The following is a 144,179-nucleotide window of genomic DNA, read 5'->3' as shown; positions in this document are numbered from 1 at the left end:
GCTGTTTCCTGTTTACTATTGCCCTTTTTTTGACTGGCCATTTCCATTCCATAAATATTTCAAATATGTCAAAACCAGTAAAATATGCAGTCAAAGGTCTATGAATCAACTGCATGAATACAATCAGACTGGAAACCTTTAAGTCATCTGAAGAGCTCTTAAAGGAGATGGAATACCATTTTACACTTGGGGGTGCCAAAAGTTAGGCAGTCGCAAGTGACTACTTTTACTTTCCTGACATCCTGGGCCTATGCTACTATCAGTGGTTTTCTGCTGATAGGAGCACGGTCCGGGTGTCAGGTAAGTAAAATTAGTCACTTGGGGGTGCCTAACTTTTGGTACCCCAAGTGTAAAATGGTATTCCTTCTACATTAAAAAAGTTGCTGAATATGATTAGTCTGAAAGGGGTCATGTGGATGTCAAGGCTCTGACTAACAAATCGAATACGACCAAAACTATACTTATTAAAGCTTAGAATAGTGATGACTCTTAGGGGCACATTTACTAAGCTTGAGTGAAGGATTCGAAGTTAAAAAACTTTTTTGGGTACTTCGACCATCCAATAGGCTACTTCGACCTTCGACTACGACTTCGATTCGAACTAAAAATCGTTCCACTATTCGACCATTCGATAGTCGAAGTACTGTCTCTTTAAAAAAAACTTTGACTACATACTTCGCCACTTTAAACCTACCGAGCTACAATATTAGCCTATGGGGACCTTCCCCATACGTTTTTTAAGCTTTTTCTGATCGAAGAAAAATCGTTCGATCGATCAATTAAAATCCTTCGATCTATCGATCTTTACTTAGATCGATCAAAGTATTTCCGCAAAATCCTTCGAAATTGATATTCGAATTCGAAGGATTTAACTTCGAGGGTCGAATTTGAGGGCTAATTAACCCTTGATATGCGAACCCTTAGTAAATGTGCCCCCACAGTTCTAATAGGTTGACACTGTAAAGCCAGTACAAAGAACCGGACCACTGTTTTGTTGAAGCCTGTGAGGTGTTATGTATATTAATCTAATATATCAAATTGTAATAGTCTCTTGAACAAAGAGTGAGATGCAAGATGTCCTTTAGGACATGTTTTTATAATGCTTGTGTAAGAACCAGAATGTCCAATGACCATTTGTTAAGGAGACTAATATTTTTACCATTGAATCTCTCAATTTATATACGTTTCTTTGTTACAGGTATTTTAGACCCTCTTGTAATGGCCAGTCATGTGCAATTAATGTAGTATTAACAAATACCGGGTGCTTCCCAATAGATTCAAGTACATCCTGCATCTCACTCTTTGTTTGAGAGACTATTCTATATTATTCAACATAGAACAAATGCAGCATATTAATTTTTTATATTAAATATATTAAATTAAAAGTTATTTTCACTGAGGATAATATATTTCTTATTTGTGATAGCAGCAGTGGAGAGAGTTTTTCAGGAAATGAAACAGCATGCTATACCAATTGATGCCTGTGTAGATGGGTGTCAATTTTGAGGTGGGCCTTTAAAAGAAACCATTAGAATATAACAATATATTGAGATCATTCCATTTTTCTACCACTGCTACTATCAGAGGAATAACTAAAGAACACTTTTTGCACAAATGATGCATTGGCTCTGATGATGAGAGGTATATGGAGGCCTCTGATGTTCTAGCTAAGAAAAGGACATGGCAGGGGTAAATTAGAGGCTTCAATGAATAAAATTATTGATAATAAAAGAGAAACATTGTTAATAGGCAACCTGAGAATTCAACTGGCCCATTAAATAAGCAGGTGCAGGCAACAGTGTCAGTAACTGACCCTAAGTATACTGTATGTCAAATGTATACTTGGACTAGTGCAACAATATGCATCTTAAGTTGTACAGAGGACCTAAGAAAGCAGTTTGAAACATTCTACAGCCTCTCTGGCCAATCGGGGTCTAAAAAAAGCATATTTTCTTTCACTTCCTACATACTCGTTCATATCGCCTGGTTCTCAGATATCATTTATAAATTCAGGTTTGTGAGATTCAAAATAGAAAGGACCATCTGCAAAAGAAAATGAAGGTCACTTGCCATTTGGTACAAAATGTCTATGCTTACATGAAGTACAATTACCCCTTTAATTTAAAGGAGTGGTTCACCTTTAAGTTTTCTTATAGTAGTTTATATAATGGCTAAGTCTAAGCAACATTTCAATTGGCCTTCATTTTTCTTATAAACTCAGTCTGCATGTTGATCTGTTGAATGTCAATGAAAATTGTTTTGTTTATGGCCACCTAAAAGAGGAATGTTAAGAATGCTTGTACCAAACTACAATACAGTTTATGGGCATTTTTTTCTTGGCACCTTGTTTCTGCTGTGGGGCTACCAATAAAAATTGGGATGACAAAATCACATGCATTTTTCACTGCTACACACATGCCCTACATTGGTACAGCACCTCCTATCGCCTAGGCTACAACTGCTTTTTCAAAAGAAAAAAGGCTCCTATGTTGCCAATTTCTTAAAAACATGTTTGTGATTTTTGACATTATGTCTGGTCGACTGGTAACAGTATCTACTACTACACTTAATAACATTTGGGTGCTTTGTATCCCACATTAAAACAAACCATATATTTATGTGTATAGGACAGCTCAGATGCATCTGGTTAATTTGAAAGGAGAGGGGTTGGATAAAATGATGTACGTGTTTGTCCCGCTTCTTTTTTTGGTTGTGCGTTTTTTTTGTTTTGTTGCACAAATCGAAACAAGTCGCATGCCGAATTATTGCAGCAGTTTTGCTTAATTTTTTTAAAGAGGGTGAAACCCATAAGTTTGCATTGAATCTGTACATAGGGAAATTTTTCACTCATCACTACACTATGGGGTTAACACTAGCGACATTTCGCCAGAAATCCCATCCACAGGGGCATTGCCAATTTACTAAGAGGCGTAGGCGACAATTTGCTAGTGAACAGGACCATCACTAGCGTTTGTTCGCAGCTCTATTGGCAGGCGACTTTTCACTCTAGAGAATGAGCGTAACTCCGCAAATTCACTAAGATGCGATTTCTACTGAATGTCACCTCTATCGCCAGAGTTTTCTTTGCCACCTCAGACCAGTTGAACTGCTAAAATGAAGCTACATCTTCCTCAATCTTATGTCAGTTACATCATATCCTGTCTGCCGGGAATACAATAAAGTCCCCAGACATTTGAGGGTCATGGAACATTCGTTTTAGGGTGGGCTCATGTGTAGGGCATTAGCTTTTGTCTTTATTCAGGTTCCTTGGACATATGTAATAAAAATGGCGACTTCAAGCATTTGCACCAATATCTCTAATAAAGACGTTCATACGACTTTAATGTACCCGCCCTATTCAAATTGACCTAAGCCGAAGAGGACTATGAAATTTCACTAGGCAGCGTCATTTCTCTTTTAAATGCTTGCACAGCCGAAATAATACTAGCAAAAAGTCAACACCGTTCGGCGCCCAGGACGCAACTTTGCATTTTAGTGAATTAGCGTATTGGTAACTAATTTCCGTCTGGCAAAGTGTCCCGAAGTGTGGCGAAGTGTTCGATGGTGACAATTCTCCCTTTACTGATTTTGCCACATTCTGTCTCTTGGCATGCATCTAGCTTGCATGTCATGCAGAATCCTCAAGCTAGGAGTAGAGATGTCGCGAACTGTTCGCCGGCGAACTTGTTCGCGCGAACATCGGGTGTTCGCGCTCGCCGGAAGTTCGCGAACGTCGCGCGACGTTCGCCATTTTGGGTTCGCCATTGTTGGCGCTTTTTTTTGCCCTCTCACCCCAGACCAGCAGGTACATGGCAGCCAATCAGGAAGCTCTCCCCTGGACCACTCCCCTTCCCTATAAAAACCGAAGCCCTGCAGCGTTTTTTCACTCTGCCTGTGTGTGCTGAAGAGATAGTGTAGGGAGAGAGCTGCTGCCTGTTAGTGATTTCAGGGACAGTTGAAAGTTTGCTGGCTAGTAATCGTTTTGATACTGCTCTGTTATTGGAGGGACAGAAGTCTGCAGGGGTTTGAGGGACATTTAAGCTTAGGTAGCTTTGCTGGCTAGTAATCTACCTTCTACTGCAGTGCTCTGTATGTAGCTGCAGTGGGCAGCTGTCCTGCTTCTGATCTCATCTGCTGACTGCTGCAATAACAGTAGTCCTTGTAAGGACTGCTTTTATTTATTTTTTTGTTGTTTTACTACTACTACTACTACTACTATAAGAGCCCAGTGCTATTAGTCTAGCAGTGTTGGGGAGTGGGACTGGTGTGCTAATCTGCTGCTCCTAGTAGTTCAGCAGCACCAACTTTAATTTTTTTTTTTAATATTCATTTTTTTTTTATTTTACTTTTTTTTATTTTACTACCGCTGTAGTAGTGTATAAGTTGACCTTTTAGGCATTATTTGCCCTGTAGGCATTATTTGCACACTGTTTTCTTCAACCCGCCATCTAGCTGTGTGACCTTGTTCACATTCTGTCTAAATATCCATAATATTACCGTCTCCAGAAAAAACACCGGAGTGACTTTTTTCAAGCAGCCATAATATATTTTACGTAATCCGTATCCACCGCTGTAGTAGTGTATACGTTGACCTTGTAGGCATTATTTGCACACTGTTTTCTTCAACCCGCCATCTAGCTGTGTGACCTTGTTCACATTCTGTCTAAATATCCATAATATTACCGTCTCCAGAAAAAACACCGGAGTGACTTTTTTCAAGCAGCATTCATATATTTTACGTAATCCGTATCCACCGCTGTAGTAGTGTATACGTTGACCTTGTAGGCATTATTTGCACACTGTTTATTTCAACCCGCCATCTAGCTGTGTGACCTTGTTCACATTCTGTCTAAATATCCATAATATTACCGTCTCCAGAAAAAACACCGGAGTGACTTTTTTCAAGCAGCATTCATATATTTTACGTAATCCGTATCCACCGCTGTAGTAGTGTATACGTTGACCTTGTAGGCATTATTTGCACACTGTTTTCTTCAACCCGCCATCTAGCTGTGTGAGCTTGTTCACATTTTGTCTAAATATTGATAATATTATCGTCTCTAGAAAAACCACTTGAGTTACTTTTTTTCAAGCAGCATTCATATATTTTACGTAATCCGTATCCACCGCTGTAGTAGTGTATACGTTGACCTTGTAGGCATTATTTGCACACTGTTTTCTTCAACCCGCCATCTAGCTGTGTGAGCTTGTTCACATTTTGTCTAAATATTGATAATATTATCGTCTCTAGAAAAACCACTTGAGTTACTTTTTTTCAAGCAGCATTCATATATTTTACGTAATCCGTATCCACCGCTGTAGTAGTGTATACGTTGACCTTGTAGGCATTATTTGCACACTGTTTTCTTCAACCCGCCATCTAGCTGTGTGAGCTTGTTCACATTTTGTCTAAATATTGATAATATTATCGTCTCTAGAAAAATCACTTGAGTTACTTTTTTTCAAGCAGCATTCATATATTTTACGTAATCCGTATCCACCGCTGTAGTAGTGTATACGTTGACCTTGTAGGCATTATTTGCACACTGTTTTCTTCAACCCGCCATCTAGCTGTGTGAGCTTGTTCACATTTTGTCTAAATATTGATAATATTATCGTCTCTAGAAAAACCACTTGAGTTACTTTTTTTCAAGCAGCATTCATATATTTTACGTAATCCGTATCCACCGCTGTAGTAGTGTATACGTTGACCTTGTAGGCATTATTTGCACAGTGTTTTCTTCAACCCGCCATCTAGCTGTGTGACCTTGTTCACATTTTGTCTAAATATTGATAATATTATCGTCTCTAGAAAAACCACTTGAGTTACTTTTTTTCAAGCAGCATTCATATATTTTACGTAATCCGTATCCACCGCTGTAGTAGTGTATACGTTGACCTTGTAGGCATTATTTGCACACTGTTTTCTTCAACCCGCCATCTAGCTGTGTGTATTATCGTTTCCAGAAAAACCAACTGAGTTTTTGTTGTTGTTGTTGTTTTTTTAAAAATAATGCCAGGCAAAGGCAGGCCGCCACGCAGAGGCCGTGCTAGGGGCCGTGCTGCTATGCAATCCTGTGGCCCTAGCAAATTGCCCAGTTTTAAAAAGCCAATGACCCTGAACTCCCAAAATGCTGAAGAGGTAGTTGACTGGCTTACACAGCACACCCCATCCTCTACCGTTTCTAACTTTACCACAACATCCTCCTCATCCTCCACTGCTATGGCCACCCCACGTAACACTTCCTCCACCACCGGTGCCCCTTCTTCACTGGGGTCAGAGGAGTTATTTTCCCATGAGTTTCTTGAACTGAGTAATGCGCAACCATTATTGCCAGAAGAAGATGAAGGAGATGAGGACCTTACACCAGATTTAATTCTGGCAGAGAACACGATAGAGATGGACATAATGAGTGATGAGGAGGAGGTCCCCGCTGCTGCTTCCTTCTGTGATGTGTCAGAAGAAATTGATGCATCTGAGGAGAATGATGATGAGGAGATTGATGTTTTGTGGGTGCCTAGTAGAAGAGAGCAAGAGGAGGGTAGTTCAGATGGAGAGACGGAGAGTCAGAGAGGCAGTAGGAGAATAAGACTTAGAAGAAGCAGGGAGGACAGCCCGCAGGGATCAGTAGGGCAACAACATGTATCGGCACCTGTGTTCAGCCGGCCAACGCACCCGCCATTGCCGCCAATGCCGCCAACTTCTACTGTTACCGCCAGATCGCACACTTCCAAAAAGTCAGCAGTGTGGGATTTTTTTAATGTGTGTGCCTCTGACAAAAGCATTGTAATTTGCAATGAGTGCAGTCAGAAACTGAGCCTTGGTAAGCCCAACAGCCACATAGGTACAACTTCTATGCGAAGGCACATGAGCGGCAAGCACAAAGCACTTTGGGAGCAACACCTCAAAGGCAACAGGCAAACTAAAAGCCACACTCCTTCTGGTCCAGCATCTTACTGCTCTACCTCTGCTCTCCTTGACCCGTCTGAACCACCCTCCACTCCGCCTTCCACCTTGACCACCTGTTCCCATTCCCAGTCATCTGCCACCAGCCAAGTTTCTGTGAAGGCCATGTTTGAGCGTAAGAAGCCAATGTCTGACTGTCACCCCCTTGCCCGGCGTCTGACAGCTGGCTTGTCTGCACTCTTAGCCCGCCAGCTTTTACCATACCAGCTGGTGGACTCTGAGGCCTTCCGCAAATTTGTAGCAATTGGGACACCGCAGTGGAAGGTACCCAGCCGCAATTTTTTTTCTAAAAAGGGAATACCACACCTGTACCAACATGTGCAGAGCCAAGTTACCGCATCTCTGTCACTTAGTGTTGGGCCAAAGGTCCATATGACTACTGACGCATGGTCCTCCAAGCATGGTCAGGGCAGGTATGTCACCTACACTGCCCACTGGGTGAACTTGGTAATGGCTGGGAAGCAGGGAATGGGTAGCTCAACAACAACAGTGGAGTTGGTGTCACCGCCACGGATTGCACGCGGTTCTGCCACCACCTCTACTCCTCCATCGCTCTCTACCTCGTCTTCTTCTTCTTCTTATTCTGCTGCTGGGTCCTCCTTCTCCTCCTCCACACCTGTGCACCCCCAGCTCCCCCTAGGCTATTCGACGTGCCAGGTACGCCGTTGTCACGCTGTCTTGGGGATGACGTGCCTGGAAAGCAAAAACCATACCGGATCTGTACTCCTGTCATCTCTGCAGTCACAGGCCGATCGGTGGCTGACCCCACACCAACTGCAGATCGGAAAAGTGGTGTGTGACAATGGAAGCAATCTGTTGGCAGCGTTGAGACTAGGCAATTTAACACATGTGCCCTGCATGGCACATGTGTTAAATTTAATAGTCCAACGTTTTGTCTCCAAGTACCCAGGATTCCAGGACGTTCTCACCCAGTCCAGAAAGGTGTCGGCCCATTTCAGACGTTCCTACACAGCCATGGCACGCCTTGCTGACATTCAGCAGCGCTACAACATGCCAGTCAGGCGTTTGATTTCTGACAGCCAGACTCGCTGGAATTCAACGCTCCTTATGTTGGAACGTCTGCTGCAACAACAAAGGGCCGTCAACGAGTACCTTTTTGAACTGGGTGGTAGGACTGGATCTGCACAGCTGGGGATTTTTTTCCCCCGTTACTGGGTGCTTATGCGCGATGCCTGCAGGCTCATGCGACCTTTTGAAGAGGTGACAAATATGGTCAGTCGCACCGAAGGCACCATCAGCGACCTAATACCCTTCGCTTTCTTCCTGGAGCGTGCCGTGCGACGAGTGACAGATGAGGCTGTAGACCAGCGTGACGAGGAGCTGGAAGCGCACGATTTCTGGTCGGAATCGCAGGCACCTGCTGCAACGCAGGGAGAGGTGCCAGAAGTGGAGTCAGAGGAGGAAGGTGGCTTTGTGGAGGAGGAGGAGGAGGACCAACAGGAGCAGGCTTCCCAGGGGGCTAGTGGTGACCTTTTGGGGACCCCTGGTCTTGTACGTGGCTGGGGGGAGGAGACCGTGGATGATGCAGTCCTTGATAATGAGGAAGCGGAGATGGATAGCTCTGCATCCAACCTTGTGAGAATGGGGTCTTTCATGCTGTCATGCCTGTTGAAGGACCCCCGTATCAAGAGGCTTAAGGAGAAGGACCTGTACTGGGTCGCAACGCTACTAGACCCTCGGTACAAGCATAAAGTGTCAGAAATGTTACCAACATACCACAAGTCCGAAAAGATGCGGCATTTACAAACCAGCCTGCAAAACATGTTGTACAATGCTTTTAAGGGTGATGTCACTTCAGGAACTCATCAACATTCCAGGGGCAGAGGTGCCAGTAATCCTGCCACGAGCACACCTGCAAGGACAAAGCCCTTTGGCCAGTCTGTAACGTCAGACATGCAAATGTTTTTCTGTCCAAGGCAGCGCCACAACCCTTCTGGATCCACCCTCAAAGAACGCCTCGACCGGCAGGTAGCGGACTACCTGGCATTAACTGCAGATATCGACACTCTGAGGAGCGATGAACCCCTGGACTACTGGGTGTGCAGGCTTGATCTGTGGCCAGAGCTGTCACAATTTGCCATGAACCTCTTGTCTTGCCCAGCCTCAAGTGTGCTCTCAGAAAGGACCTTCAGTGCAGCAGGAGGGATTGTAACTGAGAAGAGAACTCGCCTAGGTCACAAAAGTGTCGATTACCTGACCTTTATTAAAATGAATGAGGGGTGGATCTCGGAGGGTTACTGCACGCCGGAAGACTTGTTCTGACTTCTATGCAGCTGTCCTTCTCTTCAAGCCTCATGACTCCACACACAGCTGTCCTTTAGCGTCCTCCTCCTCCCTCCGCCACCGTTACAAACTAGGGTGCAAACCCTACTGGTTTAATTTTTTCTGGCCTCTGTGCTTCAGTGGCTGCAACCAAAAAAACTGGGCAAACAATGTCTACAAGGTCAACGTATGGCAAAAAATGACTATTTTCAGCATTTATATGGCATATTTTTTCTGGCAACTGTGCTTCAGTGGCTGCGTCCAAAAAAATGCATATTTTCTGCATTTATATGGCATAATTTTTCTGGCCTCTGTGCTTCAGTGGCTGCAACCAAAAAAATGCATATTTTCAGCATTTATATGGCATAATTTTTCTGGCCTCTGTGCTTCAGTGGCTGCAACCAAAAAAATTTATATTTTCAGCATTTATATGGCATAATTTTTCTGGCAACTGTGCTTCAGTGGCTGCGACCAAAAAAATGCATATTTTCAGCATTTATATGGCATAATTTTTCTGGCCTCTGTGCTTCAGTGGCTGCAACCAAAAAAATTTATATTTTCAGCATTTATATGGCATAATTTTTCTGGCCTCTGTGCTTCAGTGGCTGCAACCAAAAAAATGCATATTTTCAGCATTTATATGGCATAATTTTTCTGGCAACTGTGCTTCAGTGGCTGCGACCAAAAAAATGACTATTTTCAGCATTTATATGGCATATTTTTTCTGGCCTCTGTGCTTCAGTGGCTGCGGCCAAAAAAACTGGGCAAACAATGCCTACAAGGTCAACGACGTTGACCTTGTAGGCATTGTTTGCCCAGTTTTTTTGGCCGCAGCCACTGAAGCACAGAGGCCAGAAAAAATATGCCATATAAATGCTGAAAATAGTCATTTTTTGCCATACGTTGACTCAACGTATATGGCAAAAAATGACTATTTTCAGCATTTATATGGCATATTTTTTCTGGCAACTGTGCTTCAGTGGCTGCGACCAAAAAAACTGGGCAAACAATGCCTACAAGGTCAACGTATGGCAAAAAATGACTATTTTCAGCATTTATATGGCATATTTTTTCTGGCAACTGTGCTTCAGTGGCTGCAACCAAAAAAACTGGGCAAACAATGTCTACAAGGTCAACGTATGGCGAAAAATGACTATTTTCAGCATTTATATGGCATATTTTTTCTGGCAACTGTGCTTCAGTGGCTGCAACCAAAAAAACTGGGCAAACAATGTCTACAAGGTCAACGTATGGCGAAAAATGACTATTTTCAGCATTTATATGGCATATTTTTTATGGCAACTGTGCTTCAGTGGCTGCGTCCAAAAAAACTGGGCAAACAATGCCTACAAGGTCAACGTATGGCAGTTGTTTAAAGAGAACAGTAGATTACTAGCCAGCAAAGCTACATAAGCTAAAATGTCCCTCAAATCCCTGCAGACTTCTGTCCCTCCAATACAGAGCAGTATCAAGCAGATTACTAGCCAGCAAACTTACTATCATCTGTCCCTGAAATCACTAACAGCTCTCCCCCTACACTATCTCTTCCAAGCACACACAGGCAGATTTTTCAGATACATTTTTGCCCTTGATCCCCCTCTGGCATGCCACTGTCCAGGTCGTTGCACCCTTTAAACAACTTTAAAATCATTTTTCTGGCCAGAAATGTCTTTTCTAGATGTTAAAGTTCGCCTTCCCATTGAAGTCTATGGGGTTCGCGAACCGTTCGCGAACCGCTCGCGTTTTTGCGCAAGTTCGCGAATATGTTCGCGAACTTTTTTTCCGACGTTCGCTACATCCCTAGCTAGGAGCACACAAGTCATGGGAACCTTGAACTTATGGTCTGCTTATTATACCAGAATTGGTGATCTGTTAGCATTTTTATATTGGGAAAAGATTGTCCTGACCAAAGCATTGGTTTCAAAAACTGCCTTATTTTCTCTCAATTGCTCTCTATTATGCTGTTACCACCTCTTCTACCCTCCCATCTTCTCTACATACAGTAGATAGTCCGTCTTTCCATGCAGCTAGGAAACTTCTGGCAAGTTGCTATACCATCCTCTTTATTTATTTATTTTTCTTTCCATTTTGTATACTTAACCATATCAAATGAAGCCTATATTTAAAGGACTGCTTAGAATAACCACATTAAATCATTCTTCCTATTTAACTGTAACATTTTCTGCAGCTGGGAATCATTAAACAGATTTGTTGTGTAAAGTGTCTAAACACATCCTGTTCTAATACTAAACTAACTGTAGATCTTGAGATCACTATAGCCTTGTATATTATGCTTGTCCAAGACGTTATCCAAGCCACTCTGAAGGACATTCTCACCATCACCCAGCATGCGATTCCACAATGAGGAAACAGTTATTGATGATTTGTTTAAAACAACACCTCAATACGAGCTTTGTATGTGAAGCTTTACTTGTTAATGCATGGCATGATCACTTTATAGTTAATCAGAAATGTACATCTATAAAGTGCTCAGTTGCATCGGTTAGGTATCTCTTCCCATCTGCCACTAGCTGCAGAAAGGCACAAGCTTAGAGATGTCCTGCAACCTTTGCATCAGGAACATTAAGACACTGAGCAATATACAACAGCTCCGCAATAAAAGCCTTGCAGTTGTCATGAAGAGTAGAGAAGGTGCTGTTTCCTTGTCAGCAGTTTGAATCCACATTGAGAGTCTCTTCAATCTCCAATACAAAAGTGTATGGCTTCTACTAAGTGGAAGCTGTACATGAGGAATGTCGTAAACTTGGATCTTTGTGCTACTGACTATTTCTCCAGATGAGCTCTTGAGCCACAGTATTTGGACAATTATTTATTTGTAAATGTAGCTCTGTTTCTTTCATTTTTCAGTGTGCTATTATTCTCTGTCTTATTTCCCATTTGTGTAATAATCTCTACCCTGCTTTTTCTCAATCTTCACTTGCACATATAGGAGATGTGAACAATTTAGCTTCTCCTACTGTGTAGGAACGTTTTCCCAATGGCCAATGGGTATTGTGGCTATTATCTGGTTTTAGTAGTCTATAAAAGGGATAGGATCTCACAGTTATTGCTCAATGAGCTCCATCTTAAGCAGGTAAATGGATGTGCTGGAGGGACTTGACAAGAGGAGGCCTTAGTAAAAGAGATGAAGCCTAGAACCCTGACGGCAGCGAACACATGAATGAGGCTTTAGAGCAAATTCTGAGCTCCACCAAGAAGGAACAGTGAGGGTTTTATAATCTCAGAAATAAAACACAGGTTCACACATTAGCTCAGGCTAATACACATAATTATGGGATGCATTAACTGAAGGAACTTGGCACACTAAAAGGGTTAACTTGCTGGTAAGGCAAACCTTCAAAAATCTGTTATTATCATGATTATCCATGATTATCTCTTCTGTGAGATTTTCTTCCTTTTCGCATTCTCTTTCTTTCCTCTTAAACTGTGTTGTCTTGGTAGTAACCAAGTATCATCTTATACTCATATCCTTCAATATGCCAACGCCTCCACCTTTATTTTCTTTAAAGGCCCTGGTTTTAGACCAGACATATTACACTTTGAACTGGGCCAGACTATAATGTTTTGCTCATTTGTCTAGACACCAGATAACTGATTTTGCACCTCAATATATCAGCCAGGATGTCTTGGAATTCTGATGATGCAGGACATGTAATCTATTTTAGAGAGTTGTTTTGATCATAAGTACCCCATGGGGAAATCATATTTGTTAACTGCATTAAAAGGCTTGTCAAAACTAGCTTCAAGACAGAGCAATTGTTCTTGACATGTCTGTAAAGGTGTAATTAGCATTTATAATTCTTGAACCATTTCAAATGCATTAAACATCCTTATCGAGAACCTGCAGAATTGAGTTCTTTATAAGGAAATTATTTATTTCTATATTTTCTTTCACAAGGGAGAGGAAAAGAATTGATATGCTAAATAATAACAATAACGTTTTGCATTGACTTTGAAGAGGCCTGAGTATACTTATACAAGAATAATCGCTTGAAATCTGAGCTCCACACCTATTCCCATGGCACTTGTAAATTCCTACTATATTCCTGAAAGAACCCACAGGTTCATATGCTCACTAATGATGAGCAAATCTGTTCCTTTTCACTAAGGCAAAAAATATGAGAAACTGCGAAAAATTTTCGAAAAGTTTACGCGCAACAAATTCTTACTTGTGACAAATGCATTCAAGTCAATAGGTGTTCTTCTTGTGGCGACTTTTTGTTTTGTTGACAATTTTGTCCAAATGCAAAGCCAATAGGCGTTTTTTCTTATGGTGACATTTTTGTCTCAGTGACAATTTTGTCTTGACGACTTTTTCGTTGCAGCAACATTTTTTCTGGATTTTTGCCACAGTTTCACAAAAAAAAAAAAAAATAATGCTCACATGTTTAGAGGCATATTCATTAAAGGTTGAATTTTAGTGATTGTAGTAGGTTTTGAAACCACAAATAAACACATTTTTCTCTAAAACCACGAGTTCCATTAAATGTATTTAAATATTTCAATATAAAAAGCACAAATTAATAAAAAATCTGAACAGTGCGCTAAAATATATAAATACATCTAAAACCTTTTTCAGTTTTTCAGACAATTACTAGCGAAAAAAAATTAGAAAACCTCTAAAAGTCCAAATTGATAAAAAATGGTCCCATAGGATCAGCACAGCTCCCCTTGACTTCTATAGGACAACAAATTTTACCTAGTATTTTTTTGGGATGCATCGAATCTACTATTTTGGATTCGGATGAACCCCCGAATCCTTCGCGAAAGATTCAGTCGAATACCGAACTGAATCTGAATACTAACTTGCATATGCAAATTAGGGGGTGGGAAGGGGAAAACATTTTTTACTTACTTGTTTTGTGACACGATTTGATTCGGCCGAATCAAAATCCTGCTGAAAAAGGCCGAATCCTGACCAAATCCCAAACCGAATCCTGGCCAAATCCCAAACCGAATCCTGGATTCGGGGCATCCCTAGTGTTTATACTTGAATACTCGAATTTTAAAGAATTATAGAAAAAGCACACATTTTTAGAGGTTTGTGAAAAAAAGAAAATAGACCCCCATGGAGGCTTATTTATTAAGGGCCAGATTTAAGTCGTTTTGGAAACCACAACTACATTGTAACATCATGTTAGGTTGAAAAAAGACACACGTCCATCAAGTTCAATCTTTTAAGTCTATTTTAACCTGTCTAACTGCTAATACTGTAAATCTAGAAAGGCAAAAAACTCACAAACTCTAATACCTCAATTGTCATTGAATGAATTAAAAGATCCGAATATAATAAGTGCGAACAAAAATGCACTACGCAATCAGTAACGTAACTGGAGGGGGACGGCCCTGTCGCGGGACGTGCATCCGGGCCCCCGCCCCCTCCGTACCAGATTATATGCGCCGAAATTGGCCGATGCGGACGGAAATCGGCAGTGCACAAGCTGCCGGGGGGGGGCCTGGCCCAATTGCACCCCCTGGTCCCTCTGTAGTTCCGCCACTGTACACTAGGGGGCGCATTTACTTGTGTACTTTTACTACTTTATGATTTTTTTGGCTACTTCGACCATCGAATTGGCTACTTCGACCTTCGACTACAACTTCGAATCCAACGATTCAAACTAAAAATCGTTCGACCATTCGATAGTCGAAGTACCGTCTTTTTAAAAAAAACTTCGACCCCCTACTTCGCCACCTAAAACCTACCAAACCTCAATGTTAGCCTATGGGGAAGGTCCCCATGGGCTTTCTAAGCTTTTTTTGGTTGTAGAAAAATCGTTCCATCGATGGATTAAAATCCTTCGAAACGTTCGATTCAAAGGATTTAAACGTTCGATCAAACTAATTGCGGTAAATCCTTCGATATTCGAAGTCGAAGGATTTACCTTCGGCAGTCGAATATCGAGGGTTAATTAACCATCGATATTCGACCCTATGTAAATCTGCCCAATGTGTTAAAAAATATGAACACCTTGAAAAGCTCTAAGAAAGTTTTTAAACGGGAATAATTAAAATTTTTAGAGGGGGAAAAAAGCCAAATTTTTCGAGATTTATTATGCTCCAAAGCTGCTAAAAATTTGAATCCAAAAATACTCCAGCTAAAATCTGTTAAATTCATGTAAAAGTTAATGGCAGATGGTCCCTTTAACAACTGGAACATGTTTTTTTTGCCTTCATGATTGTTGAATGTTTTGAACTGTTTGAAGCTGGTTTTCATTCAATAATGTGATAAATTCAAGTTCTTTGTTCGATAATCCAAAAATGTGAGGGTTTTTTTTGGTGACAATTTGAAAAAGTCACACAATTTGAACTGTTGCATTATTTTGTTGTGACTTTTCCCACACAATCCAAATTTTTATTATTAAAATAATAGGAAAAAACCTCAAAATTACTTAAAAGCGGTTTATGCTCCCATTTACTCCTATAGCACCTCAACAACTTTTACTTGACAAAGTTTTGCCTGTGAGGTTTTCGAGGCTTTAACATTTAATAAATCTAAAATTTTTAGAGCTTTTAAGAAATATAGGAAAGCCTCTAAATGTTCTAGATTCGTGGATAAGATTGCAATTCGATTGTTAGTAAATGCCCCCGTAGATAAAGAGAATCTACGAAACAACCTGCGTAGCAATTACAGTTACAATCACATTGGTGACACATCTTATAAAGTATTTTATATCGAATTATCTCTCCATGGTAACCATGGTCTTCAAATTGTAAAAAATGTTTTACAGCAATGCCTAATCTGGAAGCTACAACATTCTCCATCTGTCTTAATTCATCTATTTTTTTGCTAAAGTGTTTTCCACTTTTGTGGGATCAGTGTTCTAGTAGAAACAAGAATGCATTCAGCTTAGGGATCATCAATAATCCTCTTATTACTAATATCTTATAACAATAAGATTGCTATAGGATCTATACTCAGTTTAGGGGTATATATGAAATGGATAATATTTAGTATGTTTTCAGGTTACACTTCCAACAATTTTCTTGTTTATTTCATCTGTTTAGATTTAAAGTGAATGTTTTTATGCTTTATTTTCCACTGGTTGACATCTACTGTTATCTGACAAGCTGTAAAAGTGAGCTACTTTTTGCCTTACACTGTTCTCCTTCTCAGCTCTTATCCCATTATTTTTGATGGAAAATACTTGAAAAGCAAACCCTTATAAATATAATTTTACAGACAGGACAGAGCTTTAGGGGAATTCACAGAAAACATTTTTTTTAAACAAACCAGCCTTTCCTACAATATTTACAGATAATGATGCCTAGCAGCACATGGTTAAAACAGAAAATATGTCTTTAGAGGGAAAATTTTAGTATGCTATACGCCTGTCCTGTTGAAAACATTCAAGGGTTGCACACTTTTCTCATGAATGATAATAGGATTAGAGCTGATCAGGAGAACGGAGGTTCACTTGGTCTTCATTTTTTATGCACTATTTTTAATAATTAACTTTTAAATTGTTATTTCTTTCCACTATGCAGGTGAAAATGCTATATATTTGCCATGGACAGTGCCAACTAGACAGGCTTTGTTATTGCAGTTTCATTGTGATTCTTATTTTTTATTGCTTGTATTGTTATTGAAGCCTTTATTATTTATCTTCTATTTAGATTTTTTCAAGTTATAGTCACAAGATAGCATTTTACATTCCACATCTGAGAAATGCCCAACAAAGACCAACAGCAAATTGTCATAAAATACTGCTAGCAGGTAGACCTCCTAACTCTCTAAGTATATATGCAAGGTATAGCATATTTTAAGAAAATGAGAATACAGTTGGCCAATTGAGGAAGACTTTGGCACAGTTAGATGAGAAATATGCCAATATATGAACTATTTCTGCACTTGAACCCTTTTCAAGACTTTTAAGGAATAAATGATAAAACATAAGGTCACATTTTTTTCTTCCACAAAGGATTGCAGCAAATGCAGGATTCAGTTCGGCATTCAGATGATTCAGATGAATTCAAGAGACAAACATGGAAGTTAAGAAAATTTTAACTACAAGCACAGTGCATGATTCTCTTTAACCCTTCCATATTTTGCATTAGCAAATTAGGATTTGGATTCGGTCTTGGAATTGGCCAAATCTTTCTTAAAGGATTCAGGAGATGGCCAAATCCCCAAATAACGGATTTGGTGCATCCCTACTGCCACATACTCAAAAACCACCAGCTCATTTAGGATTTAACAAATTGCCTTTGGCTTTGCTTATCACTACTCTAAGGAAACATGTTTAATCTTACTTCTACCTGTGATAAATGTGTAGATAAATACAGTAGGAGGATGAAATTTGTGTTTGGGACAGCTATCAATAGAAGGCTTTCCAATGAAAAATCATGTTTGAATCAGTTGGAGTTGGGGAGACTAAACCCTTTAAAGTCAAAGAAGGAGGATTGCTGGCTCCAGTGTGTCCTGGTCATTAAATGGTACTGCTGTAGATTCCCTGGAGTCTGTGTCACACTCCCGAAGTACATATATCATAGAGAAGAAAGGAATAAACAGCTTCAGGCAGTACTTAATAAACTGCAAGTGTTCATTTATTAGCAGTGTGCAACACTACATGTTTCGGGTACAAACCCTTTTTCAAGTGTAACTGGCGGAGGGCATTCTGGGATTAAAAACCCTCCCCTGATCCAGGGACCTCCCCTCAAACCACCTCCCAGTGACTGTGATACAGTGGAAATTTACAACAAAACCAAGGAGGGGGTGGGGGAAGAGAGACAAAAAAACAAAAAAACGAAAAAGGCAATTCACAAAGAATGTCCAGGTAATTTTCAGGTAATTTAAGAACCAGCTAGTTACAATTTGATTCACGGAACTCCTGCCGTCTAAGTATCATGAGTTATTACTTACAAAGGCTAACTTACTATTACAGGAGTTATATTCATATATCGAGCTGGTGAGTAGAAAATTTGTTTGATAGAAAATTGTTTAACTTAAAGTTTTCAGTGTATTAACCTTAAAGTTGTCTACATGCTTCTAATACAACCTTTTAAGTAGGCTTTGTTCAAGCAGTACTTGGTTTTTTCCTTTTTTTGCCTTTTCCAAATATTGGATTAAGGGATAGGTCTGCATGACAATTTCCCGATATGGACTTGTTTACTGTACTAATAGCAATTTTTGGACACTTCACACATCAGGAGGATCACCACATTGGCTCTATGGACTTGAATTAATTGGACATTCTTTGTGAATTGCCTTTTTCCTTTTTTGTTTTTTTGTTTTTTTGTCTCTCTTCCCCCACCCCCTCCTTGGTTTTGTTGTAAATTTCCACTGTATCACAGTCACTGGGAGGTGGTTTGAGGGGAGGTCCCTGGATCAGGGGAGGGTTTTTAATCCCAGAATGCCCTCCGCCAGTTACACTTGAAAAAGGGTTTGTACCCGAAACATGTAGTGTTGCACACTGCTAATAAATGAACACTTGCAGTTTATTAAGTACTGCCTGAAGCTGTTTATTCCTTTAAACCCTTTAAAGTCTTCATCATTCTCCACCTACAGAAAAACTCTTGCTGAACTCCAAAACTAGAGATTTCATCACAAAACATTAGTGTCCTATACACCAAGAGTATTAAATTGCGCAGAGAGGGAATATATGAATATTGAACCTTACACTTCCATGTTTTCAGTCTATTTTATCTGCTTGTGATCACTGCTTTGCTCAAGACACATAACACTTCCTGAATATTCTGCCAGTATACATTCTATATTCTATGGCCTAGATAAAGTAAAGGTACAACAAATGCCTATTCTCCCAGAAGTAATCACTCTATTTCAGTCAATGATACTGTCATTTATATTCCATATCTCTCTTTGACAGTGTTTTGCACAACACAGAGGAAGTAATCACAGCAACTTGTTACTTTTTGACAGATACAGAGATCTTGTGCTTTCGCTTCTTTCATTTACTGTATACGACAGTCCTCCAGAGAGTGTGTGTTGATTGAAATGCTTCCAAGGATGATTCTACTGACCATTGACAAATACGGTCAATTTGTGCTGAACTATAAGCTGGCAGGTGATTGGATTCTATTAGGAAGTGTAAGTGATGCAAGGACATGCTAAACAAGTAGCATCCCGATGCATTGATCATACCTTAAGCCACCAACAGCCAAGTGCAATGAGATTAGACTACAATCATCTAAGATAAACATAAATACAAGTTTCTGTTGTGAAGTGTGCTGTGTTAAAGGATAAGGAAAGCCCCAAATGCCTAACTGTAGTCCATCCTAGCCCCTCTCAATTGCTTTTTTTTATTAAAAACCCCATACTTGTAAAGAAATAAGCTTGAATAAAATCATTTGTACTGTAAAGCTTACATTGAGTATAATGTGTCATCCAGGCTTCCATTCATGTCAATTCTGCGTATGTGTGCATAGCCAGCTATGGGTAGTTACTACCACAAATGTCTTGGGCAACTGAGAAGGCCCACTTTTTCCTTAAAGGCGAATTCAACCTTGTATAAGAAAACCCTGTACCCGGGGGGGGGCAGTTAGCCTGGGGGGGAGGAGGGAAGGGGGTCTACCTGGGGTGGGGGTACTGTTTTTTTTTTTATACAGGGTTGAATTCTCCTTTAAAGGAGAACTACAGTTTAACTAAAGAAGTAGGGTAGAAATGTTGTACATTATATTTTGGGCTTCTGCACCAGCCCAAAACAACCACAGCCTTTTAGCAGTGCCCCTAAATGTGCCCTAGTAGCTCCCCATCTTCTTTTCTGCTGATTCACTGCCCATGCTCTGTGCTGCTGTCACTTACTGAGCTTAGGGACCCACTCACAATATACAGTACACATAGAATATAAATCTCACAGTATAAGGCTGATTAGTAATTAATACAGATAGTTACTACATGGCAGCACAGAAACCAGTGCAATTAGCATCAGAATTTAATAATCAGCCTTGTAGCATCAGTTTATATTAAAGGCCAACCTCATTTTCTGCTTGATAATTTGTGACGACCCCTAAGCTTAGCTTCTCAACAGCTGCTCAGAGCCCACTGAGCATGTGAGAGTCTGAGACACTTTCCAAGATGGTGACTTCCTGTGATAAGTTTAAAGTCCTGGATCATTGCTGCTATTGAGAAGCTGAAACTTTAGACTAATTCAATAAGTTCAGTATTTAAAATATGGCATTTTTACCCATATTCTCTTTTACGGGGTTAGTTCTCCTTTAAAGCAGCTCTGTCTTAATAATAGTCTGTAGGAACTATGATCTACAGGAAGGCATGCTCCGGGCTATAGTTCTGTACAGTGATTGCAATAAAGCCTGTAAAGGGGAATGCGTTGTACAGGGGAATAATTACCCAGTGCTTGCGAGATATAATTTTATTATCCACAAGAACTCCATTGTACTTCTCCATTAAGGCTTCCTCTGCACCATTAAGAGTATATTTATGATGCATATTTATAAATCCCATGTGCATAACCTTACATTTATCAGTGGAAATTTCATCTGCCACTTAACTATCCCAGATCCCCCGTTGGTGAACATTCCCCTTCAAAATTGCCACCTCCTGAATAAATTTCATTGATCTGCATTGTTCTGTCTCATCAGCAAATAAAGCCACTGAACATTATTTTTAGAGCCTTCATTAAGAAGACCAAAACTGCACTGCATCATCTTCTAGAGGGGCCCTCACCAATAAATTGTAAAAGGGAATAATTATCAATTGCTTACTAGAGGTAATTTTTATTCAACCTCAAGTACTCCACAGTCCTTCTGCATTAAGGCTTGGTTTCTTCCTTTGTCCCATTAAGGACATAAATGTCCTGCATATTTTAAAATCCCAAGTGCAGGACCTTGCATTTATCAGTGCAAATACCATCTGTCACTTTACTGTCCCAGATCACCACTTGGTCAATATTCCCCTACAAGGATGACACCTCCTGAATAGATTTTATTGATCTGTATAGTTTTGTATCATCAGCAAATACATTTTTGTCTTGACATTTGTAAGTATTTTGGGCTATTTTAGACTAAAAGGCCAAATGTCCAGCTAAACCAATAGGGTAAGGGTTACACTCTATTCTAACACACAAGGCAGGGTCTTTACTTGGTGGAAGATAAGAAGGAAGGGAGTAGTTGACCTACAACTCTCAGTTGCTACTGTGCTTAAAATAAAGTAAGGCACCAGGAGTTTCTTGCCGCAAACAATATACCAAGTTTATTTGTTAAAGACAAATGATCCACAGAGTTAATACTCACAATCCACAGAGGCAATGGCAGATAAGATGTTAAAATGCCAGGACAATCAGGCTGAGACAGCAAGATGTGACACCATGTGGAAGTCAGCGTCGGACTGCAACTCCCGTCCAGGACCCCCATTCAGCCCGCCAATAACAACCGAACTAACGTGTTGTGGCAAACAGGGAGGGCGGCAAGTAAGCAGAAGTGCAGGGAATGGGTCTGGGACGGTGGGGCCCAAAAGAGTCCGTTCCCGCTGGCCCAGTCTCACTCTGGGGGTGCAGTTTGGTTGCAGGCATAGTGAGTGCCCATACTTACAGCAATGCAGTCAGGCAGAGTTGTTCGATTTCAGCTGTAGTAGCCGAGTTAACAGGTACCAGCAGTACTGTGCTGTTGCAGTGTGGGTGCCAGAGTAAATGAAGAGAAGCTCTGACCCTAGTGTAAATAACAGCCTGCTGCGCCTCTGCGCTCCTATAAAAGGGAAGTGATTCCTCTCATTGCTCCCTCCCTGCACCCCAGAATCACTGACACTGTTGCTCAATGGACCCGGCGCCCCTCAAAGTCACATGACCTTGCCCGGAGCCCTACTGCCATGGTCATGGAGACCAGTGCTGTAGCTGCGCCTTATTAGCAGGGGATGCTGGGATTTGTCTAGCAAGCACATCACGGGAGCTGTAGTTGCACAAGATCTCCGGGCAGCACAGGAGTATATATAATGAGCAGAGTCTCTCTATCCTGCTTGAATCGCTGAATTTAGTGATCTATTAATTTTGCTGTGTGACCCAGCAAACCGTACTGAGATGCGGCACTGGGGCTGATGGGAGTTGTAGTTCCAGCCATTGTATGAAAGCCAGAGAAGCCTGCATGCCAACAAGCCCCTCGTTAGTTCCAAATCAATCCACTCCTAATAGAATGCGCATGTGGAACGCCATGTTGGCTGCCTCCTGCCTCACTGCCTGGAACATATAACTTACGTGCAGGCACAGTGAGGACAGCCCCTAGCACCATAGCCTCTGCAGGCAGCTATGGGCAGAAGAATCAGAAGTGATGGAAGCAAGAAGCGGGCGGCAGTGGGCCCACTGTTAATCACCGGTATCCACCCCTAACCATGTTACAGTGTGGCAGGATGTGGTCATAAGGCATGTAGGCCAATGATTGTAACATGGAAATTAGATAACTAGATACATGGGCATCTGCCCAGAAACTACAGAGATAAGTTGGTTGTAGGGATTTAAAACCATAGGTACATTAGTAAACCTATGGGTCCCTACACATTATTTTTAGATCCCTCATTCAACTAATGAACAACTTAAGTAAATGTGAACCCAAAACAGATTACCTGTAGGGATACATTCAGAAGTGATTACAATGATTTTTAAAGGACAAACCCTTGTTAATAACTGAGCCCCCCTCCAGGACCTTCCCTGCCCCCTCCTGAAAGTCAACGAGAGAAACAAATGCAAAAAAACAAGTCATTCATTTGGATATATAGCAGTATAAATCTTGCGCAAAAATAAAACACTGGATGCGCAAAGTACAAAGGGATTCCACCGCTAAAAAAATATTAAAACATTTGGTTTTGTATGCGCTTCCGTTTGCAAAATAAAATACACCAACTTTTGTGTCCCCCAAATGTCTCAAAGATTCCCTGTATTCTACAGGGATCCGGAGCCAAAGGATTTGTCCCAATATTACGTTCACAATCCCTGCAGCCAGCGATCGTTTCTTATCTTTAATAACAAAAGAAAAGAAAAAGGCACACCAATGTGAAATATCGTAGAAGCCGGTATCAGGGCCCTGCTTGGTTGGTACTTACAGGATTTCCCGGACACGGCTGCAAGTTGGTATAGATCCGCAGTGTGGTAAGGCTCAGCCCTTTCTTCTAAGCGGTGTCGCTGCTCTCCTCACGATTTCATAATATGCTGCGCTCGCTGTCCTTGCGATCCTGCTCATGGACACATTAGTTGCCTCGTGTCCCACAGTCTCGGCATCTTCTCATCCACTTCCTAGTTTAACCGCGGTCAGGTCCTCACGGGGTCAGTTAGCGGATAAAGGATGCCTTGTACTGCCTAACGCATTTCGTGAGTCAATCACTTCCTCAGAGCCTCTGAGGAAGTGATTGACTCACGAAACGCGTTAGGCAGAGTATTCTAATCTGAAGTGTAAGTGATTACTATGTTTTATGAATAAAAGACATTCAAATATTTGAGTTTCCCTTTGTTGCTCGTACAATTCCCCAGTAAAAGGCATCCTTTATCTGCTAACTGACCCGTGAGGACCTGACCGCGGTTGAACTAGAAAGTGGATGAGAAGACGCTGAGACTGTGGGACAGCGAGCGCAGCATATTGTGAAATCGTGAGGAGAGCAGCGACACCGCTTAGAAGGAAGGGCTGAGCCTTACCACACTGCGGATATATACCAACTTGCAGCCATGCCCGGGAAATCCTGTAAGTACCAACCAAGCAGGGCCCTGATACCGGCTTCTACGATATTTCAAATTGGTGTGCCTTTTTCTTTTCTTTTGTTTTTATAGATAAGAAACGATCGCTGGCTGCAGGGATTGTGAACTTAATATTGGGACAAATCCTTTGGCTCCAGATCCCTGTAGAATACAGGGAATCTTTGAGACATTTGGGGGACACAAAAGTTGGTGTATTTTATTTTGCAAACGGAAGCGCATACAAAACCAAATGTTTTAAAATTCATTTGGATATGTAGACAAGACCAACAAATACTTTTGATCACCCTACCCACAACAACCTGCCACTCAGAATACTGTAGGTTACAATCTAATGTAACAAAACATGTACCTAGGGATTTAATCTTAATATACTGCTAATCCCATGCCTGCTAATTAACCAATGCGACTGTACCATTCCATAGTATCAGAAAACTACACAGCTGACTAAATGAGAAAATGTAATCATAGGGTTTTTTAATAGCGTTGAGAATAATCTGCCATATGTTTACCCCAAAATTTACAGGCCTGACCAATCATATCGTGCTATTTCATAGTTTTGGTGATGTACTCATTGTGGCACAGGAAAAAGGATGTACCTAGGGGGTTTAAATGTGCTGAGGTTCATTTTGCCATTTACTCTAAAAGCACATGCCATCATCTGACCAATCAGATTGTGCTATTCCATAGTATTGCAAAAGTACTATATGCGTAACAATTTTTAAGGGTTGTGAGCTTGGTTATGAAGTCTATTACACTGCCCATTACATTGCAGCATTCTATAGCATTGGAGAATTTCTCAGCAGCACAAGTGGTTATGATGGGGTTTTTTTTTAAAAATTCTATTATTTGAAAATAATATATCATACGGGTAATTATTGATCATTATTTGTAAAGCCAGTGAAAGAGGTTACTTAAGACACGACTGGGGGTTATATCTTGCTGTTTAGATTTATAACGCTTTTTATCTGTTATTTATTGCATACTGATTATTTATTTTCCCGTTTTCCTTCTTTTCTTCTGTACCCCTCTTTTTTGTGAAAACTCAAAATAAAGAATTGAAAAAAAAATACATTTAAAATATGCATATGTCCTGTTATTTGTATATATCCTGACAGCTGCTGCAGTGGACATCTGAAACATTTAGAATTAAGGCGTGATATAAAAATCTATATTATGGTTCCTTAATCTTTTAAAAAAAAAAATTAATTAATGAGAAGTACCCATTCTTCCTATTACACATACTTACCTGCTATTACAAGGATTTGTCCATTGCACAAGATTTAGAAATGTGGAGGTTGTGTCCTGGCTCCCACTGCTCTGCACCTTTCCTTTGACAACTCCCTAAACTCTATGCTTAGCTAACTCTCTATAGCTCATAAAGCTCTATAAATGACTGATGCCTGCCATAGCTCCATAACTTCTGCTGTTCAATTGATCAATCAATCAATCAATCAATCAGACCTTTCACTGAGACCTCTCTTTGCCCTACAGACACTATCCCAGCCAACTACCAGACCCAAGCATTATTTGCTCAACCCTTTTCTATTACTCTATGGTGCCTCTATGACATACAATTTCTAATTAACTCCACTGGATTATTTTCTTCCTCTAAACAGTTTGCTTTCATATCTACTGCCTCCGTTTCAGCCTATATCCATATTGTTTCCCCACTGGTCACTTATTCTGTCCCCACTATTTCACTATGAACCCATTCTTGCTATGTTCCTGCTAGCTCTTTATTAACCTGTACTAGACCTGTCCCTACTCTCTATCCCTACTAGTGGCTAGCAGCTCATTAACAGCATGCAGGCAAGCACTGGATAAGAATATGCTCAATATGACATATTTGCTATGATCTTATATGATGGATTAAAACCAGTCTGCAATGTGCTGTGTGTATGTGGGGAGCTGCCGGTGAGGTACTAAACTAGTTCTGATGGCGGCACTGAGTTTCACTCACTGAATAATACAACATTCTTACTAGCAGCATAGGTTTTCCCTACCTACCCTAATATCCTAACGCTAGGCCTAGCTATGTTTCTAATACTATTCATACTAATTAATCTTGCAATATATAGTTATATTACATTTCCTTTTATTAAAATGTCTATATCGCCCTCTATTTATACTTATTTAATCATATTACTTTTTATTCCTTTTTTTAGTTATATCTCTGTCTCTATTTAAACTTATTGACCATATATAATTATATTTCCTATACATCTTTCCTTTATTACTATGTATCAATAACTTTTTATACTAATTAAAGCTATATTATAAAACATATTTTGCCTCTACCTATTTTTTGATTTTCTTATACTAATGTTTCTATTTATACTAATAAACCATAAATCAATATATTATTTATAACCCTTTCCCATTATAACTATTTTTACATTTTAATCTCTACTTGTATTGATGTATATAATATAATTATATAACCTATTCACATTTCTCTTATTATTATTCCTATTTTTCTCTATCTATTTGTTTATAAGCACCTTATTTAATTATATTACCTGATCCCTTACCCGGTTATTATTTCCCTGTTTCTATCTCTATTTGTTTATTTGAACTTTAGATGATTAAATTACCTGTACCTTTTCCCTTATTATTATATCCATGTTTCTACCTCTATTTGTTTTAATTAACCTTATATATAGATATACATATAATTATATACATATATTTATAACAATTGACCCTTACTATTTAATTTGTGTAAATGTTTTGCCTTTACCCTTTTATCTAGTTCAATCCCCGTCTCTCTCCTATACAGTATATCCTAATTAATTTGTGTTTTACCTATACCTTTTTTAGTTAAACTACTTAATATACTATTACTACAGTATGTCTGTTTTTTTAACAACCATATTAATTAGATAATCCATAAGTTTTTCTTTTATTCCTAGTTATGTTTCTATCTCTGTTTCTACTAATTAGATATATTACCTATTATGCGTGCTTTACCTTTTTAACTAAATTACTTTATATACTATTATTATCTTTGTTTTAACATTATATAATTAGATTATCCATACCCTATTCTTTTATTCCTATGTCTAGTTATGTTTCTATTGCTATTTCTACTAATTACATATATTAGCTATTTTTTTTACAGATTTTTTTAACAAAACTAATTTATTCAGTTTTCTAATTATCCATATTTTTCCTTTGTGTTTTTCCTTTATGTTTTTCCTTATGTTTATCCATATCTCTATTTCTATTATATACCTTTATACCATTACTTTATTACTACCTTTATATTATTACCTTAGCTATATTATTATTATTAAAACAAATTCTCTCCCTCTCTCTATTTATTCTCCCATAATATCGTTGTTGTTTTTTCTCAATGCTGGTCTGATGGACGATCATGATGTTATGTGATGCTGATGCAAGTGAATGAGCAGGTGATGAGGAAGATGATCTTGATGCATCAGATGGATGAGTTGAATGGCTGAGACTCAGTAATACAGTTGGCTCACTCCTTGTACCAGGTGAAATTCAAATAAGAAAAACCTGAATATTGTGACTCTCCTGTGTTGTGGTGTTGTTGTCCAGGAAATCCAGTGGTGACAGTGACTTTCCATAGCTCATCTTGATGAAGACTGCACGAAACACGTTGTGTGTTAATAGTAAAACAGGGTATGTTCAATTTATAAAGGGGATATTCACTTTATAGTGCCATTTAGTGAGCAATAGGCATTAACATTACAGAAAATTTAATTATCAGGCTTGAATTTTATTTTTGTATTTATCCCTGCATTAATGCCCTCTCCTGTTCTTCATTTCACATGCATACACATCAGGATTATTAATTAATATAAGTTACAAAAACATGTATTTAATTATTCAGATCTCACCCAATGTTTAAAGGACAATGAAACCCAAATTTACTGTGTGGGGGGTCCAATGTGTTATAAAAAATTTTTAGTTTTCCCAGCAAACTTTCCATTGTAATATTGTGCCACCCTCCTACATTGCTTTATGAATCTTACCTTGGGTAGACTGCAAAGTAGAGTATTATGTCTGAAATTCACTGGTGAGTGAATAATTAGAAGTGCATTTCCATTAAAATAGGCTTCAGTAATGTACTTACTTCTGTTCGCTGGACAGGTGGTGGTATTTTCTTCTGTTCCAGTTCCTCCCAATCAATAGATGAGTAAAATTGGTGGTATCGTATTTCTCCATATATGCCTGGGGATCCATCATCAGTAGCTAAAGGAAAGCAAACAATTATTTTAACTTTGAAACAATCCTGGCGCATGTGATATTAGCTCTAATGTGAATATATATCTATGTGCTTTTTTCAACAGCCAAGAGCAGCAAATTATAAATGGTTTCTAACATATTTTCAGAAGTAAGAATGTCAAAGGAAAAAGCAAAGCCAGAAAAATCTTATATTGTGGGAAATAGGCCATATTCTGTATGTGTAAATATACTCACATTTTTTAGAAGATGCTTTAGATCTATGCTAAGTGGAAAGTAGAAAGAGAATCGCACAGACACCAAATATGTTGCAGGTGGGGAGCGTCCCCTATTTTTTATTGTGACCACCTGTGCATCATTTTTTAGATTAGATCTATGCTAAGCCAGTCAGGTATCTCAGGCTCATTGCAGATGGTGTATGTGATGACCTTCTCTCTATCATGGCCATCATAAAATGGAGACTTACCTAACATTGTAAAGTGCAACATGTACTTGCTTTCTCTATATTAAACAATTAAGAGGATAATATTTTCTTTCCTCTGTTTTTACACCATATTGGGGCAGATAACATTAATATAATATATAATATATAAATTCGATCCCTTGATAAATCTGCCCCCTACTGTACCTGAGTTTGAAAGGCTGCAAAGCCTTGGCACAGGTATGGGTTTTCTTTGGCAATTCTGTCCAGATTTTCAAGTCGTCTCACATTTTTTCTTTAAGACTTTAATGGCAATGTATGGCCAGTTTGGGAAAGTAATATGCACACACATTTTCATTAGCAGGCATTAGCTGGCATTATTAGCAAGAGCTAGGGGTATCCTGGAGTTCACAGTGCATCATGGGAAATGTAGTCTTTCTTCAAATTAGTAATGAAATACTGCTCTGTGCAGTACTGTGAATGCTTGTATGGGATTTATAGTTTATTGTTATTTCTAGTTTAGCCTGCTGCTCTCATAAGAAGAAAAAAAGGGACAGGAAATCACAGGACACAGTTCATATTTGTGCTAAAAGATTTGTACCAAACCAAATTGACATGTAAAATTTGGTACTATGGCAACAGATTAGGTGCAGTTGACAATTTTGGGCCACATTTTGGAAAAATTATAAATGTAAAAAGAGTATTTTTTCAAACTGATCTCCCTACCAGCCATGCTGTCATCCTTTCTGCTTCTCTTTTTTTTTATTTTCTCTAATTCTGGGGATTTGTGATAGAGGGATCTCATACCCACTAATGTGTAAAATAAGCCTACCAGGCAACATGACACGCTAGGTCCACTCTCACAGCTATAAGATATAGCGGGTGACAAATGGTATGGATTTTTATATGCAAATAAGGTTGGGGGCCCACTGGGAGATCCTCTGGTAAACTAATTTAAACCTAGCTGTTCTGTGTGTTAATATAATACTTCCCACACCAGTCAGTTGAACTGAAGAAGCTGCTCGGATGAGTAGTGAAACGTCTTCAATGATTATTCAGCAAGTCCAGTTTTTTTAGAACTACTTATACTAGATATTGTCTTTATGCAACTAGACTCAGCATTGCTTAGTATGAAGATTTATTGCATTAAAATTAAATCTGAAGATGTATAATTATTAATGTTTACAAATATGTTTGTTAACTTTGGGACTTTTTGGCTGCTCATAGGCTGGACTTTTTATTGTGTACAAAGAAAATGAAATTGTTATTAACTGAGGCTGTGGTACCTGAGCTGATAATAGAAGCATCTATGATGAGCGTTCTAAGTATACCTTTCCTCGACCTGATCTGCAGTCTGCTGTGAAAGGTGAACACTATACTTGTTACATGTTCATGTTCTGGCACTGAGTTTTATTTTGACTTGCTGCAGCAAAAAAAATTTGGTTTTGCATATGGCTGCTTGATTCTGGTTTGATATTCAGCATGTAAAAAAGAATAGAAATTAGTCCTAATTTAGTCCCAGTATTCTCTACTTTATATTGTTTGCCTACAGTGTATAAGCCAAGTGTGTGTGTATGAAATGCAGTTTTTGTGAATGCAGTGTAGTGCAAGTAGACTTACAGGGATACTGTCATGGGAAAACTTGTTTTTTTTTTCAAAACACATTAGTTAATAGTGCTGCTACAGCAGAATTCAGCACTGAAATCCGGTTTTCAAAAGAGCAAACTTTTTTTTATATTTAATTTTAAAATCTGACATGGGGCTAGACATAATTTCAGTTTTCCAGGTACCCCCAGTCATGTGACTTGTGCTCTGGTAAACTTCAATCACTCTTTACTGCAGTACTGCAAGTTGGAGTGATATCACTTCCTCCCTTTCCCCCAGCAGTCTAACAATAGAACAATGGGAAGGTAACATATAACAGCTACCTGACACAAAATAAGATGGTAAATCTAAGAACAGTACTCAATAGTAAAAAACCCAAGTCCCACTGCGATTCCTCCAGTTACATTGAGTAGGAGGAACAATAGCCTGCCTGAAAGCAGTTCCATCATGAAGTGCTGGCTCTTTCTGAAAGCACAGCATTAAGCAAAATGACCTGAGAAGTAAAAAAATATATACTACTTGGTTCAGGAATTAGATTTTATATGGTATGTGTGAATTATTTGTGGTGAATTATTTGCAATGTAAACAATGTAATTTAGAAGTTAAAAACTACGACAAGACAGTATCCCTTTAAGGACGACATTTACACATGGTTTGTACCTGTATTCCTGCACAGTGGTCTATAAAATATAATGTAGCTCTGATAAAAATGGAGCTCATTCCAGAATCCACTTGTATCTGAAATAATCTTTATTTTGTATTGGGTGCAAATTAGTAGGTTTCTATCACCTCAAAATATCATTTTTCTAACCCAAAAATAGATATGTTGTTGAGATCTTCCAACTGATTAACAAGATGGTCTTACATATCTGGAAGATGGTTCAAAAGGTATTGGAGTTGAAAATTGTTTTTTAAAAATATTATGTATTATGTCATGAAAATCAAAGTGCCCGAGCAGAGCCATAGATGTTTAGGAAGTAGACACAAAGATGTGTGATTGATTAGCTATCATACATGCTTAATTGGCAATAACTAGCGCAATAGAGGTTATCATGAATTAGCATAGCACAAAAACTAAACAAATCTTTGCCTTGAGTGCCTTTAGATAAACTGTTCTGCTTCCAAGGGCAAATATCTGATATGGAATTATATTTAAATTAACATTAAAAATAGCTTAATATTAATATATATATATAGGCATTGTATCCTTTGGGCAGAAAGATTGGAACCTTGGGTTTTACAGATAAAGTGTGTGTGTACTTCACAAACACATCTTTTCTTTCTGAAAGAGTTCAGAAAAATATGAATCAGTCTATGTGAAATAGATTTAATTCCATAGAGACAGAAAAGACTCCATGGCTGATTGCAGTTGAACACGATAGTGACAGCCTGCTGTCCTGCAGTTTTATCCAATTATCCTGCATTGTCACTACCACTCACTATCTCTCTCTCTCTCTATATATATATATCTATATATATAAATATATATATATATATATATATATACAAAATCCTCCATATAATTTCTGTCTTAAAGGTTTTAGGTTTTGTGCATTATAAGATTTTACACTATATGGACATTTTCTTTCTGCATTTCTGTGCCTATGTAATGCTAGTAATTTAGTGCCTGTCTTTGCAGTGCTTAATTGATTTATCACAATAGAGTGATGAGGTTTGACATGCTATTTCAGAGCCCCTAATGATCATTACAAAAAAATTCTTTAAGCCTGCAAAACTCTATGCAATGCTGAATTTGTTTCTGTTATAAGATTTAATTATTTGATAGCTTCCTTTATTTAGTTGAAAACTGATACTCAGTATATAACAATAAAGTTATAGAATATGTAGGCCAGCCTAATGAGTTTATAGCTGTAAATCGTCATGTACGTAAAATTAGAGCATCCCTATCACTTATAGGGGATCTGTAACCCTACCTAGTTCATATCACACTTGCACCATAATCTTTTTTGCATCTTAAATAGTTTCATATTTCCTACATGTTGGTTTTCCTACATGTTATCATTGCATCTGACGAGCCATTGCACCAATCTCCTCCAGGTCTTTGGATATGGCATATATACGTATGTATATAGCAATTATATGATACAAGAGCTGATTGATGGTCGAAAATATATTCCAGTGATACCTATATCAATTACTTTATGGTTTACAATTGTTTATTAGCTCAGAAAGCGTCAGACAAAAGTGGCATACGGTGCATTTCAGTATTCATAGTTTGGCAGGATGCAAATACATGTACAGTAAGGGATCCCTTATTCAAAAACCTGTTATCCAGAAAGCTCCAAATTACAGGAGGGTCATCTACCATTGAGTCCAATATAAGTAATAGACATAAGATATGGTGAGCGAAGTTATGGAAAAATACATTACCAGGAAAACCCCAGATCCCAAGAATTCCTGTTACTTCTAATATCCTCATATTTTCCAACAAGGGGTACTTTATTTATTATAATATACAAGTTTAAGTGAGTCATGTGACAGAAATTACATCACTACTCACCGTTTATATCTGATGACATCACTAGTCACCATTTAGAAGGATATCATTTACAAGCTATTCATGGCTTTGGGTATTATATATATATATATATATATATATATATACACATACAAACTTAGTGTATTTAATTTCATATGCTGGTAGGAGAATATTTGCACCTGTCTAAATAAAAATAGAAACCGGCCATATGCATGCCTTCTATACTGTAGACCATGATAAGTAACCAAAACAACATATCTCTCCTGTCTCCGAAATGGAAACTTCAACTTACCCCTTTAAAGTTGTGCTCAGCCATTTTAATGCAGGCAGCATAGAGATGGATACAAAAGTATTATACAGTAGAACCTTTTCATTGTTGAGTGCCTGCATCCCTTAAGCCCTCACAAAGAATTTAAAGTACTCACAAGAGAATATTAAGCCTTTTTTTTTTTTATAAGTAAGCCCAGTCCATTGCATTTTTTGTTTGCTATTACTGATGATAAGTAGGTGCAGTGGGTTTAGGATTTCCACATCATTTTCCTTAACAAGTATATTTTCAGTTGTGTTTGTTCAAGGCTTGAAAATAATAATAACGTATTGTTTAGATATTCTGATATACAACTAATTTCCACTTTTTTAATTTCACACCATATAATAAACTTTATTAATTTTCTAAGTATCTATACTAAAATGATGGCAGATGACCATAGCACAATGTTTTGGAGTACAGAGGACACATTTGAAAAAAAACACAGTAATCTGACATGCTGTCTGCTCCATAAATGGAATGCTGCCTGGATAAGCAGAGCTCCATTCTACAGGGGCAGGCACTCTACCTGCTGGTAAACACAGGGCTGTCCTGACGCTGCACTCTGTACTGTACTCTTTGCAGAGCGCACCTAACGCTGTACTCTGTACTGTACTCTTTGCAGAGCGCACCTGGAAGAGGGGAACAAATGCACCTAGAATGAACACTAAAGGGTACACTCTTGCTCCCCTTAGTGCTCTTGCACATGTGCCCCTGGGAATAAGTATGACCCCTATAGTGGCTCTTCACAGAGGGAAATAATGTTTCTGTGCTGTATCCTGTGCTTGAGGTTAATACTTCATGGGTGCTTACTATTACCCTGGAATTATGTGTCAGTCTTTAGCTGCTATCTGGAAGCATTTAGTTTAACTCCAAGCAGTTTCTTTTGTGGAAGCTCTTAGGTGTTCAGAAAAAATAGCTTTTTGCCACCGGGAATCACAATTACCCATGAGGACCAAAGTTGACAAGACAGTCTGACTTGGTTCTGTGTGTAAGTGTGACAGTGTGTGGTGAGAGGGGAAACACCTCTCTGCTTATGTGTACTGTATGTGTGCGGTTATGTACATTAGTATTTATGAGTGGTCATTACTGTAAAGTACTTGTAGGAAGCCATCAAATCCCAGCTGAGCATCAATGTATTTATTCTGTTTGAAGAAGGGAGGCTTTATTGTGTATATATCACTTCATGATTAAGCTTTAAATATATATATATATATATATATATATATATATATATATATATATATATATATATATAGATTTGTGGCTGTCCAGCCTTCTACATACTCTTTTTATATAACCCATATAGGCGCAAATTTAATAACTAACCTCCGAAAATTTGCCAGCAATGGCTTTGCTCACATCGCAACACTTCGCCACGCGTAGATTCGCCAGGACAACGCTAATTCATTAAAATCCGAGGTTGCGTCCAGGACGACGAATGCTGGCAAAGTTGTGCTATCGTTACTGCGTCAAGCGAAGCGAAGTTGCGCTAGCGTTGGCTAATTTGCATACGGCAAATGCATTACACTACACAAGCCCGGGAACCCTTAATAAAATAAAAAAAAGTTGTTATATTGCCCTACACATGAGCCCAGTGTATAGTTTATGTGCCATATGTTAGGAAATGTAGGGGGGAAGCCAGTAACCCCCAAATGTTACACTATTTTTTTCACCCTGAAAAATGAAAAGACGCCAGCGTTTTTTGGGATTTTGCCCTTTAGTAAATTTGCCCCATAGGGGAGAACAAATACATTACTATTTGCTTCTGAATAATTTTTTTTTTTAGAGATTTAAGTTCTTAAGGTTTTGAAAGGAGAAAGAAAAGCACCTCCCTATTATGCATTATTTTGAAAAAGTTCACTCTCCTGCCTGCTGGGTATTCAACAGTAGCCTAATGGATGCAGGATGGATCTTACAGCCTTTATCACAGCTGTACTATTATTTGTATGCAGTGCTGCTGATTTTACATTCATCTCTGTAGATGTAGTTTTGTGGCTCAGTAAGTATCGTGCTGATGTCAGAAGTAAAGGCAAATAATTAGTTCTCAAGGATCCTGTACCCCTAAGAATAACAAAACAACAATGGGGCTTTTGTTCCAAAATTATATAATGTATTATTGTGTTATGTATTGTACAATGTTTTTTTAAAAAAAATATTTACACATTCTAATCAAGCAGCACCCCCAGGTTTAAAATTATATAAACTCTGGTCTGCTTGCTGGGCTTTGCCAAAAAATACATTTCATATTGATCATCTCTCAGACTTGACATTACCTTAAAATCTTGTTATTCTACTTGTTACTCTAAACAGGCTAGGAAATCAGTTTGCATTCAGTTGATGGCTTAGCCCCTGCCCCTGCAGATGCCCATATTGGTAAAAAAAAGAGCAGTGAGTCAAGAGCAGGTAGAATCGTCTTTAATGGATCTTCTTGCATCAGCTGAGCCGATGGTCCTGGAGGTGCAACATGACAAGGGAAAACACTAAATAAAAGGATAAACTCCTGCATTAATGTGAGCTGCAAGTTGAAAAGAGTTAGGAAGAATGTCTAAAATAGCAGTGCTGCAACCCAGGGCTGGTGCATAATTTATAATAGAGGAGTTCTAGCCTCAAATTGGCACCCCAAAAAATTTAGCTTGCATTATTCTTTAAATATATTCTGACGAAATTATTAAAAAGATCAATATACTCTATGCTAGAGGCTGCACTCCCTCCTGCCCCTCCTTTGCAACAGTTAACATTATAAAAAGTTCAAGCATATTAAACAGAACAGAACGAAGCCCCTTTGAGCAGTTTCAATAATACATAGACAGTAGCTCATCCATAGTAGCAGAAGTACAGATGGAGAATCTTACACTTTGGGCTTTATTTGTTCAAGCAATGAATCATTATCATTGTACAGGAAAGGTATCATTTGGCAAAGAGGCATGTGTCATTAGCAGTGCACAGATTTAATGAATAAATATTTGCATGAGTCATTATAAGAATAAAGAGAAACTCTCCATCATAAGAAAATAAATATTTTGGGTCAGGTCATCAGCATCATTATATAACTATAATTATATCCTTATGAATGTAGCCAGCATCTATCTCTAAAATGACATACATTACCAGCTTAACACACGGTTTATGCACAAATGAGTTATACTTGAAATATTTCCTGTTTCTAAGAATGGTTCTATTATTTATATTATATAGTGCATGCCCAGTTAAATCTGTTAGCTTAAGCTATTGTCATTGTATTATATATTTTTATGTGTGTATTTTTATTAATGTGAGAACATACTGTACATGTGCACATATTGTATATATGTGTTATTAGTGTGAGCAGCCCTGCTTGCTTCTTTATAGAAAACTATTTAAAGTCTCTAAAGAATTGGGTGTCCTAATCTTCATGTAAATTGTAGCTTATTGTCTAGCATTTAGAGTTGATAACATTTTAATTGCACATTTCCCCTACTTCTTATTGGTAAGGTAAAAATAGGAAGTTTAAAGGATAATGAGAGCTGAATTTACTGGTGGTGTCAATGTTAGGTAAACTACAGTATTTCTTCCCTGGTATTTCTATTGTGAAAAATGCACTGGGGGAAGAAACACCACTATCATGCTCTACTGTGTATACATTTGTCCAAGTTTGATGGGGGATAATTGGAAAAGGTTAATAAAATAGCATTGAGCTACTTTTCCACTGGCTGGTGCAATTTTTTTCTAAACAGGTGCACTGGCTCGGAAAAAAACAAATGCATTCACTGGTTGGAGATCAAACATATTGAACCCAACCCCAGGAATTTGGCTTTCCTTGTTTTATATTGAAAAATTGAGCCTCTGTGAGGTGGTGCACACAAAAATCTAAACTGTAGTTAATGCCTGGGTGCTTTTATCAGTGCAAAAAGATTTTCTTTTAGTTTATTTCAACGTTTCGGCTCTTAACTCAAGCCGTCATCAGGAAATTTTTTGATGCACTTTATATATATATATATATATACATGCAAAACATAATGATCTCCCCTAGAGGCAGGTACTGTAAATACCAAGTATCAATGGACTTCATTGGCAGTGGGAAGCAACCTTTGAAGCTTTGTTAAAAATGTAGCTGTGGTGAACTTATTTACATATAAGGATGCACTGAATCGAGGATTTGTTTCTAAACTTGGCTTAACTTTTTTGAAGTATTTGGATATGGCCAAATTGTAAGTATTCAGCCAACTGAATCTAAACAATTAACTATAAAAGGGAAACTATACCCCCCAAACAATGTAGGTCTCTATAAAAAGATATTGCATAAAACAGCTCATATTTAAAACCCTGATTCATGTAAATAAACCATTTTCATAATAATATACTTTTCTAGTAGTATGTGTCATTGGGTAATCATAAATATAAAATTGCCATTTTAAAAAATAAGGGCCGCCCCCTGGGATCGTAGGATTCACTGTGTACACAAACATACCAAAAAACCATACTTGTTAGGTCACATGAGCCAATTAACAGACAGAGTTGTGTCTTTTGCTTCAACACATCTTCCTGTAACAGTTAGAGCTGCAGTATTTCTGGTCAGGTGATCTCTGAGGCAGCACACAGACCATCACAAAATGGTGGTTCAAGGCAAGAGATGTAAAAGGGCAATATTTGTTTAAATATATATACCAGTTTCGTAAGATTCTTTAATATGCCACTTAATATGATGTAATCTATCTGTTGTTTAAGTGTTCATTTTGGGGGTATAGTTTTCCTTTAAGTACGACTTTATAGCTGTGGACAACTGAACATGATCTTTTATTCTTTAGAGATGATGCAATTTTTTGTTTTTCATTTTATTTGCACAACTAATTAAGAAATGTGAAATATTAAAGCAAACATCAACTTCAGAACATTTGTCTCTACAAATTTATGAGGAATTAAAACACTCAGAAGGAGCATTTGCGAACACATGCAGTAGGTTAAGCTATTTATAAAAATAAAATTAAGTGTCATTTCCAGAATTTGACAGTTACATGCCTTTTTTAGCTCATGCTAACAGCTCATATTAAAATTATAATTATCTCTGTTCATTGTAGAGTTTGATTGATATACAGTAAATAAACACCAGGAACTCAAATCAAGGTAAAATAAAATACCAGACAAAAATGTTCTCACAGCTGTATGTTATTTCAGGGACACACAATGTGCCTGGTATATCAGCACTACAGCAACAGAGATACATAGCTAGTGTTGTGTTGAATCCTGATTAGTATGTAGCTTACTCTGAGGCCTACACGACCTTTTACCTCTTGTTTATATTTTTTTGTATATTCTATATAGAGCATATATTTTCATATAACATGATGTATAAGATGGAGCTACGTGCAGAATGTAATAGTTATAAAAAGCGGAACCTAATAGCCAACGCCTAGCTAGCTGGTTATTATGAAATTGCTTGTGGTCAGGTGGATAAACAACTGTACCAAGGAAAAAGTTTATGCCCATATAATATACAATATTTTTGCTTAGCCTCATTACATAGATTTAATGCAGATGAATTTTAACTAATCATGTATAACACAATGCTTTTGATATGATTTGAAACATGATAAATATGTAAGGGTCGGTTTGGGCAGAACGTTCTCCCGAGCTACCGAATTCTTCTGTATTCTATATCTCAATAAGCTTCCTTCTCTGAAATTTTGAAAGGGCATTGGCTGCATCTTTGGGATAGACACTCACCGAGGTCCAGACCCAACACTTATAACTGCATGTACATGCCCTTTCTTTGTGCTGTACATATAGACAGATTGTACTTGTGCATATACAGGGTGTTCATGCAAGCGCCAGGTAAAAAGAAGCTTGCATAGAACTACCAATACACTCTGGGGAGGGACAGGAAGGCTGAATATTTTTGTCACAGAAGTGTTTAACCCCTGGACACATACAATTGTCCGAAAATATGGCCTAATGCTATTAGGAAATTCTCACCTACAATATTTATCGATAACCATATTTTGATGTAAATAATCATATTTTCTAGTGGCTGATTTTACAACTCCAAATTGGGTTTCTTGGTTTTTCCGCACCTTCTAACCACTCATCACCACTGTTAATCTTAGACGTGCCGACAGGTCTTAAAAATTAACATGAAATTTGTACCAAAAAGAAAAGAACTGCAAAGAAGAACTAACAAGGTTGCACAGCCTTGTTAATAAATATAATTAGATTGTGTGTGTAACTTGGAAACCATAGAAGGAATAATTAATGCCTTAAATTTTTGTGTGCAAGTAAATTCATTCAAAATAAATTCATTGTGTCCACACTTTGATATGTCGTCATTATTGTATCATGTGATAAACAATTAAGAGTAATAAATTAATAAAGTGCAATAGTGCATGGAGTGCTAATAAGCAACAGTTCACATTCCACTAGTCTGTAGAAGAAGGAATCACCCAATAAAACACAACATTTAATAGTTCATTTAAAATCAAAAGAGGGAATTAATGAAATATAAAAACACTTAAAATCATGATGTGCCTCCGGAGGGTGGGCTGAATGGTGGCAGCGGCTTCCTTCTAATAACGGAGGTAGCGTTGGACAGACCGGTGATGTTATTACCAGCACTCGCACAAACTTAATTTTTGGGCTTTGCCCGCTTCCAATTTTTTTTTTTGCACTAGCGATAGGGAATAGGCCACACGTACTTAGGTGCCTGTGAGAGTACAAAGTGCCAATTACTCTATGCACACCATATTGGAAACATATATGTCTGTATAATAGTGATGTGCGGCCCGACCCGAGGCCAGTGGGACCCGCGGATCGGGCGGGTTCGGGCCGACCCCTGGATAAAATGCGCGGGTCTCGGGCGGGTGCGAGTCGAGCTCTTCTACTGCTCTCCCCGCCTGCAACCTAGTATTGCCGGCTTCCGGTGCCGGAATTGACAGACTTCCGCCTGCCCCATCCCTTTTGTGACGTCAATGCGGGGCGGGTCAAGCGCGGGTCCCGGGTTGGGTGTGGGTAGGGAGCAGGCGGGTTAGGGTCGGGTGCGGGTTGAGAAATTCTCGACCCGCACATCACTACTGTATATTACTGCAAGGTACAGCACACTGGGTCTGTTCTCCGTTTGTATGCACTACCTTTGGTTATTTAACCTTTTGTGTTTACGTCCAAACTTTTGGTGTTGCTTTAACACAAGACATAGGGAATAGGCCAATAGAATTTTGTATTTACTGAATAGACAAAGCAAGTTGTAGTGAGTAATTATGGTATAATTGATAAATGGATCTGTGGTTTGTGAGGTACAGTTGCTACAAATATGTCAGCGCATCATTGAACTGTACTGTTCTGCAGGAAATGAAGGTGGCTTTCATGACAATCCTGGCTGTGAGATGTAAAATGTTTTAGGTGCTTTTGCAAATCTACCTTACCTTTAATATCCCTGTTACTAAATTACCCTCTAGTTAATGTAAAATAGTATAATCATAATGTTGTAGGTCAGCCAGGACGCTGGAGGCTCTTCTATAGTGACATGCCTTTAATTTAGAGTTCAGGAATTGGTCATGATTTACTGTAAGCCATCAGTAACCTGTTAGTTTTCCATACCAATCATATATCAAGCTGTATTCTGCTGCCAAGGTATTCTATGTACTTGCTGTCTGCCTTCAGAAGAACTGCAAATAGAGAGATTAGAGCTCTATCATTCATAATAGAGGCAATGACATTTTTGTTAGGTATCATTAGGTGTGGGAATAAAATGACACTCATAATAATAGTCTAAAAGACTAAAAACTACAAAAGAAAAAAGATTTGTTCAGCCTGAATGTTATGAGCACCAATTCATTTTGTAAAAATAGTAATAAATTCCATAATATAAAATGCTATGTCACTAATTCATACTGTTGAGGTGGGGCCCTTAAAGGTATACTGTCATGTGAAAAAAAATTGTTTCAAAATGAATCAGTTAATAGTGCTGCTCCAGCAGAATTCTGCATTGAAATCCATTTCTCAAAAGAGCAGATTTTTTTATATTCAATTTTGAAATCTGACATGGGGCTAGACATATTGTCAATTTCCCAGCTGCCCCCAGTCATGTGACTTGTGCTCTGATAAACTTCAATCACTCTTTACTGCTGTACTGCAAGTTGGAGTGATATCATCCCCCCTCCCTCCCCCCCCCCTCAGCAGCCAAACAAAAGAACAATGGGAAGGTAACCAGATAGCAGCTCCCTAACACAAGATAACAGCTACCTGGTAGATCTAAGAACAACACTTAATAGTAAAAACCCATGTCTCACTGAGACACATTCAGTTACATTGAGAAGGAAAAACAGCAGCCTGCCAGAAACATTTCTCTCCTAAAGTGCAGGTACAAGTCACATGACATGGGGCAACTGGGAAATTGACAAAATGTCTAGCCCCATGTCAGATTTCAAAATTCAATATAAAAAAATCTGTTTGCTCTTTTGAGAAATGGATTTCTGTGCAGAATTCTGCTGGAACAGCACTATTAACTGATGCGTTTTGAAAAAAACATGTTTTCCGATGACAGGATCCCTTTAAGCCTGGTTAGAGGTCACAACCTCAATAGATTTAAAATGAAGCTGATAAGTAACTTACATTAACTTCTCTTTAGGTTAAGTTTTAAGGCAAGTCAGGGCAGTTTTTGCAGAAGTTATGTAAACCCGAAAAAGTCACAGTGAAATTTTTTTTTCAACATTTATTATGCCCCAAATCGGTTCCAACTTCGAATCTGAAAATACTTTTTCTAAAACCTGCCAAATTCATGTAAAAGTCAATGGTAGATGTGCCCTTAAAGGGCACCAATCATAACTAAAATCATTTACAAAGTAAAGACACTATGTGAAAGTTCAGGATATCCGATTTTTAAAACAGTTAGAATTGTTTGTATAATGTAAATCATCAGCTCACTATACCTTCTGCAAAATCTCCCCTATCTCCACTGCAGTTCTAGCTGAGGCAGGCATCTTAGATTTTCTCGTCCTACCTATATCTTCACAGCTTAGAAATCTCGCACATGCTCAGTTGAAATTCGTTGTTTGCTTAGAAACCCTTCTAAGCTATTTTCAAGTCAGCCAAACCTCTGTGTTAGCTGCTGTTCAGTAGTGCTGCCACCTGTCTGGAAGTTAGTGTGTGCCCTTCATTTGCATAATGACATCACCAGCAGGGGACAAGATAGGGAAATCTCGTGATACTTCGGGGCAAATTCACTAAGATGCGAAGTTGCGCCAGGCGCAACTTCGTCGCACTTCGCCAGGCGTAGTTTCGCCAGGGCTCCGCAAATTCACTAAAATACGAAGTTGCGCACAGGGGTAGCGTAAGGTTGCGAAGTTGCGCTAGCGTTGATTCGCTATATAAAGCGAAGTTACGCTAGCGAAGGCTAATTTGCATACGGCGCGAAATTCGAATTTCAATGGAGGAACACGTATCTGCACTACAAATGCCTAGAAAACCTTCAAATCAGCAAATAAAAATTTTATTTTGCCCTACACATGTGCCCACTGTCTAGGTAAGTTGCCATGAGTCAGGAAATGTAGGGGGGGAGGAAGGGGAGCCCCAAAAATTTTTCGATCTTTTTCAGCCTATCAGCCATCATGTAGAAAACACGCCAGCGTTTTTTTGGGACTTAGAAAAAAAATTTACTTTTTTTAAAACAATCCCTATCTACTCTATTGCGCTTCGCCAGGTCTGAGGTGGCGAAGGAAGTCTAGTGTAAAAGGTAGCGTTCAGTACACTGCGCAAGTTAGTGAATTTGCGTAGTTTCGTTGCTAGCGAAACTTCGCCTGGCGTAAGGTTGCGAAGTAACACTAGCGAAACTACGCCAGCGTTCGTTAGTGAATTTGCGCAGTAGCGAAAATGCCAAACGCTAGCGAATTAACGCTAGCGTTCGGCGCTTCGCGGCTTAGTGAATTTGCCCCTTCTAGTGGAGGAGTTTACTAAAGCTAGGCATTCTGGGTAGAATACTCAGGACAGTGCTACAATCTGAGCATGCTCCTGAAATTTGCATGTTATAGTCTCTGTTATAGTCACTGTATGGACTCCCTCAGTGAAAGAACCCATTTGACAAAGTAAGGGATTTTTTTAAAACCTGCTGTTTTTTTAAAAAAAAAATATATATGTAGTTTGATTAAACAAGTTTAGGTTGTACTGGTCAGATTGTTATTATGTGTTTGATTTTGGCTGTGATAGGTGCCCTTTAATGAAGATGTTTTAACCCTTACAAAATGTTAGAGTTTTCGGCCTTTGAGTCTTGATACTGTACCTTTAAATAACTGTGGTATATGCAGCCTGTCAGTCAGACACAATGTTACATAATACTTCAGATGGTTTTTCTATGAGCTGCTTTGGGGATTCCCCACTTATGTGCCAGTTTCTTCAGTGTCCTGAGAAGGACTCCCTTTGACTTTCTGTGCCTTTGCTTTTCAGAGCCCTGACAAGTACCTTCCACATCCTAATGAGCGTCCGCTCTTATGCCCCTGGGATTTTCTACGAACTTTACATACACAGTTGTCTCTGGAATCTTGCAGCACCTAGCTTTCACTCTGCTCATGTGTCTCTCTCGAAGCACTTCCTTCCTGTCAGCTCACTGGGGTGGGGGCTCCTCTGCACAGAGCAACACAGAGGATAGCCAAATATACTTAGCTCCCATTCATGGACTTGGCAATTGCAGCTTTAACATTCTGTGTACCAACTAGGGTTGCCATCTGTCTGGTTTTGACAACGCGTTTTTTTAAATGGCTGTTCGGGTCAAAACTGCCTGCCTGGTTTTCCAAATAAGGAAAACTGGGCAGTTGCCGATCACCATGTCATATCCCTGCCCCTGCTATGTCACGGCCTCACCTTCTGCTAAAAAAGAAAGTAGAGAAACGATTATAGATATGGAACAGTTATTAATTAAACTTCACAGTTCTAACAAAAGTAAAGTCCTTTGCAATTTTCTCCCTTGTCAGTCCACAGCTCTCTCACACTAGAGAGAACACATCACCCATTTATTACTTTCTCTTCCTACTGCTTTCTCTCCTGGGTGGAGTTAACCCTTCACAGCTCTTAATGGGAGCAGCACACTGATGGCCTCAGTACCTGATTTCCTGTGCAGTGCCCCTAGGCCACGCGGTCTTATCACCCACCAGCATCCCCCTCCATGAGCTGCGTGTTCCCATTGCTCCTGGCTCCTGGTTCCCATTGCTCCTAGCGACTGGCCGCATGCTGCCCCTACTATTTTGCCGCCCTAGGCCCAGGTCTTTGTGGCCACAAATCCGGGCCTGCATGACCTAACTGCGCCAAAGGGTTGCCACCTGTCTGGGTTTCACCCACCCCCCTCCCAGTCTACCACTTGGCAGAAGGTGGCAACCCTTCTGCATGATGGTAATTAGTAATGTGTGGGTCGACTAAAACTAGACCCCATCCATCCCTAACCTGGCCCATTAGTGCCCACACCTGACCCTAACCCGGTGTGCTCTTTTATTTATATACCTGCCCTGCTGTGATGTCATGGAAGAGGGCAGCATGCACATAGAGGCGAAAGTGGGGCAGTAGAAGAAACCATTGTGTGCAAGTTGGCTGAACCCACCTGAGCCCAGGCTTCTGGCCAGCCCATACATCACTGGTGGTAAAGGTTCAGGGGTGGGACAATGATGTCTTGTCAGGGGCATAGCTATGAGCCTATGACACTTCAATCAGTGACTGATTGCTGTATCCCCACTAACCCACAATGGCCACCAAATGTCTCTGTCTCCAGCTCGTCCATGCCAATAATTATGTAAATGCAGTCATGTCCACACACATCCACAGTTAATATTTGTTCTTCTTTTTTTTTTTATAGCCCCTGCATTTTGTGTATCTTTAGGCTCACAGATCCAGGCCCAGTGGTCCATCTGATTAGTAGAGAGGGTGGTCTGTTGGTTGGTTATACACATATGTATAACCCCCCACCTCCATATGAGATACTTATATTCTTTAAAGAGTTTAACACCTAAAAGTAGAGTGCAAAGAAAAGAAAATAAGCAGGAAAACTATACTCCATAATATGTGATAACTGTTTATTTAAGGATTGCACTCATTTTTTTTCATTTGCTTTCTTCTACATGTTAATATGCATAAGTGCAGCAGGTGGTATATTTGATAACATGAAATCTGTATTTAATGTAAAGTAATAGCAGTTCTTCTGCTAAAAGGTCATATTTCTACACAGAATATATTAGAAATGCCAATGAGTCACTGCTTGGGCACACATATAAAAACAGGCTTTTTCAGTATGTTACGTTAGTTTGCATCCAGTTATACAATGACCACATAGAATAAATCTGTTGTATTTTTGTGCCATAACAGAGACAGCAAAAGAAAGGTATTTATGATGTTCCATGATGAAGTTCCCCAAAGAATTACATTTTTTGTAAATGTCAATACCAACAAATAAAAGGGACATATACGTACCTTCCATAGCATTGTTGTTCCAACCAGGATTCGTTAGCAAACAAACTAATACGTAAAGCAATAAGGCACTCTAAAACAGCAGCCCAGCTGATGCAAAATAATCCATCAATGAAAACCTTTCTGTTGTTTTGTTTTACACAACTGTTGTTGAATTTATTAAGATTTTCAAGCTCTTTACACCTTGTTCGCCATTCTAAAGATTGATTTTAGTGCACAGTAATCCCAATACAAAATAAACTTAAAGCAGGTAAGAATGATTCTTACCAAAGAATTCTCTTGCATCTTTTATTAAGCTTGTGTGCATACATTGGAGAGCTATGGGGAACAACAGGTCAGATTTTAGAAATATATATACTGTATATCCTGGACTCAAAGACTGAACTGGAGGCAACATACTGTAGCTCTATGTATTTAGATGTAATGAAACTGACACTGCACTGGTAGGTGTATCAATGGTATGGTTTAACTCTTAAGGTGGCCATAAATGCAAAGATCCGCTCGTTTGGCCACATCGCCAAATGAGCGGATCTTTCCCCGATATGCCATTAACAAACATGGCTATATCGGGGGTAATCTGATTGTTCGGCCGTATGGCCGAATGATCCGATTACGATGTGCTGTGGGCTCCGGCGGGATCGGTCGGGTCAAAATCAAACCTGACCGATCGACCAAACGACCGATCTCCGCCAGACGAAAGATGTCGGCACACGCCACACACGATCCGAAAATCGTACGAATCCTCGATTCGTACGATAGGATCTGTGTGTCTATGGCCACCTTTACTCAAGGAATCATGGATGGAGGCATACAAATTATGTCCATGTGGTCAGCTTTGCATCGATTATTCCCTGAGTTTATTAGCACACATAGGGGTATATTTATCAAAGAGTGAAGTTAATAGTGAAGTTCCGCCACTAGAGAGAAATTCCGCCGGGATTTTTAAAGGCGTATTTATCAAAGGGTGAACTTTCACTTTCACCCATTGATAAATTTACCTTTCAAAAACCCATAGAAATGAATTGTGAGCTGCGGAATTTCACTCTAGTGGCGGAACTTCACTCTTTGATAAATTTACCCCATAGAGGCAAGATTAATTTCTACAGCCTGAATCAGAGTGATTTAGGTGATTAGATGTCATCGGTGCAAGATATTAAAACATGGCTTCTGCTGGAATAGGACATGGAGTGTAAACAAACGGAGGAACCAAAGAAGCTATATTAGTTATATAGTAAAGGAGTTTTTGGACTTTTTGGACTCATTTTTCATTGTGAGGCCAATATATTTTCACTACATTACACAAACATTGGTAATCCCATGCATTCCAGACATCAAAATACATTTGAATGCTTTGTACACTATAAATATGGGATATTGGTTTGCTCAGGAATGGTTTAAATACAGTTTGACAGGAGAAATATATAATACATTTTTTTTATTTTCTAATGCTGAATATGCTTTGAATTATTCCTCCCAATAAATGATTATATTCAGTAGTAGGGTTCTAATATAACATATTTTATTGTTATTTACATTTTATTATACAGAATAACCACATATTTCTTCATTAACTGTTACAAATATACTTAGAGTTTCACATTCCAACAATCATAAAACTATATCATGAATACATACAGTGTATAAACACTTCTTTTTCTACATGTCATTAATAACAATAAGTATAAAAGACACCCAGTTTCATACCATTTCTTTATATACAGTCATACACAGTACATAGTCACATGGACACTTTTAAAATAAATATATATATATATATATATGTATATAAAATGAAGATCTTACTAAACAGCTGTCTATAGTCAAATATCTCTGCACAAGTGGAAAAAGGCAACTGTTTTTGTAAAGGTGTTGGCGAATATATAATTTAGTTTAGCAGATTCATCTCACACTTATATTTACTTATATGCAAACAAGAAACTGATGTAACACTGAAATTCTTCTTATTGTATTGATAGGAATGTGTCATTATCGCTTTAAATGATATTTATCAATGAGTAAAAACAGAGGGAAATTTCACAGCTCTCCATTCACTGTAGGATTTACAGGGGCATATACAGTATTTCAATTTAACTGTTTGTCCAACATACTCATTGCACTTGTGTTGAGCACAAATGCAACCACTTAACCTGCTATAATGAATAGTGTGCAACTGCAGCTATTAATGCCAGGAACTATGGGGGTGCCTGCCAGGCCTGGACTGGGAGTCAAAATAGGCCCTGTCATTCCAAGTACACAGAGGCCCAAATTGCCTCCTACCAGCCCAAACAGCCTCCTACCAGCCCACTATATGGTAACTTTTATGAAGCCATACAGCAGCCCCTCTGGCATTTGCCAGAACCCACAGATTGTCAGTCCGGGCCTGGTGCCTGCAGTGTGTTGTAGCAATAAGCATTACAGACTCAGTGCAAGCAAATCACAATCTAAAGCTGGTCATAGATGTTGAGATTAAAAATTTTAAAAATTTTAAAAGATCCAATCGTCATTGTGAGACCATGATTTTCTCGGAACGATCGTACAAATTGACCATCAACTAAAAAGACCAATTTGCCAAGAAAACAAAGGGGAGCTACCTGCTTGGCCCTGCAAACATAGACAGATTGCACTGGGACCAACAAAGATTTTTTAACCTGGCCGATCAATTTCCTGACAGATGTCGGCCGAAAAATCGTAAGATGTACGATCGTTCTAATCCCACTAACCGCACAATAATTTCGAAGGATTGATCGGACTTCACTAAAATCGGTCGTTTAACAAGAAGAATCGTCGCATCTATGGGGAGCTTTATGCTGCTATTAGCACTTTCAAACTAGAATTGATACTATGCCAATGTAGCCACAATTTGCATCCAATTCACAAAAATATGGGAAAATGTTGCCTTGTATGTGCCTTGTGTGTTTCTCACCTATGTTCGGCAAATGTATAGATCAAGCCAGTTAGGTATTTATATTTTAAGGTTTTTTAAACAAGCCATTATAAGACTCATGCACATAAACAATGTAAAGAATAAAGCCACAAGTTATTTTGTCCACACTTGAATCACCTTTGTATCAATTTGTCATTCCTATATACTAGCATCCTTTTGTGTGCTGCACCTACAGCATGGCAGCCTTAATACATGTGAGTGTTTGCTATGCAATAGCAAAATACAATGTAAACAGTGTTTATATTTATTTTTGTAGATGCAGTGTGATTGGTTGACAATTTATTTGATGCGCGTTTGATGCATGATGTTGCTGAGGGTAAACTGTATTATTGAGTATATGTGATTGCTGGAGAAAAATGAATGTCTATGTTTATAGTTCAGAACTGTGTGAAAGAAAAAAGAAAAAATAACTGAGGCACTAAACAGCACTCCAAACTACATTCATTTTTATTTGTAACCTTTTAATTTATGTAAGGGCTCCCCAAATTTACATTCTATAATTCAACTGCATGGCCCTCACTGCACAAATGTTATAAAAAAAACATTGCCCATTAAATCACTGTTTTAAAATCACTAAGAATATTGAGAACAGAAGGTCCTGAGAATAGTAGAATATTGTTGCATTTTGTGTTGACCACAAAGGTAACCAGAATAAAAAAAAAATGCTCCTATTACCTACTGCCCTTTCTAATATCCAAACCACAGATAATTAGCAATGACACCTCCACATCATAGTGCATATGTAATGCAGATCTCCAACATAATTCTGTTAGTGATAAGGAATAACCTGACACGTGGTACCTCCAAAGTACCAAATGTCCTGTTTGCCATTTTGTTTTTATTATAGCAGTTTATTATAGCATAAGGCAGAGTCACTAGAACAGTTATCATATAACTATTGAACTTAGAGGGGGAATTCAGTTTAGTTGAAAACGAATATAAAGCCACACATCATGTAGTAAGGTGTAGATCTGCAACAGGGTTACATCTGTGCATACTTCCAACGATAATGTTAAATAATATAATGGTGGTATTATACAATTGTTTGGAATGTTTCTTTATTTATTGAAATGTTTTAAATGATTAAATATGTTCTGCATGTCTCTGGTTTGTAATTTCAACTGGAGATGGGATCCCACTTACCCTGTCAATCAAACAGCAGATATATAGGGGAGGGACTGGAAACATGAGTTATTCAAATGAATAACAATAAAATCCTAAAGGTTGTTAGATCATGAGAAATGTGGGGATTGCTTCTAATATATTCACATTGCTGTACTGTACTAATGTTTTGCACTGTTTCATATTTTTGCACCAGAATCCACCCTGTGTAAGCATTGACAGGCCTATACAATCTCTGTCAATTCAACTTTAATAGCCGGTGGGGATATTCTGACAATCTATGATTAAATTCCCCTATGGCATAAATTTACCAGATCTGAAAATCTGAGAAATTTCTACAAAGGCATCTAGAAAGGCAGCAATGGATCATGTAGTCTGGTAACCTTACTGTAAAACCATATATATATATATATATATATATATATATATATATATATATATATATATATATATATATATGACCTTATATTACAGTCTTAGTGGTATACATTGCCAATACGTATTGTATTTGTAGTCTAACAGTATGCTGTTATTCTTACTTGGTTAAAAAAAGGTATACAAATAAAGAAATACACAAGAGAAACATAATGTTAACGTCATGGTTGCTAATTATAATATTTTGCCTTGCTTTTAGCCCTATAGAAATACAGTACATAACATTCAATCTCTGTGTGAGGTTACAAGAAGATGAGAATGTCATATTTAGATTAGGTAAAATACATTATTTATATTAAAAAAAAAAGCAAAATAAGTACTTTCCTTTAAAACAACCACTGCATAATGAACGAAGTTTCTTTTTGGCACATTTGTTCTTCTACAGCTATAAATACATCACAATGTCTACTGATTCACTTATATTACCACCATGGGTAATCATTTGGAATTGTAACTTTCATTTTGTTTTTAAGGTTTTCTCATTTCTTTTATGAACTGTAACTTTTATGATACGGTTTTTACAATGAACGCAGTCTTGTTCCTGTAATGTTCCCATTAAGAATAATCGTCTGGTGAAGTATAGGGTGAGCTAATAAAACTCGAATTTACTGAGGCAGATTTGGAGTTTTTCCGAGAACATCCATTGAAAGTAGACTCACTAGTAGTAGCTCTTTTCTTATGGCTGTGAGAAGACTTGTTGTTCTCTGCATCATTGGGATCAAACACAACTGTCATGCTTGATTCAATTCTAGAAACAGTGTACAGACTGCTCTGTCTTGTTGGATGGAATCTTGTGGACTTTAATTCTAATTCATCATAACTGGATACCTCAATAAAGGGGCACCATCTGAAAGCTCTTTTGAATCCAGCACGAAACCTGCAAATACACAAAGCATATCTACTTGTCAAAGGAATAACGTTCAGAATCTCATATACATTTGAGCTACATAATAATGTTAAATAATAATTCTGCTATGTCATATAAAAGGCTTTTGGGAACAAGCATTTACAACATTTATGAAGATATTAATAACTCTAATTAGGCTAAAATATATATCACTTTAAAGGAGAACTAAACCCCCTAATAAGAAAAGCCCCATCTACTACCCTAAATAGTCCCCCCTCCCCGCTTCTTACCCGCATAGTACATTATTCCAGGAAATGTCCCGGGACAGCATGTTTACTGTATTTATACAAGCTTTACCATGCATTTGCATTAGTCGGCCTGACTGGATACACATTACTGTTCTTCTTGTACATTAGTGCATTGTTAGGACTAAATTTAGTCATCATGTTCTTTGCAGACAATAAGGCTACATTCAGGCTGAGGGCAGTAAGTGCAAAGTTAACAAAGATGCTTTGCATTAAGCTGATACCTAAGTGACTTTATTTTATTGAACTGAAAACCATCATTCATGCAACCAGACGATGGGATGCTGGTGTTTGGCAATCCGAAAGGAGAATCAGGGCTAAAAGTGCCATATATCAGTGTCAAGCCTATTCCCCACAAAAGTGCTCTTTCTGGCCCAATATTGGGCCAGATGTGATTTGAAAACTTTATGTCTTTGATTATCATCTGGGATTAAATTAGTAGGTAGCACTTTCTCGTTTAATTTAATCTGATCAATTGTTTAAATATGAGGCATAGATATTATGCTGTGTAAAATTAAACTGGCTGAAAAACGTGTAAAATAAATTGTGAATTTATCAAAGTGTATAGAATTTTACACCATGCGAATGCCAGATATGCACTGCAATGTAAAATATCATCCTGCTGATTTTTACACAGCATAATAAATATAGCCCTGGAATCCTAACTGACAAAAAACAATAAGAAAAAGCTTTATCAAACTGTGTTTTTTCCCCGTAAGTTGTAAGTACCTGCCACACTGGGATTGGCTAGGCTTGGAGGAAGAAATATGAGACTTCATTCAGCCTAGCCAATCCCCTAATGGCAGGACAGGTACTTACACTCTGAAGGGGGAAAGCTGAAGTAGTTTGCTGTTCCCAGGTTATTTGTGGCAGGACAAGGCCATCACCAAGGTACATCTTTACTCCTGAATTTTGACTTTCCTCTGCCTCTTTACCAACAAGAACACGGACATATTGAGAGGGTGCACCAAAATGAAAGGATGGTTTTAAAAGAAAAAAAAACATATTTCAGAGTCCATCTGGACTGGTAAATGAAAAGAAACAGAAAAGTGGTTAAAAAGACTAGAATGTATAGTGAAGGTGAAAAGCAAAAAATAAATAAAAAATAGAGAGGAAATCTCAACTAAAAGGAGGAGTAGAGCATTACAGGTGCCACTAGCTACAACATTCTCCGCTTTATTAAACTAGTGATTCTTTGCCCCCCCCAAGTGTTAAATCCACCTCCCCTGTATATTAATCACTGTCTTATTGTGTTTAATGTCCCTGGAGTGTCAGTATTCATGGGTATTTGCTTTTTCTTCTGACAAACCCTGTGTACTAAATATTATCACAGGGAACATTACCGGCTGACAATGGTATCTTCCTAATTATCAAATTTGAGAAATGTTCTAAATAGATGTTTGTCAGAGTGGAACATATCCCCTACATAGTGACTCTCCCATCTTGTAGGCCATTTTAAGATGATTTTCGAAAACATAATACTGTATCAGAGGCTCTATGTTGTAACTTTTTCCTCTTACCTTTTGTTAAGACAACAGTAAATAATGGGATTGTACATGGTCGAACTCATTGCAAGCCAAAATATAGCCAGGTAGATCTGCTGAATATATTTCCATCTGTCCACTTTTATATCAAGTGCATCAGCAAGAAAAAATATATGATAAGGAAGCCAGCATATTGCAAATGTCACCACAACTACAATCATCATTTTCACAACCTGAAAAGGGAAACAGTGACAATGAAAATATGTAACACACATACTTTTTGTTGACAATTAATATAAACGTTTTACAGCAGTACTGAATCCTAATATTTGCATGAAATAAGCATGACAATCTGCTAAAGCTCAATGGAGCAATTATAAGGGAAACAAAGTACTTCTGGGACTTAGGGAGTCAATCCTATTCATATCACTTTTTATAAATATTATTGCTTCAATATTGTGTGCTTAAATACCATTGAGCACAGCAGGGTACAGATAAGTTCAAATGTGCCAACATACATTAACACATTTCCTTTTCTCTTCTGCTCCTTTTCTGTTTTCAAATTTGGGTCATTGACTTGGGCAGCCAAAAAACTTACTATATCAGCTTAATTGTATAATAATTGTTAATGTGTTATAATCTTTCTTTTCAGACCCTGTCTATTCATCTGTTAGTTTTTCCTGCTTATTTTATACTATATATAATGAATCTATTTATAATCTAAATCCTCAAAATACTTTCTGTTATTGGTCTGCAGCAGACAAGCCACCATAGTACAGTTGTAGCTCTCTCTAGTTTTGTGTGCCTCTACAAAGAGCCATTCTCCAATTTGCAACCATATTACCCGAGCAGGGTCTTTACCTGTTAGACTGTACTAGAATGTCAATTCTTTGGGAAAAATTGATGACTTATCAGAGCTACTGAGGTTTGACTTGGGCAGAGAAGCAGAGGTGAAGATGAACACACCTTCAAGGGGGTTATTTACTCAACTCTGAATGCAAAAATCACAAAGAATTTGTGATTATTTTTTTTAATAAAATCGTATTTTTTAAAAAAATCACAAATTTTTCTGAATATATTAAACCCCCGATGATGGAAAAGTCTGAATCTGAAAATCCGGCATCTCAGACCTGTCGAGGTTGCATATAAGTCAATGGGAGAAGTCCCAATGATTTTTTGATGTGCACTGGGTTTCGTGCAATACCCCAAAGTTTTCGGGCAAAAATCTACGTTTTTGGGGAAAAATACAAAAAAATCTTGAAATTCGGATGAAAAATCTGAAAAAATTGTGAAAATCTGATTCTCGAGGAAATGTAATAAAAATAAGCACAAAAAACCCGAGCAGATTTGATCGGAGTTTGTAGCAGAAAATATTGAGATAAATTTGGACTTTGACAAATAACTCCCTAAGTGTTGTGTAGGGAAAGGTCTGGTGTACCAAAAAGCAAAAAGCAGCTATATAACAGTTCAATAAGAGCATCTGTTGCCTCTATTAAAATGTAGATCGATTAAAACACAATCTCTAGAGAGACAGAAATTGAAAAATAATCAGCCTCAGTTTTATCCTAGATATGTTCACAGGATGAAATCAGGCAAATATAAAAATGAACGGAAATTATAATTTGCTTTCAAGTAAAATATTACTAAATGCATTGTTATTCTTGAACACTCACAAAAGGACCAATTTGATTGAAAAGCAACCACAAAAGTAAAACTGATTTTCAATAAGAAAAATAATGAATGAAATATTCCGGCTGATGTTTGCTTGAACACGGGGAGTGAAAAGATGATTAGCATGAAAGGTTTTCAGTGACGTGAACCATCTCTTTTCAGCAGCATTAGATAAAATGTTCCAATAATAACTTAGCCTTCGTTTTTTCAGATAACAGAAAATATTAAAGCTTTTAAATGAGTTTTAGATATATGGAAACCACGATCGGATCAGCCCGATATCGCCCACTACAATGTGGGCGAATCAGGGAGAGATCCGCTCATTTGGTAACATCGTCGGATCTCTACGTCTATGGCCACCTTTATACATTGCAACTCATCAGCGGTGTGACATTGGCAAATCAGCGTGTTTGCCGAGGAAAAAGGGTACTGTATCCAAAGGATGAACAATTTCAGATCCTAAATAGTGTTATACAAATGTTTAAGCTACGTCAGTTTCAGGCTCACAAGTGCTGGTGGGCTCAGGGAGGGGGAGGTGGATTGGGGTGTGTAAAATTAAATAAAAGCATGTCTATTTTTAATTATGTTACTGCAACATTCCCCTTGCCTATAGCAATATCACTTTAAGTCAAAATTCCACCAGCCCTTCTGATTTGGTATGTTTTAATATTTCAAATGACTGAGGGATCACCTTTCAAAGTCCCTTCAGCGGTACAATTAAAATACTTCAAATCTCATCTTGTAGTAATTGTTTCTGAGGAATGAAAGAGAAGATGTTCTGCATGCAAAAGCTATTATTTTAGCAAGTGCTTTAAAACAGACAAGAGAACGAATGAATGTCCAAGAAAATGAATTAACATTTTTCAGGTCAGTATTCATAATAATGTTAGAATATCATTGGAAGTTATTAAAATGAATGTACAGCAAATACAGTTTTGTTTACGGCTCTCATATTAAACCATATACCAAGCTTCCCTAGTTATCAAGTCCTCCTGGTATTTGTGTTTTTCTTTAAGTTACCTCTTCCAAAGCCCAAATTTAGGAGTGCTATTAGATAATCATCACACCTTCCATTTTTTTAGTCATTTATGATGATTCTGGGTGCAAGTGCTAGAGCCCTAAGGGGCACATACAGTAACTGCACTCTTTATTGCTTATTTAAGAACTATTTGCATTCACACTTTTGCTGTATTCTGCACCTTGTGTCAGAATATGGGCAGGATTGGGGTTACCTATGTCACTCCCCTGCTGGCCTTCAAGAATCAGTGCTACCAGACCACTGTATATCAGGGGAATGCAGTTCATGCACCTAAGACCTTGAGCCAGAGGTGCTGACAGTGGGGAAGGAATCAAAGTAGGGTTTCCATGTGTCTGGTTGATGTAAGTGGGTAAAAACAATGATGTGGCTGGGGGTAGATTGTGCTTATTTATTTCATAATGCTGACATCACACAAGCAGTTTTGAACCAGACAGCCCATGACAAAAATGGACTGGTTCAAAACAGCTTGTTTGGTTATCAGTTTTATGAAATTTCAGATACAACTGTGGACACAGTAACTCCATATTTGCGATCTGGCCAATGGACGTAACTACACAAATTCACTAAGATGCGGATTTAACTGAACGTTACCTCTTGCACCAGACTTGCCTTCGCCACCTCAGACCAGGCGAAGTGCAATAGAGTAGATAGGAGTTCCTCAAACATTTTTCTAAGTCCCAAAAAATGCTGGTGACTTTTCATTTTTCAGGGTGATAGGTTGCAAAAGATCGTAAACTTTTTTTCTGGGGTACCCAGCTTCCCCACCTACATTCCCTAACATATGGCACATAAACTATACACTGAGCTCATGTGTAGGGCATTATAACAACTCTATTTTCTTTATTAAGGTTCCATGGACTTGTGTAATGTAATGTATTTGCTGCAACATATACATCTATTCAACTTTAACTTCCCGCCATATGCAAATGAGGCAACGCTAGAGCAACTTCGATTTGCATCGCTAGCGTTTGGAGCCCTGGACGCAACTTCGGATTTTAGTGAATTAGTGTTGTCCTGGCGAATTTATGCCTGACGAAGTGTTGCGATGTGAGCGAAGCGTTGCTGGCGAATTTTCGGAGGTTATTGAATTTTAGATGTCAAGTTTAATTGAATTTTTAAAGAGACAGTATATTGGAATTTCCTAATTTTTTTCTAATTCGAATCAGATTTGGACTATTCCCTAGTCGAAGTACACAAAAATAGCTAAAAATTCTAATTTTTTTACTTCTATTTTTCAATTCGACCCTTGATAAATCTGTCCCTAAATATACTTGTTTTTAGGGACACTATAACTTTTACTGTTATGTTTTTATTTTTGTTGTCTCAGAGCGTTGTTTTTGAAATTTGTAAGTCCTGAAATGTTATTGTTTTTGTTTGTAGTTTTCTCTGGCACATCAATAGCCATTGGCAAGCTGTTATTTCCAATGAGTCAGTCGATAATCATGATGTCACTGTAGGCTGCCAGCTGCTGACCTGCATTTGCTGTTGCAGTACAATAACCCAACCAAACACAGTTCAGCAGTGGGTATGTCTGGAATAGGTGCAGTCATAGAGTGAATAGGATTTGGATAATGAGAAGAGAAATTACTTTTAAGGGTAACTTACCCCATCCGAGTGATTATTTTCATGCTTAAAGTTCATTAAAGTTGTAAATGAATCTTGGGTGAGAGAAGTAGTAAGTTGATACTAAAAATAGATGGGGCAAATAGATTTGGAATTCCTGACCCTAAAAGTTAAAACTGTGGAGGAATGTCTGTGTAAGCATAGGTGGGAGAAGACCTATCCAGATGTAGACATATCACATTAGCATAGGGATGTTAGATGTTTTTATCCACTTGGTGATATAATAAGGAAAAGAGGATATTCATGTTTTCAAATTGGCCGTCCTCGTTGAAAAGGGGTGGGGGGTAAAAAGACTTTGGTTTAAGGAACCACCAGTAAATAGAGAGCACTAGAGTAAGCACAATGAATATGATTCTGGAGTGGATACTAGCTAGATTTTATTTTGTTTCTCTAGGAATGATAAATGTACATCAATAAGCCTATATGGCCAGTAGCCTGATTGTGTTTCACTGGTGTAGTATAGAATAGAGTAGTGAATAATTCCTTGGATTTCACATTGGAGGGCCTTGTATGATGTTGCCGGATGGTGAGGTTTCTTTAGTCTGTAACTTAAAGCTCTGCATGGTATGATAACATCTTGAAGAGATGAACTATATTAAATATGGATTTCCAACATCTGCCAAAAACTAATGATGCCCAGCTGTTATGATTGAAACTTCCAGCAAGTGCTTACCACAGTGAAAAAACCCATTTGCAAATCGTGGTCTGTAGCAGTTTGCCATGGAGGTGGGTGGGGAGACATTGCAAACATACAAGCAGTAATACAGCTGGCATTCCATTCCATTCAGTTCTTTATTTAACAGATTGTGGTTATAGTTCCCAGATGGATTTTTAAAGCAAAAGTTCACAATAATTTTTTTAACCACTGTTAAAAAATGCTATTATTGACTGTATTTACATTTATTTTTTTGTATTTACAAAAAAAGAGTTAAAAAAATTTTCAAAAAGTTGTGCACTTTTTGCTTCGCCATATTAAATGGTAGTCAAACTTTTGAAGGAAAAAAAACAATACTGTTTAGGGGAGTCAGGTGAATACAGAGAAAGTAGAATTCTCATTGGAGAATGTTCTTGCTTTGGCTGGGCAGTTGACAATAGAGCAATATGAGACAGTAGTTGGCATTCTATCAATGAGACATTGCCAAACCTGTCTATTGGTGTGATTGTGGCATGGTAATAGGGTAGGAAGCATGAAAGAATTGAGTCAGAAGAGAATCAGGGCCTAGAAATGGAGAAGTCAGCCTGTACTATTGTAATGCTACTGTGAGGTTACAGAGACAGGGCTTGTGGGAAGTGGTCTTGTAGCCAGGGGACTAGATTTTCTAAAATTTTGAAAGGCATCCCTTCTGGATGGGTCTATACAGTGAACATTTGCATTAACCATCTCCTTTTGCTGCAAGGAGGTGGAAGGAAGGGTTCAACTCACTGCAATTAGTCTTTTTGTCATGATAAGTAAAAATCTCAAGTGATTGTTATTCTCTTGGGGGGGGGCTGTTTCCTGGCAAAAGAGTCCGTTTTAGGGTTTTGGTTTCTGCACCCGTTAAAGAAAAGAGTGGTCAAATGTTTGAATCAAAATGTCACAGCTTCCAGATTCAAAGACCTGTTTTGCATTGGTAATTGCCAATGTTTTTACTATACCTAGTTACCATGAGAGACAATAGGGTATAATTCAACTGCCACTTTCAGACACAATTTATTCAGTATTAGCTCAGTCTTCCTGCACTCTAAGGGCTATTCCACACGGGGAGATAGCGTCACGTTTGCGGTCGCGGCGACAAAGCGCCGCGACAGTCGCCGCGACCGGCGCAGGCGACAGTTTTTTATGGGCGCCTATGTAAAAACGCCTGTGCTAACCACACGAGGCGATGCGCTTTTCAACAGTCGCCTGAAAAAGCCTGGCGAGGCATTTTCAGGCGACTGTTGAAAAGCGCATCGCCTCGTGTGGTTAGCACAGGCGTTTTTACATAGGCGCCCATACAAAACTGTCGCCTGCGCCGGTCGCGGCGACTGTCGCATCGCTATCTCCCCGTGTGGAATAGCCCTAAATGAGAGAGATATTCCTTTTTTAAAGAGGCACCAAAATCAAAATAGCAGGTATGCAGTACCGTGAGATGAATGATAGAAAACGTACACAAAACCATGGCACTTGAAAACCAATATAGTGGAGTGATTACTACTAAAATGAGATCTCTGAGATATGTTGCAAGGCAATTAGAAATGTGGCCTGATAAGGCTGCTGTCGAATAAATGGTTAGTATTTCTAGCGAGCAATACCTGATTGCGATTGAAGGTAAAGGGATTATTGTATAGCAGGAATGGGTTGGAAAAGTAATTCAGTTATAAGCAAATAAATAACCATTAATGTAAAGGAGATTTCCCTGAAATGCTAAAATAAAAACTAAAATGGAAATCTAATTTGTGAGGATTTAAGCTTGAAGGGATTCTGTCATGATTTTTATGGTGTAGTTTTTATTTCTAAATTATGCTGTTTACAATGCAAATAATTCACTCTACCATGTAAAATGTAATTCCTAACCGAACAAGTGTATTTTTTAGTTGCAAGCAGCCATCGCAGGTCATTTTGCCTGGTCATGTGCTTTCAGAAAGAGCCAGCGCTGCACTATGGAACAGGCTTTTGTTTCTCCTACTCACTGTAACTGAAGGAGTCACAGTGGGACATGGATTTTTTCTTATATCTAACAGGGAGCTGTTATCTGGTTACTTTCCATTGTTCTGCCTATGGGCTGCTTGTGGGGGGGGGGGGTGAGGGGGTGATATCACTCCAACTTGAAGTGCAGCAGTAAAGAGTGACTGAAGTTTATCAGAGCACAAGTCACATGACTTGGGGCACTGGGGAAATTGACAATACGTTTAGTACTGTATGTGTACAGATAAAAGGCATAACGTACATTTCAATATGAAAAATATGGTGGTGTGTAAATGACAGTGACAAGCTTTAATACCTTGTTTCAAAATATGTTTTGAACATAATAAAAAACCCTCACATGCTATAAATACTTTTAAATATATGTAATGGGTCCATAATTATATCTTGGAGAGAAGCTTAATATGTGTTGCAATTCCATTAAAAGGGTTACACTAAATGTGGTTATGAATGCCAAGGATAATACAGTCCAATAAAGATATCTATATTACCTTCATATCCAGAAAGCAAATGGTTAAATATGTATGTGTATATCCAGAAAGTAAATGGTTAAATATTAAGCAGTAGTTAAGCTGAATATTCCTCAATGCTACCATAAAGCATACAGGAAAAGTAAAGGATGGTGGCTGACTTCATGACAATAATATTTTACCTCCTTTTTTTTTTGGAGGTATTGGAACATGAACTAAAACTTATGTGAGTCCTACCTCTGCATTTGATTCCTTATCTCATTGGCAGGTAGGCAGGGGTGATCCTGGGCCCCTCTGCCGCCTGAGGCAGCAGCAGTTGCTGCTGCCCACCCTTCCACAGAAATTCGCTCTTAAAGTACCAAAAATGCTGCCCCTGGTACCTTGTGGGGCGCTGCCGCCTGAGGTGACAGCCTCAACTTGCCTCATTGTCGAAGCACCCCTGCAGGTAGGGAGTCATAAATAGGGGGATAAGTTTAATTTTAACTTTAACCAAAAGTGGTGCCATACGGTAGATATAGTGTTGTTTTTTAAAAGCAGCTACGTAACTGGTGCCAGAGGGTGGCATCAAAGTGCATCATAAATTATCCTCAAGAAAATGTTTACCTTAATGATCGATCGAGATATTTGACAATGTTCCAAATTTGACTGTTTATATAGTGTAGTATCTGGGAATAACTTTTCTTAAGGCCTCGGTTACAGCACTGATATCAGCTTTCCGAATTTCAGTTTTTTAAACCTTAAATTCAGTTTTTCTATTGCAGGGGGGGCGGCATTTCAAGCGCTGAAATGCCTGGGATATTATTAACTTTTTATGTACTCTCATTAGAGAACAGGTTTAGCATAACTTGAGAAAGGGCAATTACAGTCCGAAACATGTCGTCTACAGCAGTTTAAATAAATATTAATCACAAACAGTTAATCGTCGTCCGAGTGCTCTCCTCTTCCTCACTCAAAGTCTAACAGTTTTGGATGTTTGGTTCATCTATTTAAGAGGATTTATGCATTCATCTTTAAAGAGTTAATTGGCTGAGCGCTGATTCCCTCTCCTTCTACAGGTTTAGCATAACAGTCAGCTTAGACTCTTCTAATGTTGATTGAAATTGCGCCTCACATCAGAAAGGCCAAGCAATCACACTCCTCCTGTAGCTGGGGGTATGCACACCAGCCACCACTTTAAATATTCTGCATATACCAGATCCTTTTCTTACAAAGCCTGATCATTTCAAGAAAATTTGTCTCATTAGTTATATCTCATCTCCAGCATTTCACTGCACAGTAGCACCTAATATAAATATACATTAACTCACATTCATATAATATATTAAACCTTGGGGACACCCTTTTTCCAATTTATAAAAAAAAAAAAACTACAAAAATGTTTCTGACTGTACCATTATTATTATTATTATAGGCAGTTTTTTCCACTCATTTTATTATATATATCTGTATAGAACACTTTGATAAAAGGTGATATTTAAATTTGGCAAAACTCATTATTTCATTAGGGAAGTTAAAAACATTTTCCTGATAATATTTTTGTAAGTCATTAAAATGATATAGGAATGACTATAGTATTGTTAACACGTAGCTTATTCCTACTTCTATGAAAAAAGTGGGAAGAATTTATACTTTCACTAATAAATAGGGGCTTAATTCTCATGCTCCACTGCATATTGTTAGTTTCCCAGCTTCATCAAACCAATGCTTTAATGGCCTGAAAAGAATAATAATTATTTTTTATTATTATGCTTTATTTAAATAGCACAAAAATATTACTTAGCACTTTACAAAGATTATCCAGCATTCACCTGTCCCAGTGGTGTAACTAGGGTTGCCACCTGTTCAGTTTTGACCTAAACAGTTCAGCTTTTCTTAGGCCTGTTTGGGTCTCAACTATCTGTTTGGTTTTTGGCCTTGTGAAATCCGAACAATAATTTGGCCAATAAATGAAAAACATTTAAATATTATGATACTCACCGTGATTTTATATATATCAACATGGCTTAGTTCTCAACAACCATAGTTTTTTATCATTACAGAAAGAAGATTTTATAACTTTTGGATAACTGGTTTCTGTATAATACTTTTAATTAAAGCACTGGGCTTACGCATCAGGCAGACTATAGACAGGGCTAGGGTTGCCACCTGTCTAGTTTTGAACCAGCCATCCCAAGTTTGGACTGTCTGGTTTAAAACATTGAGAAAACTAGACAGAAATCCAGTCAATTGCATCACAGTGAAGCCCTAACCGTGGCATCAACATCATTGTGCCTGCGCCTGACTTCATCATGCCCACCTCCAGCATCACTGCCCCACCCCCGATGCCATCATCCCCGCCCCATTTGTTCGGGTTTAGCCACTGGAAAAGGTGGCAACCCCAGGTGTAACTACAGACACAGAGCCTGAGGTCATGCATAGGGCCCATGGGAATATGAGGTCTGCAGGAAGAAGTGAAGGGAAAGACATTGTGGTTACCCATGGCACACGAAAAAATATTTGTACATTGACACCTTCCAGGTAAGTTTTTATAAAACTGTATGCCTTTGACCTAGGCCAGAGAAGCAGGCATTCTTTGAATATGCTTAAGTAGGACACCTGTATAGTGACGAGCAAAATTTTTCGTCTACTTTTGCCGCAAAAATGACGCCCATAGATTCTAATGTGAAAAAATGTGTTGTCAAAATTAATTTTGTAGCCCAGAGACTTCAATGCATTTCACTGAATTTTCTCTGTTTCATGAATTTTTGGTACAGCAAAATGGGTCAGATTCACAACTAGATTCATAACTATGCTGTCACTGTTGCCAATTATAGTAAATGCCTGATAAAACACTAACAAGATATCTCTGTATGTAGGATCCCATCATAGCTGTCCATGGTGAATGTTAGACAGTCACTCTCTATCACTGTTTATATACCAGAGCTGGAGATTGTCTATATGTTTGATATGGGTTCCTTGGGCAGGTATTCTCTCACAGTCATATCAGCAAGTGTCAGCAAACAGAGTGATGGAGGACTGTGATGGCACTAATTCTTGCTTGTCATTAGGAAACACTTAACTTCCTCTGTATGTCACCAGAGAACCTGAATACATTGCTAACATCTCACTATTTAGTTACAACACTTTGGGTAACTTTGTTGCTTTCGTGACTATGGTTGAAATCTTTAGGTTTAACTTGTTGTTTGCCTTAAAAACAACTTCTTCAGAGCAAGGTCTTGCTTGCTTTATATAAGTTCATCTTTCTGTCTTACCATTGAATACTCACCCTCACTTAAGGTTATGTTTGAGACTTTTTCTGAGACCGATCAGAGTGCAGTTAATTTGGTACATTTTTGCCTCAATTAGGGTGCACAACATTTGCCAAGAATTCTACCACAATAAAAAAGCCAGTCATTCTAGGAAGTAATTTGCTTTATTATCTGTAGAGGATCTGTCTACCTTCATCTGCTGTTTAAGTAATGTGTTGCTATTGAGCTTGACAAATAGTTAAAGCATTTCTACAATCCTTAGGTCTATAGATCTAAGATAATAATGATTCAGGGAGACAGGTTTTTGTGCATTTTAACTAGTATAATGAGACTTTAAAGATCCCATTCCTTGATTTGCCAAAATAGATATGTCTAGGCTATTTCCTTCAGTAAAGTCACATATATTGCTCTTCGGTTCATAAGAATTTTTGTCATACAATATATTATGTTGGCAATTAAATTGGAAACTCCTTGAATGAAAACATTGTATGTATTGTTCTTGGATTTTGTATAAATTGAATATAAAAGCCAAAGCATATTCTACCTTTTGCTGTATGATTTCTAGTCCACTTGTTTGCTTTATTTCTTTACAAATAGTTTCCTCGTTTAGACAAATACAAAAAGAAAAGAAAAATATGAGTGTATGGTGTTCCCTAAATTCACTTTTGGTTTGCTCATTAATGGGGGAATATAATATGTTTTGTTAGAGCAAAAAACAGTAGCAAACATGTTTGTGAATGTTAGAAACCAAGATTTACATTGTTTGTGTCCTTTATGACTGATTTGGGACAACAACGGCATCCTTACAATGTTTGTGAACAAATGGCTTTTGCAAACATGCACAGTGTATGTAATATAATTTCGCATTCGCAAAGCATTTTTTTCATCAAAATATTTAAAAGGATTCTGTCATGATTTTATAGTTTTCTTTTTATATCTAAATGATACTATTTACATTGCAAATAATTCACTCTACCATTTAAAATTTTAAACACAAACAAATGTATTTTTTTAGCTCTAATATTGGTGTGGAGGCATCCATCTCAGTGCACTGCGATTCCGAGCTATTGTTTCAGCTATTGTTTCTCCCCTTCCCATTGTATCTTACCACAACCTAGGTCTTGTTCCCTAGCACCTAGTGGTAGAGATGAGAATACCACCCATGCAGAAAAAAGCAGGGTTTTTCATGCTTGGGTGCTATTTTCAGGTCTAGGGATCACCTTTAGCAATGCAAACAAATCCTTCAACAGCTGCTATCTGGTTAGCTACCCATTCTTCTGTTGATAGGCTGCTGATGGGCTGCTGGGGAGGATAGGGAAGGGGGTGATACATTCCAACTTGCAGAGTAGCAGTAAAGAGTAAAGTCAGAGCACAAGTCACATGAGCTGAGGGCACCTGGTGAACTGACAATATGTCTAGCTCCATGCCAAATTAAATATAAAAAAATCTGTTTGCTCTTTTAAAAATGGATTTTAGTGCAGAAGTCTGCAGCACTGCAATGGGGCTTGGGCAGCACTATTAACTGATGCATTTAAAAAAAATATTCCTGCCTAACAGTATCCCTTTAACGAAACTCCAGCGCAGGTGATAATACTAGCTTTTACATATTGATAATGAGTGATGTAATATTAGCCAGCAAATGATTTTACATTGTAAGCAGTGCTAAATATTGTCAAAAAATGCCAACACTTGCGATTTTAATTACATTCCCCCTTAAAGGTATATAAGTAGGCAAACCCTGTAAAGAGCAGCTATTAAACCTGGCTGGCCATCTTATTTACTTATTTACCGTCATTGAATACAATTTATCTGAGCATTTATTTAAGTAAAGCAATAGTATAGTGTAGTAAGCGGCACCATTAGGGGACTTTAGTGCACTGACTAAATTGCCAGCTACTCTTGAAAGACAATTAGAGTATCAGCTGCAATTAAAGGGGCAGTATACACCCCTTTTTAACATGAGTGTCATGGATAAGGCTTGTGACAAAAATACTTTTTGCCTGATGTTTTAATTTAAAAATATATATGGTTTTTGTGGCACTAAACAAGAAAATTAAATCAGTTTCACTTTAATCTCCTGGTTCTGCCGAGCAGAGTAGAAGCTGATACAGATGATTACCTGTCTACTGAGGAGACCTTTAAATGATGAGCGGCTCAAAAGTTGCAGATTAGGCAAGGGAGGTGTTTGTTTGTTCAATGGGAGATAATGAGCTCTGAGCAAATTGCCCTATTTATTACGGGGGGGGGGGAGCAAGTTCAGTGCTCATGAGTGCTAATATAATGAATTCTAGTATTTCATATAGCTATCAATTTTCTGTATTGCAAGCCATGAAATACATGGTAAAACCAAATTGATATATCTTTTATTTATATAGCAAAAGAATGTTTGCTAATATAAAATAAATCCTGCATTAAAATATGTTAAACATTTATTCTATGATAGCTATGGTGTGGTGCTGTGGCGTGTCATGTGTCTGCAGCTTGATGTGAATAATTAAAGGCTGCTGGCCATATAATTTACACAGTGATACTAAACATCCTCAACAGGAAAGCTGCAGACCTTCAATTACTAAATTACAGCACCTACATGCAAAAACGTTATTTTCATCAATTAAACCTTATCAAAAGATTTAAGTTTCATACAAGGATTATAAATGCTTTGTTCCCAATGTTTATTTGATTCTCTTTTTAACCATATATCGCAACTAAATAGAAGATGGTATACGCTCAAGCCTTCTCCAATAAACTGTCAACATACATTTTCTCAATTTAGAAGAGAATCGCAATACATATCCATTTAAAACTGTGTCACATTTTATTTGGTTTCAGTAAAGCGAGATTTATTGTCTTCAGAATTTAGCTGAACAAATAAGGCCCGTGGAATGCCAATTTCACTGGAATATAATATGGATTACAAACTAGCACCATAATTAGATCAAAATGTATTCCAAAGAAGCCTAAAACATGCAAATTAAAGAAATATTGCAACGCACAGGATGTGCTCATCCCTGTTGATGATCCTTCTGAAATCCTTAGGTGGCTGAGATAACTGTTCAAGTCTGGGGTCAGGTGATCAAAATTCAGAGAATATGGAGTTACTTTTTATGCCACCTTAAGAATAGGTAGTACATTATCATTGGTGTGAGTGCTACTTATATATAAATATTGCATCATGCACAGCCCCTTCTACATTTTGTGAATGGCATGTAAAATGGAAGCAGTAAACCTATGCCGTATAATATTAAAAATTGTATATAAATATTACCTAAATAAATTATCCGTCTATCTTATATATTTTATTAGAATAGAAAGTACATGTTATTCAGTAGTGTCATCATTTAAATATGAAGTTATTTATAAGGAAACCTAACCAAAATTTAATGGATGAAAAAAATCTAAAAACGAGTTAACCCAACAACAAAATGTAGTTTTTAATATTTATCTATAACATTTCCCACTAGTTAACATCACATTGCATTTAGACCCATTCACTGCAGAAATAAAGTCTGACAAAATGAAATCATCCATAGCCAAAGCCTTAATTTATATTTAATTCTGGTAAGCTTCTGAAACACTTGCAGGGCGTTAACAAACAACTTTTTTTTAGCATCTATCTATCATTTATCTATGTAGCCAATCCATTTCTCCATCTAGCTTTGTGACTTTTACATTTGGAGGTCATTGTGTTCCAAAAAGAGCAAGTTGTGGCAACTGCATATTCTTTATAACCTATGTGCTCTGAAGACTCTTTCTGGTTCTGGTTATAGCTCACTAATTCCCTAATCTCTAATTCTTAGTTTGGTTTATAGCGCTAGAATGTCCTTTCATGTTGGCACCTCAGCAACATTTGTAAGTCTTCTTCTTAAATGCACCAACATAATATCTAGGGAACAGAATGTTACTAATGAAGAAATGCATTTACCAAATGCAACCATGCAAAATGATTGCCAGGATAAACAATGGCTTAGTGCTAAAAAATAATAATCATAAAAAAATAAAAGCAAGCACTTAAATCTCTGCTGTTTACTTTCAGCTTTCTTCTCAAGTGATGTTGTTTATTGGTTAGGTAAGACATGCATCCCGTATATCAAGGATAAATCATATTTTTAAACCAAAATGAAGATATTTATACACAGAGAGATAGAGCCAAGGCGCAATTCACATCCAGCTAGGGGAATTTTGTCAGACGATCATTGCTTGTAAATGTAGCAGCCCATGTTTCCAAATGACAAATCACCTGATGTGTTGAAAATAATAGTGTGTTTAATAGCTCAAAATCCTTATAATAGCTTTTATTTCCATATCCGCAAATGCACTGGGAACACTGCACATTCTATTCCAAATCAAAACATGAAGAAACATTTATCAAATTTCTATTATTCCTTTATAGAAAGTGAAGAAAAGGGAATATTAGGCTGTTCCAAAAAATAGCAGTGTCTGCATTCTTCTTCACAAACTCAAACATTCACTGTATAAACTGAAATATGTTTCAAGATGTTGCTTTTCTTCAAATCACTGAACTAATATTTAGTTGTATAAGAAGTGTTTCTGAGAACTGCTGCACATCTGTGTTGCATGGAGTCGGCCAACTTCTGGCACCTGTTACATTCCACAATTCTTCTGCATTTCTTGGTTTTGCCTCAGAAACAGCAATTCTGATGTCACCCTGCAAGTTTTCAATTGGATTAAGGTCTGGGGATTGGGCTGGCCACTCTATAATGTCAATCTTCTTGGTCTGGAACCAATATGTCTCTTGTTTACTGGTGTGTTTTGGGTTGTTGTCTTGTTGAAAACTTCAAGTATTTTGATGTATTGAAACTGATCCATGATCCCTGGTATCTAATAAATAGGCCCAACTCCATAGTATGAGAAACATCCCCATGTCATGATGCTTGCACCACCATGTTTCACTGTCTTCACAGTGTACTGTGGCTTGAATTCAGTGTTTGGGGTTATCTGACAAACTGTCTGCAGCCCCTAGACCTAAAAAAAAAACAATCTTGCTTTCATCAGTCCACAAAATGTTGCACCATTTCTCTTTAGGTCAGTCAATTTGTCTTTGACAAATTGTAATTTCTTTAGCATGGACCTTGTAATAACTAACAATACTGAACTCATCTCTAACATTTGTGTGGGTGAGCATTTAGGGAATAGTGATCATAACATGGTCTCCTTTGAGATTCTGTTGCAGAAGCAATTCTATAAGGGAGTAACTAAAACACTAAATTTCAGACGTGCAAACTTTGACAGTATAAGGGCATCTCTGCAACATATTAAGTGGGAAATGCTTTTCACAGGGTTAAACACAGAACAAAAATGGGAAGTCTTTAAAATGCTGCTTAATAAATATACTTGTCAGTATATTCCACTTGTAAGCAAGGAACGTCGTTGCAAAGCAAAACCTTTTTGGTTCAATAGAAGCGTTGGTGTTGAGGTGGGTAAGAAAAGACGTGCTTTTAAAGGGCATGTAAAGGCAAAAATATAAAATCCCATTTTTACTTTCTTTAATGAAAAAGAAATCTATCTCCAATATACTTTAATTAAAAGATGTCTACAGTTTTTATCATAAACCTGACTGTATGCAGTGCAATTCCCCTTCTTTTACTGCTGTTGATAGGAATTGTCAGATGGTCCCCAACTGCTGTGCAGGTAAACGATCATACTTTCAAATGGCAGGGGGAGCCCCCCCACCTTACTTCCCAGAACTCGAGCAGCATTGTTGGATTCCCTGTAGAGATTTGTATCCAGAGACGCAGTGCAGTCTCTATATTATGATTATTAATCAGCCTTGCTGTATTGGCTTCTATGGCAGATATTATTTGACTTGTGCTGTTTTGATAATTTATGACGATCCCTAAGCTTAACCTCCCAACTGAAGCCCAGACCACACTGAGCATGTGCGAGTCTTGATATTGCAGAAATGTCTAACAAAGTTACAAGATGACAGCCCCCTGCGCCAACTTTGAAAGCATAAATCATTTGTCTTATTAGGCTGCTGGTGCAGTAAGTTCATGTTTATATTTAGTATACATAATACAGCATTTCTAACATTATTCTATTTTAGACTTTAGTTGCCCTTTAAGGCTTTCAAGTTAGCTGGTACAGCCGAAACATTTATAAGGTACAAGGAGGCCAATAAATCATGCAAAGAAGCTATAAGGCAAGCTAAAATTGCTATAGAAAAGGATATTGCAGCAAGCAGTAAAAAAAATCCAAAATTATTTTTTAAATATGTCAATAGTAAAAAAATGAAGCAGGAAGGGGTGGGACCCTTACTATCAGAGGGGGGTCAGCTGGTTGATGAAAACAAAATAAAAGCGCAGATTCTGAACTCGTATTTTTCATCTGTGTACACAAATGAAGAACCAGTAAGTGAAGGTTTCCTTCTTAACACTCCCAATTCTAGTAATACAACTAATGATGCATGGTTCACACATGAAGAAATTCAAAAGAGACTTGAACATGTTAAGATTAACAAAGGTCCAGGGCCAGATGGTATTCATCCCAGGGTAATTAGCGAGCTTAGCTCTGTGATTGCCAAACCTCTTTACTTAATTTTTCAGGATTCATTGAGATCTGGCATTGTGCCGAGAGACTGGCGAATTGCTAATGTGGTGCCTCTATTCAAAAAAGGATCCCGTTCTCAGCCTCAAAACTATAGGCCAGTTAGTCTGACGTCAGTATTAGGAAAGCTTTTCGAAGGGTTAATAAATAGAGATGTCGCGAACTGTTCGCCGGCGAACTTGTTCGCGCGAACATCGGGTGTTCGCGCTCGCCGGAAGTTCGCGAACGTCGCGCGACGTTCGCCATTTTGGGTTCGCCATTGTTGGCGCTTTTTTTTGCCCTCTCACCCCAGACCAGCAGGTACATGGCAGCCAATCAGGAAGCTCTCCCCTGGACCACTCCCCTTCCCTATAAAAACCGAAGCCCTGCAGCGTTTTTTCACTCTGCCTGTGTGTGCTGAAGAGATAGTGTAGGGAGAGAGCTGCTGCCTGTTAGTGATTTCAGGGACAGTTGAAAGTTTGCTGGCTAGTAATCGTTTTGATACTGCTCTGTTATTGGAGGGACAGAAGTCTGCAGGGGTTTGAGGGACATTTTAGCTTAGGTAGCTTTGCTGGCTAGTAATCTACCTTCTACTGCAGTGCTCTGTATGTAGCTGCAGTGGGCAGCTGTCCTGCTTCTGATCTCATCTGCTGACTGCTGCAATAACAGTAGTCCTTGTAAGGACTGCTTTTATTTATTTTTTTGTTGTTTTACTACTACTACTACTACTACTACTACTACTACTATAAGAGCCCAGTGCTATTAGTCTAGCAGTATTGGGGAGTGGGACTGGTGTGCTAATCTGCTGCTCCTAGTAGTTCAGCAGCACCAACTTTAATTTTTTTTTTTTAATATTCATTTTTTTTTATTTTACTTTTTTTTATTTTACTACCGCTGTAGTAGTGTATAAGTTGACCTTTTAGGCATTATTTGCCCTGTAGGCATTATTTGCACACTGTTTTCTTCAACCCGCCATCGAGCTGTGTGACCTTGTTCCCATTCTGTCTAAATATCCATAATATTACCGTCTCCAGAAAAAACACCGGAGTCACTTTTTTCAAGCAGCATTCATATATTTTACGTAATCCGTATCCACCGCTGTAGTAGTGTATACGTTGGCCTTGTAGGCATTATTTGCACACTGTTTTCTTCAACCCGCCATCGAGCTGTGTGACCTTGTTCCCATTCTGTCTAAATATCCATAATATTACCGTCTCCAGAAAAAACACCGGAGTCACTTTTTTCAAGCAGCATTCACATATTTTACGTAATCCGTATCCACCGCTGTAGTAGTGTATACGTTGGCCTTGTAGGCATTATTTGCACACTGTTTTCTTCAACCCGCCATCGAGCTGTGTGACCTTGTTCCCATTCTGTCTAAATATCCATAATATTACCGTCTCCAGAAAAAACACCGGAGTGACTTTTTTCAAGCAGCCATAATATATTTTACGTAATCCGTATCCACCGCTGTAGTAGTGTATACGTTGACCTTGTAGGCATTGTTTGCCCAGTTTTTTTGGCCGCAGCCACTGAAGCACAGAGGCCAGAAAAAATATGCCATATAAATGCTGAAAATAGTCATTTTTTGCCATACGTTGACTCAACGTATATGGCAAAAAATGACTATTTTCAGCATTTATATGGCATATTTTTTCTGGCAACTGTGCTTCAGTGGCTGCGACCAAAAAAACTGGGCAAACAATGCCTACAAGGTCAACGTATGGCAAAAAATGACTATTTTCAGCATTTATATGGCATATTTTTTCTGGCAACTGTGCTTCAGTGGCTGCAACCAAAAAAACTGGGCAAACAATGTCTACAAGGTCAACGTATGGCGGAAAATGACTATTTTCAGCATTTATATGGCATATTTTTTCTGGCAACTGTGCTTCAGTGGCTGCGTCCAAAAAAACTGGGCAAACAATGCCTACAAGGTCAACGTATGGCAGTTGTTTAAAGAGAACAGTAGATTACTAGCCAGCAAAGCTACCTAAGCTAAAATGTCCCTCAAATCCCTGCAGACTTCTGTCCCTCCAATACAGAGCAGTATCAAGCAGATTACTAGCCAGCAAACTTACTATCATCTGTCCCTGAAATCACTAACAGCTCTCCCCCTACACTATCTCTTCCAAGCACACACAGGCAGATTTTTCAGATACATTTTTGCCCTTGATCCCCCTCTGGCATGCCACTGTCCAGGTCGTTGCACCCTTTAAACAACTTTAAAATCATTTTTCTGGCCAGAAATGTCTTTTCTAGATGTTAAAGTTCGCCTTCCCATTGAAGTCTATGGGGTTCGCGAACCGTTCGCGAACCGCTCGCATTTTTGCGCAAGTTCGCGAATATGTTCGCGAACTTTTTTTCCGACGTTCGCTACATCCCTATTAATAAAGGATAAGATACTGGACTTCATAGCAAATCATAATACTATGAGTTTGTGCCAGCATGGTTTTATGCGTAATAGATCTTGCCAGACTAACTTAATTTCTTTTTACGAGAATGTAAGTAGAGACCTCGATTCTGGGATGGCAGTGGATGTGATTTACTTAGACTTTGCTAAAGCATTTGATACAGTGCCACACAAAAGGTTACTGGTTAAATTAAGGAATGTTGGCCTGGAACATAGTATTTGTACCTGGATAGAGAACTGGCTAAAAGATAGACTACAAAGAGTGGTGGTAAATGGAACATTTTCTAATTGGACCAGTGTTGTTAGTGGAGTACCGCAGGGCTCTGTACTAGGTCCCTTGCTTTTCAACTTGTTTATTAATGACCTGGAGGTGGGCATTGAAAGTACTGTTTCTATTTTTGCAGATGATACTAAATTGTGCAGAACTATAGGTTCCATGCAGGATGCTGCCACTTTGCAAAGTGATCTGTCTAAACTGGAAAACTGGGCAGCAAACTGGAAAATGAGGTTCAACGTTGATAAATGCAAGGTTATGCACTTTGGCAAAAATAATATAAATGCAAGTTATACACTAAATGGTAGTGTGTTGGGAGTTTCCTTAAATGAAAAGGATCTAGGGGTCTTTGTAGATAACACGTTGTCTAATTCTGGGCAGTGTCATTCTGTGACTACTAAAGCAAATAAAGTTCTGTCTTGCATAAAAAAGGGCATTAACTCAAGGGATGAAAACATAATTATGCCTCTTTATAGGTCCTTGGTGAGGCCTCATCTGGAGTATGCAGTTCAGTTTTGGACTCCAGTCCTTAAGAGGGATATAAATGAGCTGGAGAGAGTGCAGAGACGTGCAACTAAATTGGTTAGAGGGACGGAAGACTTAAATTATGAGGGTAGACTGTCAAGGTTGGGGTTGTTTTCTCTGGAAAAAAGGCGCTTGCGAGGGGACATGATTACACTTTACAAGTACATTAGAGGACATTATAGACAAATGGCAGGGGACCTTTTTACCCATAAAGTGGATCACCGTACCAGAGGCCACCCCTTTAGACTAGAAGAAAAGAACTTTCATTTGAAGCAACGTAGAGGGTTCTTCACAGTCAGGACAGTGAGGTTGTGGAATGCACTGCCGGGTGATGTTGTGATGGCTGATTCAGTTAATGCCTTTAAGAATGGCTTGGATGATTTTTTGGACAGACATAATATCCAAGGCTATTGTGATACTAAACTCTATAGTTAGTATAGGTATGGGTATATAGAATTTTAATTAAAAGTAGGGAGGGGTGTGTGTATGGATGATGGGTTTTCATTTGGAGGGGTTGAACTTGATGGACTTTGTCTTTTTTCAACCCAATTTAACTATGTAACTAACTATGTAACTATGACTTTTTTTCAACAATGGGACTTTGCGGTGCTTCTTGGAGGTAGCTTAGCTTTACATATGTGTCTTCTAATTGTAACTCACAGGTTACTTTAGACCTTCTTTGCACTTCCTGGAGTTGATCATTGGCTGAGTCTTTGCCATTTTGGCTATTCTTCTATCCATTTTTTTTATTAAATCATTTTTATTGCATTTTCCATTATATAACATGTATCAAATGATATACTAATCAGTTTACATTGACATAATTATCACAATGCTTACATAAACTCCAAATTAAGTTTACAAAAGGAAAAGAAAGCAAAAAAAAAAAAAGATATAAAACCACCTTTAATATCAATCTCATTAACATTACTTGAGCACTGGGAATAAATAAGGTTTTGGCTGAGCAGTCTATCCTTTTCCTATCATTTTATGCACTTCTATATATGTTTTCCCCTCTTCAATCAACTTTTTAATCAAAGTACGCCCTTCTTCTGAACAATGTCTGGAACGACCCATTTTACTCAGATTTTCAGAGAGAAATGCACTATAACCAGCATGCACAACTTTTGCTGCCTTCCTTCTTTAAATAAGGGCCGCAATTGACAGCTGTTTTTTCACAGAATGATTGACTTCACTAATTGAACTCCACACTGTTATTATTTGGAACAAGCTATTATTATTTTGATCACTGCGATTATTTGGAACAAGCCTCAATTAATGATACAATTACACAGAATCAGCAGCATGCATTTCATAACTGTTGGGTATGTTGTTTTTTTATCACTCTACTACACCTACTAGTCAATTATTTTCTATGTAGAAATATAATTTCTACCAAAAACATTGATTGATCAGGTTAGTGATGTTGGACGGCTAATATTCTGAACACAACTGCACATGTGAAATACATACAAATAGAAACAAAATAATGGACCCGATAAAAATCTACTCAGGGCTGGATTTACATAGCAGGTGCCCCTAGGCCTGCTGCTGTCACCCGTCCCCTCCCTTTTATTCAATCAGATTTTCATCATCGGGACAAGTGCAAGTGTTTCTGAACCAATGTGGTTGTGGTTGGGCAGCATGTCTCCCCCTAAAATCCTGCCGCCCTGGGCCCGGGCCTTGGTGGTTTCTCCACAAATCTGGGCCTGAATCTACTGGAACAGGCATCATGTACAATGGAAAGGTAAGAGTTATGTGAAAAAATGACCTTTTGATTGAGGCAGTGTGTTTAAAAGCATCAACATTCCACAGATTAATTTTCTTCTGACAATAATTCCAGGCTTACATAAAGAATTTAAATACAGAGATTACTGGGATAATTTGCAAAAATACCATGAGTGCAACTTTTTGTACTCCTAAAATGTTCTTGGTACACCTTAATCTGTACTGAGACCTGCCTGCATTGAGAAACATTAAAAACAGTCAGTAGACTGTAGAGGCAGCAATAGAGTGGCACAAGGATGACTCCTGGAAAGGCCTTTTAAAAGGAAGAGAATGTGGAGCATGAAGGAATCTACATTCGAGGGGGTTGTGGGAGAACGTCAAGGTTAAGAAAATATATACGAATTCAATGGTGTTACTGATCTTGCCTAAATAGCTAAAGCATACAAAAAGGAGATTGAAAGTTATTATCTAGTGCAAGTTCATATATTTGCCTCGAAATTAATATTTCACAACTTTTAAAGACAAAGAAAAAATCTTTTCCTTAAAGGCATAAGATAAAAATTTTTTTTACTATTAAGGAAAAAAATTTACCAAGATAAACTCATGTCTTTGCTTTTACTTATCGTGTTTCTTTTCTCACCTAGGGCTACAGGGCCTAATAATTATATTTGAGTGTTTTTTCCTAGTATGCATCACAACAATGCTGCACAGCCATAATCACCACAAAACTGAAGTGCCCTTAAACATACTGGAGCATAATTTATGAACGCTGGGTCTTTTCAGTAACTCATAACAACCAATAAGTGATTAGCTGTTCGGCCAGCTGTAGGTAGAACAAGAAAGTAAACACTATATGGCATAGGTTACTGCCTATGTGCAAATCAGCCTGGATGTAATGCTCACATTAAAACATCTAAAGGCAAAGAGAACAATTAAAAAAAAAAATCAGATACATTATTATTTTTAAATAATTAGCTTTAGCTCCTTCTCCAAGGTTTCTTATTACTTTAAATCACAAATAAACCTGATTGCAGAAAGGATTATATTATATCATGCAGTGCATTTTGATTACCACAATATCTATGACACGAAAACCAGACTGAAACCCTCGAAGATCATGAAGGCAAGAAACGTATTCAATTGTTAAAGGGACATCTGCCATTGACTTTTACATGCTTTCAACAAGTTTAGCAGGAGTATTTTCGTTTTCAGATTTTTAGCTTTGTAGCATAATAAATCAATTCAAGATTTTTTTCTCTTAAAGTTTGAGTTTTTCCCCTTCAAAAACTCAACCAGAAAAATGTGAGGCTTTATAAATGGGCCCTGAAGAGAAACAAATGTGAACTGCTGTTTAATGGGAAACCTATTCCTTTGTGCAATCAGCAGTGTGATCTCGTAAGAGAAGCACAGGAAACAACTGTTAGTATTTTCATCTTTTTCCTTTGATTTTCCATTTTTTAACATCATCATTTCATTGATAAAATCACAATAATCAAAAAGTTTGAATGACTGAATTAGATCCAGTAAAGTTGGATGAATTAAAGGGGACCTAGAACAACTATACTGAAGTATAAAGAGTGTATTTTATGAAAGGAGTTTAAGCACATAGAAAGTTGCATAAACGCAACTGAATGACCCCAGCAATAGCAATAGACTATAAAGTGGAGTGATGTGGCAGAGACTCATATGCGCATAATATAAATTGATGAGGTTATAGAATGGTCAAGAGCAGTGGTGTAACAACTGCATACCCCAAAAAAAATCCTTGGATGGGTCTGGGTGCACAGCAGCCCTTAAGCAGCCCTCCAACCACCCACACGCAACCCTGTCTCCTGGTCACTTACAATAGAATTGGTAAGAGCTTGGCTCGGGAGGGGGGAATTATTAGAACTATAGAGGAAACCCCTGTTCTCCCCCTCACCCCCACAAAACCGTAAGGTCTACTTCCTTTATAGTTATGCCACTAGTCAAGATTCTGACATTGCTGATATTAATGAATTGTGGCCTTTGCGTCTGATACTGTATATTACAGGTATTGATCCTAAACCACCCTGTTTCTTTGGATTGTGCCTTCATTGCTGTGATATCACCCACTATGCTCTGTGGTACAACTGAGATCTGACAAATTGTTATTGTTTTTTAATATTCAATGTTCGAGAGAGAATATATTTTTATGTCCCAATATTTTTTATTTCAAAATCTAACTTCTGGTTATATGGTATAAAGAGTGATATGAAAAGTGTTTATAGATGGTATTCCCTATAAGCCAGAGGAGAATACAGTGTAAACTGTGCTCCATCTGTTTCACAAAACATGATCTGCCCTGTGATCTTTCATTGTGAATGTTGTTTGGAGAAAGGCTTTTGTGATAGTAACAGTACACGTACATGTGAAAATGACATATTGATCCAGTGATATGTCAGCTTATATTTGTAAAAGAAATGCATCATATTTGACAAGTCATTTGTATGCCCTTATTTTTTATTTTCTGCCCAAAATGTTCTACTCTAACGTAATTTACACAGTTTTAAGAATCTTTAAAATCAAGTTTAATTTCCCACTTTGACATGGTACAGTTGAGCTGCAGGTCAGAGAGGATTTGCATTTTGTGGAGAGATTTTATTATTATTATTATTATTATTATTATTATTATTAACATGTATTTATATAGCGCCAACATATTGCGTAGCACTGTAAAGTAAACGTGATTATACAACTACATTACATGAATTACATATATAGAATATATGGAGTAACAAACATCACAATCAATACAGGTACAAAAAGGTGAGGAAGGCCCTATGCATATTCATACAGTCTAAAGGGAAGGGAGTAATACACAAGGTGTGGGAGTGGGCAAGATCGAATTGAGTGGGTGAGAAATGTGGTATTGTATGTGGTGTTGCGTTTGGTAGTTAAGCAGAGTGAGGGTAGGCTTCTCGAAAGAAGTGCGTTTTCAGAGATTTTTTGAAAGCAGAAAGGTTGGGAGAAAGTCGGACAGACCGTGGAAGAGCGTTCCAGAGGAGGGGTGCAGTCCTTGCAAAGTCTTGAATGCGAGCATGTGAGGAGGTAATGAGAGAAGAGTTGAGTAGCAGGTCAGTAGAGGAGCGTAGTAAGCGAGTGGGTGAGTATATAGAGATGAGTTCAGAGATGTAGGGTGGAGCAGAGTTGTGAAGTGCTTTGAAAGTCAGTGTCATTAATTTGAATTTGATTCTGAAAGGTAACGGAAGCCAGTGCAGGGATTGACAGAATGGCGAGGCAGAGGAGGAGCGGATGCTGAGGTGTATGAGCCTCGCAGCAGTGTTCATTATGGACTGGAGAGGTGACAGTCTCTGGAGGGGGAGGCCAATTAAGAGAGAGTTACAGTAGTCTAGACGCGAAATGATGAGAGAGTGAATAAGAATTTTGGCAGCGTCTTGGGTGATAAATGATCGTATTTTGGATATGTTCCTTAGGTGGAAGTGACATGATTTAATAAGTGACTGGATATGAGGAGTGAATGACAGGGCAGAATCTAGGATAACCCCAAGGCACCGGGCCTGGGGAGAGGGGGTGATAGTGGAATTGTTAACTATGATGGATACTTCGAGGATGCTACTGGTGTTAGTTGGAGGAAAGAGAACCATTTCAGTTTTAGAGAGGTTTAATTTAAGGTAGCGTTGCGACATCCAGGTAGAGATAGCGGACAGGCAGGAGGAGACGCGAGTTAGGAGTTCTGGGTTGAGATCAGGAGATGAGAGATAGATCTGAGTATCATCAGCATAGAGGTGGTAGTGGAAACCATACGAATTTATTAATTTGCCAAGGGAGGAAGTATAGAGGGAGAATAGTAATGGTCCCAGGACAGAGCCTTGAGGAACTCCAACAGAAAGAGGTAGGGGAGAAGATGATACTCCATTGTAGGAGACACTGAAGGAACGATTGGTGATGTAAGAAGAGAACCAGGACAGGGCTGTGTCACGAAGGCCAAGCGACTGGAGGGACTGGAGGAGGAGAGGGTGATCTACAGTGTCAAATGCGGCTGAGAGATCAAGCAGTATTAGTAGTGAATACATGAATATTTGTAAACATGACAGGTTGTGCTACTCTTCCTCCCTATAGAATTGAATCTGAAAGCTACATTGATTGGACACTAATGGCCCACCAGTAATTGATCCCAATAACATGTGGGAACTTGTTGCAAAACTTAAAGGGATCCTGTCATCGGAAAACATGTTTTTTCCCAAAACGCATCAGTTAATAGTGCTGCTCCAGCAGAATTCTGCACTGAAATCCATTTCTCAAAAGAGCAAACAGATTTTTTTATATTCAATTTTGAAATCTGACATGGGGCTAGACATTTTGTCAATTTCCCAGCTGCCCCATGTCATGTGACTTGTGCCTGCACTTTAGGAGAGAAATGCTTTCTGGCAGGCTGCCGTTTTTCCTTCTCAATGTAACTGAATGTGTCTCTGTGAGACATGGGTTTTTACTATTGAGTGTTGTTCTTAGATCTACCAGGCAGCTGTTATCTTGTGTTAGGGAGCTGCTATCTGGTTACCTTCCCATTGTTCTTTTGTTTGGCTGCTGGGGGGGGGAAGGGAGGGGGGTGATATCACTCTAACTTGCAGTACAGCAGTAAAGAGTGATTGAAATTTATCAGCGCACAAGTCACATGACTTGGGGCAGCTGGGAAATTGATACTATGGGGTAAATTTATCAAAGAGTGAAGTTCTGCCACTAGAGTGAAATTCCGCAACTCTCCATTCATTTCTACGGGATTTTGAAAGGCGTATTTATCAATGGGTGAAAGTGAAATTTTACCCTTTGATAAATACGCCTTTAAAAACCCCATAGAAATGAATGGGAAGTGCTGGAATTTCACTCTAGTGGTGGAACTTCACTCTTTGATAAATATACCCCTATGTCTAGCCCCATGTCCGATTTCAAAATTGAATATAAAAAAATCTGTTTGCTCTTTTGAGAAATTGATTTCAGTGCAGAATTCTGCTGGAGCAGCACTATTAACTGATTCATTTTGAAAAAAATATGTTTTTCCCATGACAGTATCCCTTTAATAAACAAAGACAAGCAAAATTCAAAAGAACTGAGCTGTTGCATAACTGAGACCTAGACATACAAAAGCTGTCAGCCTGTGCAGAAAGGGGCTCTGAAAACTCACAAAGAAGATATAAGATAACAGTACTGTCTGTTCAATCTGAACACACAATCCTATTTTCAAGCTTCTTTCACGATTTTATCAAGGGACTTTCACATTCTAAGGAGTGACACCTTCTTACACATAAAAGACATGTAGTGTAAAAAGAGTATTCTCCTGTCTCTTTGCAACATCTTATCATTCTCCTGTCTCTTTGCAACATCTTATGGTGTAATGATTAGTTATACAAATCTTTTGATGAGCAGCCTCAGCCTTTTTTTCACTCAGTCTTTCCATAGTCAACACCCAAGCTTTACCTTTTGAAAAACAAAATCATTTCCACAGCTGATAGTTCTACAAACATTTGGGGGAGTATTTACTAAAACTTGACTTGTTCTCACTATATAAAAACATTAGACCTAACTCCCAAACCAGAACGCGCTTAAAATACCAATAAAACGAAAAAAAAAAGGATGTGCTGGAAATGGTTGACAAAATTGTGCTTCAAATGGAATCATGACATTTTTTTTAAATTTGACTCTGAAAAAACTTTTTTTGGTTTGACACTGGAAAACGCAACTTTTTTGGATTATCAAACAAAAACCAGTCCGAAACCCTAGAAGATCATGAAGGCAAGAAACATCTTCAAATTGTTAAAAGGACCATCCGCTATTGGCTTCTACATAATTTTGACAGGTTCTAGCTGGAGTACTTTCAGATTTGGATTTCTAGCAGTTTTGGAGCATAATTAATCTCGAAAAATTTCAAGTTTGTCCCCTTTATAAACTTGACAAACATATTTTTTCTGGTTTAATAAATAGGCCGTTTTTGTACTGTACTATACATTGGTCAATGGCTTCCATAGAAATGGTTTTACTAAACACAAAAAAAGCTTTATCAAAGCTCATATCATGCAAACAGCTATATTCATTATACATTCTCTTAATATGTTACATTTTCTAATCCATATATCTATGATCTCAATTTTTACTATATAATTTAAAATGTATTATAATTGCTCTTTCCAAAAATCACAACCCACATTGTATATACAAGAATTGGTAAAGCTTAGATATGCTGTGAGCCTTCAGTGTCTCCATACAAATTCTGGTGAAAGTGTTAGGGACCAATTAAAACACATAATTTATTTTATATAAAGATATTATTGCTAGCAGTTTATTTATTTTTTTATCTGCAACTGTGACAAATTAACTGAAACTAAACCAATGCTCCTGGGCAGTTACCCATGCTAACAAATCAAATATTTACTTTCATTGTTTTACTGTTTTACTTGAAAAAAAGCTAACCACTGACACTGGTTATTAATGAGGTGATAATTTTCCCAGTGTTAGTAGTAAATCATTCCCAGTTTCATGTTGACTGGACACTTCTTCCTCTGTTATCTCTGCTCTATTTGGCAAGGGAGGGTATATTATTGAGAGAATCCAAGATATTCATTGAATGTATGGCTTTATTACAGGAGAGGCTAATTAGGAGTAGAAAAAGGTTACCTTTCTTTTGGCTCTGAGCTGTTCATGATATTTATCAGATGTATCTCCAGGTATCTCTCCTCCCCACAATGTAATTCCAACAATTGTGTATGTGACTCCCATCACAATTAAGGGTAAGACATAGACCAGCAACACCAGAATAAACTGATATCTATAGAAATAAAAGTAGATACATATGTCATTTCAATCTTATGGGACAATATTTCTAAACCAACACACATGTTGTATATACATTGTTAATGCACTTTGTTATAATAGTTTTTAATATTAGTATTCCAGTGACAATCTGTGGACCTTCCAGATTTCCCTCATAGGTTATTATACATTTTCATTTGCATACATATATCTCTGTACCACGGGAATGCATAAACAACATAAGATTTAGTATATTCATTTATAATTGGTCTGTACTGTTTCATTAATAAAACATTTTAATAAAGGGCTCTTTTTCAACAGGACAAGCAAAGTGCTAAAAAAAGAAAAATGTAAATGTAAAAGAAAAAATGTTTTTTGCACTGTACAGACCTGACCCTTTCTGTGGAGTTTCTTTCAATATGGCAATGAAACATAATGATATCGTGCGGGATGTGGGTCTCCTGGAACACCCCTACCATGTATGTTATTTTGGACTTCTTAGCTTTAATTCAATCTAGCCAAGGTGGAGAGCACAGCATAATCACCACTGGCTTAGCTATGTTAAATGATCCCTCTTTTATATTTAAATAAAAAATGTTGCTATTTACCAGATCCCATATTGTAACATCCTTGAGTAAAATATGACCACTAGAACTGTTTTGCCAACATCTACCCTCTCCTATATGATAAGGGATGATTTATCATTGATTGAATGAAGAAGCCTGATGGTTTCATGGCCAGTCAACCTGAGTTTCAATTGCATTTGCCTATTGAATCAATTCAACGGGCCAATATGAACAATTTAGATTAAAATTATATTTAGCATTGTCAGAGCCTTACAAAATTCAATATTTAGGACCCCCAAAAGGGGTCTCTGATATCAAATCCCATACAAGGCAATGGCTATTGAATTTTATTGTCAACTGATTTGATCAGTGTTGATTTCAAAAGCATCCACGTGAAAGCACAAACATTCCAACATTGAGAAGGAGCTGTTCTAACTTGTTCTGATTCAATATTTGCAATTATAAATTACAAAGATATGATGGATCAACTGCTGTCATCTGTAGCATCAATACAAACAAACTGTGCCAATATGTTGTGCAATTGACATCAGGCAACTAAGACATGGTATCAATTAAAAGTTGGCAGACAAAGATACATAAATCATTTTAGCTCACTCTTTGTTATTGTTTGCATCCAAATACATTAACTAAACAGTTTGTATACCTGTTGGCTTCTGTCATTATGGACAAATGACTCACTTGCCCTGGGTTCCAAGTCTCTAAACAGACAAAGGCTGGAACTTTAAGCAGCATACAACATCTGCATGCTCAGATCAGTTTACATTTTCCTTGGCTCTAAGTCTGGATGCCTAAAATCATGCGTATAAGCTGCAATAGTAATTACTATAAGTACATACAGCTGTAGTGAGCTGCACAATTGAATATGTAGCTTAACTTTAAACCTCACTGTATCAAATACTATTATCGTAACTGGTTAGAACAATGCTTTGCTAATTTACAGCATAGGAACATCTTTTAGTCCCCCCAAGACCGAAGAGTGTCTTGTAGTGCCATCACTTTGCTAATACTCTGTGGACCTCAAATATATGTGCATGAGATGCACTAAGCATTGCAAAATTGTAAATCTTAGTGCTGATTCAGTAAGTTCTTGTGTCCAGGACATTCCTGCACTCTTCACTGGCACAAGGTGCAGAGCTCAGCACTGGTGAGCTTCTTTACCACTAACTTGCTTTTCTGAATGATGCGCAAGTTAGAGGGTATGTAGGAGGCAGGAGAGAGATGCCTTTCACAACCTCAAATGAATACAGCACTACTGAACGCAGGCAGTTCTGTATTGGGGGGGGGGAATTGTGCACCATTTTGGAGTAAAAAGCCCTGCAACTAAGGTACAAAAGACATAGTGGTTTGTCATTTGTGCATCTGTACTTTGCAACTGACTCCTCAAGGGTATTTGTTCACATATCTCTACTCTGAAACGTATAATACGTCATAGGTCTAAGAAGGTTGTTGCTGTAATCGATAAAACGTCTTTATGCTGAGCTCTCTGAGAAAAATGAATTGTTGATAAAGCCATGAATTGTACCTTTCCATCAGTCTTAGGGTCTGGCCACATGTCACCAGGCGACAAATGTCCTCTTCTTCTCTGTGACTAATCTCCCAACTGCCTTCCCCTGCCTTCCACCAGCTAAAACTAAAATTGCCTGGGGGCAGGCACTCTGAGCACTTCGTTTTCCAAAGTCATCTGAAGTTTCCTCGTGAGGCAATTACGGGCAACTTCGGAAAACAAAGCCCCCAGGTGATTTTCATTTGAGCCGGCGGAAGGCACGAGAAGGCAGATCGAGGAAATTTGTCGCCTGGCGAATAATCTCCCCGAATCTGCCCGTTTGGCCAGACCCTAACGATCAGTCATGTTTAAAATATTTGGATCATTTTGGCTTTCTCAAGCCTGAATCTTACACTGGTTGCCAGGGTCTCTGAGTGAATGAGGATTATTCACTCAGAGTCAGAACCTTAGGCTAGATCTCCACAATCTCCTGGAGCCAACAAGTAGCTATGCGACAAAACGCATGTGACGTGTCGGATGTTCTAAAGAAACAGGAAGTGAAGGAGAAATCGCAGGTAAGAACTACATTTATGCGACGGTCATGTGAAAACGCAGTGCGCTCCAGATGTGTCATGAGTTTTAGCCTTATTGTTATAAATATTACTGAACTCTTATTTGTCTATTTAAATCCTGTCTATTCCATCTTCCAGTCAAGTGAGATAATAGTTTAAATTTCTAAACTCGAAAGTAGCAGAACATTTAAAAAACAGAGGGAGTAAAAACTAAACAGCAACTGCAAAATGTCTTTGGATACCAGTATCATTCTAAACCCTATTAAAGGTTAGTTTAAAAGTAAATGATAGTTTGCCTTCAAATTAACTTTTGATTTGGACAGTAATATTCTAAGTTAATTTGCAATTGGTCTTCAGCTTCTATTTTGGTTGTTTTTTTAATTATTTAGCTTTTTGTTCAGCAGCTTTCTAGTTTGTAATTACAGCAGCCATCTGGTTGCTGGGGTTCAAGCCACTCTAGCAGCCAGGCAGTATTTTGAATAAGAGACTAAAGTTGAATAAATAGGAGAATAACTGAAAGTTGTAAACTTGTGTAACGCTAACTTGGGCTAGGCAGACCAAACAGGCTTATTGCCCAGCTAGTGATTAGAGCATGGGTTACATGTAACATAGGAAGTAAGGTTGAAAAAAGACACACGTCCATCAAGTTCAACCTTTTGGTTATTTTTTTAATCTGCCTAACTGCTAGTTGATCCAGAGGAAGGCAAAAAAAAACATCTGAAGCCTCTCCAATTTGCCTCAGAGGGGGAAAAAATGTCTTCCTGACTCCAAAATGGCATCTGTCTCTGGATCAACTTGTACTATGAGCTATCTCCTATAACCCTGTATTCCCTCACTTGCTAAGAAGCAATCCAACCCCTTCTTAAAGCTTAAATCTAAGGCCTGTACAACTGATTCAGGGAGAGAATTCCACATCTTCACAGCTCTCACTGTAAAAAAAACCCTTCCAAATATTTAGGCCGAACCTCTTTTCTTCTAATCGGAATGGGTGACCTTGTGTCAGCTGGAAAGACCTACTGGTAAATAAAGCATTAGAGAGATTATTATATGATCCCCTTATATATTTATACATAGTTATCATATCACCCCTTAAGTGCCTTTTCTCCAGCGTGAACATCCCCAATTTGGCCAGTCTTTCCTCATAGCTAAGATTTTCCATACCTTTTACCATCTTAGTGGCCCTTCTCTGTACCCTCTCTAATACAATAATATCCTGTTTGAGTGATGGAGACCAAAACTGTATGGCATATTCTAGATGGGGCCTTAAAAGTGCTCTATACAGTGGAAGAATGACCCCCTCCTCCCGTGACTCTATGCCCCTATTATTACAGCTCAAGACCTTAGTTGCCCTTGATGCTGCTGACTGCCATTGCTTGCTACAGCCAAGTTTATCATCTACAAGGACTCCAAGGTCCTTTTCCATAATGGATTTGCCTAGTGCAGTCCCATTAAGGGTATAAGTGGCTTGGATATTCTTACATCCCAGGTGTATGATTTTACATTTATCAACATTAAATCTCATTTGTCACTTAGCTACCCAAATTGCCCGTTTGTCAAGATCCTGTTGCAAGGATGCCACATCCTGGATGGAATTAATTGGGCTGGCTCTAACACTTAAGGCAGGGCCTTCGCTAAGTGGAAGATTCTAGGTGTGGTGTAGTATAACTACTCCCACAGGCTACTGTGCAATAAAATAGGAAAGAATGGACGTCAGGAGGTTCTTGCAGTTAAAAAAGATGAAACAGTTTATTTGTTCAAGACAAATGAGCTCTGGGTTACTTACAAAATATGAGGCACAGGCAGAATATAATCAGCAGACTAGGACAGGTGGATGAGACAGCTGAGGAATGTGCCTCCCCTGAGAATTGTAGTCAAGTAATAAGGCACCTCCAGGCAGATGCACCTTGAAGTGGTCTGGATCCCACCCAGTAGAGTGGTCAGGGAGAAGAAGTCTAAGCCCGACGCCCTATCCATTGTGGTCCCTTCACTAAAGGCAATCTAGGAGCCTATGGAAGCTATTCCCTGCTACAGATCCTTGATGGAGCACAAAGCTGCTCTTTCTATCTTACTCTCCTAGAGAGTCCATAACAAAGATTATCTTGTTTCTAGCTGGCCTCATTCATGGGGTCCCTGCTCCCAGACTCATACTCTAGAGGTACTGGTCCCTTTAGGGCTAAAGGGCTTTACTGGGCCTTGGTGTACCCAGGCTCAGTGGGAACTTCCAGTTGGTAAGGACACCAGAAGCCAAAAGGAAGATCCACCCCTTTCCATATACAATATTAAAGTATGGCAGGAAGTGGTTATTACACCTCTTGGCCAATAACTGGGAAATGTAAACTAGATACATTGGCTTTTGCCAGCAACTAGGGAAAAGGAGGAAGGGTAGGGATTTAAAGCCATAGGGGCATATTAACTAGAGATGCACCAAATCCACTATTTTGGATTTGACCGAACCCCCAAATCCTTCGTGAAAGATTCGACCGAATACCGAACTGAATCTGAATCCTAATATGCTAATTAGGGGTGGGAAGAGGAAAACATTTTTTACTTCCTTGTTTTGTGACAAAAAGTAACGCAATTTCCCTCCCCAACCCTAATTCGCATATGCAAATTAGGATTCGGTTTTTCCGGGCCGAAACCAAATCCTGCTGAAAAAGGCTGAATCCTGCCCGAATCCGGAACTGAATCCTGGATTCGGTGCATCCATATTATTAACCCTATGGGTCCCTACACTTGGGATTGAAAACTTTTAAAAAATGAAGATTAATTGAAAAGTTGCTAATAATAGGACATTATACATAATAGAGACTCATTGCAACTTTCCCTTGTTTGTTATAGTATACAGTATATATATATATATATATATATATATATATATATATATATATATATATATATATATATATATATTCAGAAGAAAGCACGGGTGCAGGGTCAAATATATTTCATATTGATTTTCTATAAAGACCTGCACTCCAATCTGTTTTTTAATTAAAAAAATCTTATTCGTACATCAATTCGACGTTTCGGCCTACATTAGGGCCTTTTTCAAGGATATAAATATTATAACTCATGAGGGAAGTTACAATCACACATGTTGCCTTGGAATGAAGGTCCTATTTTAAGATATTTTTTTTTCATCATGTGCTTCATGTACAGACCAATTACAGTTGTGTATTAATGGAAGGCATGAGCACAGTTTATACAGAATATGGTTACATTTATATCCGTAACTAATGCCTTTGTGGGAGCAAATAATATTAATAGTGAAAAGTTAGATGAAAAAGACGTTGCAGCATGCGTTTAAGGATTATATACATTTGTTTAAGAACTAACAGCAGCTTTAGTGTCTGTGCAATAAAATTAGACGAGGCATCTGTAATGATTCATAATTAAACAAGTCACAATATTTCAACAAAAAATTTCGATAGCTTCTGTTTCTTTTGGCATATGTTGAATCTCTCTGCTGGTACCATAGAAACCTCATCCCAGGGGCCCTTGTTTCTCTACAGCACATCCGTATTTGGCAGACAATAGTTAGACCTACATAGCACATTGTATTGCAACCTGTTCTGTTTTTCAGCCATGAGCTCATTCATTTTAACAAATGGAGTTGTAACTCTATAGGACTGTGAATGTTGCATCACTAATTTACCATATGGTCAAAAACATAAACACTCTTCTGGGGCAAATTCACTAAGCGCCAAAGCGCCGAACGCTAGCGTCAATTCGCTAGCGTTGGGCATTTTCGTTACTTCGCAAATTCACTAACGAACGCTGGCATAAATTCGCTAGTGTTACTTCGCACCCTTACGCCAGACGAATTTTCGCTACGGATGTAACTACACAAATTCACTAACGCGCGTAGTGTACTGAACGCTACCTTTTACGCTAGACTTCCTTCGCCACCTCAGACCAGGCGAAGCGCAATAGAGTAGATAGGGATTGCTTCAAAAAAAGTTAAAAAAATTTCTAAGTCCCAAAAAACGCTGGCGTTTTCTCTATATCATGGGTGATAGGCTGAAAAAGATCGAAAAATTTTTTGGGGCTCCCCTCCTTCCCCCCTACATTTCCTAACTCATGGCAACTTAACTATACAGTGGGCACATGTGTAGGGCAAAAAAAAATTTTTATTTGATGTTTTGAAGGTTTCCCAGGCATTTGTAGTGATTCTACGTATTCCTCCACTGAAATTTGAATTTGGCGGTGTATGCAAATTAACCATCGCTAGCGTAACTTCGCTTCGCTTAGCGAATCAACGCTAGCGCAACTTCGCAACCTTACGCTACCCCTGTGCGCAACTTCGGATTTTAGTGAATTTGCGGAGCGCTGGCGAAACTACGCCTGGCGAAGTGTGGCGAAGTGCGGCAAAGTTGCGCCTGGTGCAACTATGAATCTTAGTGAATTTGCCCCTCTATATAGTATAGGTCCTGCTGTTTTTCAGGATATCAAGTATTAGGTTTCATCAGAGCATTTTTATGGAAAACAAATATGTATCTATGCCTCAGGGTCCACATATTCTGATATGGCTGTAAACCAATATCTTATTGTGGAGCTGGCATAGAGTAAACACACACAGCCTCGGTACAATAGCAAGTGGCCAATAATTGTTAGACAAAGGCATAAGGTGGATAGAGCTGAGATTTTATAGCAAAAACCAAAATTGAAATTAACAATAATATATAAAACTAAGGCACAAGTGATTATACGTACGTAAGTCTTTCATCTTTTCCCGGCCAAACCAGCATACATAGAGTCCTGGTTCGAGTCACTCGGATTTTAGAATAGAGGCACTGAGGAAAGGCAAGCAAAATGGCAAATATCCAAATGCTTCCGATGACAACTTTTGTTGAAGTAGCAGAAAGCCTTGGCTTCAAAGGATCAATGATAGCCATGTATCTGTATTAAGATATAGAATTCAAAGTAAAAAATAGGTCACTTTGTTTGGGAAAAGCTTTGTACAGGTACTCAATCATGTTAACACTTTTTATGACCTCTCTGTTCACACTGGTGTGTGTATAACAAAGATATATCTGTTTGTTCTTTATAGCAATATAGATTGGAATCTACCATTTGTATCACATGCTGCTATGTTTGCACTGCACTGCATATTGTTAAAGGAGAACTAAATTTTAAAAATGAATGTGGCTGAAAATGCCATATTTTATATATGAAACTTATTTCACCAGCCTAAAGTTTCGGCTTGTCAATAGCAGCAATGATCCAGGACTTCAAACTTGTCACAGGGGGTCACCATCTTGGAAAGTGTCTGCGACACTCACATGCTCAGTGGGCTCTGAGCAGCTGTTGAGAAGCTAAACTGGGGGTTGTTGCAAATTATCAAACAGAAAATGAAGTTGGCCTGTAATATAAGCTGAAGGCTGATTATTAAGTTCTGATGCTAGTTGCACTGGTTTCTTTGCTGCCATGTAGTAATTATCTGTATTAATTAATAAGCAGCCTTATATTGTGACATTTATATTCTATGTGTACTGTATATTTTGAGTCGGTCCCTAAGTTTAGTAAGTGACAGCAGCACAGAGCATGTGCAGTGAATCAGCAGAAAAGAAGATGGGGAGCTACTGGGGCATCTTTAGAGACACAGATCTTCCCTGCTAAAGGGCTGTAGTTGCATTGGACTGGGACAGAAGCCCAAAACATAATGTACAATATTTCTAGCCTACTTATGTAGTTAAGCTTTAGTTCTCCATTAATGCAACAGTTATTGCTTGTTCAAAATGAATAGATAAAGTCCACAAATATTGAGTAATGCCAAAACCAGGGCTGCAAAATTTCAGTAATGTCAAGCATTCACTTTGAAAGGTTTCAACTGACAACCATTCATCCATGTATAATCTCTCCCTTGTTAATCATTGTTCTTCTCCTGATCACAATGATAAAACATATTTATTTATAACATAGCAACATAAGGCAAGTACTGTATAATTAAGCAAAGACCCATTATACCATAACATTCTACAAAAAAAAACTGTTCTTAATACAGGGGAAAACCTAACAGGTTATGAAAAAAACATTTATTTACAGTTGCTCTTGACTCTCTACGCCCCAGTGATATTGCATTTTCCATAGACTGCTGGGCCACTCTCCATTCTGGCTTCATTTAATGATCATAAACATGATTGTAGCCCTAAGGGAGGTGTAAAGGAGCTTGCGGCTAGACAGTGGCTGTGTAGGCATAGCTAACAATTCTTTCAAGATGAAGAAAATAAAAATTCCATTTTGCTGGTTAAATTTCCTGAGGGAGAATATGGCTATACTTATAAAGTACATGCAGTGATATTTTTTGCTACATTTTAAGCATGGGTAGTTTGGCTAAATATCTCAAAGTTATCTTTAGGCTATAAGGAGGCAGTGTAGAATGAGCAACAGACAAGAACAAGGTTAGTCATAAATGGGCAAACTTTTTAAGAAACATGTTTGCTCATTATACATTTTCAGAGCTATCTGTAGCTCCTTAGAGCTTAGATAGAAAAAAACAGCTGGTGCAATAATTGGTTTATTAAAAGATGTCATCACAAAATAGGCAGTATGGTGATCTGAAACCCCAAATCAAACAACTGGGTGGTTCACCTTTAAAGGGATTATGTCATGGGAAAACATGTTTTTTTCAAAACGCATCAGTTAATAGTGCTGCTCCAGCATACTTCTGCACTTAAATCCAATTCTCAAAAGAGCAAACAGATTTTTTTATATTTAATTTTGAAATCTGCCATGGGGGTAGACATATTGTCAGTTTCCCAGCTGCCCCAGTCATGTGACTTGTGCCTGCACTTTAGGATGGAACTACTTTCTGGCAGGCTGTTATCTCTTCTACTTAATGTAACTGAATCAGTCTCATTGGTCTTGGCTTTTACTATGGAGTGTTGCTTTTAGATCTACCAGGGAGCTGTTATCTTGTGTTAGGGAGCTACTATCTGGTTACCTTACCATTGTTCTTTTGTTAGGCTGGAAGGGGGGGTGGTGATATCACTCCAACTTGCAGTACAGCAGTAAAGAGTGACTAAAATTTATCAGAGCACAAGTCACATGACTGGGGGCAGCTGGGAAACAATATGTTTAGCCCCATGTCCAATTTCAAAATTGAATATAAAAAAATCAGTTTGCTCTTTTGAAAAATGGATTTCAGTGCAGAACTATGATTTTCTGTAAAAGGCATTCTCTTTCAGTACAGTTATTAAAATACTATTTAAATAGCTGTATAAGTGTTTCATGAAAGAAGCGGGAATTATATTATAAGTAAAACAACCGTTAAACCTGATTTTAGAAGTGTAAATATTCATATTTAAACTAATATACAGCCAAAAGAGGGCTTTCTAAAATTAAAATAAAATAAAAATAAAGATGAAAAGAATGTCAGTATTTCCAAGGAAACTTCTAAGGTACATAAAAAAACATGTAGCTGCCATCCAGTAAGTAACTTTCCTGCTTATATTTTTAAATAAAGCAACAAGGATTTTTGCAGAATACAGAAAACTCTTCAGCCAAGAATTTTATTCGTCAGGACTGACAGCAATGTCATAAAATGTGACTGTTCTGTTTTATTGACTTTGATATTTTATATATTTTCATATGCATGCTTTTATATACAACAGCCCGCTGCAGCATGACAGTAAATGTCTAGGGACTTCATTTTCCTTTTGATGTTAAAAATTAGAGACAGGTGGCTCAGACTAAGCTAATGTTGCTCTAATGGTTTCTGGACTGGCTGGATCTTAAAATTTCCATTCTCAATTTTATGCCATTCAAAAATGTCCCTGTGTGATTTCCTTTAAAATAGGGATTGTTTGGTACAGCAGTGGTTAGGACAGCTGCCTTACAGAAGCCCTAGCTTTGATTCCAGAAAGGGTACTATCTGCTCAGAGTTTGTATGTTCTCCCTATGCTTGTGCTGGCTTTTTCCAATTTCCTCCCCCCATTGCAAAAACATTCAGGCTGCAGGCAGGTTAATTATCTCCTAATTAATTACCATCGTGTGTAGGGAACTTAGACTATTGCTCCATTGGGGCATTGATGTGAATGATTTATAATCTTTAAATTCTGTGGAATATGTAAGCCCTATATTAAGAATAATGCAAAAATTTTATGTGTGTAATTTTCATGTACTATACATGTATACATCATGTACTATGTATTTTATGTATTTTTCCCACACAATTCACTTTTATTTCTAGAACATAATTGTCCCCCAACCAGCGGGGAATGATGTAGTGGAATTCAGTCCTGACACTTTCCTTTATTTGCTACCTTCTCATTACAAGCTGGGGGAACTGGATACTAGCCTGGGAGTACATTAATTTATGTTGCAGAATACATATATGAAATTGTATCTAGTATGTTAGTCTAAAGTGCAGTGTCTGACTGGGACACCAGGGGCCCACCCAAAAACCTTAGACCAGGGGCCCACTCTAAGTATTATTATTCTTCCTCTCCTCACTCAATCTCTATTCTCCTAGTCTCTTTTCTTTACATACTATTAACTATTATTCTATCTATTTAGCCTCTTTGTTCTCATCGAAATAGGCCATGGCCACGAAATAGGCCAAATGTCTAGGAGCATGAGGGCCCACTGACACCTGGGCCCACCAGGAGTTTTCCTGGTATCCTGGTGGGCCAGTCCAACACTGCTAATGTGGCTTTAGATTCTAGTGTGGTCTGTTCTGGAATGGGCATGGCCTAGAGAAATCTCCAGAATACACAGAATGCACTATTCTCCAAGGCCATAAAATGAGCATAGAGAGAAGCATGTCTCATGCTAAATAAGCTCTGTAAAACATACAATGATTGTAAAAGTTAAAGTACACCAGTTTTACCGGAATACAGCCATATTCCCCCTTATAGCTACAGCATAACAATGTGAAAATCTCATTTGTACTACTGATTTTTTAAAGCAAAACTTTCTATTTGTTTGGGCCAACCACTTCCTTTTGTTTCTTCTACCCTATATATTAAAGCCAAGAGCATGCAGTTTCTCAGCCTGCAGTTACACCCAGGCCAAGAATCAACTTCTACGCTCGTTTCTTTACCTGCACCCCGGACCAGTGTGTTGCCCCAGGTTCAGGCACAAGGAAGGGATTTTGGGGCTAAAACGCATGAGTATGCTTTTCGGCACCAAAATCCGCTCCATCTGCCTACAACTTAGCCACTCCAGATGCAGAAGAGTGCTGATTCAAGAGTAAGGACTGAATCATCCCATTGTGTCCTAGGCCTAATAAGAAAATAAAATGCCCTGTCTAACTATATACACTTTTAACCTTACAATAAAACATGCATGACTATTTTTATACGATCATGTTTTCTTTGGCATTAGCATATTTAAAAGAAAAACTCAGAATAATAAAAATCATGTTTTGTTCTGGAAAAAAAAAGTTGCCACAAGTAAAAACCACACTTTTCTATTTATTTTTAATGAGGCTACAGCATCTGGAACTGAACAGTTTTAATAAGCTTGAAAAAACGTGCATATATTTTAACATCTATTGCAATGGTTGCTTTTTTTTTTTTTACTTATGCTACCAGGACTCATTTACCATTTCTGTAGTGTTTGAACACTAAGGGGCAGCACCTGTTTTTTGCACTTTGCCCCACCATTAGAAATTAGTCATTATATGTAGAGTCCAAATAAGAGACCAAATAAAATATTCAATGTTTTAGGCAAGGAAAGACAGATATGAGGATTGTTACAGGGATTTAATACTTACAAAGTTGATTTCTGAAGGGAGTCAGTCTCCCATTAGTGAGAGCTAAGTATTTGGCTTTGGCTTTGTTCACTTACGGACATCCCCATATGTAATGAAAATGCATACAATAAATAAATGTGAATGTAAAATTGAGAATGAATTTACATTTAAATACACTGCATTTTAATTAATCAGTGATGTGTTAAATAAAATAATTATACAGAGGCATCACATGATAGATTCCTTTTTATTTGTCTATAACGGAACGCTAAAGTCACATGTTGGGATTCAGCACATACCCATTATTTATCAAGATTTTTTTTGTTGCTTGTTCAGATCATTTTAGACATTATGTGTAATGTCTATCTTTAGTGCACAAAATGATACACTTTATAATAAAAACTTGTATTGCTGGAATCGCACAGTTTTTTGTTTAAATCATATTATTCCCCAAATAATATTCATATTTCATATTTTCTAGCTCGATCTATTCTTGGCATACTCCCAGTTCATTTAATTGATCACGCTTTGGTTTTAATTTAGTCACTGGATTACTTGGCTATGAGAATTCTTTTCATTTTATTTTTGTAATAATCTCTTTTAATGATGTTTTTAAGTTTACAGGGATCCAGCTGTCATAAGTATTATAAATGTATCTATGAAGATTCTCATATATCCAGGTCATCATATGCAGTATCTAGTAGAATTAAGTCAAAGTCAACTGGACATTGTTAGAGTTTTTCTTGAAAACGTTTCACCACTCAGTGGTTTCCTCACTTCAACTGAAGTGGTAGGGATATTCCCCGGCTTTTAAACCCCTGAGGTTAGTAAACTCACAGACACCCAATCACAATGGTTCCAATGAACTTCAGTAAGGTGTTGGCTGAAACTCACAGATGTGTGAAAGTGTGATCTAGACACAATGGTACCATGACTGGTGTTAATCTTGTACATGAATGGAACTGGAGTGGTGAAATGTTTTAAAAAGAAAAAAACCCTCTAAATGTCCAGTTGACTTTGACTTTATTCTACTAGATACTGTATAAATGGATCAAAACATCACAATTCAATCCAAAATTGCATAATGTTAAACAATATATGGGGAGGGGAATTGTTGGGGAATAACGAGAGAGAGAGAGAGAGAGAGAGAGAGAGAGAGAGAATAAAGACCGTTATTTGTAGTGATGGGCGAATTTGCGTCTCGTTTTTGATGCCGGTGCCCGTTTTTGAATTTTTGCCGCAAATTTTCGCGGGCGTTTCGCTAATTTATTCGCTGGCGGCAAATCGCGCAAATTCGCATCTGGCGAATAAATTCGCATCTGGCGAATAAATTCGCCCATCACTAGTTATTTGTTATATAAAAAATGCAATTCTGATAGCTATATTTTTTAGCATGATGAATATCAGTTTAACAAGTACAGGTATGGGACCTGTTATCTCAATTTTATATTTTATATTTTAAAAAATTATTTCCTTTTTCTATGTAATAATAAAACAGTACCTTGTACTTGATCCAAACTAAGATATAATTAATCTGTATTGGAGTTAAACTCAACCTATTGGGTATATTTAACGTTTAAATGATTTTCTAGTAGGTTTAAGGTATGAAGATCCAAACTATGGAAAGATCCATTATCCGGAAAGCATGAGGTCCTGGGCATTCTGGATAACAGATCCCATACCTGAATCTTCCATTCCAGTTAAAAAAAATGTTTTGATGAACTTTATACAGGTATTGTCAAAGTCTATCCAATTAAATATATTATGATTGGCTTTTTGGGTCAACATTTATTATGTCGTAGAACTAAACTAGGTTGCAGCAATTAGGCTAATGATAGTCTAATGCGAATATTGTTTTCAGGCAATTATATTATACCAATTCTGTAATTAATAATTAGAAATTTGAAAAGGGACACTCATGCCCTAGCTATATCGGTGTCACTGAGATTCCTACTGGCTTTGTCTAACTGAAATATAGTGTAATAAATGAAACCATTTAGCCTTCCATATGAACTAACTAATAGGCTAGGAAAATGTCTTCTACATTTGCAGTACAGTATGCCATTAAATGCATATTTAAAGGGATAGCAGTTTAAGCAGAAACGTTTCTTACTTATACCATAAAAAAATATGTAATACAATATAAAGTAGCACAGTTTGGAAGAAATACTTCCAAAAATAATAAAATAGCAGTGCTATCTTACTCAGTGGCAAGGATTCATTATAGTTGTTGGGAGCCGTAATTGTTGGACAGTTTTCTTTGAGTCACTGTCACATCTAAGCTAAAACGTTTCATCTAGAAACACATTCAGACTGCTTGCAATTCATTGACTTAGAGAGGAATTTTAATGTCAATTCCCACAGCATACTCACAGTAGTCTCGGTGGTTTTGTTGGAACTGAGGTGAATTTCCCCGAAGTGGATGAATAGGAATTAATTTCTAGGCAGTAGTCTGTGATAAAGCAGCTGTCTGTGCCACTTAAGAGGCAATATATTTGAGGACAAGTGCTAATGTACAGCAATTTATTGTGCTAAATGTAGAACCAACTGTTTCTACAGTGATGATGTCTCAAGTCTGCTATATAGATTTTATTATATTCATCACTCGCTGACCTTCTGGGGGGTTTTCTGACTGATTTTACCCTGTACCGTAGGTAGCCTACTCTGACTTTACTCACAAAACATGATCACAAGTGCAGTCTCGCTAAAATAGATTCAAATGTGTTTAAAGCAATGTAAAAGTTACTTGCATATGGTTAAGTTCAGCGCCATTGTGAATGGCAAGTCTGCACAAGGTTGCTTTTTTGTGCTGGGGAACCCTGGAGCTACCACCACCCTGAACATGACAATATTTCTGGGGTTCCTATAGCAGGTAGACTAAAAGAGTCACATGCTAATGCTGTTTTAATGTCACAGGCTGGAGACAAAGCAATCCCAGGCTTTTGACCACAACTTGTACCCTATTTTATTGGAAAAATGTGGACCTCTAAATGTTTCTACACAGGGGTATAACTTCGAGGGCCCAGGCCTCCCTGCAAGAAAAAATAATTCTGGGTCCCCTATGTGCCTAATCGCAGGTGACCCGTGATCCCCCCACTCCTGCTGTGCATACCTTCCCATGCAACAATCCTGCATCACCAACTATCCCTGCCGCACTGCGTGCATACTACCATGGAAGCAGGCCCCCTTCGTGCCCTCCTCGTGGGGTCTGTTTCCTTGGTACTTATTTCACTTTTTCTACACTGCACTACATTTACAATTAAGCCTTTATGTCCTTGAAGCAAATGAATATACAAATATAGAAATACACTAACTAATGTAAGCACATAATATGTGCACTTGCCCCAAAACACTTTATACCAATATACTTATAAAAAAAAATAATTTTATTGAAATCCTAGATTTCTCATTAGCAAAACACAGTTAGTTTCTAAACATAATTACTCTTTGTTATTATTGAGCGCTTCATGAACGTTACAGTGTAATGGAACGGTGGACTCAATGCCAGTACCTCTGGCAAATCTCGTGGTGTAACTGGAGCTAACCCAGGGGAATTCCCATCCACTTATCCAGTAATTCCATGTATTTACAGACACTCACACAGGCAAATGACCAAATGTGGCATGAAGGGAAAAAAAAGCCAGATTAATCTAGCCTAGAAAAAAGTAGCATAAACATAAAGTAGGTCTCTAATTACAAAATGTAGAGTGACTGAAGCTAGACTACAGCATATGTACAGATACAATGACACTTCATATTTTCAAGGGTAAAATAACAAATGCAATGCGTTCAGCACTGACATACTGTTCCACTTGAGCTTTGCTGCATTAATAAAAAATACTAAACTGTCTTGCTCTAACAATACTAAGGTAAATTGCATGTTTCTGCTTTGAAATGTCATTACACAGATGTGTGTTTATAGTAAAAATTATAAACAGCCTAGAGAAAGTCTGGATTAAGTATGCTATTGCTATGAAGCATCATACTGCTATCAAACAAGTGGTAATATATAAATGTATGCCTCCAGAGACTTTAAAAAGGCCATGTTGAAAGTGATGATGACAGCTGCATTTGGATGACACAGTGTTTCATGATAACACAAAGAGAATTCTATTAACTTTTATCTGCTGTGCAGGAGAGCACTTACACTGCTGCCATGTATCTCTGATAAAAGAGTTAGTGCTGATTATTGATTTACCTACTTACCCAACGACTCAAGACTGTTGATTTCTTTTGTATCAAGCATTTCTTTGTATATGCCAAAACTATCAGTGAAAACATGAAGAGCTTGTGTCCATCCCGGATAGCTTTCTGGCTGGGCTAACTCTAATAACTTTAATATATTAATCCATACAGAAGGCCATTTTAATGATATATTTCAATATTCAAAGAGAGCAGTGGTGAACTATTAAGGTACTTTAGAAAACTTTCTAAAACTCCTGTACAACTACATATACCTTTATTCATATGTCAGCATAATAGGTTTCAGAACTTCCATGATCCTGAAAAATAGAGTACTGCAGGAAAAACTATTCTGAGCTTTCGTAAATCAGGCAGTGGCACTGTCTAAACTATTTTTCCCATAAGTCCTGCACAATACTGATCCCCACAGCTCATCTCCTAAAATGACACAAAATACTCTCTAACTTTTCTTTCTCTCCAGTAGTTTATTTTTTATTTTAGTCTTTTCATCGCCAAAAATGACACATTACAAATCCCTGTTGAACAACCAAAATAAAGGTTCTCAGCATGAAGTCTCCTGACTCTAATGGTTTAGACATGGAACAGTCCAATGACCTAAGCCACATAGTTTGCATCAGGTATAGTAACCCACAGCACCGAGTCAGATGTTTGCTTTCAACCAGGTGACCTAATGATCAACTGCTCTGAGATAATATGCTTGGTACAAACTTACATTGCACCCTAGTGCCTTAATACTTCACATTAAAGAATAATTATCTTTTATATTATGATAATGATAAACAGCAACCCGTGAACAACACTGTGTTGGCATGCCAATGGCAGAATAAAGTACAAAGCTAATGGAATGGCAATAAGTTGTCCAATATGTATTCACTGGGAGCTTTTAATAGAAAATAAATTATAAATAAAAGGAAGCATAAGGACCAGCAAAGAAAAATGCATCTTATCTTAAAAAGTTAAATCAAAAGCAATGTTATGGAGAAAATTTGTGCTTTCATGTACTTTACTGCCAAGCGACATAGGAAATAAAATAAAACATATATTAAATATAAATGCAAATAAGGTTATTCCTGGTGAATATTTTGTATTGAACTAAAACTGAATGTAATATGTAATGGCAAACATACAGTCCATAAATATTTGGACCGAGACAACTTTTTTTTCTAATTATATTTCTGTACATTACCACAATGAATTTTAAATGAAACAACTCAGATGCAGTTTCAGCTTTAATTCAGTGGGTTGAACAAAAAGATTGCATAAAAATGTGAGGAAATAAAGCCTTTTTTAAACACAATCACTTCATTTCAGGGGTTCAAACGTAATTGGACAATTGACTCAAAGGCTATTTGGCAGGTGTGGGCAATTCCGTTATGTCATTATCAATGAAGCAGATAAAAGCCCTGGAGTTGATTTGAGGGGGGTGCTTGTATGTACAGACAACATACGGTCAAATGAGCTCTCCATGCAGGTGAAACAAGCCATCCTTAAGCTGCAAAAACAGAAAAAACCCATCCGAGAAATTGCTACAATATTAGGAGTGGTAAAATCTACAGTTTGGTACATCCTGAGAAAGAAAGAAAGCACTGGTGAACTCAGCAATGCAAAAAGACCTGGATGTCCATGGAAGACAACAGTGGTGGATATTCACAGAATCATTTCCATGGTGAAGAGAAACCCCTTCACATCAGCCAAACAAGTGAACAACACTCTCCAGGAGGTAGGCGTATCAATATCCAAGTCTACCATAAAGAGAAGACTGCATGAAAGTAAATACAGAGGGTGCACTGCAAGGTGCAAGCCACTCATAAGCATCAAGAATAGAAAGGCTAAATTGGACTTTGCTAAAAAAAAATCTAAAAAGCCAGCACAGTTCTGGAAAAACATTCTTTGGACAGATGAAACCAAGATCAACCTCTACCAGAATGATGGCAAGAAAAAAGTATGAAGGAGGCAGGGAACAGCTCATGATCCAAAGCATGCCAGATCATATATAAAAAATGGCCGGAGGCAGTGTGATGGCTTGGGTGTGCATGGCTGCCTTTGGCACTGGGTGAACATCACGTATTCGAAGGGAAAGTTTGAAACTTCCCTGTACAAAAAAAGTACGGATAGAAATAATCTGTTAAAAGCCACCAGTTTTCATCCTCCAGAATTGTTTAAAGGGTTGCCACGCAGCCAACTGACCAGGGTTCGCAGAATAATGTCTAATGATGGTACAAGGAGGAAAGTATGCTGCAAATGAAGGAGGAGGTGAAAAAAGTCCAGAGACAGAAAACTCTAGAAAGGAATACAAAGGGGGTTAAAGGTCAAGGAAGGATCCCATTTATTACGACGTATGACACCCATGCTAATGCTATACGCAAAACAGTAATTAAATACTGGGGGGTTTTAAAATCTGACCCTAAATATGGGAAATTGTTTACACAGTTACCATTATTTTCGTATAAAAGAGGGAGAAGCATAGGGGACCATCTTAATAAGAAAAAATCAACACAAAAAGGAAGTAATTTGGAACCCCCAAAAACCAGTGGCACGTTTCTTTGCAGAAACTGTGGACACTGTAATGGGATTATACAGGGTGACAGTGTCCAACATCCCCTTAAAGGAACAAAACATAAGGTTACAGGCTTCTCTACTTGTGACAGTACTAACGTGGTGTACTGTATTAAATGCCCTTGTGGGTTGGCGTACATAGGTCAGACAGGCAGAAGTATAAAAATACCTCTAAATGAGCACAAATCAGTTATCCGTAACTATGTACTGTACCACCCAAAGAGGAAGAAAGAGGGGGGCCAGACAAAATAAGAAAGGAAACCACGCTGGCACGACATTTTCATGAACAGGGGCATAGGGTTTGCCAATTGAGATGGCAAATCTTAGAAAAGGTACGTGGCAGCAACCAGAAGGAAGTAAAAAAGAGGTTATTACAGAGGGAGTGCTTCTGGATATGGCTGCTACAGACAAAACAGCCACGAGGGTTAAATGAGGAGTTCAACTGGAACTGTTACCTGTAATGTCAGTTTGTATCAATTTTTGTTCCTATGCTTAATTCTTTGTAGTTATTATGTCTCTTTTATCTCCTCTAGGGATGTCGCGGACTGTTCGCCCGCGAACTAATTCGCGTGAACATCGGCTGTTCGCGTCCGCCGAATGTTCACGAACGTCGCGCGACGTTCGCCAATTTGGGTTCGCCTTAGCTGGCGCTTATTTTTGACCTCTCACCCCAGACCAGCAGATACATGGCAGCCAATCAGGAAGCTCTCCCTCCTGGACCACCCCCACACCCCCTGGACCACTCCCCTTCATATATAAACTGAAGCCCTGCAGCGTTTTTTCATTCTGCCTGTGTGTGCTTGGAAGAGCTAGTGTAGGGAGAGAGCTGTTTAGTGATTTGAGGGACAGTTGATAGTAACTTTGCTGGCTAGTAATCTACTTGATACTGCTCTGTATTGTAGGGACAGAACTCTGCAGGGATTTGAGGGACAGTGAGTTTAGGTTAGTTAGCTTTGCTGACTAGTAATCTACCTTCTACTGCAGTGCTCTGTATGTAGCTGCTGTGGGCACTGCTTCTGATCTCATCTGCTGACTGCTGTAATAACCCAATAGTCCTTGTAAGGACTGCTTTTATTTTCTTTTTTGTTTTTTTACTTTGCTACTATAAGAGCCCAGTGCTATTAGTCTAGCTGTGTTGGGGAGTGGGACTGGTGTGCTGCTCCTCCTAGTAGTTCACCACCACCAGCACCAACCAGAGTCAAAATTGTTACAAAGTATCTTATTTGCACCTGTTAGCTGTTCTGAGCTCTCTGCCAAAAGCTAATTAAGTTAGAAACTGTTTTTTTTCTGGCTGTTCAGTGCAGAGAAAAGAGGGACTGGTGTGCTGCTCCTCCTAGTAGTTCACCACTACCAGCACCAACCAGAGTCAAAATTGTTACAAAGTATCTTATTTGCACCTGTTAGCTGTTCTGAGCTCTCTGCCAAAAGCCAATTAAGTTAGAAACTGTTTTTTTTCTGGCTGTTCAGTGCAGAGAAAAGAGGGACTTTCCAGTACAAAAGAGGGACAGGGGGTTGAGTGGTCAAAAGAGGGACAGTTGGGAGGTATGCAAGTGCCACCTAGCTGTGTGAGCTTTTTCACATTCTGTCTAAATAACAATAATAATTCCGTGTCCGTAAACATCACCTGAGTGATGTTTTTACAGCAGCAATAATATATTCCGTATCCACTACTGTATACGTTGCCCTTGCAGGCATTGTTTGCCCAGTCTTTAACCAAGTGCCACCTAGCTGTGTGAGCTTTTTCACATTCCGTGTCCAGAAACATCACCTGAGTGATGTAGTGTGATTTCTGCCCTTTACAGCACAAAACGCAGCGCTGTGTTAACAATGTATTTTTCAGATACATTTTTGCCCTTGATCCCCCTCTGGCATGCCACTGTCCAGGTCGTTGCACCCTTTAAACAACTTTAAAATCATTTTTCTGGCCAGAAATGTCTTTTCTAGCTTTTAAAATTCGCCTTCCCATTGAAGTCTATGGGGTTCGCGACGTTCGCGAACCGTTCGCATTTTTGGACGCAAGTTCGCGAATATGTTCGCAAACATTTTTTCCGCCGTTCGCTACATCCCTAATCTCCTCTAGATTGTTTCAGTGAACGTGATTAAGACCAGGGAAAGCTTTCACCTGGGGTAAAGTAGTCTTTTTTTCTTCAGTAGTTTTTGCTGCTGGTAAATTTTGTACTCGTTTTGATATGTGCAAATGTTTTTAACTTTAGTATCACTGGTTTTTAGGAACTATGCATTTTGCATTAACAGGTTTATCTAAGCATTAAAAGACAAGAAGAACAACACTGGACATTTTTCACATTTGTGCGGATCACAGAACTTTTATTCACAATTTTTAAAAAAATGTTTTTACAATTGTTTTTATTCACAATGTTTGTATGAACGAGTTTTAGGTATAATGTGGGTTTATATGGCATAATTTACAAAAGGGTTATTAGTAAAGCAATGTGTTTGACAAATATGTTAGGTTTTGTATGGGGAATTGAATTTACCATCAGGTGATAAGTATATGTAATCATGAGGGTATTTATGGTGTGGGTGCACGCTACTTTGCATGTCTGACGAAGGGGCCCGCCCCTGAAACGTTACATCACAAGACTTGAATAAACACGCAGGGGTCCGCCCCGCTTCACTTGCTGTTGAGTGTCTGGTGAATTTTTCATCTCTATGTATATTGGAGAGGTGCCGACCTCTTTTCCGGACACCACGCTATTTGACTGGAGAGGCTGGGGAATCAGGAATCCTTTTTGTGAGTTGACACTAGTGTTTATCCATGATGTGACACAGGACAGAAGCAGCCGAATTAATTCTGAGGTGTTCAGAGACATACTGTCTGCTCAAATCCAGCTAAATGCAGTCAAACTGATTGGGAGGCGTTTCATAAAACATATGGACAATGACCCAAAACATACAGCCAAAGCAACCCAGGAGTTTATTAAACCAAAGAAGTGGAATATTCTTGAGTGGCCAAGTCAGTCACCTGATCTGAACCCAATTGAGCATGCATTTCACTTTTTGAAGACTAAACTTCTGATAGAAAGGCCCACAAATAAACAGTAACTGATAGCCACTGCAGTAAAGGCCTGGCAGAGCATTAAAAAGGAGGAAACCCAGAATCTGGGGATGTCCATGAGTTCAAGACTTCAGGTTGTCATTGCCAGCAAAGGGTTTTCAACCAAGTATTAGAAATGAACAATTTATTTTCAGTTTTTACTTTGTCCAATTACTTTTGAGCCCCTGAAATTAAGTGATTGTGTTAAAAAAAAGGCTTTAGTTCCTCACATTTTTATGCAATCTTTTTGTTCAACACACAACTAAAGCTGAAAGTCTGCAGTTGTTTCATTTAAAACTAATTGTGGTAATGTACAGAACCAAAATTAGAAAAAGGTTGTCCAAATGTTTATGGACCTAACTATAGTTCTACATCCAATAATTCAACATATCCTCCCCAAAGTTTGAAATACAGGTACTTTAATCAGCTCTAAAACCAGCCCACAACTGATTCCACTGCTGGATCACAAGACACTGCAAAATGAACCCTTGGACAGGTACTCCAATCCAGTAGTCCAATTCACGGTTTGGAGCTCACCTTCCACAGGAAAAGTATTTAGTTCTAGTGAGGCTGTTAGGAGTCTCTCTCAGAGCAGGAAGGATACCTATCTGTGTGAGGAACTCCCAGAGGGGCTGGGGTGCCACTTGTCACTGATCTTTACCCTGATCTTTCCTTGTTGCCCTTGTAGGCCAGTAAGTTTGACATCTGTGGTGGGCAAATTATTTGAAGGCTTGTTAAGGGATCACATTCAAAATGTTGTCCTAGTCAATGGCATTATGAGCAGCAATCAGCATGGCTTTATGTCATGTCAGACAAATTTGATTCCTCAGGGCTCGGTATTGGGTCCACTTTTGTTTAACTTGTTCATTAATGACTTAGGGGAGGGTATTGTCAGTGTTTGCAGATGACACAAAATTCTCCAGCCCAATTAATTCCATCCAGGATGTGGCTTCCTTGCAACATGATCTTGACAAACTGGCAATCTAGGCAGCTAAGTGGCAAATGAGATTCAATGTTGATAAATGTAAAGTCATGCACCTGGGATGTATGTAAGAATATCCAAGCCACTCAAAAAAGAAAATAACAAAATCTGTTTGTTCTTTTGAAAAATGGATTTCAGTGCAGAATTCTACTGGAGTAGCACTATTACCCTTAATGGGACTGCACTAGGCAAATCCATTATGGAAAAGGACCTTGGAGTCCTTGTAGATGATAAACTTGGCTGTAGCAAGCAATGCCAGTCAGCAGCATCAAGGGCAAATAAGGTCTTGAGTTGTATTAAAAGGGGCATAGAGTCAAGGGAGGAGGGGGTCATTCTTCCACTGTATAGAGCACTTGTATGGCCCCATCTAGAATATGCCATACAGTTTTGGTCTCCATCACTCAAACAGGACATTATTGTATTAGAGACGGTACAGAGAAGGGCACCTAAGCTGGTAAAAGGTATGGAAAATCTTAGCTATGAGGAAAGACTGGCCAAATTGGGGATGTTCAAGCTGGAGAAGAGGCGCTTAAAGGGTGATATGATAACTATGTATAAATATATAAGGGGATCATATAATAATCTCTCTAATGCTTTATTTACCAGTAGGTCTTTCCATCTGACACAAGGTCACTCATTCCGATTAGAAGAAACGAGGTTCTGCCTAAATATTCGGAAGGGGTTTTTTACAGTGAGAGCTGTGAAGATGTGGAATTCTCTCCCTGAATCAGTTGTACAGGCTGATACATTAGATAGCTTTAAGAAGGGGTTGGATGGCTTTTTAGCAAGTGAGGGAATACAGGGTTATGGGAGATAGGTCATAGTACAAGTTGATCCAGGGACTAGTCCGATTGCCATTTTGGAGTCAGGAAGGAATTTTTTCCCCTCTGAGGCAAATTGGAGAGGCTTCAGATGTTTTTTCTTTGCCTTCCTCTGGATCAACTGGCAGTTAGGCAGATAAAAAAAAAAACTAAAAGGTTGAACTTGATGGACGTGTGTCTTTTTTCAACCTTACTTACTATGTTACTACTATGTTACTATGTTACTATTAATCCTTTGTTGGGCTCAAGTTGCTCTTTATCGCTGGCCTAAATCTTTCTCACTGCTACAGAGAACTATAACACCATCTACCCTGTTCATCATCTGTATGCTTTGTTTCATTATTATTGTGTATAAAAGCCAAGAGGTTATTCTACAATCAGTCAATGACAAGTAAGCATATACTCAGCCTGTGATGTTCTAAAAGGAAGAAAGAGCTTTGAAATGCCATGTAACAGATAAGATCTGTATAGTCACCAGCAGGACATTCCCCTTCATTAACAACAATAAGATGATCCTGTCTTTGCTTTTAGTTCTTAAATGGTAGCATGTTCAGGGATTTTAAGTTGTTCTTTACCATAGAGGGTTACACCTCACCTCACTTGTATCCATATTTTGGTCAGCATAAATCTTCCTAGTGTAGGTGCTGCACACAAACTTTGACTGGTATGGTATAAGGAGTTATTTTATTTCAATGTGTACTAAACATTTAATATGAAAAAGAATAACTAGAAACAAGCAGTAACAGGCGAGAAGCATTTTGCCTTAGTTCAATTCACATATATCACCCAGACATTGTGTATTAATCATTCTCACTGACAGAAATCATTTTCTGCCTGAGCCACATAATTTGTTGCTCTAAACAAAGGACATATATTTAAGCCTCACCACAGACGATGCCCTAGGAAAATGTATCATCATTTACTGTGGGGATCCTAATCTTGAATGTCCTTGCCTTGAGTATAAAGATATTCAGAAACACACCAGTTTGATTTCTGTCTGAACTGCCTAGCTCTTAGTGTGTGCATGGGCTCGACTGCAGGAGAAATGAACTAGTCAAATAGCTGATCTGCCAGGTGTCTAAATGGTGATGTGTGTATTGAGCTACTGAGGGACTCAAAGGCATTGCACGTCTTTCACAACAGTATGGAATGCAGCTCCCAGTATGCTTTTACCAATAACTTTGTGTTGGAAGATGTGAGTAAGGATCTGTTTTTAAAACATGTCAAAGCTCAGAATTAAGCAACACTCCACATATTCTCTATTTGTCTATGTATCTATCTCTCATCTATGGGTCTACCTTTAGGTACGTATAATATTCGATTAAATACGAACGGCCCGAAAATTCAAATCGAATTCGAATTGAGTTTTCCTCGGAAAAAAACTCGAATGTCAGGAAGGCAATGGTTCAACGGACCTCTTCCATTGACTTGTAAATTAACTCGGCAGGTTTTAGGTGGCGAATATTTGAATTAGAACTGTTTCCATGGTCAAGTCGATAAATCTCACATTCGAATTCGAGTTGGTGATTTAAAATTTGAATTTGTGAGTTTTGGGGAAAATTTTAATTCGAACCTTAATAAATCTGCCCCAAAGTTATAAAGAAGAAAATATGCAAGGAAGATATGTCTTTCTGTGCTAATGATTAGATGAGTAAAACATACCATGGATTGATGTGGACAATTTGCAGTTGGCCCTTATTTTTTAAAAATATTTTTTGTTATGTCTGAAATAATCCAAAAAAATACTCTGCTGCACTCTGGATTTTCCAAAAATATCCGGTAGATAAGTACAGTAATTTTAAGACAATCAATGTGAGGCCTGGATGTTTCAGATGTTCTGATGTTTTACCTGTTACTGTATTATTGAGGAAGAAACATTCGCCCATCCAAATACCAGAGAATATTTTAGCATTAAGGCCAGATATACCTGTCTCACAGATTTTTTTGTGTATCTGTTAAAATGTCCTTGTTCCTTGGTATACACAGCAAAGAGATTTTCAGTAAATACATCTCATATTATGGTTGCATGTGACAGGTTAGCTAAAGGGAAACTTACAGGGATAAAAATCCAGTAGCTTTACATTTTGCTAAGAATAATCATCGACTGGGCTATGGTAACTGAACAAGTGCCACAGCTAAGCAGAGGAGTGGATAGATTTAAAAAAATGTTGTGTTGTGAATCCTTTTGGATTCAGAAACTGGAGACACCAACTAAAAGTGTTGAATACAACCTTGTCATTAAATGCTTTTTTTTTGAATGTCAGATAATGGATATGGTATAGTTCATGTTATGTGGTTTAATGAACTGGGGGAGGGTAATCTCACTCGGATCAGTCTCTTTGGGGAGGTTCCTAAGGGAGTATGTATTATAAATATTGGTTAACACATGTGTCTGTGTAATTGTCCTAAGGAAGACACCCCTCTGTGGTGTTGAAACAGTGACATGACACAATAAAGAAATATTTTTGAAGTTTTGGAAAATCCAGAGTACAGCTATTCTGTTTAATTTGAGTGTGCCCCTTAAAATGCTACCTGTTGTTGGAGTTACTGATTCAAGCACCCAAGAAAAGGGCTATGACCTTTCAGTTTTATTATTCCTATCCTTCACTCTGACTTCCTAACTGCTGCTTGGGTAAATGCTTATTAGGGTAATTAAACTTTAGCAACCACAATGAAGTTGAAATTCCAGCCTCAAGAGCTTGTAAGGAGGTGAAATAATGATTTATTTCAGCGTAGATAGTTAGGCAATAGTGATGACCTGTTTTGCTTTGCCTTAAAATTCCCAAATGGTTTACATGTGGTAAAACATTTCGAACTTTTTTTTTTACACATCCAATGCATTAAAGTCAATTGCCATTTTATCTTGTGGCGACTTTTTTGTCTCATCAAATTTTTGTCCAAATGCATTAAAGCCAATGGCCTTTTTTCTCAAGTTTGTTTCACTCCAAATATATTAATCTATGGGTGGTTTTTTTTGGCAGCTTTTTTTCTCTGCAAATATTTTCACAGTTTGGTGAAAAAATTCACAGATGGCAAAATGTGGAATCCATGCTTGGTGAAAAAATTCGCTCATCACTATTAAGCAATTTTCAAGTCCTAAGGTTGGCCTCTAGGACCTTATTAAAGGCAGTGCACAAGTATGCAATTCCTCTTCTGACCTGAGAAGATCTGATGGCAATAAAAATGACTTGGCCATTCTGAAGGAAAGGGGGGGCTGCATTTGGCCAGGATTAGGGTGAGTAGGAGCTCGGTATGAAGATCACCTTAAAAGTGGTCAGATAGCTGTTGACAGCCTTTGGTCCAGATAAGGAAGTAATGGTTGAGGTTATAACTCCTGGCGATTGTGCTCCAGGTAGGGACTGGGATTTCAGGGAGTAATGTTAGTGAGAACCTATGGGCTGTAGTGAGACATTTAAAACTTGTACACTGTATGTGGACATGACAGAGAAGGGGAAGACTAGTGAGAAAAAGAAGGGTCCCTGGAATAGCTCTGCTAGTGTTCAGGTCCTGTGGGGAACACTATGAAAGTATTATTGTGTTAGTGCTTTGTAACTTAAGATATACCAGTCTGATCTGTTGTGCAATAATATACTGATATATTTGTACTTTGCCATACCCTGTGTTGGAGCTGCTAAATCAAAGTCTGCCTGGTTCATTGCATCTAGTGATGGGTGAATTTATCCACCAGGCGCGAATTCGCGGCAAATTTGCGCGATTCACCGCCAGCAAATAAATTCACAAAACGCCTGCGAAAATTCGCCGGAAAAATTCGCCGGGGTCAAAAAATGTTTTCGCCGTTTCGCAAATTTTTCTTCGAATTATCTGAGAATGCTGCTGTGTTTTGTGTTCATTTTAAGGTGAACTACCTCTTTTAACTGTAACCTGATTGTTATGAACTTGCTTTTACCAACCATGCAATTTGAATTGAATTGAGTGAGAATTATCCAGTATTGTGTCAGTCATTTGCTTTTATGTAGAACAGAGAATTTGCATTGTGGTTACTTGATATTACATTGCAATCAGCCATCAGAACAATGGGCATATCCTTAATGCATCTAGATATAGACAGGATATGAAGCCGTTTGTATACAAAAGAAGAAGATCTTCATTAAAGGATTTTCTTAAATAATTGGGCAGTTTTTTATCTTCCCCAATGATGCTGAACTACAGCTCCCTACATGCTTAACCCGCGATAATATGTTGGGGTAGTCCAACAACATTTGGCTTGTTGTAAGGGTTGCCATTTGGCCAGTATTTTATTGGCCTGCCGGTAAAAATGATGGTTGATCCTAATGTTATTAATAGGGAAAAAAGATAAATATATAGGAAGGCTGCAATTTTTTTTTCCAGAAAAGGTGCCAACCCTAGTTGTTGTTTATGGTGATGCAAAAGTGTATACATCACATTTTAATTTAAATTAGAATAGAAGGACAACCCTAAATGTCTTACAATATCAATGTTGATGAACCATCTAGCAGGGGCTGAATGTCTTCTGTTGCTTCAATGCTGTGTAGCAAAAACATAGCCCCCTGATGTTTTACAAATTAGTTCCATCCCCATCCCTATAGCCCTGTAGCATTTGTAGGCGATTTTTCAGCCAATCACAGGGGAAGTCAATAAATTTCCTTACAGGTAGTTTAACTTTGCTTTGATTAGTTGCAACTCTTGTTTAAGCTTAAAAATGTAATGGCATGTTCCCCGTTATAATTTTTTATATTTTTTTTTTCTTATTTTCCAGGTATTCCTTTTGTAGGGAAGAAAAGTGTCAAGGAATATGGTGAATTATGTGGCACACCTCAGACCCTAATCCACAGGATTTAATGGTTAAGGCAGTGCTGGGCCAGGCCGGCTGAGAGCCCTAGGCAAGCACCCCACGGTGCAGGTGTGCTTGAGCAAATGGGTATGTGGGCGGGTATGTGCATGAGCTAACAGGTGAACATACACCATTTGTCTATGGGGGAGTGCACCAGAACACCAGTGCCGATTGTGGGGACATGGCTAGGGACATGGGGTAGTTGACAAAGCGGTATGTGCCTAGTTGTTGTGCTCCCAGTGTTGTGCTCTAGGCATGTGCCACTTCTGTCTACCCCTAGTTACAGCCATACAGGGCCAGATTTCAAAATTGAGCTGCAACCATGCCACCCATTAGGGATGTAGCGAACGTCGGAAAAAAGTTCGCGAACATATTCGCGAACTTGCGTCAAAAATGCGAACGGTTCGCGAACGTCGCGAACCCCATAGACTTCAATGGGAAGGCGAATTTTAAAAGCTAGAAAAGACATTTCTGGCCAGAAAAATGATTTTAAAGTTGTTTAAAGGGTGCAACGACCTGGACAGTGGCATGCCAGAGGGGGATCAAGGGCAAAAATGTATCGGAAAAATACATTGTTGACACAGCGCTGCGTTTTGTGCTGTAAAGGGCAGAAATCACACTACATTTCTAAACCTGTGTAATAAAATGCTTTAAAACGTCCGGCGTCTACATGTAAAGGTTACAGCCTGTTCACACGCAAAGACGAAACGCGGCGCTTACTGCAACGCAAAAAAACGCAAAGAGCTTTAATGAATGATACCGTCAAGTGAGCAAATGATAGTTGTTAATTACTAGTTGAGCTTGTCACCTCCAGGATGTTCGTCCTGTTGGTGGCAATATTTCTGTAGTGGTGTGTTTAGCAGTCACCGTGCTTGTGCGCACGTGCACGGTCAGGCAGAGGTAATTCAATGTACAGTGAAGTGAACCAAAAAACACTGATTCTGCAGTGTGGGCCCAGTTTTGGTCTACTTTATTGATCGCCTGCGGTGACCATAAAAGATGCGATTTTGCCACTGTTGCAGAACCCTGAAAAATTAGGCATGTGTACTTTCCTGAAAAATAATGTTTTTTTTGTCGCAGCCACTGAACCAGAAGGCCAGAAACAATATGCCATATAAATGCTGAAAATATTCATTTTTTTTTGTCGCAGCCACTGCAGCACAGAGGCCAGAAAAAATATGCCATATAAATGCAAACAATATTAATTTTTTTTTGTCGCAGCCACTGCAGCACAGAGGCCAGGAAAAATATGCCATATAAATGCAAACAATATTAATTTTTTTTTGTCGCAGCCACTGCAGCACAGAGGCCAGAAAAAATATGCCATATAAATGCAAACAATATTAATTTTTTTTTGTCGCAGCCACTGCAGCACAGAGGCCAGGAAAAATATGCCATATAAATGCAAACAATATTAATTTTTTTTGTCGCAGCCACTGCAGCACAGAGGCCAGAAAAAATATGCCATATAAATGCAAACAATATTAATTTTTTTTTGTCGCAGCCACTGCAGCACAGAGGCCAGAAAAAATATGCCATATAAATGCTGAAAATATTCATTTATTTTTGTCGCAGCCACTGCAGCACAGAGGCCAGGAAAAATATGCCATATAAATGCTGAAAATATTCATTTATTTTTGTCGCAGCCACTGAAGCACAGAGGCCAGAAACAATATGCCATATAAATGCTGAAAATATTCATTTATTTTTGTCACAGCCACTGCAGCACAGAGGCCAGAAAAAATATGCCATACAAATGATGAAAATATTCATTTATTTTTGTCGCAGCCACTGAAGCACAGAGGCCAGAAACAATATGCCATATAAATGCTGAAAATATTCATTTTTTTTGTCACAGCCACTGAAGCACAGAGGCCAGAAACAATATGCCATATAAATGCTGAAAATATTCATTTTTTTTGTCACAGCCACTGAAGCACAGAGGCCAGAAAAAAATATGCCATATAAATGCTGAAAATATTCATTTATTTTTGTCGCAGCCACTGAAGCACAGAGGCCAGAAACAATATGCCATATAAATGCTGAAAATATTTTTTTTTTTTGTCACAGCCACTGCAGCACAGAGGCCAGAAAAAATATGCCATACAAATGATGAAAATATTCATTTATTTTTGTCGCAGCCACTGAAGCACAGAGGCCAGAAACAATATGCCATATAAATGCTGAAAATATTCATTTTTTTTTGTCGCAGCCACTGAAGCACAGAGGCCAGAAAAACTCAGGATTTACCTGGATTCAAATTAAACCAGTAGGGTTTGCACCCTAGTTTGTAACGGTGGTGGAGGGAGGAGGACGCTAAAGGACAGCTGTGTGTGGAGTCATGAGGCGTGCAGAGAAGGACAGCTGCATGGGGAGTCAGAAACTCAGAACAAGTCTTCCGGCGTGCAGTAACCCTCCGAGATCCACCCCTCATTCATTTTAATAAAGGTCAGGTAATCCACACTTTTGTGACCTAGGCGAGTTCTCTTCTCAGTTACAATCCCTCCTGCTGCACTGAAGGTCCTTTCTGAGAGGACACTTGAGGCGGGGCAAGACAAGAGGTTCATGGCAAATTGTGACAGCTCTGGCCACAGATCAAGCCTGCGCACCCAGTAGTCCAGGGGTTCATCGCTCCTCAGAGTGTCGATATCTGCAGTTAATGCCAGGTAGTCCGCTACCTGCCGGTTGAGGCGTTCTTTGAGGGTGGATCCAGAAGGGTTCTGGCGCTGCCTTGGACAAAAAAACATTTGCATGTCTGACGTTACAGAGTGGCCAAAGTGCTTTGTCCTTGCAGGTGCGCTCGTGGCAGGATTACTGGCACCTCTGCCCCTGGAATGTTGATGAGTTCCTGAAGTGACATCACCCTTAAAAGCATTGTACAACATGTTTTGCAGGCTGGTTTGTAAATGCAGCATCCTTTCAGACTTGTGGTATGTTGGTAACATTTCTGCCACTTTATGCTTGTACCGAGGGTCTAGTAGAGTCGCGACCCAGTACAGGTCCTTCTCCTTAAGCCTCTTGATACGGGGGTCCTTCAACAGGCATGACAGCATGAAAGACCCCATTCTCACAAGGTTGGATGCAGAGGTATCCATCTCCGCTTCCTCGTTATCAAGGACTGCATCATCCACGGTCTCCTCCCCCCAGCCACGTACAAGACCAGGGGTCCCCAAAAGGTCACCACTAGCCCCCTGTGAAGCCTGCTCCTGTTGGTCCTCCTCCTCCACAAAGCCACCTTCCTCCTCTGACTCCACTTCTGACACCTCTCCCTGCATTGCAGCAGGTGCCTGGGTTCGTTCTGGTGATTCCGACCAGAAATCGTGCGCTTCCTGCTCCTCGTCACGCTGGTCTACAGCCTCATCTGTCACTCGTCGCACGGCACGCTCCAGGAAGAAAGCAAAGGGTATTAGGTCGCTGATGGTGCCTTCGGTGCGACTGACCATGTTTGTAACCTCTTCAAAAGGGCGCATGAGCCTGCAGGCATCGCGCATAAGCACCCAGTAACGGGGGAAAAAAATCCCCAGCTCTGCAGATCCAGTTCTACCACCCAGTTCAAACAGGTATTCGTTGACGGCTCTTTGTTGTTGCAGCAGACGTTCCAACATGAGGAGCGTTGAATTCCAGCGAGTCTGGCTGTCGCAAATCAAACGCCTGACTGGCATGTTGTACCGCTGCTGAATGTCAGCAAGGCGTGCCATGGCTGTATAGGAACGTCTGAAATGGGCCGACACCTTCCTGGACTGCCTGAGAACGTCCTGGAATCCTGGGTACTTTGAGACAAAACATTGGACTATTAAATTCAGAACATGTGCCATGCAGGGCACATGTGTTAAATTGCCCAGTCTCAGTGCTGCCAACAGATTGCTTCCATTGTCACACACCACTTTTCCGATCTTCAGTTGGTGTGGGGTCAGCCACCGATCGGCCTGTGACTGCAGAGATGACAGGAGTACAGATCCGGTATGGTTTCTGCTTTCCAGGCACGTCATCCCCAAGACAGCATGACAACGGCGTACCTGGCACGTCGCATAGCCTAGGGGGAGCTGGGGGTGCACAGGTTTGGAGGAGGAGGACCCAGCAGCAGAGGAGGAAGAAGAGGAAGAAGACGAGGTAGAGAGCGAAGGAGGAGTAGAGGTGGTGGCAGAACCGCGTGCAATCCGTGGCGGTGACACCAACTCCACTGTCGTTGTTGAGCCACACATTCCCTGCTTCCCAGCCATTACCAAGTTCACCCAGTGGGCAGTGTAGGTGACATACCTGCCCTGACCATGCTTGGAGGACCATGCATCAGTAGTCATATGGACCTTTGGCCCAACACTAAGTGACAGAGATGCGGTGACTTGGCTCTGCACATGGTGGTACAGGTGTGGTATTCCCTTTTTTGAATAAAAATTGCGGCTGGGTACCTTCCACTGCGGTGTCCCAATTGCTACAAATTTGCGGAAGGCCTCAGAGTCCACCAGCTGGTATGGTAAAAGCTGGCGGGCTAAGAGTGCAGACAAGCCAGCTGTCAGACGCCGGGCAAGGGGGTGACTCGCAGACATTGGCTTCTTACGCTCAAACATGGCCCTCACAGAAACTTGGCTGGGGGCAGATGACTGGGAATGGGAACTGGTGGTCAAGGTGGAAGGCGAAGTGGAGGGTGGTTCAGACGGGTCAAGGACAGCAGAGGTAGAGCAGTAAGATGCTGGACCAGAAGGAGGGTGGCTTTTAGTTTGCCTGTTGCCTTTGAGGTGTTGCTCCCAAAGTGCTTTGTGCTTGCCGTTCATGTGCCTTCGCATAGAAGTTGTACCTATGTGGCTGTTGGGCTTCCCAAGACTCAGTTTCTGACTGCACTCATTGCAAATTACAACGCTTTTGTCAGAGGCACACATATTAAAAAAATCCCACACTGCTGACCTTTTTGAAGCTGGCAATCTGGCGGTAACAGTAGAAGTTGGCGGCGTTGGCGGCAATGGCGGGTGCGTTGGCCGGCTGACCACAGGTGCCGATACATGTTGTTGCCCTACTGTTCCCTGCGAGCTGTCCTCCCTGCTTCTTCCAAGTCTTATTCTCCTCCTGCCTCTCTGACTCTCCGTCTCTCCATCTGAACTATCCTCCTCTTACTCTCTTCTACTGGGCACCCACAAAACATCAATCTCCTCATCATCATTCTCCTCAGATGCATCAATTTCTTCTGACAGCTCACAGAAGGAAGCAGCAGCGGGGACCTCCTCATCACTCATTATGTCCATCTCTGTTGTGTTCTCTGCCAGAATTAAATCTGGTGTAACGTCCTCATCTCCTTCATCTTCTTCTGCCAATAATGGTTGCGCATCACTCAGTTCAAGAAACTCATGTGAAAATAACTCCTCTGACTCCAGTGAAGAAGGGGCGCCGGTGGTGGAGGAAGTGTTACGTGGGGTGGCCATAGCAGTGGAGGATGAGGATGTTGTGGTAAAGTTAGAAACGGTAGAGGATGGGGTGTGCTGTGTAAGCCAGTCAACTACCTCTTCAGCATTTTGGGAGTTCAGGGTCATTGCCTTTTTAAAACTGGGCAATTTCCTAGGGCCACAGGATAGCATAGCAGCACGGCCCCTAGTGCCTCTGCGTGGCGGCCTGCCTTTGCCTGGCATTATTTTTAAAACAAAAACAACAACAACAACTCAGGTGCTGTTTCTGGAGACGGTATTATTATTGATATTTAGACGGAATGTGAACAAGCTCACACAGCTAAGTGGCAGTGGTTTGAAGAACACACTGGGCAAATAATGCCTGCAAGGTCAACGTATACACTACAGCAGTGGTGGATACGGAATATATTATTGCTGCTTGAAAAACGTCACTCAGGTGCTGTTTCTGGAGACGGTATTATTATTGATATTTAGACAGAATGTGAACAAGCTCACACAGCTAAGTGGCAGTGGTTTGAAGAACACACTGGGCAAATAATGCCTGCAAGGTCAACGTATACACTACAGCAGTGGTGGATACGGAATATATTATTGCTGCTTGAAAAACGTCACTCAGGTGCTGTTTCTGGAGACTGTATTATTATTGATATTTAGACAGAATGTGAACAAGCTCACACAGCTAAGTGGCAGTGGTTTGAAGAACACACTGGGCAAATAATGCCTGCAAGGTCAACGTATACACTACAGCAGTGGTGGATACGGAATATATTATTGCTGCTTGAAAAACGTCATTCAGGTGGTGTTTCTGGAGACGGTATTATTATTGATATTTAGACAGAATGTGAACAAGCTCACACAGCTAAGTGGCAGTGGTTTGAAGAACACACTGGGCAAATAATGCCTGCAAGGTCAACGTATACACTACAGCAGTGGTGGATACGGAATATATTATTGCTGCTTGAAAAACGTCACTCAGGTGCTGTTTCTGGAGATGGTATTATTATTGATATTTAGACAGAATGTGAACAAGCTCACACAGCTAAGTGGCAGTGGTTTGAAGAACACACTGGGCAAATAATGCCTGCAAGGTCAACGTATACACTACAGCAGTGGTGGATACGGAATATATTATTGCTGCTTGAAAAACGTCACTCAGGTGCTGTTTCTGGAGACGGTATTATTATTGATATTTAGAAAGAATGTGAACAAGCTCACACAGCTAAGTGGCAGTGGTTTGAAGAACACACTGGGCAAATAATGCCTGCAAGGTCAACGTATACACTACAGCAGTAGTGGATACGGAATATATTATTGCTGCTTGAAAAACGTCACTCAGGTGCTGTTTCTGGAGACGGTATTATTATTGATATTTAGACAGAATGTGAACAAGCTCACACAGCTAAGTGGCAGTGGTTTGAAGAACACACTGGGCAAATAATGCCTGCAAGGTCAACGTATACACTACAGCAGTGGTGGATACGGAATATATTATTGCTGCTTGAAAAACGTCACTCAGGTGGTGTTTCTGGAGACGGTATTATTATTGATATTTAGACAGAATGTGAACAAGCTCACACAGCTAAGTGGCAGTGGTTTGAAGAACACACTGGGCAAATAATGCCTGCAAGGTCAACGTATACACTACAGCAGTGGTGGATACGGAATATATTATTGCTGCTTGAAAAACGTCACTCAGGTGCTGTTTCTGGAGACGGTATTATTATTGATATTTAGACAGAATGTGAACAAGCTTACACAGCTAGATGGCAGTTGTTTGAAAATGAAGAACACACTGGGCAAATAATGCCTACAAGTGCACTACTATTGGTGCACTACTATGAAGAACAGCAAACAGCACTATACACGTTAAAGAACAGTAAGATAAGTAAAATAAAAAAAAAATTATATGTATATTAAAAAAAAAATTTCAGGTTGGTGCTGCTGAACTACTAGGAGCAGCACAGTAGCACACCAGTCCCACTCCCCAACACTGCTAGACTAATAGCACTGGGCTCTTATAGTAGCAACTAGCAAAGTAAAAAAAGAAAATAAAAGCAGTCCTTACAAGGACTATTGGGTTATTACAGCAGTCAGCAGATGAGATCAGAAGAGATCAGTGCCCACAGCAGGCAGCTACATACAGAGCACTGCAGTAGAAGGTAGATTACTAGCCAGCAAAGCTACCTAACCTAAAATGTCCCTCAAATCCCTGCAGACTTCTGTCCCTCCAATACAGAGCAGTATCAAGTAGATTACTAGCCAGCAAACTTACTATCAACTGTCCCTCAAATCAGTGAAATCACTAACAGCTCTCTCCCTACACTAGCTCTTCCAAGCACACACAGGCAGAATGAAAAAACGCTGCAGGGCTTCAGTTTATATATGGAAGGGGAGTGGTCCAGGGGGTGTGGGGGTGGTCCAGGAGGGAGAGCTTCCTGATTGGCTGCCATGTATCTGCTGGTCTGGGGTGAGAGGGCAAAAAAAAAGCGCCAGGTATGGCGAACCCAAAATGGCGAACGTCGCGCGACGTTCGCGAACATTCGGCGAGCGCGAACAGTCGATGTTCGCGCGAACAAGTTTGCCGGCGAACAGTCCGCGACATCCCTACCACCCATGCCCACCCACATGTCTAGTAACCCAATGCTCCTGAATTGCGTTTATTTTCTTATAGGAAATGTATTACTTATGAATATGTATAGAAGGATGTTGGTTCTTGCCCCTGACAGATGTTGGTGGAATCTGAGAAGGTCATTAAAATTCTTGATCAACAAACAGTATTTGTTGAATATTCACATGTTATTATTTACTCCAATAAAACATGACAATTTAAATCAGCAATCAAAATTAATACACAAATGGAACGTATAAGGTAAGCAAATGCTACAGTAAAGGCTGTTAAAGCTTAACATCCAATGTAATTAATATTTTCCTGCCACGTGGATAAGCTCTTTGAATTGAACTGTATAACATGTGACTATAGTAGAAATAATGTTATTCTGTTTTAAGTACATGACTGACTCCCTGATCAGCACTGACTGAACATATACATGTTTCTGGTTCTTACTGCCCACGTCACTGGAGCTCAATGGGCATTACAAGTCTGAAGAAAGGGATTAGTTTAGGCAATTCCAATGTGCGGATATCCAGCTGCTTTTCTAGTTTATCAGGTTGGAGAGCTCGGTATTACAGCAGCTAAACTAGAGGGTGTGATGATTGCTTTGATTGTTTTCATGTTACAAAGGATTAAAATGTCACATGGAATGGTGAGCTTTACTCCAGGCTTCATAGATTCAGAGGCAGATTATACACTAGGAGATCGATGCTTAGTGCCCAGGCAGTTAGGTATTAGGGATCCAATGCAGCGGTTATTAATATAGTCAAATAACACCCAATTTTCTAAAAATAATGTTAGTAGAAGTAGGCATGCTGTAAAGTACAACTTCCTAAATTTAGTGCTTTTAATGAATTCTAATTGGTCTCTGATGCCAACCTGCAGGAAGATTGGCAGCGATTTGCCTGCCAGCAGAAGTAGGTTCATACAGTGTGAAAGATTTGAGCACTTGGCAGGGAGAGCCAGGAGAGAATGTTCTTTTTTTAATAAAGCCTGGTGTAAAGGTCTAGCTAATAGTGACCATTATAATCTGTTATTGCTGGACAGGGTACGTTTACCCTGAAATAGCTGTTTCTATCTGTATATTCATCGTATTCATTCTGGCTCTGATCTTTTCATTGATACATTGCTGATTCCTGATTTAACTCTTACCTTCTTTTCACACAAGCTGTGCAATCTGTTGTGGTTGCTATCTCCATGGAGCTTTTAACTCCACATTCCCAAAAAACATCACTTCAGGCAAAGTGGCAGAAGAGACAGGGAGAGAGGACCAAACAGTTAAGGATTTGCTAAGTGATGGAGCTAAGGGATAAGGGAAACATAAATTCCAATTTATTTCCAATTGCAGATAAGCAGGAGGCTGCAGAGCCAAGGCTTATTATACAGGACTGGCAGGAAAAGAGAAGAAATACTACAATCGACATGAAAAGGAGAGTGGGAGTTAATAACTCTTATTATAAAGCTGTGCTCTCTGCGCATAGAATGGCTATAATCTATGCCATATTTATATGTGCAGAATTATTCTGAAACAGAATTAAGCAGATTTATGATACGAATCACACCACTCTATAGAGACACTTCCTTTGTATATATTTTCTATGTTGTTTAGAACGAAAAGTTGCATGTAACTACTGTAGTTCATTTGCTTGATATATTTGTGTGTGAATTTCATGGGAAAGAGAGTTAAAGGGATGGTTTTGTATACTTCATCTGCAAACTGCCATGATCTATTTGCATAACATGCTTGGTGGGTTGGTTGCAGGACTTAAATGCACTCTATATTGTTATTGAATCTGGCTGAACAAAGCCAAGCACTCCAGCGGAGGTTTAAAGGGGAATAGCAATACAGTTCATTGTACAGGAATGGGATCCGTTATCCGGAAGCCCGTTATCCATAAAGTTCAGAATAACGGAAAAGCTGTCTCCCGTTGACTCCATTATAATCAAATAATCCAATCTTTAAAAATGATTTACTTTTTCTCAGTAATAATAAAACAGTACCTTGTACTTGATCCAAACTAAGATATAATTAATCCGTATTGGAAGCAGAACCAACCTATTGGGTTTATTTAATGTTTACATGATTTTCTAGTAGATTTACAAAAAAATCTGTAAAACCCCAGGTCCCGAGCATTCTGGATAACAGGTCCAATACCTGTGTATGAAGAAATTGCTAAGCACAGTATTTCAGGGGCTGATGCCTGAGAAATAAAAATGTGATTGCCACTATTTATTAAAGGGCACCTGTTGGCAAAAAACATTTTCGCCAACCAAAGTTATGGGCTAACACCCATACTTTGGTTGGGGGTAACAGTTGTTTTTTTTTAATTTTTTTTTTTTAAATGCCCTCCGCCAACACTAGGCCACCCGCACTGGAAGGGGCCTCCCTGTATGAGTGTCCATAGTGGGGTACATGCATGTGCATAATGAGCGAATGCTGCAACTTGCTCATTATGTGCATGTGTGTGATGTCAGAAGCGCATTATATGCATGCGTTATGCACGACATGACTGACCGCACGACAGCAGCAAAAAAAACCTACTGTAACTGAAACCGGAGTGCGGGCTATAATAACCTGCACCTTTTGTTGGGGATAATATTTTGGACCAACAAGTTCCCTTTAAGCCTGGTTATAGACTAAGTTGTGGCGTGTGTGGGCTAAACTATACCCATATATTAGGGCAAGTACATATATATTTTACTTTATGTATATGTGTATATACAGTATGTGTATATTTTAAATGAGTGAATGCAGAGATTGGGCATATTACATTTTGTATTGCCTACTATACAGCGTTGGGGCATTATGGAAGAGGTACAGTAAATATGTTCCCTAGACACATCAACTTTCAAATCTTTCCTATGATAGGTTTATGTCCCCACTATCTGTGCAGTTAAATCTAGAATACTAGCAGTTGTAGTTACTATAATTATTAATACTTATATTTTTAAGATTTTGGTTTATTTACATACAAATAATGGTGGATACAGGTGCTTCAGTTGGTTCTGCTTATTAGACATTACTTTGTTCAGTGTAGACAGACAAACTATGGTAGATAGAGCTATGAAATATGCTAGTTGCAATGCTGGTCATCTGTTTAGTGCACTAACTGCAGAAGGCATGGTGTATATCTACATACAGAAAAAAAAATACATATGATATCAGTGAACAGAAAGTTGGGAAGGAGGACCCCCTTATCTTTACCCTTTTTAGGGGAGGAATGCCCCTAAATCTCTACCATCCAAAGGTCCCATTTTATCTTAATCTATATTTTCATAGATGGAAGGAAGAACACACAATTGCTTTGATGTTTAACATGGAATTTTACTTGGACTCTAAGGGATTAAATTCAGTATAAAGGGGTCTGGTTTGTTTCTTTAAATTGTTTGTGTGAGTCAACTGGATTAGCTGTGTGATTCAAATCCCTCAAGTGCTAAAGAGTCGCCTGATCAGGTTTGCGCACAGAGAACATTGTATTGGTTCCACAAATGTGTCATTTTTTCTTTAATTTGTCTTGGCATGTTTAATTTATTCAGCCATCAGTGCCAATAATCAATCACTTAGCAGACCAGAGCTGGCCCTTTGTCACATGCAGCTGATTCTGAATTTACATTTGCTCTCTGGAGAACTAAGCAACAGTTAACTCTACACACACATTCCACAGAATCTATAAAAGCACCACAGCTGCACAGTCTAACACTAGCGAATCCACATGCAGTTTCAGTCAGGGGATCGATAGGAAATTGTGAACTAGAGAATGCCAGCCTTTCATTATGTAAAGACACATTAAATCAGAGGCAGGCCATTAATTGCTCCCAGATATTTGTGCAGTACATCATATATTTGAATGGGTGTATTGTGCAGAGATCTTGCATATAACTTTGTGCATTGCCCTCAATGCAGCTGTGTGGCAATAAATATGTATGTGGGGGGGATGTTAGAGGACAGTAAAAAAAAATAAAAAAATAAAAAAAAATATATATATATATATATATATATATCTATGCTAAATAAGCTTTAACTGATTTCTACAGGATATAGTTTAGATGTACATACGATATATGTTTCATCTCTGTCTTCTAAGCAATAGGCTGGAGGTGAGCAAAAAATAAAAAATCTACAATGCCAATACATCTCATACAGACTTCCCACTACAGCAAGTATAATCCTAAACTAGCACAGTTTCCCAACTTCTTGTTTCTGGGACAACAATGACAAAAAACAATATGTTTAACCATAGATAGTGTTCATGAAATAGGATATGCAAGTATCATCATCAGTCATCATGGCTTACCTATCCACAGCTATCGCAGACATGGAGTAAATACTAGCAAATATGGAGGTGATAGGGAAGAAGTTGTGAAATCTGCAGTACGCCTCTCCAAAGTACCACTCATTGTGCAGGGCATAAATGAAATTCACCAGTGTGTTAAAAGCTGCCATGGAGGCATCTGAGAAAGCCAAGTTCACCAGGAAGTAGTTGGTCACTGTTCTCATTCTTTTGTGGGCCAGGATGATCCAAATGACAATGATGTTTCCGAACACAGCCACGGCTACCATGGATCCATAAGCCAGAGACCACAGGGCGATACGCCAAGGAGGCTGCACAAACTTGTGAGACACAGGGGAACTCACATTTCTCTGAGTGCTGTTCGGCCATAACACCCCTTCCCCCAGAGGAGCGAAAATTCCAATGACTTCTCCAGAAGTAAGGTTTGTGGGCATGGAGGTCATTCTTTCTTTAAATGTTCAGTATGCCAACAAACTCTGCAGCTATGCTAAGGCTTTTCAACTTCAGTACAGTAATGTAAACAGAAGATCCTTGAATAGAGAACTAAAAGCTGTGAGCATTTTCTGGGTAACAAGTTAAAAAAAAGCTCACCATGACAGTTTAAAAGCTGAAAGCTTGGCAAGAACCGCGCTTCATTCAAAGCAAGTTCTTCCCAATGTGCTGAGAGCTAGAACAAAATGTAGCAGCTGGTGTGAGCCTTTTATAGAAAAGGGTCCTCCTATGTCTAGGAAAGCTCAGTGAAATCATAGGGAGGGAGGGGGTCTGGGCTATGCATGCAAAGTACTGCTCCTCTGCTACTAACACATAAACAGGTAAGGGCAGTGGGACTGTGACACAGCAACAGAGCCTGTTGTGTATTCCTGTCACTTGCTGCCATCCTTTTCCATGATCTGCATCGCTGCATTTATATTACATTTTGTATTTTAGTTAACTCCCAGAAAGCTGGAGAGCAAGTGCTCTGTTTGTGTTGGAAACTCTGGAAGGTGCTGTCCATGGTGCTAAATGTATACAGTCAAATATTCATGTTCTGCGCTCCATTTCGAGAGTAACCCATCATATTTCCAAGAGATGGTATCAGTTTAGATCTCACAGTTAGCTTTGGGATGGGGGGAGGGGGGTAGAAGTGCTCCCAGGTTTAGTGGATACACTAAACTATAACCAAAATGCCTTCAATACCAAAATAATTCCAGAAGTGAATTCAGATCATGGCAGAGATTTACCAAACACAGTTTAGATAATGTGGGGCAAATTTATTAACTAGGAATCAAAAAGTAGATGAGCAAATTTCTCTGTTCTGCTTTCATTGTTTTATATTACATTCAGGGTTGTAGAATTTTCATTACTCCTTGTAATTCATTAGTGCATATTGTGCATTTTAATGATGCTTGAATTCATGTTTATAGTATAATTTTCTCTCACTCTAACATTGCTGTATAATAAGCAGCCTTCTGAATATCTGCTACTGGCACCTGTGTTATCCTTTCCTTAAATCTTTGGTGCTCTATCACCTAGGCTGAAGTGACTTTTGTTTTTAGTGAGGCAAGCTTGAAAATTTGGAATACTTTTGAGTTAAAATTAAACATGTCATAGATAGGAGAATACAAGGAACTGTAGCTGGTTCAGTGCTGTAAAGAAAAAAAGCATGAATACAGTTTTTAACAAACAAAACCGACCAGTGAATGCCCAGTCAAACCAGATTATATTAGGCATTTGTGTATGTCAACAATAAAAAAGAACGTCAATACCTTATTTTGCTACAATCGGGGTGTTCTCAAAATATATTCCATGGGGCTGTAGACACTTCACAAAGATCAAATGTTGTGGGACCACATGGCCCTTCCTAAATGATGGGCCATGTGGTCCCAAAAAAGTTTGATCTTTGTAAAGAGTCTACAGACCCATGGAATATATTTTGGGAACACCCAGATTGCAGCAAAATAAGGTATTGGCATTCTTTTTTGTTGTTGTATTCACTGCTGGCATGTGGCTAGGCCAGTGCCTATACCTTTATCCCCTAAACTGGACTGTGTATTTGTGTTTGTCATCCAGTGCCAAATGAACCAAATGCCCCTGTCTCCCCATTGTATTTTCTGGAATGCCAGTCACCCTCCTTATTTTCTTTCTTGCTCCTTTTCCTTTTTAGCAAATGAAGAAAATGGCACTCCATTCATAAAACTCAAAGCTCTTGCTCCTTTACAGAAAGAGGTAGCATAGTCCAAAAGAAAATTCGAAAGCAGGAGCAAGCTGTAGTGGATTTAAGCTACATTTTTAAGGACCAATGCTTTGTTTATACATGTACCTTCCTTTATGACATGACTAAGGGCATGGCTAGGTACAAAGGTTCAAATGGAATACCATAAGAATATATATATATATATATATAATTTATTGTAATCCCTCAGAATTACAGGGCTCATTTACAAGCATAAGTGCAGAGGGTATAGTACAATAGCCACAATGTAGCATTTTTGCACAATTCCAGCTTAATTGTAGAAGGTGGCAATGCACCGGAAAAGACAGTAAAACTGTCACATGCACAACTCCGATGCAATTCCACTGTAAATTTTTTAGTGTTTGAGTGTCGTTATTTCCATCTCTATGCATTAATCTGGCATCTGCAATTGATTCTTTAAACAAAATTTCACTTTATCTATTGATGCAGTAAATCTATCGCCACCTTCGAGCATGGTCATAGCTCCAGGGTTCTACTTTGTTAAGAGACACTGTGTGCAATTTGTGGAAGTGCAGGGAGCAAAAGCAGCTTGCAACAAAAAAGGCTTATATTCTTCCAGGGAGTGTTGCAAGATTGTGTGACCACAACTGAGCTCTGAGGTCCTATATGACCCCTTATATTAATTATTTATTTTTATCCTAAAAAAATGTACATTTTTTGTATGCAGACAGCCTAGCCATTCATAATCCTGTATGCATTTTAACTTGGAATGAGATATGACACAGCTTTTGTGATGGATGTCCTTTCTGTTATCTGTTTGTAAGAATGGATTGTCCTTCATCTTTCTGCTATTCTTACTGACTGTAAATTCCAAACACAGTGTAGATTTTATCTTCTTTGCTGTGAATTTAGACAAAGACAGGCAGCTAGAAGTATAGATTACTGGACCATGGGGCATCACTAGACCTGTCACTAGAGTAGTGGAGTATTACATATCACCACCTGCTTGAGGAAAGATCTGTCCATGCTTGTATATTAATAGGAGACATAAACCTTTCCTTAAACTAGTTTAGGTGTCCCCTAGCTCTCCAAAGTAGGCATATCAAATGCAATTCCAGATTATATTTTTTTTAAAAACATTTAAACTGAGAATCAGTTATATTAGCCCTATGGCTACACACTAGGATTACAAATGTGATAATGTTACTTTCCAGCATTACCCTGTCATCAATTTTCAGAAGTGAGGATATATTACTGCTTAGGTGTAGAGCTAAAGAAAAAATGTTTTGCTGGATAGAGTTAAGTATAAGTATAGGCAATACAAGCAGGATTCGCATTGCAAGATCCTCTTGTATTATTTTGTCCCCTGACCCTGAATGATTTGGAAAATGTTTTTTTTGTGCAGTTTTGCAGTGTCCATATCCGTGGTTGAAGGACTACAGCTTTATGGTTCTGTAATATAGTAGAAAATGTTTACAGTTGTAGTCCAACATATGGCTAGAGGGCATCTGTTATTAAAGGTTTATTATGTTTTCTTAAAGCTAACTTCTGGACGGTGTAAAGCTTTACCCAAAAAAACAAATTGGAAATTTATGTTTAAATAGCAACTGAAGCCCAGAAGACATGCTTCACTACAACACAGAATTTTTGTAACTACATTGTTTGTTCTCACCAAGCTTCGTCTAACCGAGCACTCTGTAGGTCTGCCTTAAGGATTGCAATGCTTTCCTCTCCTCTTAATTCTGCTAGAAATGTTTATTTCTTCCAGCCTAATGGTTTGTTCCCTCTGGGTCTTCAAAGAGGGTGAGAGAGCACAGAAACAGCTGTCATCTCTTAGTGTAGTACTGCATCTTTTTCTTTAGGCATTAGTGCTGTATACTTTTCTTAATATACTGGTGTGTATGTGTGTGTAGCTCTACATACACTAATGTACGTCTATCTCTCTGCCTGCTAGTGTATGTTGCATGTTACAGTACCTGTGTTATTATGCCTCACTGTGCTAGTGGGTGTGAACTTGAACAAGCATATGCTTGGTTACATTTGCATAATTTGTCTTTTTTGAGTGTTTGTTGGCCTGTGAGTATGCCTATTCCAGGCAATTGCTACTAATGCTAATGGTGTGCATTCGTTCTTCACTTGGAAAAGTGATTTAATGAAAAAATAAATGTTGAAAACACAGAATAAAAAGGAGGAATGGTTGAAAATTAACCATTGCAAATAAAAATGGAGAGGGGCAAATATGAATGCAGTGGAGAAACAGGAAAAAAGCAGAAGGCTATAAGAAAAATGTAGAAGGTGGGAGAATAAAGGAAGAAAGCCATAAAAAACAAGAGCTGAAACCTGTTTGAAAACAGAGAAAGAAGCATGCAAGAAGACAGGAGGCAGAGAAAAAACTTAGTAGTAGTCGTTGGAGAAAAAGGCAATGCAAGCATAAGAAAATAACATCAGTGAAATAGAGAACATGAAAGTACATATTAAAAAGAGAGTAGCCATACTCCGCTCCACTTATTGCACAATAATATACACTCACACAGTCCTCTACACATGAACGCCCAGAACTGAAGGCAGGCCACAAAGGCCCCGGCATAGGGCAGTAAAGTGTGGGGGAGGCATGCCACCACTCCGCAGTGCCAGTGATTGGGGGATCAGCACCAGAGCAACAACATAGAGTAGGTGTGGGAGATGCAAGGTGGTGTGTGTGTGCTAAGCGTATGGCAGTGCGAGTCGGTAGGGTGCAAGTGGGTTAAGGGTGCAACAGCTTTAAATCTGGCCCTGTATACATGCAAGCAGATTAACAGTCTGTCTTGCACACAGACACACACAAACACAGACTCACACACAGATACAAGCAGATTCAGCCCCTCTCATCCTCACTGAGCCAGATTATAACACAATACGGTACATCTCTCGCTTTGACTCACAGCATCATGTTGGCCAGGTTATAGGCCAGTTTTTTTGAAGGAAAGGAAACAAAGTAACAAAGAAGAGGTTTCAACAGCCATAGACACCTGCAGTGTTATCAGTAGACAGTAGAATATCAGCAGTGGCTGTGATCTTTTAGATGTTTAAACACCATTATAGCTCTTGCACTATTTGAGAGAAAACCTCTGGGGGGGCTCCTGCAAGAAAGCATAAATTTATGGGTAAGATTACATATCATTTGTTGAAAAACCTGTCATGAGGCACTCACTGTAATAAGTATTCATAAAACTCCTATGAATACTGCTGTTTCATTAATTCATGCTCTGTGCACAAGCGACTGGAACAATAGAAAGTCTCCATATCATGTAGCTCACCTCTAATGCTTTCTGCTCAGCCAGTGGGCCAATTGGTTATTGAATGTACCTGATCAGCATGTGTATGTCCTCCTCAATACTAATTGAAATTATACACAGGCTGTGGGCATTTTATAATATATGCATGCTTATACAATTGTTTTTCTTTTCATCTAAATAGTTAGCACTATAGCCTGTGGTGATGTTATTTGAATTTTGAATTGTGTGTTGGATAGCTATACCTGCTATACCTGTCAGTTTGTATATTTGTGTCTTTAATTTTATACTGTACTAAAACTGTATATCTGAAATTCACAGCTGATGAATAAACACCAGAATGGATAAAATACTAAAACTAGCACTGAAAATATATGGAAACAAGGCTCAAGGCTAATCATGTTGAAATATTAATTTGATAGCTGTGCACAATATGATCTGTCATGGAATCTTAATCATTTTATATATTGCAGACGTGAGGCTATTAAAACTCATTCAAACTGAAACAGATATTAAATGATGCTGAAATTTATACAGCAAGTACAGCAGAATGAAAAGCTACTAATAGGCTTTTACAGAACACGAATACTTAGGCACCCAACAGTGTATGAGTTCAAGTTAAAACATAAATGAAAAAGAACAGAGCTATAATTGTGGTGGAAAAGCCAAAGGTATACACAATAATATTGTTTCAAACCACAGATGAAAAAAAAAATCACGTGGTCGGGTAAGTATAAATTTTCTATCCCAGAGTCATCCGTTATGGGTCAGTTATACCAGGCATGAAAAAGCTGTACAGGCTTGAAAAGTTCTCTATTACTTACTCTCTTTTATTAACCATCTAGAGAAAATCCATACCATTTTCCATAGCGTTTAGCTGTTTGAGAAAGAACACTTTACATTGTTGAAAGACTTTAGCACTATTGACTGATATTGAGGTCTTTGAGTGGGGACCAATTTGGCATTTACATTTCACTGAGATGACTTTTTTTTTGTCAATGGCAGAATTAAGAACTTTGCATTCATCAGTAAATATAAGTTTGTATTTTTTAAATTTTATATATAGCATGTAAAAAATAACAACAAAATCCCCCATGGGGGACAACCAGCAAATGTATTTTTGAAAAAAAAAATTGAATTGTGTAGTGCTGATTTTTTGTTCATTTTTTTCTGCATTTAATGGGGTTAATGCAATAACATGCAGCATTTGCTGCAGGTTTTATAACAGCGCTGCGAAATATGCGAAAATATGTAAAATATCACAGCGATGTGAAATATGTAAATACATATAGAAATACATATAGAAATACATGTTATCAATCATAATAATAATAATAATAAAAGATCTAATTTACAGTTAAACTCTTTGTATCAATATACTTGTAGCTCACCCTTGAGTGTGCTTTAGCAGTGTGGATTATAGTGTGTGGAAAGGACTATGCTGCTTGTGTTATGCCACTGACCCACGTGTATCCAGGCAACTCCCAGCAACTCCCGGGAACCATATGTGATACTTTAAAGGATAATTCAAGAAAAAAACCTGTACCCCCCACCCCACGTAGACCCCCCTTCCTCCTCCCCCCAGCCTAACTTCCACCCGGGGAAATACCCCTAACTTTTTACTTACCCCTCGGCACAGATTCAGGCATCGGAGTTCACGGCAACCATCTTCCGGGTTTTCGTGTCTTCTCCTGGCGCTTCGGCAATTTACGTCCATTTCGTCGCATAGGCAGTTGTCGACAAGCTGGTAAATTGCTCCAACTGCGCATGCACCACTTTGCCGGTCTCCATCTCAGCTTACCGAAGACCCAGAAGATGGCTACGGTGAACTCCGATCCTGAATCTGCCCTGGGGGGTGAGTAAAAGGTTAGGTGCATGGGGGGAGGAGGGAGGGGGGTCTACATGGGGTGGGGGTAGGCGTTTTTTTTGCTAAAGGGTTGAATTCTCCTTTAAGCACCTTATCCTCAGGGAATCCTGTGTGTCTCCTGGTGGACAGACCAACTAGGTTGGAAGTAACAGACGTCCAGTGGGTTGCTTCAAACAAATAATTTCTATTGAACAACGACAGTGGATCTGTTCACAGAAATCAGGAAATATAGATCTTCAAGTACATTCCAAGCAATCAGTGGAAAACCTTCACACTCTAAGATATTGCCAGTAGATCCCTCTCAGGGGGTAGTGCAGCCTGTCTTGGTGATTTCCGCCAGCACTAGGGATCCCATGGGGTAACTTGCTCCTTGGCACTTTCCCTGCTCCTGAGCTCACCCACTCATGTTCTTGTCTGGCGGCTTGATCAACGCAAGGGTGCTAACCCCAACTACTCAGAAAGCTGCTCGCTAAATACATTGCCTCTAACTTTCAATTTTAAGAGACAATTACACAAACTTCTGATGCTTAATGAACTTTCCCTAACCATGATCTGTCACCAGGTCAGACACACTCCTATACCCACCTCCCCACAAGGTAGGATCCAGGAAGAGAGCCCTGAGCACATGTGTGCTCTCCCGTGTAAAGTTTTAAACACTGCCACCTACTGGACAAAACTTGAACTACAAAGGTCCCAGAAAAAGGGACTTAGCTGTCTGGGAGAATCAAAGGACCACTTAGGTGTCCAAATACAGGGAATGGGTGGTTGAAAAATTACCTTTCAAAAGTTTATTAGAATATGAATAAAAATTACCATTTTTTTCTAACACTGGGCAAAGTGGTTGACCCCTACATTTTCACACTGAGGGTTGTACATGCAGGTTGTTCATGCTGTTGTTACTGCGCCCTGACTGGTTCCGAAGTTTACTAGTGCTTATCCTGTAACACAGCTTTATGTTGTTGCCATTAGCCAAGGTAACTGTTGGGTACTGTTCCATACCTCCCCAATAGATATAATTTCCATTCAAATGCTTTTGTCTCTTTGCATTTTTCTTAATTAAAAATTGCAGATGTGACAAACTAAATCCCACTGGAGACCTTATATATGAAATGGATTACCCAGGAAATATTCACATGAAGCAGAAACCAAGAAGTGACACTTTAGTAATTAAGTGTTAAAAATATTGACAATGATACGTATCTTACAAGTCACATTAACCACGTCTTGTGCTCATCTCAGTTAACTGATTTAGGTTTATGAGATTGACTGCAGCATCTTGATTCATGATGCACTAAAGGTAATTCCTTAAGGTACAAATTTGGGATCGCTTATCCAGAAAAAAAGAAAAAGATGTGCTCACCACTACATTATACATTTTAAACCATTGGGCATGTGTGCAATGAGGCTGTGACCACAAAATTCATACAAAGACAAGGGCTCTTCTACACTCAAATGTACACAGATACTGAGGGGTCTTATTTAACCATCAATTTGAATTGTGGTTTTCTGCAAAGCTCCAAAAATTCCAAAAAAATCAAGTACAAAATCCACAAAAGCCTTTAATGCTAAACTTCCACAAGTAAAAGTTGTTGAGGTGTTATAGAAGTCAATGGGAAGAGTGCTGATCCTATTGGACCATTTTTAAACAGAAAATAAGAATCAGGATGTTAGATGTGTTTTTTGTTTTTTTTTGTATTTTGACGTACTTGGCCATCTTATATCTATTGCAATATATAGACAAACAATTCCTATTTTGTTTAAAGGGGAGGACTTTTTTTAGTTGCTTAATGGACAAAATGTCTCAATGTCCTTAATATGTTGATTATAATGGGTTATTGGCACTTATCCAGAAACTCCGTTATTTGGAAAGCTCAGAATTACAGGATGATCTTCTACATGAATAATTACTTTTCTATGTACATCATACTATTATTTCCTTGTAAAAATTAGTAGTCAACCCACTATAAAATGTGTTTCACATAGTATGTATCCCACTGTACTGTTATACAAAGCCATTTTCAAATAAAATTACTGTGAAGAAAGCATGACTAAATATTTTCTTTTTAGTCATGTGGAAAATGGTGGTTTAGGATTAGCATCCAGAATAGTTTTGGGCTCTGATTATCGTCTCCCAGTGGCTTCTCAGGAATCTGACTTTCTAAATTGCTTTTTTTTAAGGTTTACATATTTCCACTTAGATCTGCTCCTCATCCTGGCCTTAACCATATTCTCTTCTAAATGTTCAACTTCTCATTTAATCAAATCCCATATACAGTGTGTTTTAGGATGTTTGAGCTGTCTCCCTTGCTTTCAAGATCTCATTATGTTTTACTCCTTGTAACCAAAACCTCTTTCCACTTTCAATAATGAACCATGAATGCTACTATAAACATTGACCTTGCATTGGTAATTTGTTGTACAAACTGATCTGCACATTTATTGGCAATATTTCAAACTATTGCAGCTTCTTTGATAATATATCAGTGTTTACCCATAAGTGAAGGATACATTCTTTTTATATTATTAGAGTGTGCTTCCCTTTTAATTTATAAATCAAATGTGAGTTGGAGCATAGTCAAGAAGTCAATCACTCGAACTGATGTTTCCTAATTTATTCATTTAGTGAAAGAGCCTTTGGAATAAGATGTGTCCAGTGATAAGAAATAATTTCTTAGTAAAATGATTTAATGATTTCATGAAATATCTCTGTAAAGCCTTTTGCTTTTGTAGTTAAGTAATCTAAAGTTAAAACCAGTCCAAGGTGACCAGACCTTTTAAAGGAAAACTATATACCTGTTATCCAGAATGCTCGAGACCTGGAGTTTTCCTTATAAAGGATCTTTTCATAATCTGGATCATCACACCTTACGTCTACTAGAATATCATGTAAACATTAAATAAACCCAATAGTTTATATAAAAACTAAATACTAAGTAACAGTTTATATATCATATTAAGTGGGATTATTAAATATATATATTCCAAACTGGAATATATATTTAAGTGAATATTGCCCTTATACCTCTATTCCCTTGAGCCCCCATTTTATGATATTCTCTGCCTCAGAGATCACCTGACCAGATATACTGCAGCTCTAGCTATAACAGGAAAAAGAGTGGAAGCAAAAGAACCTTGTCCATTAATTGGCTCATGTGACCTAAAATATATGGTTTGTTTATTTGCACCGTATTGCTCTCAATTATCTGAGCTTAGGGACCAATTTACAATGTACAGGTATGGGACCTGTTATCCAGAATGCTCGGGACCTGGGGTTTTCCGGATAATGGATCTTTCTGTAATGTGGGTCTTCATGCCTTAAGTCTACTAGAAATTAATTTAAACATTAAATAAACCCAATAGGCTGGTTTTGCTTCCAATAAGGATTAATTATATCTAAGTTAGGATCAAGTTCAAGCTACTGTTTTACTATTACTGAGAAAAGGAAATCATTTTTAAAAATTTGGATTATTTAGATAAAATGGAGTCTATGGGAGCCATTCTGTAATTCGGAGCTTTCTGGATATCAGGTTTCCAGATAAGGGATCCTATACCTGTACTGTATGTTGACTGATTATTAGCTAATTCAGATTCACATTAAATGGCTGCATCAGAACATCAGCTTCAATGACAGACAAACCTTATTTCATTTTCATGATTTGTGACAACCCCTACGTTTAGCTCCTCAACATCTGCCCAGCGTATACTGAGCATGTGCATGTCACTGACACTCCTTACAAAATCCAAGATGGGAAGCTGTTGTGACAACTTTGTAGGCTTGTAGGTAAGTCCAGTGTATATGAAATTTCTAGCCATATAAATGTTTTGAGTTTAATTCTCTTTAATCTTTTTTCCTGTTCATTGGTTACAGCACAGAGTGTTATATAGTTTCTTTACCTCACAGGTAAATGCACATTAAAGTAAAATAGATAGTAACGTCTGAATAAACTTTTTCTATTCCACCTGCAAGATCGACTTCTACTGTGTGAGTTGAGCAGGGAGAGCTTTGAGTTGTCCAGATCAGAGATGTGCCAAGGCCAGGTGTGAGAAAAAAAACCCAGAAAATTTTTTTTTAATTAATTCTCCCATTAATTCTCCTCAACTATAAGAAATATCCAAGTGCCACAAAAATATTTTTGGTGACTTTTTGAATTGTATTCTGGAAATATTAACAACATTTTTTGCCAACTGTTTTTTGCCACTTCAGACACAGCAGTTTAAGTAACTAAAAAAAAAAAAATACTTTAGTAAAAATCTCCAAATTACATACCTCAAAAACTAACATTGGATAATAAATTCCTTCCCACTTCATGAAAGAAAAAAAATATTAGGCAGAGGTGCAGTGAGACAAGTCCTCATCCATAATCAGTATACTAAGGGCATTGAGACATTTAGAGCCAAAATCAAATCTCCTAATTCAGTGCTAGATTTTCCCATAGAGCCAATTCAATGATGAAAACTTTTCTCACTGTTTATTACATGGGTAAAACTGCAAATAAACACCCTTACGTTTTCTTATGTGGCCCTTTGTGCATTAAGCTACTAAAATGCCTTCCTCTTTTAACAAAATAGACATTGTCTGTCCATATATTGCAAAATATTATAGCCGGCCCACTGCTTGGTCTGGTCAGTCCTACACTCTTTCATTTGATTCATTTAGAATTCTATTACTTTATTTTTACGTTATTTTACATTTTATAAGTGGACTAAGGGGCCGATTCACTAAGGGTCGAATATCAAGGGTTAATTAACCCTCGATATTCGACTAGGAACTAAAATCCTTCGACTTCGAATATCGAAGTCGAAGGATTTACCGCATTTCCTTCGTTCATACGATCGAAGGAAAAATCGTACGATCGAACGATTAAATCCTTCGAATCAAACGATTCAAAGGATTTTAATCCAACGATCGAAGGATTATCCTTCGACCAAAAAAAGTTAGCCAAGCCTATGGGGACCTTCCCTATAGGCTAACATTGACTTCGGTAGCTTTTAGATGGCGAACTAGGGGGTCAAAGTTTTTTTTAAAGTGACAGTACTTCGACTATCGAATGGTCGAATAGTCGTACGATTTTTACTTTGAATCCTTTGATTCGAAGTCGTAGTCGAAGGTTGAAGTAGCCCATTCGATGGTCGAAGTAGCCCAAAAAAACCTTCGAAATTCGAAGTTTTTTAACTTCGAATCCTTCACTCGAAGTTAGTGAATCGGCCCCTAAGTTTTACCTGCAACTTGCATCCCATGGTTAAAATACCCAAATGGTTGCTCTGTGATTGGTCACTACTGGGATCACCTGACTATTGCGTGGAAGCATGATGGAGCTGGCCATAAACTATACCTATAACTATATCAAAAAGCCATTAAGTTGTGGTGCATAATTATTGTGACATTAAACCTGTTGTTTATTTTATTTATAAAGTATAAATATTCGGTTATACCTTATGGGACATTCATTTTGAAATGGTCAGTTATGTAATTGATACACTTTAAAGCAATGGTAATACATTACAAATTGCAAATTTTCTCGCTAATATAATTTGCATAATAGCTCACAATCATATTGTTTCTAATGTCATCTATTCTGTTTTATTGGATTAGTTGTCACACAGGAGCATGTGAAATTGCAAATTTTTTGAGTTAGAATTCTGTTTTGTAGCTGTTAATTCTTTGGATTGTGGCTAAACATTGCAGAATGGCTACAAATGAAAGGTAGATTCTTTGCATATATAGTAAGACATCTTGTGAAAAGTTTAGTACACAATTAGGACTATGGCACATATATTGCAGAACTTGCAATATAATTTCATCCAAGGAGCACTTCACTGAGGCACTAGGCATAGTGTTTGTGGGAAAGTATTGAAGTTTGCAGAGATCGAACAATCTTAAAATGCTCAGATCACATTCTAGTAGCAATTTAAATGATCAAAACCTCTTGTAAAGAGTTATGGGAAAACAAGATCTATCTAAATCTATCCAAAGTAAGTGTTGGACAAAAAAACCCAGGGGATAGCTCAATTGAAATAAATTTAGTAGCTTTTTGTCAGCTGTCCGTGTGGACTATTGGTTTGACCTGGTGAACAATCTATAGTAGCTAAAACCTCCATTAACCAGTAGTGTGAAATATTGAAGCAAATTGATTATAAGAGAGTTCTTGGATCAGAATTGGGGAGGTACAGGTTGGCAATAGTGTATGTACAGCCCAACAAGAAAAATAACTATCCATTGATGACTTTTGTGCCATGAACCTTACTTAAAGCAAATTTCAGACTTTTCACATTTTTATTTACAGTTTCTAAATTCTTTAGTATGGATATACACAAACTTTATCAGCTGTGGCTTTGTCTAACAGCCAATCAAATAAATTGAAAAGAATTTGCTTTTTTTTTCTTTAGGCCAGATTTTTTTCTTTGGGCCAGATTTTTATTTTTTTCTAGATGGATACATCTTTAAAATCAATATTAATATACCAATTAAGTAATGTATTTTAGCCTCATTTGACAGATAGGGGCGATTTACTAAGGGTCGAAGTGAATTCGAGGGAATTTTCAAAGTAAAAAAATTCTAAATTCTAAGTAATTTTTTGGATACTTCTACCATCAAATAGGATACTATGACTTCGAATTTACTTCGACTTCGATTAGAAGTAAAAATCGTTAGAATATTCAACCATTCGATAATCAAAGTACAGTCTCTTTAAAAAAACTTTGACTTCAATAGTTCGCCAAGTTAAACCTGCCGAAGTGCTATGTTATCCTATGGGGATAGAGGCCTAAGGGACACAGTTACAAACGTTCATGATATGTGTTATGTTTTGGGTAGCCGAGGATGAGTATGGTATAACAGTGCTTTATTAGCAGAGTCCAACAGCCATTACACAACAGTAAGCTTTCACTTTCAAGCTGTACAGAAAGTCCTGTGTATGCACAGTACAAGTCCTGTGCACAGTGACACCCACAGGCCATTTGTATAAACACCACATATTCCCCCTATAGTAGGAAAGCATTTGGACAGCAATAATAAAACAGTATACATATTAAAGCAATATTATACATCCTTCACATCACATAGTGCTTGGTCCATGCAGGTAGTTTTCTTATTCTCTCAGTACGCCTTATAGGCTCACTTTCTTCAGGACTATTGCAGTTGACATCAGGAGTAGGAAAATGTCCTTCATCAAATGGAGTTTCTCCAAAGTCATATCTAACAGGAGTAAGACGATTTGCATTCCATATGCAGACAGTTCATATGTGTAAGGTCCTCGCTGGCGTCTCACTTCAAGTGGTGTAGTTAATTTAGATTGTTCTTGTTTCACTATTCCTGGTTTCTTAATTCTGACTAAAGATCCAGGCTGAAAGTGTACTTCTCTGGCATCACGTTTTCTGTCAGTATAATTTGGCTTGGTGATGTTTCACAATGTCAGCAGTAGATGATTTTGTAGGCACAGTATTTTGTGGAAGTTTGATGTCTGCAACATGTAACTTAGTGCGCATCTGTCTGCCATGTAATAATTCAGCTGGAGATGATTGAGTTGTTGCATGGCGTGTTGCTCTGTAGTTATGTAGATACTTTCCAAGATTTCCCAGTTAGATTTGCTGTCTGTAGTGCTTCTTTCAGACTTCTGTTGAATTGCTTGATTTCTCCATTTGCTTGTGGGTAATACACTGAAGATTTCCTATGCACAATATTCCTCTCTCTCAGAAAGGATTCAAACTCATATGAGACAAACTGTGGTCCATTGTCTGATATTAACTCCTTTGGATTACCTTCTCTGCTGAAGACTGTAGACAGAAATGTTATCATTGTAATGGTGTTATATGAGAAAATGCAATTTCTCTCCATTTACTGTAATATTCTATCAAGGTTATAGCAAATCTACAATCTATAGGAGCATCTGTAAAAGGACCGATAATATCAATAGCAAGTTTTTCCCATGCTGAATTAGGGAATGGTACTGGTTTTACATCTGGTCTCAACTTAACTTTGTGTACAACGTTCTTTGCACAACCCAGTGAAGTGTTGCTTTGTGGTTACATTTTAGACACTGGCTGTGTGGCAGGCACTGGTGCTGTACTAATGAGACCATCAACTAATTGTAGGTTTAATGCAGCAAAGAGATCCCTTCCAAGTATAGCAGTACCCTTATTCACAATGTAAAAGTCACATTTTGCAGTATTTGATTCAAATTATACAGTTACTGGCACACAACCAAGCAGAGGGATTGGATCCTTTAAGTAACTGACCAGTTTCAGGGCAGGTGCAACAAGCAGATCTTTTGAAAAGTATTTCAAGAAAATATCCTACTAGTTCTACTGGTTAGAGGGATGTAAGACTTAAATTATGAGGGAAGACTGTCAAGGTTGGGGTTGTTTTCTCTGGATAAAAGGCGCTTGCGAGGGGACATGACTTTACAAGTACATTAGAGGACATTATAGACAAATAGCAGGGGACCTTTTTACCCATAAAGTGGATCACCGTACCAGAGGCCTCCCCTTCAGACTAGAAGAAAAGAACTTTCATTTGAAGCAATGTAGGGTGTTCTACACAGTCAGGACAGTGAGATTGTGGAATGCACTGCCGGGCGATGTTGTGATTCAGTTAATGCCTTTAAGAATGGCTTGGATGATTTTTTGGACAGACATAATATCAAAGGCTATTGTGATAATAAACTCTATAGTTAGTATAGGTATGGGTATATATAATTTATATGAAAGTAGGGAGGGTTGTGTGGATGCTGGGTTTTCATTTGTAGGGGTTGAACTTGATGGACTTTGTCTTTTTTCAACCTGATTTAACTATGTAACTAACCATGTAACTATGTAAAACTAAACAGTAAAATTAAACCTTAATGTTACAAAGTGCCATGACATTTCTGTCTTATATGTGCTTCCTACTTTTTGTCATGAGGCAAGGTTCATACAGAGTTGGTTTGCTAAGATAAGAGTAGAACTTGTCAACTGATTGTTCATCATTATCACCAAACCTTACTTCAGCTCTTGCAGCTATGTAAAATTAAGCCCCACCAATAAAGTTTCAACATAAATCATTCTTAGAAGAGTAGAGGCTTTAAAGGGATGAGACGTTCAACAGGCAATGGTCATCCCTCTTAAATGCAGAGCTGACCTCACACTGCACAGGAATGCATTATATCTTAAAAAGTTTAAAAAAAAAGCATGATGAGTTTCTTGTTTAGTAAAGGCACTTAACCATAGTTTTGCATTATTATGTGCTCAACAGACATGAAAGCCATAGGCCTTTTTTGTCCTAAATAAAGTTTAAACTTTTTAATGCTTTCCTACACACTTTTTGTAAAGTATAATCTTTTTGCTAACGTAGATACTATTCTTTTTCCCTGTGGGAAATGGAGGGTTTCTCAGTGCTTATGCATGCATCAGTAGGGGATGCCTTCCATCATTTGTGCGAAATGGTCGAATGTGACAGGTAATCAAGGGCAGGGAAAGTATGATCAAAGATATTTCCAATGAATGCATTGCTAGAGCTTCTGGCACATTATTTATACTAAAACCTGAGTTTTAGTAAGTTAACATTCATTTTAATATAGTATGCAATAATGACTGAATGATTTTGCAAAATGTAGGCTGCAAAGGTCTGGTTTCATCTCAGATACATTCTAATGGAAAATGAAATGTCTTTCCAGGAAGTGTCAGAAACGTTAATTTGTCTACAACTCACTTATTAAGCCCATTTGGGAAAAGTATGATTGTAAGTCCTGAACACACATTTATAGACATATTTTGTCGTCTATAGACATATAGGACTGAGGCACTGGATGGAAGCTGTACCTTGGTTAACAACATACAACATTCTACACTTTCACAGACAGGAAAATAATCCTCTCCTCAAATCCATCCAATCAAATGGCACAGCAGTTTATATACATAACCTATTTCCCAAATACTATTAACACTGTTTGAATGAGCCTTCTACTGGAAAAGATCACATCATATATACAATATTTTACAGAAATCCTATATTGCCAATTGTTTAATTGGATACCACAGACCTGAAGAAAATACATGTTCTAGATATTTATGGCAAATTTTCAATCAAGTGGTTCTTGAAGCATTAAAGTGACATGGCCACCCATCCCAATTTATTAAGTCCATCCAGCTTTATCTGGAATAGAATGTTTGAATATACTAAATGTGCTTAAGTTATATTCCAAAGCAAGGAGCTATAATACCAACCATTTAAATTGTTACAATTAGAAAGTCCATTAGTGCTGTACATTTGAACTCACTACATTATCAGATTGATAGAGAATATAATTCATTTGTTTCATTGTCTGGATTGAAAGCAACAATACATTCTATTAATCAACCAAAGGGGAATATTTCTATCCTACAAAAGGACAGGGATTTGTTTGATTTGATCTATTATTAAGCAAGTAAAGATTTCTGCAGAAAGAAACCTCTGCTCCTAGAACAAAGGTGAATTAATTTGTCTGAAATGTCAGAATTATAATTTCATTTTAAAAGGTTGTGTTTTATCTTCAAATGGCTATCTCATCAAACCTAAAGAGTCTGTCACATGTAATATATTGTGTTCCATTTGCAAAAGCCCCTGAAACCGCTTATAGCACAAAATTCCTTTTTTTGCAAGTATTTTAATTCAGCCTTAATTCGTAGTTTTCCACTATAGACATTTCCTGCTTTGGTGGGTCTTTACTTTTCTTTTGTAACCCAGGTAAAATAGCCAACTATAATACCTCTGCACAATAAGTTTAATGATTGATTTAGGAGCTTCATAACCGAAAATAAATCAATTAAGTTTGATTTTCGCAGACCTCAATACTACTTTGCTTCTGAATCTTCAGGACATGCAAACTCAACAATAACCTAAAGTATCCAATTTCATTTAATAGCAATATTTCTCATTTTGCTATTATTTTCCCAGTGAGAGTTTATAGTACAGCAAATAAAATATTGTGCCAGAAAAGGTTTACAAATTATTTGCAGTCTTAAAGGAATATGAAAGGCTAAACCACAGGGGTGGGGAGGGCAAAATGTAAATCCCCCCCCATTACTGTACTTGCTTACCTGGTCTACTTTGGCGCTGCTCCTGTTCCTTAAAAACGGCACCAGCTTGGGAGTACTTCTGAAGAAGCTCCTTGTCACCATATTCTTTGTCTTCTTCCATGTTATCATTGCTCTGGACTGAGCAGACCTATGTTCAGTTAAGTGAAATCCCCACTTTGATGAAAAAAAATCACGTTTTTCTGCCCATGCCCAGAGAAAAGAAGACAGTAGAGGAAGAAGATCATTCTGAAAGAGCTTCTACATACAGTATATTCCTTGGACCATTGTAAGTTTGTGCTAACAGGAGCACTGCCATAAGGTATCAGGTAAGCAATTATAATTACTGGGAGGTGGCCAGCATTTTGGCACCCCCAGTGATTTAACCTTTTGTTCTCCTTTAATGCAAAATTATCAGTATTTCTTCATGAATGCAAAGGCCTTTCAGCCATGCAGAAAATATATTTTGAGAACATTTTTAATTTTTTTTAATAAATACAGGGTTTGGGCAAAATGTATTTAGCTGTTTCTCTCGAAGAAAACATATATGAATGTTTTGTTGGTAAATCAAACCTCATCAATGTTATTGCTTCTGAGACAAGTGGTAGTGTTTTATATATTTTTAATTGTCTGTATGGTTCAATGATCTCTAATTATGCTAATTTCTATCTAAAATTGCTAAATTATTTGCCATACAAAGTAGCATTCCAATGACACATGCAGAATAAATCTGCAGGACAAGCATCACTGTAACATACTAAATCTTTTCAGCACTAAATGTGTTTCCTGTGCAACATAAGATTTGCAGGCTATGTATTTATAGATGACGTCAATTTTCATAGTCATTTGTAAAATGACACCATAAAAACGAAAGCAAAATCCCTTTTTTCAGTTTCAGAGTTTTATACTATAAGTTTTAAATGCTGAAGAGTTACAATGTGCCATTGTGATTGGATTAGTGGAAGAGTTTATATGATGTTTATATATGATACCAGTTGAACTGAAGACGCTGCTCAGATGAGTAATGAAAAGTCTTCATTGATTACCCAGCAAGTCCAGTTGCTCTAGAATTACTTATACTAGATATACCATGACCTGGATGAATGAAAAACTTTATATACTGTACGTTTTTAAGTGCTGATATAATGAAAGTCAAAGAGTTATGCCTTCATAAGGGAAACTGAGAGGTGTTCTACTGTTGTTCTGCTCCGGAAGTAGACGAGAAAGACCTCTGATCTCTTTTCTGAGCTGGGCAACATCCAATATTTCTGTTTTTCCTTCTGAATGTATATCGCTTTGACTCAACAGTTACAGGAACTGTAAAGGTTGCCAGGCACTTGTAGGATAATACTCTAAACAAAAAAAACTAGCTAGAGAGTGTTCCACATTTAAACTGTAGACGTTGGTAATTTACTGTATGAGGAAGGATGAAAACTGAAGAGTCAAATTTCCAGAATTTTAGCTCTCTGCACTAACATTGAGTATTGGCATTGTGACACTTAGGCGGAGGCCTTACTGTATATATGGCCCTAGAAATGGCAATGATAACCAGAAAATTTACACCTACAGTTCCTTGAGTAAAGCAAATACTGTGTATACTGAGAAAACTCAGTCTACTCCCCTAAAATGCACAGGATCATAATGTGATCATTCACAATGTAATGCATGTAATTAAATCAGAATACCAAACAATAATGTAAGAATATTACTGCAACAATTAGCTGTAGATGGTTTTTATTAGTGTTATAGTTTCCAAAGAATGTCTATAACAAAGTGCAACAATAGACCTTAGACTGGGTCTAAACTCCATTCAATGAGTATAATCAAATCTTTCACTCCTTTGATACAAGCAGAAAAAAATACGTTACCAGGGAAATTTTTGCTACTGATGTAGAAAAAAAGAGCATAGAATGGTAATTAGCAAGTAAAATGATTTTACAAAGCCAACCTTACAGTCACCATTGTATGTAATGTCAAAAGCATTACAGGATAAAACTTTCTCGTGTGCGTGCGTGCAATATAAAATTACTGTGATCTCCCCCTTTTGAATGCTTTGTTTCCTCCCACATTGCATTGTCGGTATTTGCCACCTTCAATTCCATTGGTGATGTTTATAATAACCATTAAAATAGCTGGATATAAAATAAACTGTAGGCTGTATTAAATTGCCAATGCTTCTAAATCTATCAATTGATATTTCTTATTTTTAAAAAAATGGCCCTTCAAAAATAAGGTCATATTAATGCGAATCAAGCCTTCCAGAGCCACACATCCAGGGCCGCCATCAGGGGGGGGACAGGGGGGACAAGTGTCCTGGGCCCGGGCATGAAGGGGGGCCGGCAGTGCAGCAGTTTTGAAAAGAGCCGGGCCCCCCTTGTGAGTGCCGAAGCCGTGTGTGCAGCCATCCAAACAGCCGAAATGCGGAAGTGCCGAGAACAAAAAGACCCAAAGTCACGAAAGGAGGCGAAGTTGAAGTGCTGCAGCCACGAGTTCGATTCTACTGAACACTCTGTGTTTTTTTTTAATCCCCTGGCCACCAATGTATTATTATAATATTCTATAGGCCCCTGCCACCAATGTTTTGGTTTTTTTTTAAAATAATTTTGGGCCCCAATTTTTTTTTGACTTGTAAGGGGGGCCTTGGCGCCAATTTTTTTAAAAAAAACATATTTGGGGCCCCAATTTTTTTAACTTGTAAGGGGGCCCTGGCACTGATGTTTTTTTTAACTTATAAGGGGGACCTGACCATCAATAGCTTTTTATAACATGTGTGTGGGAGGGCTACTTTTTTAGTGCTGATGTCTGTGTGGTATTTGGGCTGGATGGAGTAGGGCTTGGGTGGAGTGGGCGGGATCTGGGGTGGGGCTTGGGCGTTAGTGTGGGCGGGGCCCAGGGGGTCCCAAAATTTTTGTTGTACCGCGCCCCGTGATTTCTAATGGCAGCCCTGCACACAGCTAATGGGGGAGTAAACAACAAAATATATAAAGCCATGTGGCACTGGCCGTTTTGATGGACATTTTATATTGGTAGTTGAAGATATTGGGGAAAATACACTAAAGGGCGAATTTTCGCCAGCGACCGTTTCGCCAGGCGCAGATATATTACACTAAAATGTGAAGTTGCGTCTCAGCATTTCCTAGCTAATTTTCGCTAGCGTTAATTTCTGCCTAGCGATACTTCACTAGCACTCTTGCGCTTAGGTTAATTTGAATAGGGCGGGTACCTAAATCATATTTCAGATGTTTTAGTAGTCCTTTGTAAAGACCCCCCCTTTCTGGAAAAC

The 144,179-nt window shown here is 38.5% G+C and overlaps 1 protein-coding gene across 1 annotated transcript; it reads right to left on the bottom strand.

Moving 5' to 3' along the window:
* Positions 1–48,106: 48,106 nt before the first annotated feature.
* Positions 48,107–123,233, bottom strand: tacr3.S (tachykinin receptor 3 S homeolog). Its single transcript, XM_018243388.2, has 5 exons — positions 122,560–123,233; positions 88,847–89,032; positions 81,357–81,507; positions 52,549–52,745; positions 48,107–50,753 (listed from the first exon to the last, which is right to left on the bottom strand). The coding sequence occupies exons 1-5, from the start codon at positions 122,997–122,999 to the stop codon at positions 50,432–50,434; spliced, it is 1,296 nt and encodes a 431-aa protein (XP_018098877.1). The 5' UTR covers positions 123,000–123,233; the 3' UTR covers positions 48,107–50,431.
* Between the last annotated feature and the right edge of the window lie 20,946 nt (positions 123,234–144,179).

This window comes from Xenopus laevis, chromosome 1S, assembly GCF_017654675.1.
Source record: "Xenopus laevis strain J_2021 chromosome 1S, Xenopus_laevis_v10.1, whole genome shotgun sequence".
Classification (NCBI taxonomy): domain Eukaryota; kingdom Metazoa; phylum Chordata; class Amphibia; order Anura; family Pipidae; genus Xenopus; species Xenopus laevis.
This window is presented reverse-complemented; position numbering and strand designations above follow the sequence as displayed.

What these genes read in the sequence shown, in the direction of transcription:
- tacr3.S (XM_018243388.2), bottom strand. Translation starts at nt 122,999, where the DNA reads ATGACCTCCATGCCCACAAACCTTACTTCTGGAGAAGTCATTGGAATT. An exon ending in TCTGCGATAGCTGTGGATAG is followed by an intron (nt 89,033 to 122,559) that starts GTAAGCCATGAT and finishes ATCTTAATACAG; the next exon opens with ATACATGGCTATCATTGATC. An exon ending in GGAAAAGATGAAAGACTTAC is followed by an intron (nt 81,508 to 88,846) that starts GTACGTATAATC and finishes TTATTTCTATAG; the next exon opens with ATATCAGTTTATTCTGGTGT.